At 45.2% G+C, this 128,545-nt stretch overlaps 1 protein-coding gene across 2 annotated transcripts; it reads right to left on the bottom strand.

Annotated features, from left to right (window-relative positions):
• Nucleotides 1–18,435: 18,435 nt before the first annotated feature.
• On the bottom strand, nucleotides 18,436–68,249 carry GPRIN3 (GPRIN family member 3). 2 transcript variants are annotated; one of them, XR_014011367.1, is made up of 3 exons: nucleotides 67,735–68,249; nucleotides 22,813–28,079; nucleotides 18,436–22,732 (listed from the first exon to the last, which is right to left on the bottom strand). XR_014011367.1 is itself a non-coding variant. In XM_081207046.1 (2 exons), exon 2 carries the CDS (start codon nucleotides 27,969–27,971, stop codon nucleotides 25,650–25,652), a length of 2,322 nt encoding a protein of 773 aa, XP_081063172.1. In that variant the 5' UTR covers nucleotides 27,972–28,079; nucleotides 67,735–68,249; the 3' UTR covers nucleotides 18,436–25,649. The 2 variants fall into 2 exon arrangements, 1 of the variants encoding a protein (XP_081063172.1); XM_081207046.1 differs by having other exon boundaries at nucleotides 18,436–28,079.
• Between the last annotated feature and the right edge of the window lie 60,296 nt (nucleotides 68,250–128,545).

The raw sequence follows: 128,545 nt of genomic DNA, 5'->3' as shown, positions 1-128,545 counted from the left end.
GCCCAGCCAGGAGCCAAACGAAGCCTCAAGCGGTGGTTCCCACAGCGCAGCAACCCGGCAAAGGGGATGCAGCAAGGAAAACCACCGTCACCTCTCCGCTGGGAAGCGCTGAGCAAAGGCGAGTCTTCAGGCAATGCGGCCGATTTGATCGGCACAAGGCATGCAAGCTCCACCCCCCCAGTCGTTCTTAGACTCCTTATTGGGTGAGCAACGCAGCCAAGCAACACAGTTGGAGCCTCCCTCCTCCCTGGCCTCCCTTCCTTTGAAACCCGGGAAATTTACGGGATATCATCAATCCGGGACAGCAGCGGGACATGGCGCTGGGATAAGGGAGTTTCCCGCCAAATAAGGGACGGTTGACAGCTATGCATCATCACCAGCTGTGCAGATGTGAGTTGTAGTCCAAAACACTTGGGAGAGCACCAGGTTGGGAAGCCTGCTTTAGTGTTGCTTGTGAGTGTAGCCATTTAGGGGAGGGGAAAAGAGAACAGAATGAGGCCCTGCTCAGGGCACGCAGAGACCAAGAAACATTTGACTTCTGCCAGCGGTCTTTTATTTAATTGCCATTTTGGAATCCTCATGATTAGCTTCCATCAAATCAAAGCTGAATTTCTTTTCTTCTTAGGGCTAAGCAGTTTATGGATTTTATCCTTTGGTCACTCTCACGGGTAAAGGTTAGCCATGTCAGTTGGAAGGCAGGATATAGGTCAAATGAGCATTTTGATGTATTTCTAGCTGTTATCCTGGGAGTCATTTGGCATAAGCCATAACACCAACGCAGGGAGGAGCCTAGTCTATTTCTCCCTCTTTTTTCTCTCCTGTCTTCACTGAACAGTGCAGGCAATATTGATCATTTGGATATTAAACTTGTTTGTGCGATTATTATTATTATTTTAATTGTATCCATCAACATGAACTCCAGTTAAAATTTGGGTTTTTTTTACTGCTTGATGGTAATAAAGCCTCTAAGCGGGTTGCAAAATAAAGAAATCAATGTTAAGATGGTCAGGCCATTAAAAACAGGGTTTAAAAATATTCAAAAGATCATTAGAATCAACAGGAAGCTGAAAATAAATTAAAATGCATGCTTATTTTTACATGTCTACATAAACCAAACAAGAATGTTTTAAGCAGGTGTCCAAAAGAGGGCAATATCATATCCATGGGAAGTCCAAATGGGCAGGGAGTTCCAAATATAGCTGCTGTCACACTAAAAGATTGATTTCTTCAATGTGCATCACCTGTAACAGTAACAGTTCTACAGATCAAAGCCGTTGAGTTGCTCTCAAGACTTTAGGGACATTGGGTGGCATTCAATGCAAGTTCTACTCAAGAGTAAACCCACTGAAGTTTTTTTTTAGTTGATTTGAAGTTAATTGATGCAACTTAATTAATTTCAATGGGACTACTCTGAGTAGGACTTGCTTGAATAATACAACATGCATTGTTCCATGCAGTAGAAAATTTATCTTGACTGTGAGTCCTGGAAGGACTGCTCTTTGCCTTTTTTTTTCAACTGGCCTGGGAGGGCAGGGCCCGGACTGACTCCAGCTACAAAAACAGTCTCTTGCTCTGGGATATTGTTTAGGCAGCTTCGTTCCAGGTGGGGGTTGTAGCTGTTATTGATATTATTATTATTATTATTATTATTATTATTATTATTATTATTATTATTATTATTATTATTGGATCTTTACTTTAGATCTTACTTTGATTTATGTGGAAATTGTTCAGTTTGGCTGTGTACTTTTTAATGTTTTATTCATTGTTAATTTTGCTGTGTTTGCAAAAATAAAAATAAAAAAATCCATGCAAACTGAGCATGGTTTGAACTATGGAAAGGCAACATGCAAATAAAAGGATGCATGCATGTATCTTGACCACTACTGACTGTTTGTTTCTCTAAACTCCTTGGGGTACATTACCCATGCAGAGATGGGCAACCTGTGATATGATGTGTGCATGTGGCTCTCAGCTGTATTTCATGAAGTTGGCCAGGAGGGGGGCAAATGAGGAGAAAGGGGTGGCAGAAGAAGAAAGCAAGAGGATAAGGGTGGCCCATCCACATTCTTATTCTGTTCCCAGCACCCATTGGTCTCCTACCGAGCCAGTGACAACTGGTGCCCATTGGCATTGGTAGGACAGAAGGTTGGGAGATGAACAGCAGGTGGCACCAGAGCCAAGGACAGGCAGAGCCACCCACTTGACTGGTCAAACAGTAAGAAAGCAGGCAGGCAGGGATTGGCTGAAAGCAGACTGAGATGAGTGGAGCAGTTTCTTATTTGCCCTAATGGACCCTCCTCCATTGTCTAAGCCCAGCTTATCACTGGCCCTGTTCCATGCATGCCCTGACAAGGGGGCGGGGGAAGCTTCTCTGTCCTTCAACGCCTATTCAAACAAAATTTTATATTAGTGTTAGATTTTGAACATGAGGTCAGGTCCTGGCACTGAGTCACGGCTCTCAGGGCAATAAAACGGATCAGCGCTGATGTACTTCAGTTACATTTTTGAAGTGGATTCAATTCCCTTGGCCAGGGGAGCCAGTTGGAGCGAGCCAGAATTCCCCCGGGAACAAAACCATACAAGGTGAAAGCTCCTCTGGCTGGCTATCATGCCGAGGAGAGAGCGAGAGAAAACAAACAGAGGATGTTGTGACAAATTCGGCAACAAACCGTCCTGTGGAGCCGTTGAGAGGCTGGTTTTGTCTGCTTGCTCAGACTGTGGCGTAGGCATCAACTCCCCGAGGCCGTGGGTGCCCGAGCACCCACAAAATACCCCATGAAAGGGGCCCAGGCACCCACAAATTTCAGTGCTAGGGCCAGGCACGCTGCATGGCACCCACGGTCACTGGGTCAAGCGGGGACTCCTGGACTAAGAACACCACTGGGTTAGAAAACATTGAAGCTGGCAAGATGTTTTGCAAAGAAAAGGCTCCAGAATACTGGTAGTAAAGGGAATAGAAGGGCCTCTTTTTTTGGTCTGCTAGAAGCCCACATTGTGGGAACGGTTCCATAATATTTGATATGGCAATATATCGCGAATCACTCTGTGTGTGTGTGCTATGTAAAAAATTGTGTTGTGGGAAAAACCGTGAAGCCGGCCATTGCTTCTCTTGCTGCCGCCGCTGTTGCTCTGTAATATAAAATAACAGTTGTAACCAAACATTATAGGTAAGTAAAAATGCATCCGTTTTAGACCACCTAAGTAGTAGCAGTTACCAGGACATTACCCTGTTTGCCTCTACATACTCTTGTTCCATCCTTATTCCAGACGTTGTGATATCTTGGTATATTGTGAAGTTTAACTGGTGGTATATATCACAATGTTGAAAAGCAGACATTGCTCAGCACTAATGTATTCCTTGGAGCCCAGATTTGCTGCCCCCTGTGGATCCTGCTGCCCAAGGCAGTCGTCTCCCCTTGCTTCAAGGTCAGGCCAGCCCTGTGCCACCCCAATCTCTGAGTGGCGAGAGACTCCAGGGGTTCCAATGCATACTCTGTGTTGGGTTTCCTTGGAAGGAGGGTCAGCGGGGATGGCAGTGTCTTTAGGCTATATGGTTTGATTTACAGATATGGCACTACCTGAGCATAGGATGGAGGGGCTCACAGCATTAACCAGCCAACAGAGCTTGCTTCCCCATTCGGTTCCCAGGGGAGCTCCAAAGTCCAGTGCAGAGCTACAAAAACAACTTCACCCCTCTTTCCCTCTCCAGCCCCCCCATATATTACCCCTCTGGCTATTGTTCTTGGAAGACCCACACCTTTGTTCTATGGCACAGGGCAACTTCTTTGGTCATGCTAATTATGGTAGTTAATGAGCCAGCCAAAGTAATTACCTCAGGAAAGGAAGTGGCTTGGCTGGTTTTCTTCTTACCAGTGTGGTGTAGTGGTTAAGAACGGTAGTCTCGTAATCTGGTGAACCGGGTTCGCGCCTCCGCGCCTCCACATGCAGCTGCTGAGTGACCTTGGACTAGTCACACTTCTTTGAAGTCTCTCTCTCTCTTTTTTTAAATGATATTTATTAAGAGTTTTTAACGTTACAAAAAAGAAACAAGGAAAAAGAAAAAGGAAAAACAAAGGAAAAACAAGCCACAATCAAACAATACAAATTGATAAAAATCAGAATAAAAAAATAACACATCACGATCAAAAAAACAAAAATATGCCACAAACATTTAAAAACAAATCCAATATTGTCAAATCCTTAATTGTCATTACCTTCTTTCTTTGACCTCCTCACCCCTCCCTTTTTTTGTATCCTAGTTATTAATTGTCGCAGCAAATCCTTTCCATATTTCATAATATTCTATCATTTCATTACCTTAATCTATTTTAATCTTATCTTACTATAAAAAACCTTAAAATTTAAAACTTAGATCTTATTTATACCAATTTCTCATAACCATAATATTCTTACATAATTCTTTAAACATTTTTGCTAAAGCCAAATAATTTCGTTCCAACATTTTTCCAACGTTCACCAATTTTATAAAACAATCCTAATAAAAAAATTTTTTTCCCCTTCCAATCTTCATCCAGTGTCTCTTCTTCCTGGTCCCGGGTTTTGTCAGTCCTTTCTATCTCATCAATCTAGCGCATTAACCTGGTAATCTTATGTCCGAGGCCCTTAAGTCCCTTCCATGTCCCTTCCGCGGTTCTTCTTCATATTTATACCAGTACTTTACTTTGTCTCCTGCTCCTTTCACTCGTGGGAACTTCAACTTAACAATGTTTTTGACCCTTCTCAACAAATCAGCCCCTTTTCCATAGTCCCCACTAAACTCCATGTGATATTTAAAAACATATTTCAAAGTCCCTCCAAAATTGAGAGCCCCCACAACCCCAAACATCTCACGGCCCATTGCCAGACTTGAAAAGTCCAAACATCTCTGCATAGGGGGTCTATCCAACCCCCATTTCCAAACCAAACCAAACTTTATCTTTCCAAATCTGGCTTTTTCCAAGTTCATTTGTCAAATCCAAGAACTCATGTTCCTGCTGGGCCACAGCTCCCTCCATCTCTGGCGCCCAAGGTTCAGCAACATCCTCTCTCATCTGTTCTGTCAAAGCACACTCCTGATTTAAATCCTGGGTGGGCTCTATATAATTTCCCACTGCCTGTCCAAAATTTCTGATCGCATCAGTCATCAAGTCCGTCTTCTCATGTAGCCGTTCCAGTAGGGCACTTGTTTTACAGAAAGCACACAGCAGGGCTTCTGAATACATTGTTCTGCAAGGTCTGAAGGTTATTCCCACGATCGTAATCTGTAGCAGCTGCAAGCTCCCTGATTCAGAATTTGAAACTGTTTCACAGGCTCCCTCTAGGGGAAGAACTTCTTTTTATTCTTTTCTTTTAAAGGCAGATCTGACAACAAAGTTTCCTTTTTCAGATATGTTGTCAATATTTGTTCCTTTAAAATGCGAAAAGAAACAGTGGAATCACTATGTTTCTCTTCTTTTAACTATCTGTCAAAAACGTTTGTCTCTGGTCAATGAGCTTCCCAAAGAACGTCAGTCCTGACACCCCGCTCCAGGATCAAGACGGTGGAAAGTTACTATACTTTACACTCACTTCTGCAGGTTTAAACAGTCCGAAAAAAATCCCCCCTCTTCTCCTGCTTCCGAAGGGGGTTCAACAATTTTAAATGATGGACGTTAATCCTTTACAGGCGATTTTCTGAACTCTAGTTTGCCATGTCTTTGCTTTGATCTATCTACAAAGAAACGGAAGGCTGACTTCCTGTTTAGACCTTCCTGTTTCAGTGCTAAATTAAAATAAATTTTTAAGTCCAATTTTCCTTTCTAGTCACAAATCATTATTTAGAGTCCAATTGTCCGAGATTTAAGTACTCACGGGTGATTATTTTAAAAGCCAAATTGTCCCAGGAAAAAGGCAGTGCTCTCCGGCAACGGCTGTGCAGCTTCGCTCCACGGAAGAAGCAGTTGACTCTCAGCACCGCGCCACTTCCCCCTCTTCGCTCCGGAGCCTGTTAGTGGGTTCCTTTGCGGGTTGGGCGGGCGCTAAAGGTGCCCGCCGAGTCCCATGGTCACAGGCTTCATCCGCCTGTGATTTTTGAAAGGGTCCCCGCTTCGCCGTAGCGGGAAAAACCCGTTTCCCGTGGAGCTGGTCCCTCCAGATCAGAGGGAGTCCGCCATTACCGATGGCGCCACCCCGGAAGTCCTCTTCTTTCTTTGAAGTCTCTCAGCCCCACTCACCTCACAGAGTGTTTGTTGTGGGGGAGGAAGGGAAAGGAGAATGTTAGCCGCTTTGAGACTCCTTCGAGTAGTGATAAAGTGCTATATCAAACCCAAACGTCTCTTCTTGTAGATTCTAACACACACACACAAAAAAACACAAACACAATCACAGGTTTGGAAGGGGCACACAGTGTATCATCTAGACCAGGATTTCCCAAACTTTGGTCTCCTGACTGTTTTTGCACTACAGTTCCCATCATTCTTGACCACTGGTCTTGCTAGCTAGGCATGATGGGCACTGTAGTCCCAAAACAGCTGGGAGACCCAACTTTGGGAAACCCGGAACTGATCCTGCAACTCACAACATGGAGTTTTTATGAATGAATACAGGTGGGCTTACTTCCGAGCAAACACACACAGTTCTCTACCACCAGTTTTTCTTGGATTCCTTATACTGTTACGTTCCAAACTGCAAAAGTCCATTGCTTATTATAACGTGGGTTTGTTGCTCCAGAGTGACATAGAGTCCCTTAATCTACTGCAAACCCAAAAATATGCACCTGAATTCATCCTGCAATATAGTGACAGTCTGGAAGCAATCTGTGGGGAGGGTGAGAGGGGTCTGGCATCAATAGCCAAACTCCTATTTGGACCCAGGCCTGCTGCCACCCAAGCAACAGGGGGTAAACATGACGAAAACATGCTCAACTTTTGAAACACTTTGCTTGAGAGACTTGTCTGCTGAGGCAGGGACTTACCTAACCTGAGAGTGCTGGACGAGGCAGAAACGCTGTAATTCATTGTGAAAAACAACCTGACCTCCGAGGTCTCTTTGGCAAACATCTTCCCATCTGGCACGTCCGTTGTTAAAACACCGTAAAGAGAAATATTGGCTTCGAGATGTAGCACAGTGTGGCCCCCTTCAGAAACAGCTGGAGTGCATCAGACCAATGGGCCATGGAGCCTAGCTTTCTGGCGCCTTCTGATATTCCACAAGGTAGTGGAGCCAATGAACATCCATCGCTTGCTGCTCAGGAGACAGCCAAGCTCTTGTTCCTTTCCTTTGCAGAGCAATCCTATGCAAGCTCCTCACTCAGAAGCAAGTCCTGCTTCTTCTGGGCTGGCAGTTTACTCTACAAAGGATTGCAGCCCTTTGTTTTTTTCTGGATAGATGCATGCTCTACTCCAGGCATAGCTAAGCTGTGATATTTCAATACACTGCTCAACTACAACTCCCATGACCCCTTGCCATTGGCCATGCTGTCTTCTCTCTCTGTGTGTGGACATACACAATTTGGAACACCGCCGCATACGTGAAATCAAGTCAAACCGAATTCAGATACAAACTGAGATAAATATCTCCATTCAGCAGAGAAATGTCTTTAGCAGGCAAGAGAGAGCACCCATGTGATATGTCCATGGGAAGACTTCCCCTGTGTTCCTTATTCTGTGTCCTTACATGTACTTTCCAGTGTGGTGTAGTGGTTAAGAGTGGTAGTCTCGTAATCTGGTGAACTGGGTTCGTTTCCCCGCTCCTCCACATGCAGCTGCTGGGTGACCTTGGGCTGGTCACACTTTTTTGAAGTCTCTCAGCCTCACTCACCTCACAGAGTGTTTGTTGTGGGGGAGGAAGGGAAAGGAGAATGTTAGCCGCTTTGAGACTCCTTCGGGTAGTGAGAAAGCGGGATATCAAATCCAAACTCTTCTTTTTCTTCTTCCCAGCGATGTGGTGTGAAGGGAGGGAGCAGGATGGAGGACAGAGACCATGCACATTCCGAGCAATCGCCCCTTGTGGTTATAATGCCCAGTATAACTAGTATGTGGGGACGGAAGGAGGTTGAGATCTTTCCAGCGAGGGAGGGCTGCTTTGATTCATGCTTTCTGCTCACAAGTAAATCCCAACAGTGCATGCAAGCAGCCGCATGGTGTGTGGGTCTTCTGTAAGGAGGGATTTAACAGAGGGAATGCCATGTTGAGTGTGTTAGCTCGGCCCAGCAGAGCAGTGGCATTGCTTCGCTTCCCATTGATTTCAAAGGGGTTTGTGCAGGAGACCTTCCTGCTTGGTTGTGTCTCGTGCATGTAGGGCTGCTGAGTGTCCACCACCCTCAAGATATCCCATCTGTTCTGCAGGGTGCTCAAGGTGGAGTGTGTGGTTCTCCTCCCCCCTCCTCTCTTGTGTGCTGTTGACACATGTGCTTCCCACTTACATGCAGGCCAAAAGCTGTGCCAAAAGGGGTGGGGGCAGAACATGGCAGGAGCAGAACAGGGGAGTCCCTACTAAACACGTCCTGCAATGGAATCCCAGCGCAAGTGGTTCCCACAGGGGAGCTGCAGAAAGAATGTGGTTGGTCAAGGGCATCGTGGACTCAAAAAGGTTGAAAACCACTGGCCCTGTGCCAGAAGCTCGGTCCTGCCCTTACTGGTCCTGGAAGGAGCCTTTAAAAAAGTCCCATATGCTCAGAGACTTTGTGCCTGTTTGTTGGGGGAAATAGGAAGCCCAGAACACTTGTTCTTTAGATGTCCCTTTCATAAAGAGGCACGTAGTAAGACCATTGATCCCCTACTGGTGAGGCTCTCTGACCTCCCGGAAAAGCAAATATTCGACCTTTTCCTGTTAGGCAAAGATCAGAAGACGACCCGGATGGTCGCCAGATTCTGTGTACATTTCTGTAGGCGCAGACCATCTCCCAACTCAAACTAGTTCGTTAAGAAAATCCCCAAACTCGGTTCTTTGGGTGACTCTGGGTCAGCTCCCTGCGGTAGTTTATTGTTGTACATTGTTTTAAAAATTATTGTTGTACATTGTTTTAAAATTTATTGTTGTACATTGTTTTAATTGTTTGTTTTCCTTCTGTGACTGTACCCCCCAAGTGTGTTTTACAAGCTGGTCTCTTACCGTAATAAATTATCTATCTATCACTGTTCCCCCGGTGCCTCCTTCCAAAGCTCAGGAAGCTTCTGCCCAACTTTGGGAGGCTCACATCCATCGCCCTCGCAAGCTGGCACCTCTGGCCCCAACTGTTCCCCCTACGAAAAATTTAACCGCATGCCACTGATGGGAAAGAGTCCCAAAGGGTAGGTGCCACCACACTATGGGTCCTATCCTGACATTGTGTGGAACTGGAACCAGTGCTGTTTTTGCAGAAAAAGATGTGCCGGAACTCAGCACGAACGCCTCCCTTGTTCTCTTAGAATGGCAATGGTGCACACTTGAGAGGTGCTGCAACCGAGTTCCAATGAGTTCCAGCCGAACAAAAAGCCCTGTGCTGAACAGACTCAGTGGAGAGCATTCCTTATATGAAGGCTTCCAATTCAATCCCTGACACCTCCAGGCATGGTTTGGGAAATCCTGTCCTGCAAACTTCAGGAACTTCTGCCAATCAGTGTAGACCAATATTGACCTAAATGGACCAATGGCCTGACTCAGTAGAAGGCTGTTTCTTCTGTTCCTTATATACCTACGGTAAAGGTAAAGGGACCCCTGACCATTAGGTCCAGTCACGGACGACTCTGGGGTTGCAGCACTCATCTCACTTTATTGGCTGAGGGAGCCGGTGTACAGCTTCCGGGTCATGTGGCCAGCATGACTAAGCTGCTTCTGGTGGACCAGAGCAGCACACAGAAATGCTGTTTACTTTCCCGCTGCAGCCGGTACCTATTTATCTACTTGCGCTGCGTGCTTTCGATCTGCTAGGTTGGCAGGACAGGGACTGAGCAACGGGAGCCCACCCCGTCACAGGGATTCGAACCACCGACCTTCCGATCAGCAAGCCCTAGGCTCTGTGGTTTAACCCACAGCACCACCCGCGTCCCCCTTATATACCTACCCAATCCTTTTTTTGCGCCATTGTCTCTTCTTTTCACATCTTCCAAAAGTAACCCGAGGAAGCAGCCCCTCGCACCACTGCATCCAATTGCCTCACCAGTCCAGCATAGCAGGCATGCCTCCCTAATGATCCTTCAGCACATTTCATGCTCAAAATATTACTTGGCACCAGAGACAGCAATCGCTCCTCAGATGAAGCGGCACAAATGTCTCCTTGCAGCTGATGTGATTTGTGGGATGGCCAGTGCTGTGTTGTCATTCGGGCCTCATCCACACTGTGCATTTATTTTTTTTTTTTTATAAAGATTTTTTATTGCGTTTCTTTTCATAGGTTAACAAATTTGTTTACATAGCAACATACAAGAAACATTTTTTTATATATGTATATGAAGAAAAATAAACAAAGAAAAAATATTAAGAAACTTTCCTTAACGTCCTTCAACAGTTCACTTTTGGACCTCCTCACATCCTCTCAGCATTGCATTCATTGTTCTAGCCAGTTCAGCAATTTGTTATCTTGTTTCCCATCTTATTATACCTTTAAATATATTATGTTACCAATTTCAAAAGTTTGTAATTTAATTTTATGACTCTTAATAAACATAATATTTTGTTTCAAATATGTCTCGTTTTTTTCCATCAATGCTTACTTTATCATTTGCTTAAAATAAATTGCAGAAGCATAATGTTTCTTAATCGTGCGCTATCTTAACATTCAAACAACTTATAATGTTTTTGCAAATAGTCCTTAAATTTTTTCCAGTCCTCCTCCATTGTTTCTTCGCTCAGATCTCGGATTCTGCCAGTCATTTCTGCCAACTCCATGTAGTCCATCAACTGCGTCTGCCAGTCCTCCAGTGTGGGTAAATCTGGTGTTTTCCAGAACTTAGCGATGAGAATCCTAGCTGCTGTGGTTGCGTACATAAACAAGGTTCTGTCCTTCTTTGGCACCTTCCGGTCCACCATGCCCAGGAGAAAGGCCTCTGGTTTCTTAGAAAAGGTATATCTAAATACCTTTTTCAGCTCATTATGTATCATTTCCCAAAAGGCCTTTACTTTCGGGCAGGTCCACCAGAGGTGAAAGAATGTCCCTTCTGCCTCCTTGCATTTCCAACACTTATTATCAGAAAGATGATATATTTTAGCCAACTTGACTGGGGTCATGTACCACCGGTAAACCATTTTCATAATGTTCTCTTTCAAGGCACTACATGCCGTGAATTTCATACCGGTGTTCCATAACCTTTCCCAGTCCTCAGACATAATGTTGTGTCCTACATCCTGTGCCCATTTAATCATAGCAGATTTAACTGTCTCATCCTGTGTGTTCCATTTAAGCAGCAAGTCATACATCCTCGAAAGTACCTTAGTCCTTGGTTCTAGTAACTCCGTCTCCAGTTTCGATTTCTCCAACTGGAAACCCACTTTTTTATCCATTTTGAATACCTCTTGAATTTGAGCATAATGTAACCAATCTCGCACCTTACCTTTTAGTTTGTCCTGGCTTTGGAGCTTCCAATTATCTCCAACTCTTTCAATCAATTCCCAATATTTTGGCCAATAGGCCTCCATATTGGGCCTTTTTTTAGAAATCTTAGCTTCCACAGGTGATAACCACCTCGGGGTCTTACTTTCTAATAAATCCTTATACTTCATCCAGACGGCAAAAATTGATTTTCTGACAATATGGTTTTTAAACAGTTTGTGAATCTTCGCCTTGTCATACCACAAATATGCATGCCAACCATACACATTGTCAAACCCTTCCAGATCTAGGACATCGGTGTTTTCCAACAGAAACCAATCCTTCAACCAGCAGAAGGCTGCAGCTTCATAGTACAACCTTAAATCCGGCAGGGCAAACCCCCCTCTATCTTTTGAGTCGGTTAGTATTTTAAATTTTATTCGGGGCTTTTTGCCCTGCCAGACAAACTTAGAGATATCCTTCTGCCATTTTCCAAAGCATTCCATTCTGTCCACGACCTGAAGGGTTTGAAATAAGAATAACATTTTTGGCAAAACACACATCTTTATAGCTGCGATTCGGCCTGACAAGGTAAGTTTCAATCTTGACCATATATCCAAGTCTTTTTTGATTTCCAACCAACATTTTTCATAGTTATCTTTGAAAAGATTTAAATTTTTAGTGGACAAGGATACTCCCAGGTATTTCACTTTTTTAACCACACTTAACTCTGTCTCTTTCTGATACCCCTCTATCTCTGTAGGTGTCAGATTTTTAACCAAAACCTTAGTTTTTTGTTTGTTTAACTTAAATCCCGCCACCCGACCAAACTCCAGGATAAGTTCCAAAACTCTTTTTGTGCTAGATTCTGGCTCCTGTAATGTCAAGACTAAGTCATCTGCGAAAGCTTTCAGTCATCCACACTGTGCATTTAAAGCAGCATCATACCAATCTCAAGACTCATGCCCCCCTCGAATCCTGGAAACTGTAGTTTAAGGGTGCTGAGAGTAGTTAGGGGATTTCGCTTTCCCTCACGGAGCTGTAATCCTTGGAGTGGTTTGACAACCAATCCCTCTTCCCGGGAACTCTGGGAACTGTAGCTGTGTGAGGGAAGTACGGATTGCCTAGCACACTCTCAGAACCCTTAACAAACTATAGCTCCCTTTAGCCCAGAGATGGAAAGAAGAGAAAGTCTGTACCAGAGAAGAATGGCAGACTAAAACGATGGATTATGCCAAAATGGCAAAAAGGTCCGGAAAGATCAGAAATCAGGAAGACCAAAACTTCAATAAGGAGTCGGGGGAATTTATAGTTTACCTTGGAGACCATTGTAAACAGTCAAAATCATTAGCAGGACTGCGATAACACTTGAAATGTAAAAAGAACAATAGATACAATGGAGATTTTAAAATTGGACTACCATAAAAGAAGCAGTAAAGGTAAAGGTAAAGGTAAAGGTAAAGGGACCCCTGACCATTAGGTCCAGTCGTGGCTGACTTTGGGGTTCAATTCAATTCAAAATCCTTTATTAGGCATAGCACACCACACATTAACAAACAAACATCATATACAGACTGTATAAAATACGGGCTCAGCGAACACAATTTATCCCAGACCTATTCTTAACTCCAGGAAATAAGTCGATGTACATAGATAATATAATACAACACAGCAACATCACCTACCATTAAAAACCACTAAGTCTCTTTATCACGGCCCATTCTCTCTTCATGGACAGCATTTAAAAATTCAGCCGCTATTAAAGTAATTTGGTCATCGCTGTCCGCCAGCAGGTCCTGAACAGTTGGTTGTGTAAAAATCTGTCTATGACTTTGGGGTTGCGGCGCTCATCTCGCTTTATTGGCTGAGGGAGCCGGCGTACAGCTTCCGGGTCATGTGGCCAGCATGACTAAGCCGCTTCTGGCGAACCAGAGCAGCACACAGAAACACCGTTTACCTTCCCGCCGGAGCGGTACCCATTTATCTACTTGCACTTTGACGTGCTTTTGAACTGCTAGGTTGGCAGGAGCAGGGACCGAGCAACGGGAGCTCACCGTGTCGCAGGGATTCGAACCGCCGACCTTCTGATCAGCAAGTCCTAAGCTCTGTTGTTTAATCCACAGCGCCACCCATGTCCCTAAAAGAAGCAGTAAAGGTTTAATAATAGAACCCATGGAGGGGTGAAGGGAAGCCCAAAGATTCATGGGAATCTTTTTCTTTTTTTGATTATGATGAGTGCAAATTCTAACTTGTAAAACCAAATACAGTAAAAAAAAACCTAAAACAACAATAAAAAACTACAGCTCCCTGGATTATTTGGGGGAAGCCGTGACTCTTTAAAGTGGTATAAATAAATATAGTGCAGATATGGCCTCCCCCTGGGCCCGCTTCCATCCATTTGCTTCCCACCACCTCCTGAGCCCAATCTCCCAAACCGCCCAGAGGAAGAATGTGTGATGAGTGAAGGATGCTGTGGTATCTCGCCCTTGGTCACTGCATCAGTGCTCAGGGAGGCCAAGTGAGCAGGAAGCGATAGCCAGGAGGAAGGGCAGCAAAGCCGAGAGATGCCAGGTGTGAGCAGTGTGTGTCTCCTGCAGTGGCATACCCAACAATTTTTCTCTGATGCAAAAAGGGATGTCCTATTCCACAACAACAACAGTTTTACTATTTACCGTATTTTTCACTCTATAACACGCACCTGACCATAACACGCACATCGTTTTTAGAGGAGGAAAACAAGGGAAAAAACATTCTGAATGAAACAGTGGATGTATCATTTTTGTGCTTCATGCTGTGGCCACAGACATGTGATCTGGTGGTGAATTTGGGGTGACCCAATGCAAAAATCCTGAGAATCCCTGTGGATCCATGCTTTTTAATCACGTTTTTGCCCCATTGCAGCCCCAGGCAACAGTGGGTGCGTGATTTTTGGGGGGCAGGCTGTAGCCATGGACATGCTATGTGATCTGATGGTGAATTTGGGGTGACCCAATGCAAAGATCCTGAGGATCCATGTGGATCCATGCTTTTTAACCACGTTTTTGCACCATTGCAGCCCCAGGCAACAGTGGGTGCGTGATTTTTGGGGGGCAGGCTGTAGCCATGGACATGCTATGTGCTCTGATGGTGAATTTGGGGTGACCCAATGCAAAGATCCTGAGGATCCATGTGGATCCATGCTTTGTAACCACATTTTAAGTGGGGAGGGAAGGAAAAACACAGAAGGGACAAGGAGCACGAGAGGGGTGTGCAGAGAAGCAGCTGGCTAAGAATGCAGTAGAGGGGTATAACGGGAGGGAGGAAGGGAAGGCAAAAGTTTCCCCCCACCCATGCACCCAAGCCAGCCAGCTCGCGCTCTCGCTCTCTCCCACCTGCATGTTTTCCGGCTGGAGCACGGAGAGGAATTAGAAGGAAGGACGCTCTGCTTTCCCCTCTTCTTGCCTGGAGGGGAGGGGCTTTCCCTGCTCTTTGTTCCATTTGAGCAAACACAGCAACGAAACAGTGGTGGGTGGGCAGTAAGACGCTGAGGCAGAATGCAGGAAAGCAGCCGCTTCCTCTTTTCAGGTTTCCCTTCTCCGAGACGCGCAATCTGATTTTTGCCTCCACTCGCGCCAGTCGGCTCCAGGGACCACACATTCGCTCAATAACACGCACAGACATTTCCCCTTCCTTTTTAGGAGAAAAAATCTGCGTGTTATAGAGAGAAAAATATGGTATACCTTGCCCATCTGCCTGGGGTGGCCCAGGCACTCTGGGCAGTTTCCAACGTATATATAAAAATTTTAAACATAAAAAAACCCACTTCCCTATACAGGGCTGCCTTCAGACGGCTCAGGGGTCAGATAACTCCATACCCTCCAACATTTCTCCGCTAAAGAAAGGGACACCTCAAGGAAAAGCGGGACATTCCAGGATCAAATCTGAAACCGGGACAGCTTCTGTAAATCTGGGACTGTCCCTGGAAAATAGGGACAATTGGGAGGTCTGCAATGATAGAAGCCTTGGCAGCCAGATAATGGAGCAGGGAGGAATTTCCTTTGGGAAAATGGTATGGGGAAAGGGTTAAATACCCCCCCCAGTGCTGCTCCCCTGCATCAACTAGAGGGTTGGACTAGATGACCACTGGGGATCCATCTGAACTCTACAGTTCTACAAGCACATGAAATGTTATTAGACCACAACTACCACCATCCGTGAGCACTGGGCATACTGGCGGAGACTGAGGAGAATGAAAGTCCAACAATATCTGGAGGGTAACGGTTTTCCCGATGCCTGTGCTAGGCATTAATTCAGAAGCCAGTCTTTCCTCACTTGTGTGTTCCAAACAATCTTATAAATTTGGGCCTTCTCCCCCTTCACAAACAAGCAAGTTAATAAAGACATTGTTTATTGTGTTATTTTTTTTATTGTGAAAATCCAGAGATGTAAAACAGCAAAACATGGAATTTCCTAAAGGGAGTCGACCGAATCAATAATGTAACTTCAGTGTATTATACAGAACTGTTTTCCACATGCAAGTTTCTAAAGGCAATATACCAAAATAAATGCTATGATATAGCTTGGAAGGCTAAAACTAGCTCTGTTTTGTACAGTGCTTCACATTTCAGTCCCCAGACGTAGAAAAACAATACAGCCGCAAGAATGCAAGACAGCTTTAGGAGCCTATCAGTCTTCCGATTTTCGGTAGACACATTTGTGGCCATTTTAGAGCGATCTTTTGCAACCGTCTGGAATGTTAAGGTCAAGTCCCTGTGTAAGCCCAACACTGAGTTTGAATGCCACCTGTCCTTTAACCAACTCTTAGGTCTGTGTTGGCACTGGCAATGGCGTAGGAAGGGGTGGGTGGTGGGTGCGGTCTGCCCCAGGTGTCATCACTGAGGGGGGGGGGGTGCCAAAATGGCAAAAATATGTGTTTTTGAAAAAATAACTCCCGCACCCACCGCACTCCCCTTCTTACCGCCACTGCAGGAGCACTCTCCCCTCAAGTGATTTCCAGAAACAAGAAGCATTGATTGCTGCCTCCAGTTTTGCAGGCAGAGCACAGCCTGTATAGCTAATAGCCTTCAACAACCCTCACCTCCATGAATCTGCCTAATCCCGAGGCAAACGTAGGTGAGGCAGGGGGGAATGGGCGTCACACCGTGGGGCCTGCGGTGTGCCTGAGCCACTCGTCTCTCCTGAGGGGGAGGTGGCGGGCGGACTGTCTGCAAGCTCTGTGCTGCTTTTTTGAGCAGCTCGGGGTTTGCATCTGCCCACCACCTCAGCCGCCCTACAGGGGCTGTAGAGAGGCTCAACGCTGTTGAATGGTCTCTTTAAATTTGAAGGTTCATTATTGTTCCACAAGATGTGTGTATTTCTTAACGTGACCTAGTTTTACAGCTGTGAAGCAGTATAGCAGGTGCTGTTAAGTTATATTAATTAAGCTGTTGAGTATAGTATATAAAGAGCAGCACCTAGCTCTCTCAGTACCCTGGTGGTTGGGTCATGCTTATTGATACATATAGTGTAAAAGGAGTTTTTGTTTTTGTTATTAAAACCTAGTTGAAGTTATTTTTGAGTTCCTTGTAATGTGTGTGTGGTCTCCCCAGCACGCTTTCTGCAGTGCAACTAATTTGCAAATAGCCAACAAACGCAGCACGCCTTGCCTTGGCTCGCCTTGCTCCCATGGGCAGCTTGCCCCATCTCTATGGCCTGCTCGCTTCGCCCCTGACTGCAGGGTGTGCACCCTGCCCCGGGCACCTGCGCACCTAGCTACGCCACTGGGCACTGGGGAGCTTCTGATAGTGGAGGCACATTTTCACTTATGGATGTTCCTTCCAGACTGGTTGCCCTTCTTGCCGCCACATGAAGCATCACTGGCAGAATCAACCCCACCTTAAGGGTGTGTTCACATTACTGCCTTAAGAGCACAGCGAAGTTGTGTACCCCCGCTGTGTGTTTCACAGCTCTCCCTCCTCCCCACAGCTGTTCACCTCAGCACAGCTTCAATTCATTGCTGAACACGCCAGGTGGGCTAGAGACAAATTAGGAACTGCTAGAGGACTCCAACTGGTGTGAAGCTGGTTTGAGAAACAACGCATCAAACAATAGTACCGTATTTTTCGCCCTATCGGACGCACTTTTCCCCCTCCCAAAATGAAGGGGATATGTGTGTGCATCCTATGGGGCAAATGCAGGCTTTCGCTGAAGCCTGGAGAGCGAGAGGGATCGGTGCGCACCGACCCCTCTCGCTCTCCAGGCTTCAGGAAGCTATCCGCAAGCCCTGGGAGCCCAGCGGGAGTTCCCGCCGGGCTCCCAAGGCTTGCGGATAGCAGCCTGTTCTGGGGGCAGAGGTCAGGGGAAGCTTGGGCTTCCCCCGTCCCAGCCCCGCGCCTGGGGGGAAAAATATTTTTTCCCCCTTTATCCCCCCCCCCAAAAAACTAGGTGCGCCCTATGGGCCGGTGCGCCCTATAAGGCGAACAATACGGTATTTTGTAATGATGTTCAGGATACATACACGTCTGGGCCAACATTGTGTGAACACAGATTTGACAAAGCGGCTCTCCAATCGCAGTGAAAGGGAATGTGAACACAGCCTAAGAAGAGAGAGGATACTGCTAAAACATGTCCCTGCAGCTCTAACATGCTTTGCAATATTATCAGTTCCTACAGATCATTACAAGCATTATATGCATTTCAGGGTCGCCCCCAACCCAACAAATTGTTTGGCACACTTTATACTCGCACTCCAGTATTTTGCTGATTCTAAGCCAGATCGCTTCTCTCTTCTGGGCCAAACATGGGGATGTATTAGCAGAATGCGATTGTTTGCTTGGGATCACTCTATAAAGGCCTTCGTCCATGACAGTTAAAACAAACACACACAAACACACCAGGCACTTAATGCTGCTTGCATTCCGTCCTATTAGAGCCAAGTCTTTAAAATAAATACTTTATACCATGGGATGTGCTGGTGTTGTGGTCTTTTTTTATTATTTTGAGGGGGGAGGGAGAAGAAAGGGAGAACAGAGGGCACACTATTGCTTGACTGCAAATGCATTTTAGCAGGCCTCTGTGCCCATTGTATTGTATTCGCTAACAGTCCTAATTTCCCCTCAGTTTCCACGATTGTTCCATTTATTTTAAAGCAGTGTACCAGAGCTGTATTCTACAACTTACTCTCTCTGCTCATGTGCACTCAAGTTCCTTGGAAGCCAATTATTCTCAGTTTTCAAAATATCTAGCTAGCTATATATATACATACATACATATATATTTGTATTGGAAACACTATAATTAGAGGCGTTTTTTTCAGCTGGAAGGTGAGGTGGGTTGAATTCTTCAGCTGATAAGCTGCTGCAGAGCGTGAAGACAGATCTCACAGTTTTGTCACGGAGCAGAAAACTTCCATTGTTTTTGAACACATTTAGGACTGACTTCCTCCGCTATTGAAAGGCCAGTAAGAACGTTTGCTGTAAATGAAGAAGGGAGGAAGCTTCATCCCGATTTTTCCTCGTGAGATTCAAGTTCGTTTAAATACAGATATTTGTTTATTCCCTCAGTTCTTCCGACACATTATGAATAGTCCAGTCACAGTTTTGTTTTGAAAAAAATAGTACAGTATCAGCTCAAGAAAATCTTGTCAGAAGAGTTTACCATAAAGAGGGAAAAAAACATTGGAGAAAATGACAGAAGGTTCCTTGACGGACATCACTTTCACAATCCGCGAGGACAATTTAGGGGGGAAACAACGGATTTGAAGGCACGAGAATAAACATCAAGAAACTTTAGATCATCTGAATGTGAGACAGCCACAAACAGGGCAGCAGTACGCTAAGAGCGAAAACACACTTTGGTGCCCAGCTGAGAGACAAACGATGGCAAGAGATCCCAAACATCAATGACTCTTACTGAACAATACCAGTCATGGGGTACTACCGTTCAAATAATAAACCCAACATTCACATTTTGGACGATGATAAGGGAGGCAGGAAAATTGATATTACAGACCTCTTTCACAGGCATATACAAAACAACAACAACATCCCCCAACCCTTCTTGATATGGCACTTCAAATATCAGCTGCAAGTGAATCAAAAGGTGGAATATGAGAGAATAACTCTTTGTTATTTAAGAGTTTGTTCTGGTGACTGACAGCTAGACAGATCAGTCCAGGGCCCTTACTTATTTGCTGACAAACAGTGTACTCAAAATTGGCTGAGGCTGAAACCTGGAAGCAAAAACAGTAACAAGGAAACACAAGGTTGAGGCCAGGTCTTAAGGCATTGCCTAGAGCAGGCATGGCCTAACTTTGCCCTCCAGCTGTTTTGGGTCTACAATTCCCATCATCCCTGACCACTGGTTCTGCTAGCTAGGGATGATGGGAGTTGTAGTCCCAAAACAGCTGCAGACGCAAGTTTGGGAAAGGGGGGCATTTTGATCAGGGGTGGCCAATGTGGGGCCCTTCAGCTGTTGTGGACTTGAATGCTCATCAGCCCCAGGCAGCATGGCCAACAGCTGAGGATTCCAAAAATATCGGGAGGGCATCATGTCGGCTCCCCATTACAGATTGGCCCCCAAGGTCATTCAAGGTCCCTTCCAAATATGATTCTATAGGGACGATCAGGACTGTGCTAAGCTCTATGCTGATCCCATTTGGGGGCTGGGTGGGAGGGAGCTCTGCCTCAAATCTCCCTTTCTCAAAACCAGGGTTTCCCAAACTTGGGTCTCCAGCTGCTGTTGAACTACAAAGGAGTTTCTACTCCCTCAAAATTAGATTGGCAGAATAAAATGTTAGAATATGCAGAGCTAGTAAGATTGACAGAAAGATTCTGAGACCATACAGATCAAATATTTAATAGAGTGTGGCTTGATTACAGAGAATACTTAAAAGAACATTGTAATAATCTAAGTTCTTTGGCAGGCCTCGATTTATTTCTGTGTGAAATAAGAGAAATTTACAAAATTAACACAACCGAATAACCTAGGAGAGATAAAGGTAAGTGTGCACTCATAATGTAAATTAGGAATCACAATGGGAGGATTGGAAGTCATGTTGGAATTCATGACATGTGAATTCATTCTTTTCTTTTGTAATGAGTGTTAATCTTGGATTGCCTTTTGTTGATTGTTGAGTATTGTTTTGTTTATTTGTATTGTATTGTTTTTTTAAAAAAACCAATAAAGCATTAAGAAAAATCAATAAAAAATCAATCAATCAATAAACTACAAATCCCATCATCCCTAGCTAGCAGGACCAGCGGTCAGGGATGATGGTAACTATAGTCCAAAAACAGCTGGAGACCCACATTTGGGAAACCCTGCTCCACAATACCCTATTCCCTTAGCTGCTAATTTTGTTCGCAGCCCTTGCTACAGGCGCCTAATTACAGATGGATATGAGCCCTAAGGAAGCACAATGGGTAAAGTAAAAAACTAGACTGCAAATCTTTCTAAAGAATATGGTGATAATATTTGTGCAAAACACAACGGTGAAAGCTGTTGCTGCTTTTTGTTTTAAATGCAACTGAATTAATTCTTTTAAGAGTGTTCAATGTTTTTCATTTATTTGTTTAAGGACGACATTTCAAGGAAGGATTTGCTGAACTGGCGCTCCTTACAGTAAGTTATCTCCTAACATTATTATGTGTGTTGCATGCCCACCAGAACAGCCTGTTTTGCCGCCAGGGAAACAATGAAGCAAGGGTCAGAAAGATGTACATCTAAGTACATTCTAAAAAACACCAGTGCCGACAGCTTCAAGCCAATACGTAAAACAGAGCTTTTGAACATTTCCCCCCCTTACAAAAACAAAACAGAAGGAAAAATGGTTTTGCACAATACATGGCAATAAAGGAACTAACTGATTTCATGCTTTTTAAAAGCAACAACTGTGGAATACATTTCAGACAAAGTTAAGCATTTGGAGGGGTATTTCAAAAAAGTTCGATGCAGGCCTTGTTTGCATGTCACAGTAAACCATGGTTTGTGCTTTACTGTGAATGGGTACATTGCTCGTACTTGGCTCCTCCCTTTAGTGTGAATGAAAACAGACTATGAAGGCTTGTTGTGATTTGTGAATGTGAACCACACCCTGCATTTGCTTATCTCAAGAAGCCAAACTTCAGGTTTCCTGAGGTCCTGCTTAGGGAAGAACAAAGCGAGAGGTATTTACTTTTTTCACGGTAAGCCATAAGCTACAGACTGCTACCCTGTCACCCTCCAGATGTTGTGGACTCCAAATCCCAACGTCCCCATCCCGTGGTCAGGGATGATAGGAGCTGTAGTCCAACATCTGGAGGATTCCACTATAAACCATGGTTTGCTGCGACATGTACCAGACCACTTGCTTAATTTCCTGTTGAAATTAGTGAGATATACAAGTGCTTAATCTTGCCAGGATTGTGGTCTATTGTCTTCGTTGTGATTTCTCTCTTGGCTGCATCCCACGAAGGATTGGCTGGTGTAGTCTTAAAGATAGCTATTAGGCAATGGGAACAACCTACCAGCGAAGTCATGAAATCCTAGCAGGTTTGGATTTATGCCAGCTTAGTCTTTCTGAATTTTTCTGGGACTCAGCTAATTCAAATCCAAGGATTTAGGTTTAATCAGTTTGTGGACTTGGTTCTTAGGAAACTTTTAAAAGTGAGCCTCTGTTTTACTGCATTCCACATGAATTTCCGTTATCCCAGTATGGCATTGTGGTTTTATTTTTTAGTTTCTCTGATGGGGAAAAATGCAAGTATTTTCTTTTTGAAGGCAGACAGCACCACATACTCAAACTGTGCTAGTTATTGGGTCTGTTTTCTGACTATGAACAAAAGACAGAGGGGCAGGCATGGGAGATTGGAATTGGGTGGTCAGTACTGGAATATGTTGATGTCAAAACTGACATCTTAAGTAAACTCTAGTGTGAAGGCAAATCTTCGAATGGGACAGTGGAACTACATGTCATAAGGAACCAAGGGTTGCTGCCAAAACGAGCAATAAAACACCCCTTACAGCTAGATGTCATAATGTCATGCATGTCTGGAATCTCAACAGCCAGTTACGGAAAGACGGAAAATGCACAAAACAGTGGCATCAGAAATAGGCCACATGTTTTACTGCACAATGTGGAGGGGGAAGGGGAATATTTAACATAGGGGTTCCACTTTTGGAAGCAGACTACTTTTATTTTGTGCAACTGGTGGTTCCACACTGAAATTTATCTGTAATAAACATGTATATGACTGCAAAATTTGAATTTCTCTCCTGGAATCCATCCTACTCGGCTTGAGCAGATTCTGTTGGGAGGCTTAAGCCTTTTACCCATCCAACCTCAAGCAAGGGAACATATATACCACAGACCTTTCCACTTTCAGCTGGCTAGGCTTGTGGCTTTTGCTTTTTTGACACGGAAAGCCCGGCGAAGGTTGGGCAATTATCCGGATGCTGTGATTTCCCTTCCCCCAGATTTTCTTTCTTAATCTAGCCCCCAGATCTATAAAGCACCAGTTACACAACTGTAGTGACAAAATCAATTAACAATCTACTAAGCTCTTCTGGCTGAGTGGTCACCGCCAATTTGCGGAGCAGGGAATAATTTGGAATTGATTTTTTTTTCTTCTTTTTTAATAGTTAAGTTCAGTAAGAGTGCAAAGGTTCTCAGAACTGGGAAACCTATATGGGATGAAATCTTGTTTAAGCCTTACTGAGTGAAACTGATGGAACGAATGGTACCTTAACAGCATGGGAAGCCTCTAAAGTGCATATCCTTCCTGTGGTGCCCTGAGGTCATTCAGGAGGGGCTAGCAATGAAGATTCCCCCCACAATGTTATCATTCACGCTGAAGCCACTTCAGAGGCTCTTCCCACCTGCTCTGAAATGAAGGGGCACTCACATTTGCCTCTGAGCTAGAAATTATAACAATTATATACCACCTTTATCCTCAAGGTGGTGTATGTGGTTGTCCTCTTCATTTCATCCTCACAGCAGTCCTGTGAGGTAGGTTAGGCTAAGAGATGGTGAGTGACCCAAGGTCACCCAGTGAGCTTCATGGATGAGTGGGGATTTGAACCCTGCTCTCCCAGATCCTGGTCTAACACCCTAACCATTACACCACACTGGTTCTCCATGTTAACAAGACAGAGTAAAGAACTAGCAGGTATTTCACCCTCCCAAACAAGTTTCTTGGGGATATTCTGTAGGGAAACACAATGTTTGAGAAACCTATGACAACACTGTCCTGTTGGTTGCTCATATTCAAGACCAAGAGGCATGGCTTCTGCCTAACATGGCAGCGAGCAGACGGTCCTGGCACCATGAATTGCACCATAAATCTCTAGCTGAAAGGAAAAGAATCTAGGGGCTGTGATAAGAATGCTGCAGAGATTCTGGGAGTTGGAAAGGAGTATTAAATATTCAGAACAATTGAAAACTGCCCACCTTTTCCTAGGCTGAGGGGGAAATAGTGAAGATCTGTGACATGGTTTACTAGTGAGACGGAATGGTTTCTAGGAAACTGTCGCCTGTTCTGAGACATCGAAGCAAGGGGTGGAGAGATAAGACCTCTGAGAAACTTTGAGGTTCAGTTCTGCACCAAGTCACAATGGAAGAAAACAACAGTTGGGAAGTGAAAGAAACATCATATATGGACAGAAGGAATCTCTATGGACCTAACAGTTTTCACACACAGGGCAGAATAAAGATAATAGTTTGAGTTCCTCACTTGAAGCTTTATAAATTTGTATCTTATAAAATCACGAATGGAGATCATTAATTATGTAGTTGTTGATTATTATAATAACTGAAATGTAACTGACATAAATTAAGATCATGGAACGCAGTGATATAAGATCAGAAATGCACCCAAACCACCATACGGGGAGCCACTTTAACTAAAATGTATTAATTGGAAGTTGATTGGCATTTTGATAATTGTACCATTTGGGAATTAATTGTTATTGTTATAATTTGGCTACTTTGGGGGGTATAGTGGAAAACTAATTTTAAAAAATTATATATAAAAAAATAGTTTTAACAAGGCTGCACAATAATCTTTCATGCCCTCTCTACATTGCTGCTGAAAATCCAAACCATTTCTTTACTTCTGTGTTACATGGAAGTATCACCTCTAAGATAAAACATTGCAAAATACAAAATTGCAACCAGGGGGGTGGGGGGGGGGAAGGACAGAAAGAGGAGACCCATTAAGGAGCAAATAACAGTCAAGATCTCACACTTAACTGAAATTCTGGCACCCACTGAAATTTCTTGGGTATTTCTGAAGTCCTTTATACTCCAGTTTGAAGGACCTTTATTGCGTCTGGGATGCCAGAGGTTTCCAGAGCCTTCAAGAAGAACGCCACCAGCAGGCCTTTTGGCACGCTGTAACCATATATGTACAGATTAACCTTGTCCAACTGGCTTACCCTCCAGATGTTTTGGACCACAACTCCAATCAGCACAGCTGGGGCTGATGGAAGATGTAGTACAAAACATCTGGATGGCCCCAGGTTGGCAAAGGCTAGCATGTGATTGGTACAGGACCCCTAAGGGCTCTTTAGCATGTGAGGCAAAGGGGGAGGATCGTCTTTGGGGTGCCTCCTTTTGGCAGGCGTACTTGGAATACCACCCTAATTGCAAGGGGATATCCTCTTACCACCGCCTCAAAGAGAGTCTATCATTTTAAGAAAGCCAGCTCCTTTGACTCTCTCAGCACCAACGCAACCTGATCCAGGTACTTGGGAATATTTGCTACATTAACACACAGTTGAAGTTTTCGTTATCGACATTGTTAAGACCTAGTTGTACGTGAAAGGCGTTTGCAAAGGGTTTGATGCCTCCCTTCTCTTCCGTCCGCAAAAAGCTGCCACACCGTTGGTGCAGTAAATTGGCAATCTCACATTGTGCTTCGTTTTTAAGTGCTTATGTTGTCGTTTGGCAACAGACCGGAGTGGCTTCTAAGTAAACATAAAAGCTGCACGTGTCGTTTGCAGAGAACAAGACAGCTCAGATGTGATGACTTACTGGGCATACAATACACAGCCATTACTCTGCCCCCCCCTCCCACCCACCCCCAATCATTATATCAGAATCTCAAGCATCAAAGCTGAGCTCCTGGGCTTATTTTCTACAGATTTCTGTGCACACACAGAAACAAATGGCTACAAACGGACGCTCGTTGCCTTCCCGACTCTTTCAATCCAACACAGAGGAAGCAGCAGGGCGAACGCAGCAATTGGGGCGCCTGATATTCTGCATCATGGACTGGAAAACACTGTGCTGCCTCCCTTTAAGTTTTCTATTTGAAGACGTATCCGAAGAAACAGATTTCCGGGTCTGGCTGTTTTGGGCCTTAATCAGTTTTTCGTGTTCTCTAATCTGCCTCTGCAAGTGATTCTGGATGGCGACCCCCAACGACTCGGGGTCAAGGGAGGCCCCGTAAACCTCCCAAGTCATGCCCTGCTCGTCCCACACGACATCCCGGACGCGCTTAGACTGCTTCAGGTGCCCTTTGCCCTCCGCAGCAGGTTTTCCTTCCTTCTTCTTCTCGCCCAGCTTTGGCAAGGGCAAAGCGGGAGAGGCTGAAAGATTGCCCTTCTCTCCCTTCTTAGTTCTGTTGCTTTTGGTTCCTAGGCCAGGGCCAGAATTTCTACTCAACCCAGCTTCCAGATTCTGAATGCCAAATCCTCCTGCCTCTTTTTCTGGAAGCTTATCCTGCTCAATTTTTGCTGTGGCTGGGGCACACACAGTCGGGGGTGCAGTAGCCACTGCTGGAGTGTTAATCGTCCCCTGTTCCTTCGGACTGAGAGGGACGGATTTCCCTCCCCCCTTTGGTTTGACGTCCACGAGGAGGCTGGCCGGAACCGTCTCAAGACTCCTAACCGTCTCAGTGCGTAGCTGCTCTCTGCAACCGATATTGGGAGTGCCACCAGTGGTGCGGAGAGCCTTGTCTTGTTCAGATATGCTGCAGGAGGCTGGAGGCGTCTGTTGGCTTTCTGCAACAGAGGAGGGTCCAAGGTGCTGAGGTTTGCTATTGGTTCCTGGCAGAGCAGAAGGTGGAGGTAGCTTGGTTTCGCTGCGCGCGGGGTGCGGGGAAGCGCTGCCATTGACAGTAATCTGGTCAATCGGTGCTGTCTTCAGCATAACTGAAGCGTCCGGCAACTGCTGGGAAGCATCGCTGCGATGGCTGGCTGCATTTGCTGTTTGTGCTTCTGGCACCTTGGACGACGTTTCTTGCAAACCGCCAGGGCAGGGATACGTCGCGTCGCCTGACAAAGTCGAGTGGGCTGTATCATGAGTGCCTGCTGTGCCCTCTTGAAGTTTGACAGCCTGAACTGCCAACCCCTCGTCTACTGCAGCTGCTGCCTGGATATGGGCTTCAGTCACGGTGGCAGCAGACACAGCTGTCTGGACAAGCGCCGCAAAGTCGTCGACGATTTCCGATTGCTCCTTCCCGCCGGCTCCTGTGTAAATAATGTGCAACTGCTCTTGCTTCTGTGTTGCCTGGGGAGGCATGTTTTCCCGTAAGAATGCAGCAAAGATGCTTGGGCTGGTGGACGCTGATCTGCTTTCCATGCTGGCTACGGCCTGCACCCCAGCATCGTGATGGGTCTTGCTTGCCACCTCCCCACCTGCAACCTCCCCACTCTCAGGTTGCACCATCATGGTCCCTGTGTCCTTGAACTCGGAGGGCTCAGGCCCTACCTTCTCTGCAGCCTTGTCACCGCATGAAGGCTGTGGTGTGCTCCCAAGGCTGGGTTTGGGGACCATCTCTGGTGCAGTTCTTGAGCCAGACTCGGAGCCTGCCTCCTTTGAGCCCTTTGGCTCTGCATCCAAGCAACCGTGGGCCTTCAGCGCAAGATCAGAAACAGGCTCCAGTTCCTTTGCTGAGTCTGGCACATGCGTCACTTCGGGACCAATCCTTTCACCCACAATTTCCTTTGTGGTTGGAGCAGCTTGCTGGGCATCTGAAGGAGGAGAAGACCCGCCATGAGCTCTGCTCTCTGTGACTCTGCCACTGCCACCTCCAGGCAGAGAGCTTGGCTTATCTGCTGCACTGCAGAGTTGCCCTCCAGCACCACTTGGCACAATTTCATTGGCCTCCTGGGTAGCAGGTGCCTTGACTGCAGCATGTTCTTTTGCTGGGTCCTGGCCTTGAGTTCCAGCATCACTACTGCTTTCCCGCTCAGAGTTATTCCCCGGCTCCAGAACTGCTAGGCAGCCTTCTTTGGATGGGCTGGAGGACCCAGGAGAAAACATTCTTGGTTTCCCAGTGTCATACCCACAGTGCCGTTCGCCGGTTGCAGCATCAGCTTCCACCCCGCAGTTCCCTTCAAGCAGGCGATCTCCAGTGGGTTGCACCTTGGCAGTGAAAGGAAATCCATTACTGTTGCTCTCTATGCTCGCTTGCTTGTACTGGTGTTTAGAGGACTGCAACCTTTTCAGGTCGTTTTCCTCCTCGGAAGCGGTGACCAGTGGACGCTTGGCAGACCTCAGAGGATCTGGTACAGTCCCCATGGGAACGCAATGCGTTGCAAGGCTCCCGTCAGCTTCGCCCAGCTTCTGGCTGAGAAGGGCCTAGGCGGAGAGAGGTGCGGCCACAAGCGACTCTTCCTCGCAGCTGGTCTGTTAAAGAGAGACAGAAATATTTACAAATTCAGATATAAAGCAATGAAAATATCCAGTGTAGGCTCTGTACCCAAGCAGGTTCAAGATGGGGGCAGTGGAGGCTGGACCATTAAGCCAAGCAGGGCACTGTGCCACCCACTCACCCTGCCTGCCTTCCCACAGGGGGTCCCACTGTCTGCTAGGTTCCTTTTCTTCAAGGGAGGAGGATGGCGGCAAAGATAGAAATAGTTGGCTCTGCTGGCTGCCACTGAACGAGGGGTATTCCTCCAGATGATAATAACAACAACAACAACAACAACAACAACAACAACAACAACAACAACAATAATAACAATAATAATAATATTGTATTTATATCCCGCCCTCCCCAGCCGAAGCCGGGCTCAGAGCAGCTAACAGCAATAAAAGTAACACAGCATTCTAAAGTCAATATTCTAAAATCAGTTCAAAATCAAATGGCAACCACTGGGCCAGAGTTTTACGAGGATTGCCGAAGGAGGGGGTCAGACTGTGCCTTGGATGTTTTGGAGTACAACTCCCATAAGTCTAGTCAGCACAGAGAGTGCCAAGGTTGCAAAGTCTGGCTTGAATTTTTACACAGAGATTCACGTGAGCAAACTCAGGTGCCCTTTTCTATTTACTACCTGGAAGAGCCATTCCTGGGGGCCGGGCGCAGGGCTTTACATAAATAAGCAGTGGGTGCTTAACTTTCCCCCTACTTCAAATTAATTACCCCCCCGGTTGCTTTTCCCTCCATGAAGTTCTTCATACATGTTTGCAAGGGTAAACACGTGTGGAAACCCTGCAAGGAGACAAAGCAGCTTGGAGGGTGGGAAGACTGGAAGCACAAATGCAGAAATGGATGGAGAGAAAAGGATAAAGCACACCCTCCCCCTTGCTGCTTCTCCACACAAAACTGTCCCCTTGCGAAGTTGATTTTGGAGGGGGCGAGGGGAGGGGACAGGGAATGTGTCCATTGGGCTTTCGTTTCACACAATGACACATAACATGCAGATGGGCTATCATCAGGTGCTTCCTCCTTTCCATGCTGAGAAAAGATTGAAAGCAACTTTAAGCAGGACATCCGCTTTATGTGGAAATTATCTCAGTCCGGAGGGAAATACAGGATAGGCTCCAAAGAGCTACCACCTGGCTTTGGCGTACTCAAAAGCCTGGCATGCCCAGTGGACTGCTTGTATTTTGATCAGGAGACCCCATGGCCAATCACCACCTGCTTTCGAAAGGCCCCTCAGTCTTGAAAGCAGTTTGCCACACAGCTTGGGAGTTCCAGAAAAAGAAGCCCAAATCTCCACTGGGCTGAACAAGCCTTTAGAGCCTATCCATAATGTACAATCTGGTTCTCAGGCAGTGACATTGACCACATTTGCAGGAGAGCTTGCCCAACATTTTCCCTGTAGGGTTTTTACTAGGTAATAACGCCTCTGGGAAGAGATTCTTGGCATTGTGATATTAACACACCTCACATTCAGGTTTGGAGGGTTTAGCCTATTGTGTAATCTGCTGTCAGCAATCCAGCAGCTCTGCTAAGATTGATTTTGATAAAACGCACAGAGAACAAGAGCCATATTATGCCAGTACAGAAAGGAGCCAGGAGGAGGTTGGACATCCAAGCCAATAAAGCATATCCCACTAACATGCAGGGCTATGTTTTAAGATCCTTTAAAACACACCTAGTTAGAATGCCTACATCAAATACAACTGCAAGAGCTTGAATTAAACCAATTTGCTTCTTGGTTATCGCTGAATATTGCTTCCTTTTGCTGAAGTTCCCAACAATTACAAGATCTTTCTAAGTACGTAAAATTGCTTCACATCTCTTCCCCCTGTAACTTTCCAACTGTGGGAAGGCTTCTAAGGCTGCCCTGGTTGCCCTGATGGACTCAAGGGCATCCTGATCAAATTTGCAGATGACACCAAACTGGGAGGGGTGGCAAACACCCCAGAGGACAGGATCACACTTCAAAACGACCTTGACAGATTAGAGAACTGGGCAAAAACAAACAAGATGAATTTTAACAGGGAGAAATGTAAAGTATTGCACTTGGGCAAAAAAAATGAGAGGCACAAATACAAGATGGGTGACATCTGGCTTGAGAGCAGTACATGTGAAAAGGATCTAGGAGTCTTGGTTGACCACAAACTTGACATGAGCCAACAGTGTGACGCGGCAGCTAAAAAAGCCAATGCAATTCTAGGCTGCATCAATAGGAGTATAGCATCTAGATCAAGGGAAGTAATAGTGCCACTGTATTCTGCTCTGGTCAGACCTCACCTGGAGTACTGTGTCCAGTTCTGGGCACCACAATTCAAGAAGGACACTGACAAACTGGAACGTGTCCAGAGAAGGGCAACCAAAATGGTCAAAGGCCTGGAAACGATGCCTTATGAGGAACAGTTAAGGGAGCTGGGCATGTTTAGCCTGGAGAAGAGGAGGTTAAGGGGTGATATGATAGCCATGTTCAAATATATAAAAGGATGTCACATAGAGGAAGGAGAAAGGTTGTTTTCTGCTGCTCCAGAGAAGCGGACACGGAGCAATGGATCCAAACTACAAGAAAGAAGATTCCACCTAAACATTAGGAAGAACTTCCTGACAGTAAGAGCTGTTCGACAGTGGAATTTGCTGCCAAGGAGTGTGGTGGAGTCTCCTACTTTGGAGGTCTTTAAGCAGAGGCTTGACAACCATATGTCAGGAGTGCTCTGATGGTGTTTCCTGCTTGGCAGGGGGTTGGACTCGATGGCCCTTGTGGTCTCTTCCAACTCTATGATTCTATGATTCTATGATTCTATGGTTAAGGGTGGAGTTCATTGCACCCCAGAAAAACAAATGCCTGAACATTCACTCCCTCCTCCCAGAAGTAATGAATCGCCCCAGGCTCTGGAACAGGCTTTCCCAAACTTAGGTCTCTAGCTGCTTTGGGGGTACAAGTCCCATCTTTCCTGACCACTGGTCCTGATGATGGGAGTTGTAGTCCAACAATAGCTGGACACCCAAGTTTGGGAAAGTCTGCTCCAGAACAAGGCTGAGGGATGCCACATGAATGCTCTTTCATGCTAAATTGTTTGCCTTCAGCAGTGTGTCCAAACTTTTTTCAAAGACGGCCAGATTTGATAAAGTGAAGGGCTGTGAAGGCCAACCAAAGGGCCACCCAATTGTTGACCTTTTTTCAGGATTGACGTTGTTGAGCTTTTTTATGATTTTACCATTTTACCCCAAAGTTGTTGAGCTTTTTATAAGGGTTTTGTTGCCACATGGGCCAGATTTAACCAACCGGTGGGCCACATTAGGCAAACTGTTGGACTCCAACTCCCATCAGCCTCAGCCAATGCCCAGGAATGATGGGAGTTGTGGGTCTACAGCATCTGCAGAGCTGTAGGAAACCTGCTACAGTTAATTCCAGTGTCTCAGTGCTAGATGGGCTTGGTCAATGTTAATTTTCCTCTGTTGGCTAAGCATAATGATTTATTTCCTTTAAAAAACAAAACAAAACCATAGTGCTGAATGCAGCCATGTGTTCGGATCTTCAAAGAGGATACTGCAAAAAGCAGAACAGGGAAGGAGCAGCCTGATGGGCAAAATTACACCATGTCACAAAGGGGCATAAAGAAGGAGAGAGAAAAATACAATGAAGTACAAGCACCTACTCTCAGAAGAATTGCAAGCTGAAAATTTGCAGTGTTTATAGCCCAAGTCAATAACCAGAGGTTTGGGTTTTTTAGAAAGACGGTCAAAGACTGCTTTTCCAAATAGCTGAATTAAAGTGCAAGTGTTACAGCCAAGGCTTCATACAAATCCAAGCCCATTCTCATAACTCTTCATGTACTGACCTCTTCATTCAAAAGAACGGCTAGACAAGGCCATCTGTCAGCAAACAAATGGACAGTTTCTCATACATGGGCTCCAAAAAGAGGAAACCCTTTGTTGAAGCAACTTCCCTTGCAGTCTCCGACAATTTCACTTTTCTTCTGGTGGCTAGGCATAAACACTTCAGGGTTGTGGAAAAGAAGTGCTGTGATGATTTAGTTCCCAAATCTCAGCTGGACTAAAACATATAAAAGCCTGGGGTTTAAAATCTGAACTGCAAGTGCCATAGAAGCAGTTATATAAAGCTATTTCACATTGAAGCAATGTATTAAAAACCTCCCCACGTTACCACCAACATCCACACGGACTTGTTTCATGGAGAAAGTAAGAAGAATTTTATACATGGTGAAATATACTCAGAGTCCTGTAGTGATTTCATGCTCTTTATTGCAGCTTGTAAAACAGTGATTTTTTGCCCCCCAAACCTCAGGCTTTTATATACATTATTTACACAATGAGTCCCATCTGATTGGCTGATTCTGCTTCCCTCCTGGAGCCTGATTGGTCTTTTCCTGCAGGCCAATCAGTTCTTGCATTCTACGATCCTACTTGCCTACTGTTCTAGGATCCAAGCTTAGTACATAACACATGGTAAGCTGCTTGTGAGTTCCAAAAGCAGACCAGGCCAGGTAGAAGAAGAAAAAGAGTTTGGATTTGATATCCCGTCTTTCACTCCCCTTCAGGAGTCTCAAAGCGGCTAACATTCTCCTTTCCCTTCCTCCCCCACAACAAACACTGTGAGGTGAGTGGGGCTGAGATACTTCAAAGAAGTGTGACTGGCCCAAGGTCACCCAGCAGCTGCATGTGGAGGAGCGGAGACGCAAACCCGGTTCCCCAGATTACGAGACCACCACTCTTAACCACTACACCACACTGGCTCTATAGCCCTGACTCCTTCAATACTCACACACTAATATATGCATACTAAGAGTAAATAATGCTACAGGAATCGTATGGACTGTGAAAAGGCTGACTGGGGGGGGGGGACACCCTTTAGCAACTAAATCACAGAATCATAGAATTGTGGAGTTGGAAGGGACCCCAAGAGTCATTTTGTCCAAGCCCCTGCAATGCAGCAATCTCAATGCAAGCATCCATGACAGATGGCCATCCAAACTCTGCTTCAAAACCTCCAAGGAAGGAGAGTCTTCAACCTCCTGAGGGAGACCCTTCCACTGTCTAACAGCTCTTACTGTCAGAAAGTTCTTCCTGATGTTTAGTCGGAATCTCCTTTCTTGTAACTTGAGTCCTACTCTCCAGAGCAGGAGAAAACAAGTTTGCTCCATCTTCCATGTGACAGCCCTTTAGATATTTGAAGATGGCTATCATATCTCCTCTCGGTCTCACCTTATCCAAGCTATTCTGTGAAGACAATACAGCGGTGCCTTGGAAGTTGAATGGAACCCATTCCAGATTCCATGTCCGTTTGAAGCTGTGTCGGACGTTTGGGTTCCAAAGAACGTTCGCAAACCAGAGCACTCACTTCTGGGTTTGCGGCGTTCGGGAGCCAAAACGTTTGACTCGAAAGGCGTTCGGGATCCATGGTACGACTGTACTGACTTAGATAGACCAAAGACAGCTTTTTGTGTTCCTGGACTTCAAAACCTTCTGAGGTAGCCTGTTCAACTGTTGAACCGCTTGTGCCCTAAAGTTTAGTGAAAAATCCTCTTCCTTGTAATTTGAGCAGTCTTGGTTCAGGCCATACCCTTTGGTGAAACAGAAAACAAGGCCCTATCTGTGCCACACATTCAGAGAACTACTCTACCACCTTCAACGAAAGAATCCAAGGAACTGTGGTTTGTTAAGGGTGCTAACTGCTCAGAGTTGTATGAGATCCCAGTTCCTCTGAGAGTTACAATTCACAAAGTGGTTTAAAAATAATCCCCTCTTCTCAGAGAACTCTGGAAATTGTAGCTCTGTGAGGGGGGGGGGTGTCTCCTAATGACTCTCAGCAACCTTAACCAACTGCAGCTCCCAGAATGCTTTTGAGGATGCCACAGTTGTTTAAACTGGTATGATATTGCTTAAAATGTATAGTGCAAGTGGGGCTAAAGAGATAGCTAACAGAGGGAGTCTGGGGTTATAAATTTCAGTGGCAAGTCAGAGGAAGCAGAAATAAGTTATAAGGAATATCTATCTATCTATCTATCTATCTATCTATCTATCTATCTATCATCTATCTATCATCTATCTATCTATCTATCTATCTATCTATCATCTATCTATCTATATCTATCTCTATCTATCTATCTATATCTATCTATCTCTATCTATCTATCTATCATCTATCTATCATCTATCTATCTTTCTTTCTATCTATCTATCTATCTATCTATCTATCTATCTATCTATCATCTATCTATCTATCTATCTATCTATCTATCTATCATCTATCATCTATCATATCTCTCTCTCTCTCTCTCTCTCTCTCTCTCTCTCTCTCTCTCTCTATCATCTATCTATCTATCAGAATGAGAGAGATCCTGTGATGAGGAACTCCTGGTAAGAACTATTTTGGAGTAAGGAACTATTCTGGGTCCTTGAGTGTTTTATATGAAACAGGAATCCTTGTATCTTTCTAAGCTCCTCTTCCTCTTTTCTCCTTTTTTAAAAATGTCATTTGTCTACTATTGATTATCATGGTTTCTGCTGAGCTATGGAACTCATTGCTGCCAGATCCGGTCAACGAAGGATCGTTGTCTTTCATTCTTTACTAAAGCTTGCTGTGAATTAAACAAAGGTGTTTCCTGTTTAAAAGCAAAAAGCTAAAGCCGTGTGCTGTGAGCATGGAGCATGAATAAGCTTTGCTGCCCTTCCACACTTGAGAGTCCGAGAGCTATTAGGCATTAGCGCTGGTGTGCCACCATTCCTCCTCTGGGGGACAGGGCTGCATTCGCAGTGCCGGCTGGTTGCAAAACGAGTATCATTTATTTATGATACGGCTGTCAGCTTGATTTCTTAAGAGAAAATATGGATGTATTGAGACCTCTGTGCACTGAGACATGCGCCATCTGGGCTGGAGGTTTGCTTTTCTGAATCAAAGAGGTGGTAGGTGCTGGGTTTACTTACTGCAAACACTTATTGCAAACACCTCCCGCCTCAACAGGAAATGCAGGAGATCCATGGCGGAATTTCTATTTCCATTTCTACTTATGAGTAAATTGGATCACAGCAGCAATGTACAGCAAGGCCCCCCCCCCACTTTTAAGTGAAGACAGAAAGGCACCTCTAGACCAGTGTTTTTTTGTGGTATTCTGTGACATGTCATTGACACAACAGTAACGCATTAGTAATGGATTTATACTGGACCGTCTGCACATCGTTCCCCTGTTAGGTGATGCTTCTGCAATGTCATGGCATTAATGCCATCTGGAGGGGCGCTCTTGCAGTACACCCAACTTCCCCAGAATATTTACAGTATGAAAGGTTACAGGATTTCACTAGGAACTTGCGGGACGTGCACAAATTTGGACCAAGCAGTTTCTTCGCCCTGAAACTCTTGCAGGCACAAACAGCACTGAAAGTATAACTGCTCTGATAACACCGTGGACACAAATGATCATGAACAGGGGTCAGCAAACGTTTTCAGTAGGGGGCCTATTTTTCAGGCTACAGAAAGTGTTTAAAAGAATGCACCATTTCTAAGGCAGGTACTCTCCCTTGCCAAAACCCAAGCCTATTTATTGCCCAACGCTGCAAAGAGATTTATTTCTCTTCCCAAGGTGAAAGGCGAGGAGACGTGGCTTGTAAAGGACATACAGTAGTTAAATCAAACAATACCCCAACAAAGTGACGGCTACAAGAGTTATTTAGGAAAAAGTTGTTCTGTAGCTCTGGGTACCCTGGCAGGAACGTTATTTATTGGCCAAACCACGGACCAATGTTTGCATAATGGCCTTTTGTATGCTTATCTGCACGGTCTTGTTTAATATCTGGACTTAGAGGTTGATCAAAGGCAAAGGCCTGTTAAAATAAGACTGCACTAATTAATAGCTGAAAAATAAAGGGGAATAATTATACCAAAAAATGTAAGAAGAGCCCTGGCGGATCGGGCCAAAGGCTCATTTTCACAGTGGCCCACCACATGCCTATGGGAACCCTGCAAGCAGGACACGACGGCAATAATTTTCCGTTCATGATCCTCAGCTGTTGGTAGTCAGAGGCACATTGTCTCTGACAGCGGAGGCAGGCATAGCTGTTGCAGCTAGTAGCCATTAATAGCCTTTGTGACATGCTCCCTCAGTGAAGATAGGAGAAGGGCAACATGACCGTGTCTGAGGAGATTTAACCTTGCTCACAGAGAATTCTGGAATTCACCTTATGTGGTAGCGTATATAATCTTGATATTTGGGTTCCCATGACAACTTATTCCCCGAGAGAGGTATAAATCAAAGTTGAGACACAATGGAAGTGGAAACTGTATTTTATTACCACTTACTCAAAGAGGGATACAGTTTGGCAGCTTCACTCTCAAAGGCACAGCCCATGTTTTCTGCCCGAAACACTGTTCCAGGTTTAAACAAGAACTTTACCTGGAATTATCCACCACAGAAATGTTTCTGTTACAGCTATCTCCCCCAGGGACGGCTATCTGCTTTACTCTTCCCGTAAAAGCACCTTTAGACCCTTTCTGAGGAAATTAAACAGGTTTATCCTGCTTGACAAACCCCTAAGAATGCCTAGCTATTTCCGTAGCCAGACCCTGTATCTCCATTAAACTGTCAAAATTCTCTCCTTATTGGTCATTTCTCCTCCCTGCCATGACTGGGACTGATACCCGACCTTCAGAACTGTAGTGGTTACTGAATTTGTGGTTGTATTTTAATCTGTATTTACTATTACTTTTTTTTTGGTAAACAACAACTGGTTCAAAATTTAGATTATCGGATTGTTTTCTAAGGTTGTAAACCACCTTGGGTTGGCATGGAAAGTGGCATATAAAGGCTGGCTCAAAAATAAAAAAAATAAAATGCATTAGTTTTAATATATTTTTAATGACTTGATATGGAGTATCTCCTACAAGGTCTCTCAAGCCCTGTGCTCCAGTAGCACTTTGGGGACTGACTGGATTTCTGCTACCTGCACTCACTGTGCCTAACTATGGGGGCCACGCTCAACCTCCACATTCTCAATGGGTCACAAAGGGAAAAAACCAGGACCTGCATGCCAGAGATACCATATGAGTCAGAGCAGACAAGAAATATCCATACAAAAGTGGTCCTCGACCCCCAATGGGATTACACTACAGCTGTCTGTCTGAAAATTTCTGACAAAAACAAACAATTTCCATTGGCATGCTGTGTGCATTTCATGCTAGAAAACACAGGAGAAAGAAATCCCATAATTTTTTTAAAAACCCGTAATTCAGCAACCTATCTAAATTATGTGAATGACTATGGTTTGCTCCACTCACCAACTTCCCTTCCATTACCCTAGAGCAGGGGTCAGTAAGAAAGAGCTAAATCAGGGGTCAGCAAACTTTTTCAGCCGTGGGCTAGTCCACTGTCCCTCAGACCATGTGGTGTGCCGGACTATATTTTTTTTTTGGGGGGGGAATTAATGAATTCCTATGCCCCACAAATAACCCAGAGATGCATTGTAAATAAAAACACACATTCTACTCATGTAAAAACACCAGGCAGACCCCACAAATAACCCAGAGATACATTTTAAATAAAAGCACACATTCTACTCATGTAAAAACATGCTGATTCCCGGACCGTCCATGGGCCGGACTGAGAAGGCGATTGGGCCGCATCCTGCCCATGGGCCTTAGGTTGCCTACCAATGCCCTAGAGCTTCCCCTTATTACCCCATGCAACTGTTAAGCTCATTTTTCACCTTCCCAACCTCATTTCGAAAGCCCCACCTTGCACCTGTTTTTCATGCTCACCTCATGCCCGTGCTTTCCTCCTTCCAACTGCCCTTGTGCAAAAACAAACCCCGTGGGCAGCCTCCTGCAGCTCCCTTCTCCCACACATTGAAACTACTATGCACCCTTCCCACCTTCCGCCCAGTTATGAAACCACCGTTCCCTTCCGCTCGTAATAAGCCACGATTAATTTTTAAACTTCAGCAAAGAACGTTGAAGGCCTTCTATACAGCAAACCCTGAGGCTCGCTGATAACGGAAGCTTGGATAACAACATTGGTCTTCCGTTAATTGTAGGCTAATAGATGCCGTTTTCTCTGTCAGGGCAAGTGCTTCCTTGAGGCAAGAGATCTTGATTGTATAAAACTTAAGTTAAGAACCAGTTAATTGGGTGGGAGAGGGTGGGGGAAGGACAGAGGAAACTGTCTGGAAAAACCTTTCGTCACAGTTCTATATAAAAGTAGGGCAAAAGGAGGGCGATGGAACCCAGAGAGAAGGGAACACGAACTCCTTTGGATAGGCACTGAAATAAACGTAACTGCACTGCCATGATCAGAGATAGGCACAATGTTCTGATATTTGTCTTGTTTGCTGCTGAAGAGAGGAGGGATTTCCTGGAGAGTGGCTTATCTTTGTTTCGAACTTCAGGTGCTATTATAACCAATCCTGGTCTGATCAGGCCTACTGAAGGCAGAGTCTCTCTCTCTCTCTCTCTCTCTCTCTCTCTCTCTCTCTCTCTCTCGAATCCCTCAAGCATTTCTTCCGTGTGCATAATGAATGGCCGAGCACAATTCAAAGTGTTGGTGCTGACCTTTAAAGCCCTAAACGGCCTCGGTCCTGTATACCTGAAGGAGCGTCTCCACTCCCATCGTTCAGCCCGGACACTGAGGTCATGCGCCGAGGGCATTCTGGCGGTTCCCTCATTGCAAGAAGTGAGGTTACAGGGAACCAGGCAGAGGGCCTTCTCGGTAGTGGCGCCCACCCTGTGGAACACCCTCCCTTCAGATGCGAAGGAAATAAGCAGCTATCTTCTCTTTAAAATATATTTGAAGGCAGCCCTGTTTAGGGAATTTTTTAATATTTAATGCTGTATTGTTTTTAACACTTGATTGGAAGCCGCCCAGAGTGGCTGGGGAAACTCAGCCAGATGGGCAGGGTATAAATAATAATAATAATAATAATTATTATTATTATTATTATTATTATTATTATTATTATTATTATTGCACCTGCTGGTCTTGGCTCTCCTCGACCTCCAGGTGTTCAATGGAAGCATGTGAAAGAGGTGTGTGGAATCTGTACAAGCGCAGCAGTGTGAAAAGCATGTGCACCTGTGGATGTGAAATCTGGACATGTGCAGTGTGTGAAACCTACCTGCACAGATCCTGTCATGCAATCGCCAACCCTGCAGATTAGAGGATTCTGCTCAATGCATGGAGGGTGGGAGCGAATATATCAGGATAAGTTGTGTTCCTGTCTTTGTTTTCAAGGAGTGGGCTAACCTCACCTTTCAAATTCATATTTGTCTACAGTTTCCATTTTGATTCTTGTTTTTCCCCCTTGGCGATTCTAATAAAATCATAACTCGTTTGCTCTGATTAGTGTGAAGCAACACAAATGAACAAATGAGAAGCAACACAAATGAGAAGCAACGCAAATGAAGAAGAAGAAGAGTTTGGATTTGTTATCCCGCTTTATCACTACCCGAAGGAGTCTCAAAGCGGCTAACATTCTCCTTTCCCTTCCTCCCCCACAACAAACACTCTGTGAGGTGAGTGGGGCTGAGAGACTTCAGAGAAGTGTGACTAGCCCAAGGTCACCCAGCAGCTGCATGTGGAGGAGTGGGGAATCGAACCCGGTTCACCAGATTACGAGTCTACCGCTCTTAACCACTACACCACACTGGCTCTCATGAATAAAAATGAATAAAGAAACACAGTAACGGACCAGTAAAAAGTCACTTACTGCTCTATTTTTGCTAAATAATGTTGCAATCAAAAGGCACTGGGTCAAAATTAAAAATCATTAGGAAAGAGATGCCATTCTCAAAGGTTAATGCTCCATGCAGACTATGGGTCCATTTATCTCAGTAGCATCTGCACTGACTTGCAGGGGCTCTATGGGGTTTTCAAACAGAGGTATTCCCCTAGTTCTGCCTGGGACTATGGCTAGGTCTGCATGCAAATCATGGGCTCTATGTGTTGATTTAGTAAGGAGTTTCCATTTAAGCCTTCTTTTAAGACAGCAGGGAGTAATGGAAGTCAGCCCACAAAAAGAGATAGGCCTAGGCATACGTGTTCAGTTTTGCTATGGTTGTTGCATCTTGCTTTCCAGGAAAGCATTGGTGAGCTACTTCTGCCTTGATTATCGGACCCAACACTCTCCCCTCAGCCACAGTCAGATGGTATTCTGCGCATCTTCTAAGAGCTAAGAGTGGGTGGTTTGCTGCAAACTGGTAAGAGTCCCCAACTCTCTTTAGTTCAAGATTAGGAAGCAAAACTGAAAGGTCTATCTATCTGTTGGCTGTCTTTGTGTTAAGGCTGATCTCTTAGCTTGAGTATTCCTAACTTGTACAATATCCACATTAACTGGGTGCCTTTGACTAGGTCTTTGTGAAACTGTAGTGTTCTCTTGGAGACCATTTTTCAAAAAGTTAACTATAGGCACAGATTTGTAGATAAAGTGTGATATGAGTCTATTATTCATGGGGTATAATAGGCAATTGACTCCACTCCCCCCCCCCCCACAGACCTTGATGTACTTGGAAAAAGCAAAGTAGATCTCATAAGCCTGAAGTCTGCCCATCCATGGTCTAAGAAGCCAAGATCAAAGTCCTTCGCATAATCCGCAGGCTGAATCCTACCAATACCCCCACTATCTTTTCCATGCCACAAGACTTTCTGACATATCATTGCTTATTTTTATAACTTGGTCTGCTCTATCCAGTCCACATGCAAAGCCATCACTGAACCCATGTGAGAATTTCATGAATCATTAATCACAACTCCCTATTCATCATCCTTTGGGCAAGCATTCATCAACTGGGAAAACTACAGCCTTCCTTAAAATTAAAGATAATGAATGCTGTCTCCTCACAAGGTTAGCACTTTCCCAGCACTTTGATAAATACCATTTTAAACTGGGTCTGGGGAATCGGAACTGCAATATATCAAAGTCAGGCATAACCACAGGCATCTCAAATCTAGTTCACTCTTCGGTGTTTTCCAAGCCCTGCAACTGGAGATCCCGTAGAAAGAACCTTCTGTATTCAGTCAGCCTCGAATACTTTCCAGCGCTTTGCTGCAAATGGCATCTAGCAATTTGATGATGAGCCCTGAATTAAACTGGAACACCCTTTGCTACTTATTGATTTATTTAACAATAATTACACACTGCTTGATTGTACGTGAAATGTCTAAACGGATTACAAGAAAAAGTAAAACCACCATTAAAGTTGTCAATAAAAGACGAAGTTCCAAAATTCGAAAACTCAAAACAGAACTAAAACTAACAATAACTAAAGCACACGTTGAAATCAACATGTCAGGACAGACCTACCTGAACAAAAACGTTTAGCAGGGAAGTTCCAAAGTATAGAGGGTGATTTCTTATAATTACACAACAAATATTGTCTGGCAGCTGTTATAGTTGCCAGTGTTTATTTTCTTTTTAACTTCCTCCACTGAACAATTTTTAATCCCTGGAGGATGACAACTCGGCTTAATGGCTTTGTATTTTGCTTTGTATTTATAGTAATTTTGTTTTTATTTGTTATTCTTAGCCACTCTGAGCTTTTAAAGGAAAGTTGAGATATAAATGCTTTAAATGAATGAAACAAATCAGCACACAGGACGCAGGCCAACACACATCAACAGGGCCACAGCTGGACTCCCAACAGCTTCTGATACCAACCAGCTGACCAGATTCAGGAGCCGTGCTGAATTGGAAAGTTTTCCAATGTGCTTCAAATGCAAACTCAATTCACGGATATCAATTCACCAATCACTGATTGGTGCACTGGAGAAGGCTTAAAGAAGCCCCTGCAACTGAAAGGGGTGAGAAGGTGCTGTGTGTGTTTCTGTGTTGTTCTCGGTGTGTTACTAATCAAAACGATTAAAATGGGCTGGCCAAGATGGAGGAGAAGCGTGTATTTATTCTCAACCTTCCAATACACTCCTTGACTTTGAGATATATTTAAGGCTGCAGAATCATCCGCCAACGGAAGAAGGAAGAAATAAAAGAGACTACAGAGTCAGTGCTAGCTATGCATTCCAAGAGCGGCACAGCATGTAGAGAGGACCAATAACTGTTTGGGGTTAGGTGGTAATTTAATGTGTCTTGCCTGCACCCCTCCCAATGCAGCTAGACTTAAAACAGGAGTAGCAAACATGATGCTCTTGGGAAATTGTCAGAATCCATCATAGATTCATAGAATTACAGAGTTGGAAGGGATCCCAAGAATCATCTAGTCCAGCGGTTCTCAACCTGTGGGTCCCCAGATGTTGTTGGAATACAACTCCCATCACCCCTGAGCTCTGGCCTTGCTAGCTAGGGGTGATGGGAGTTGTAGTCCAACAACATCTGGGGACCCACAGGTTGAGAAAGGCTGAATTCTAGTCCAAACCGCTGCAATGCAGGAATGAATCCCTCACCTTTGGCCATGCTGGCTGAGGCTGATGGAAGCTGGAGTCCATTTTGGAGGTGGGGTGGGGTGGGGAGAGAATCATGTTGGCTACCCCTGGTTCAAAACAGCAACTGGCTGATGCAACATTCCCAATATCCTAACCATGGAGATCCCTCTATAGCTCTTGGATTAATACCCACCCACATGACCTTTTCTCTTTTTTCCAGGGCAACACTACTTGCAGCAATGCTAGTCATGTTTCTATCCCTGTTGCAAAACCATGGCTAGCATTAACACTGATGTCCACTTACACCATGGTTAACTGTGACAGGGGAGAAATTCATGCAAAAGGAGGACAAACGAAAGGGATGGAGGCTGCAACCTGGTGGTGCATCACCCAGTGGCTCATATAACAATTGTGTACTTTTTCATGAAAGCACCAAATATGCACCACTTCTTTTAATACATGGTGACCATGTTCAGATATTGAGGTATATGGTAATGCACGTATATGCACAAGCATAGCCAACTGAAACATATTAATAGTCCACAAATGTTGCAAATTTGGGTGCTTTTATGAATAAGTGTGGGACGCGGGTGGCGCTGTGGGTAAAACCTCAGTGCCTAGGACTTGCTGATCGCATGGTCGGCAGTTCGAATCCCCGCGGCGGGGTGAGCTCCCACCGTTCGGTCCCAGCTCCTGCCCACCTAGCAGTTTGAAAGCACCCTTAAGTGCAAGTAGATAAATAGGTACCGCTTTATAGCGGGAAGGTAAACAGCGTTTCCGTGTGCTGCGCTGGTGCTGGCTCGCCAACTGCAGCTTCGTCATGCTGGCCACGTGACCCGGAAGTGTCTTCAGACGGCGCCGGCTCACGGCCTCTTGAGCGGGATGAGCACGCAACCCTAGGGTTGGACACGACTGGCCCGTACGGGCAGGGGTACCTTTACCTATGAATAAGTGCATGACTACTGAACAGGGCAGCTATGCCAGCATATTAGGAAGAATCACTTCTCCTTGCAGAAGGCAAGCATCATTTACCATGTAATTATACAATATTTGCAAAAGCAAGTTTTTCAAAGGCGTAATGACCAAGATAGCAAGTGTAGAAAGGGAATCTTAAAAGACTGGATTCTGTCCTGCCTTTACCACCCACTTACACTGTGATCTTTAGCAACTGATTTAAATGAGGCTTCCTATTCTGAGAGCAGGCGAGGGTGCTAAATAATACATCCCAAGACTGAATTCCAAAAGCATACAACGTGCTGCTTACTGCAGACAACAGGAATGTAAGCTGTCAAGTGATTTGAAGCCTGCTGCAACCCCCCAGCCCCCCCAAGTAAAGGCACGTTTCGCCATCTTGTCTCCCACACCCTGGCCAAAAATGGTATCTTGGCTTTCATCTGAAAACTGAAAATAAATGACAGCACAGCACTTCACCTCCCAGAGTTGCTTTGAAGATAAAAATCAATAGCGTTTGCAAAACACTCAGCTGCTCATTTCTTTTATGTCAATGAATGGCACTGGGGAAGTTAATAAAATTACTGTTGAGTGAAGAGATTGGCTCCCTTTTGTATAGGAGGCTAAATACAAGATTTAGAATCATAACATTGGACAATGTTGACCTTTACCCATGAATTACATAATGTGAGTGTGTGTGTATCTGTGTGTGAGTATCTGTGTAGTCTAGCGGAGAGAATATAGTTAGGGAGAAGATCAAGTTCAATTCCATGCTTAAGACATAAATCTACTTGCATACTGTGGAATGTGGGTGTCTACATACTATTTGCAACCTGATATTTCTTTGCTTTGAACATATTAAGGAAAGTCCCATTGTGAGTTGCCGCTTAGCCATAATTTTACAAACTAGAATTGTACCTTCTCGGCCAGGTGTCGGAGCTAGAAATTTTAAAAGTTGGTCCGGTAGGGGGGCGAGGATGCCATGCTCTCATGGCACAAGAATGAGCAACAAGGCATCACATGGAAGCAGCGCCCATAGTTGTGTCCACGGATGCAGTGTTCAAAAGCATGCGCTATAAAAGTGTGTGCCATGCTGCTGTCCCATGTACTTGGAGAGAACTGCATTCTGTGTCTGCCTGCCTGATGCTGTACAGACAAAGCAGCCAGCACAGAATAGATGCCAAGCATCTCCCACCCGGTAGAATTCATCATTAGAAACATTCACAGGAATGCAGGAAGCTACCTTAGACCATCTAATTCAGTGGGTCTCTGGAGTCTGGGGCAGGAGCCTCTCCCAAACATACCTGGAGATGCTGCGGACTGATTTTGAGGCCATCTGCCTGGGAAGCAGATGCTCTAGTCCTGAGCAACAGCCATCTTACTTGCCATTTATTCCATGCTTCTTTCAGACACGCAGTACTCATTTAAGGAAGGGACCATCACTCAGAGGCATCCCTCATTAAAGAAAGAATGACCAGGCAGCAGGTGATGGGAAAGGCTTTCTGCTTATAGCTAGGCTCGAATAGGTGAAGAAACAATCTGGGTCGGTAGAAGGTGGCTTCCTATGTCCCTATATATTCCCTTGCTCAAGAGGATGCTACCAGCCTTGGCAGACAATCTGAAATGTAGAATTAAAGGTTCTGCAGTACACTCCATAAGTCTGTACAGGCAAAGAAGCATCCCCTCCACAATGACTTGATGTAAGGCACCAGAATTTAATAATAATAATAATAATAATAATAATAATAATAATAATAATAATAATAATAATAATAATAATAATAATTTATTATTTATACCCCGCCCATCTGGCTGGGCTTCCCCAGCCACTCTGGGCGGCTTCCAAAAGAATATTAAAATACTATAACACATCAAACATTAAAAGCTTCCCAAAACAGGGCTGCCTTCAGATGTCTTCTAAAAGCCTGGTAGTTGTTGTTCTCTTTGACATCTGGTGGGAGGGCGTTCCACAGGGCGGGCGCCACTACCGAGAAGGCCCTCTGCCTGGTTCCCTGTAACTTGGCTTCTCGCAGTGAGGGAGCCGCCAGAAGGCCCTCGGTGCTGGATCTCAGCGCCGGGTAGAACGATGGGGGTGGAGACGCTCCTTCAGATATACTGGACCAAGGCCGTTTAGGGCTTTAAAGGTCAGCACCAACACTTTGAATTGTGCTCGGAAACGTACTGGGAGCCAATGTAGGTCTTTCAAGACGGGTGTTATGTGGTCTCTGCGGCCGCTCCCAGTCACCAGTCTAGCTGCCGCGTTCTGGATTAGTTGTAGTTTCCGGGTCACCTTCAAAGGTAGCCCCACGTAGAGCGCATTGCAGTAATCCAAGCGGGAGATAACCAGAGCATGCACCACTCTGGCGAGGCAGTCCGCAGGCAGATAGGGTCTCAGCCTGTGTACCAGATGGAGCTGGTAAACAGCTGCCCTGGATACAGATTTGACCTGTGCCTCCATGGACAGCTGTGAGTCCAAAATGACTCCCAGGCTGCGCACCTGGTCCTTCAGGGGCACAGTTACCCCATTCAGGACCAGGGAATCCTCCACACCTGCCCGCCTCCTGTCCCCCAAAAACAGTACTTCTGTCTTGTCAGGATTCAACCTCAATCTGTTAGCCGCCATCCAACCTCCAACCGCCTCCAGGCACTCACACAGGACCTTCACTGCCTTCACTGGTTCTGATTTGAAAGAGAGGTAGAGCTGGGTATCATCCGCATACTGATGAACACCCAGCCCAAATCCCCTGATGATCTCTCCCAGCGGCTTCATGTAGATGTTGAAAAGCATGGCGGAGAGGAAAATTTAGGAAAATGAATGGTGGCAACCATTGGCCACATGCAAGGATATAGCACATTATCTTGCAAAAACCTTTATGGCAGGCCTCCACAAGTTGTGATGTAGCAAACAGACTGTGGTCCAGACACAGCCAGACATATATTGTCACCTGCTAGGTGCTTGGGCTTCTGTCCCCACAACAGATTTTGCAGTCTCCAAAACTGAAGTCCCTAACAGGCCACCAAAAGAAGGCTGGGGTGGGGGGTGGGCGTCCAGGGCTATTGTTGGGCAAAGTGAGGCAGCCATCTCAAGCAGCAAAATTTTGGGAGGATGGAGCTGTGTGCGCCCCCACATACCCTCCCCATGACAGCCCACTGCCCTCTGGTGGAGTGGAAGACACTGTCCCATCAGCAGTGTCGAAGTAAGATTCAGTTGCCAGTCTTTTCAGTTTCTGTATATGGAACGGGAAAGGCACCATTTTGACTTTTGTTTCAGGCAGCAAAATTATCTTGAGCTAGTTCTGCTGGTTGGTTGTGTTCATTATGATGGGCAACAGGTTTTTGAGGCCTGTTCTCAAATTTCTCTGCTGTTGATTTCATACTTGAATGTTTCGAAATAGGAGGATTGGGTGTGTATTTAGCACTTTTCTGGCTCTCATACAAAAAGCACAAGGAAGCAGAACAATGGAGAAAAATTATGATCGCCCCATCCAAAGGTGATGGGCAGAAGAAGCGTTTTAAGGATGTCGTCCACCAAACATCCTACAGAAATGATTCGGAACAGCAGGAGAAATGTCTGTTGGGTAACTTTTGTGAACAGAGAAACCTTTGACAAGTAACAAAATGCCTCTGCATGTATTTGAAATCGACTCCCCTGTAAGGAAGTCAGTATTCATCACCATACATATAGGCAGGGGAAAGAGAAAATATCTATATATAAAGGAGGAGAAAGGCAAGACTGCTTAATGAGACTTCCTTTGCCTAAGATAAGCTGGCAAGTTAATAAAGGTGAGCTTTTGGACTAGGGAATCAAATACTTCATCACACTACACAAACTCTCTTTTTCAGGGAGGGATAGTTTAAATCTGGTTTCCCAACCTGGTGCCCAGATGTTTCCCATTACAACTCCCATCTGTCTCCGCCAGCACAGCTTCCTGTGGCGGATGGGGGTTGTATTCAAAACATCTGGAAGACACCAGGTCAGGAACGGCTGGCTTAACAGCTTTTCTTTTCCCTTTCCCTTTCCTTCTCTTTCTCACTCACCCACTCACTCAAGTACATCTTTGTACTTATCAACCAAGTTGTCTGATCAGTTAAAATTCATTTTTAATTGTCCTCATCCTCCACCTTCTCTGTCTGCCCTTGACAACCTACGTACTATAAAGCAATGTGTGTTTGACTGACAGGAGGTCACTGGCTGAAAAATGGAACACAGCACCTTAGAGTGCCTAGATTCACTGTTTAATTTATTATCCCTCTCCCCCCTCCCTGCCCTAGACTCTGGTCCACTTTTTAATCTGGGGTCAGTAAAAACCTAGCCTGGAAAAAGAGTCCTGTATCCACGCATAGGAAAATATTACAGAATGTTCTTCTGCCAAAAGGTATAGAATGACGCAGAGTCAGATTTAAGTTTCAGCTAATGCTGTTTGGAATCAAAAGAAGGAGACAAGCATGTGTGGGTGGGTTTGTTTGTTTTTGATAGCTATTCCGTAACAAACCTAAATAAATCTTTTCCAGGTTATGCAAGCATCACATTTTAAACTTTTTTTGGGGGCCACGTGTCCTTTGCTGGCCTTTCCCCCCACATTTGATGGATTGTGCCAGGCAGGCGTCAGTTTCTGTGGAGCAGCCTCAATTTGAATCCATCCATTTCTGCCTTCAGACTTTTGGTGAAAATGCAGTGGGCACATCCAATAAGACACGCCTTCAGGACATCAATGTCTTTTAATGCCATGGAGCCCCTGTTCATGTGAAAAGTGTATTCTCCCTTTTAAAACAGCCATATAGTGCTGAAGTCATACACCAGCAACTGGAAACCTTCGGGCAGTGGGCCTAAATAGGTGTCAAGTGACTGACAGGTGATTTTCAGTGTTCACTCATAGAGGAGTGTCCTGGCTCCGACTCTTGGACACAGAATTTCAAAGAAACCCAAAAGATTTATTCAACTATTCAGCACACAGTCTAAACATTAGCCCATAGTATAGGATGCCCAATTCATAAGTTTTTGACAAAACTGTAAGATAAATGACTAGGAAGAAGGCAAGACGTTGAACCAATTAATAATAATAATAATAATAATAATAATAATAATAATAATAATAATAATAATAATTTATTATTTATACCCCGCCCATCTGGCTGGGCTTCCACGACATGCCTCTCCAGCCCCACATATATATATATATAAGTGGGGTGGAACTGGTTATTCAAATGATTCTCATCCCAAGCGAGAAGACTGTGTTTGCAAATGTGCACTCCTATGAGGGTGTGTGTGATGGGCTGTCCTTGGCAAATGGACCCGAGTCCAGCAGCGGAGCAAGCTGATCGGGTGCCTGGGGGTGTATGCGTGCCCTGCGCCCAGGGGTGGGGCCAGCCAGGGCAGGATGCTCCGTGGGGCCTCCAAGGAGTCTGCCTGCCTCCTCCCACTCAGCTGCCCTACAGCTCAGGGGGAGGCGACAGGCACTCTCCCAGGAGACACATGGCTTGGGCGTGCTGCAGGTAAGTATACACCTGAACAGTAAAGGAGATTCTAGAGCAGGTCACCACCTCAAGTACAGCCTATACAATGGCCAAGCAGGGCATCAATGAGCTACCCGCTTCTGCAGTTTCCTTTGGACTGAAAAACACCTGGCCATAACTTTTCAGCTTTAGTGGCTCGCAATTTGTGCATGCCTGATGTCCTATGGGGAAAATACCATTATGAAAAACCACCTGTCTCTTCCCTGCCCCAGCTAGGAAGGGCTGGTGCTTTAAAAACATTCAATTTCCCTACCAGTGACCAAACTATATGCACACATCGTTCTTCGTTGCCTCCATGGAAAACACAAATTCACTTTCTCCCATGAATATTCTGTTAAAAGTACAACGAGGGAAGACATCAGCAGCAAGGACTTCAGGGTCTATGGATTGGAAAATGTGTTTTCTGCCAGCACTGAGTCCATCCGGCTTCTAGAATATGATAGATGGAGAACTGCTGGTGCGTGATCTCAAAAGTTTCTACCTCACTGGCTGACCTTACCAGAAAGAAGTCAAATGCAGATGCTGGAGAAGAATCAACTTGAATTTGTATACCCTTTTCAGGATTTGTACCAGCCGGCAACAAGATGACACAAAAAATAACAAAATCTAAGAATTAGTTCCACACCATGAATCCATTACGGTGCAATCCACATAAAATTAAATGTGGTCAAGAAATACTTCACACTTCAATTCTCCATTCAGCTGCAAATAATTATCAATTCAATTATCCATTGCAATGTCCCTGTCAGATTCTCATATAGACTCTGGGAGACAGAGGGGAGATATACACCAGGAACTTCCACTTTACGGTTCTCACAACTGAAAATAAACCCTGAGTATCTTAAAGCATTTTCTTTATGAAAGAAGGAAAACCAATAGTCCTTTTTACGGGGGAAGGCACAGAAGGCCACATTCCCTTGTGGGAAATCTTCAAGGATGCCAAGGGCGAGCTTGGCTAGAGGCAAAAATGAGCTGAGTAATGGGTGCAAATTTGTACAGTAGGCTTTCGGCCATGCAAAACTTAGAGGTTTAGACATACAGTCCTACCTTGGTTCTCAATCGTAATCCATTCCGGAAGTCCGTTCGACTTCCGAAATGTTCAAAAACCAAGGCACGGCTTCTGATTGGTTGCAGGAGCTTCCTGTAAACAAGCAGAAGCCACATCGGACTTTTGATTTCCAAAAAATGTTCGAAAACCTCAAAAACCTCTACCTCTCTTTTAAATCAGAACCAGTGAAGGCGGTGAAGGTCCTGCGTGAGTGTCTGGAGGTGGTTGGAGGATGGATGGCGGCTAACAGATTGAGGTTGAATCCTGACAAGACAGAAGTACTGTTTTTGGGGGACAGGAGGCGGGCAGGTGTGGAGGATTCCCTGGTCCTGAATGGGGTAACTGTGCCCCTGAAGGACCAGGTGCGCAGCCTGGGAGTCATTTTGGACTCACAGCTGTCCATGGAGGCACAGGTCAAATCTGTGTCCAGGGCAGCTGTTTACCAGCTCCATCTGGTACGTAGGCTGAGACCCTATCTGCCTGCGGACTGTCTCGCCAGAGTGGTGCATGCTCTGGTTATCTCCCACTTGGACTACTGCAATGCACTCTACGTGGGGCTACCTTTGAAGGTGACTCGGAAACTACAACTAATCCAGAATGCGGCAGCTAGACTGGTGACTGGGAGCGGCCGCCGAGACCATATAACACCGGTCTTGAAAGACCTGCATTGGCTCCCAGTACGTTTCCGAGCACAATTCAAAGTGTTGGTGCTGACCTTTGAAGCCCTAAACGGCCTCAGTCCAGTATACCTGAAGGAGCGTCTCCACCCCCATCATTCTGCCCGGACGCTGAGATCCAGCGCCGAGGGCCTTCTGGCGGTTCCCTCATTGCGAGAAGCAAAGCTACAGGGAACCAGGCAGAGGGCCTTCTCGGTAGTGGCGCCCGCCCTGTGGAACGCCCTTCCAGCAGATGTCAAAGCGATAAACAACTACCTGACATTCAGGAGACATCTTAAGGCAGCCCTGTTCAGGGAAGTTTTTAACGTGTGATATTTTATTGTATTTTTGGTTTTTATGGAAGCCACCCAGAGTGGCTGGGGAGGCCCAGCCAGATGGGCGGGGTATAAATAATAAATTATTATTATTATTATAAACTGGAACACTTACTTCCGGGTTTTCGGCATTCAGGAGCCAAAACATACAAGTACCGAGGCATTTGAGAACCAAGGTACGACTGTACAAACACACACCTCTCTATTCTCCATGTAGGGAAGCAATGGCCATTATCACAGTTGAAAGGCATATTCCAGCCAGGCAAAAGCACCTGAGGAGGGTATGGAGCAAAGTCTGTGAGGGGTGTGGTTTGGGTAAGGGGCATGGCCTAGGATGAGTCCTGGGCAGTGTTCGAAACTTGTGACCGAGGATTGTGCCTGATGTCTCCACCATCTGGGGATGGTTGGATCTGGACTATTTTCACACGCAAATACCCCACCCTGTAGAATTCTATCTGCTATGTTTTATCTGCACCATCGGAATGAATTTCTGGAACCAAAATGCTTTTCCTGTGCAGCCGGAGCAGGAGCAGCGCACAACATTATAGCTAATTGTTGTCGCTTATCTTTACTCACCCCACCCTACTCACAAGTTGTGAGCAATAGCATTACATTAGGAATGGTCTATGTCACCATTAAGAAAAAGAGGTAGGAAGAGGCCAAAATACATGTGGACTGTCCCTGGATCAAGTGACTTTTCTTCTCTGAGCTCTCAAAGTTCTTAACCTATCTCAAGGTAGTCATCTGAACTAGCCAGATGTTTAACTGAGAATCAATCACAGTCAGTCCATCATTTGAAAAACAAGACTTTAAAGCCACCTGACTCCAAAATGGCAACTAGACATTCCATTGTGGCGACTGTAACCTTGGTTTAAGGAGCCATTTGGAGCCTAGCTTATGGATCTGAATTTCTAACACTGGTCCTGAGGGCCGGCTAGAGAGCCCTGGAGGGCCGCATTCTGTGCCAAAAATCCACACCCCGGGGGGAAAAGAAAAACAAGGCTGTAAGCAGCTGACAGGACAGGAGGAGCGGTAGCAAGAGGCAGGGCCTCAGGGAGAGCTGTGTGTGAAACTTGAGGGCACAGCCAGCCTGAGGAGAATCAAAGAGCAGAGAATCAAGCGGGAAGGCTGGCCTCTCCACAGGTTTCCCAACCCAGCCTGCTTCAAGAAGGGAAAACAATCAAAAGCCTCCCAGGAGTTACATTGCTTCCTCTTATCACATGCCGGTTCAAAGGTTGACAGCAGAGGGGTTCTCATACTAGATGGAGCTAACTGACTCCCTCATTATTATATACAGTCGCAATCTGGCAAATAAACCACCATAAGATTCGAGTGAAACACATCTGCAACCCAACTATTCCTCTATCAAGGAAGGGGAACTTGTGGCTCTGCGGATGTTTTCGGACTACAAATCCCATCAGCCTCAGCCAATGGTCAGGGATGAAAGAGTTGCAGTCTAGTAACATCTGAGGCCCGGAGGTTCCCCTGGCTGGGATTACCAAGCCTAAACACATGGTGCTCTAGCAGTAGTCTATTCCCTCCCATGTACCCCAACTTCATCACCCTCCTCTTCCTCTTGAGGAAAGGACCCTCATTCTTTGTAAACTTCCATGTTAATATAAACAACAACACATGCATAATTGGGTACCACTGCTTTTCAAAAAGCTTCAAATAGAACCCCAGAATTGTAGAGTTGAAAGGGACCCTAGTCCAGTGTTTCCCAACCGGTGTTCCCCGGCACACGAGTGTGCCGTGAGACACCGGCTGGTGTGCCGCGAGATGCCTGGAGGGAGGCGGGCGAGTCGGGCGGCGAGAGGCGGGGCGGGGGCGGCGAGGAGAGGCCGCGCCTCCTGCTGCTGCCTGGCGCTCCTCCTCGCAGCCGGCAGCGCTGCCTGGGCGCCTCCGCGCGACTCTGTCTCGCTGGGTTTGGTCTCCCAGCAGAGACGGGTCACACGCGCCCCTCCCTCCCTCCCTCAGCCTGCGCGGAGGCGGATTGAGCGCAGCTGAGAGGAGCTGCCGAGGGAAAAAACGTTCACTTTTGTGCGTCCCTCCCGGCGTGACGCTGCGCGCTGACGTCACGGGGCGGGGCTTTAATGGTGGTGTGCCGCGAGATTTTTTTTTAGTACACAGGTGTGCCGTTGCCCAAAAACGTTTGGGAAACACTGCCCTAGTCTTGCAACGCAGGAATTTTTGCCCAACGTGGGGCTCGAACCCATAACTCTGAGATTGAGAGTCTCGTGCTCGACTGACTGAGCTACCCAGTGAGAAGTGTAAGCTGAATGACTACTAGGTGAAATGGCCAAGGGCCTAACTCAGTACAGAACGGCTTCACATGGTCATAAAGTATCAGACTTCCAGTGCAATCTTAGGCATCTTTACTCCGAAGTAAGTCCCATTATGTTCAGTGGGGCTTCAACCCCTTTGTTTTCTTCTAGGTCCAGTGGTAAGGACTGCCTGAACCCTGTTCACTGAGACCATTCAGAGCAGCACTGTTAGTTGTCCCTTGCGCCATGGCGCCTGACTAGCGTCTACTAGATTTTGGGCATTTAGTGTCACTGGTCCCAGGCTGTGGAGCACTCTTCCAGCAGAGATTCGGAAGGCATCTTTGACTCTCAGGAATCTCTTGGAAGACTTGCTGACTTTTTAATGCAGCTGCTCTAAACACTTCAGACCAACCAGTTATTTTAATGATTGCTTTGGACTTTCTTAAACGACGTTTTCATAGAATCATAGAGTTGGAAGAGACCACAAGGGCCATCGTCCAACCCCCTGCCAAGCAGGAAACACCATCAGAGCACTCCTGACATATGGTTGTCAAGCCTCTGCTTAAAGACCTCCAAAGAAGGAGACTCCACCACACTCCTTGGCAGCAAATTCCACTGTCGAACAGCTCTTACTGTCAGGAAGTTCTTCCTAATGTTTAGGTGGAATCTTCTTTCTTGTAGTTTGGATCCATTGCTCCGTGTCCGCTTCTCTGGAGCAGCAGAAAACAACCTTTCTCCCTCCTCTATGTGACATCCTTTTATATATACCACCCCTGCTATTGCATTATATAAATGGTGGTATATAACTACTTTTACAAATATATAAAATGTTCCTCTATTAGTCTTTTAAAATTGAATATAAATTTCAAGAATGTATAACTTGCTGTTAAAATGGAATACTCAGGATGAAACAGTTAAATCAGCAATGATAAAATGGGCGCAGGACATTGGTTATAATATTATGTTCGCTGACTGGGAACGGTTATGGACCACTGGTGTGAAATTTACGGCATGTAATGCCCTGAAAGAAAATATTATGAAAATGATATACAGGTGGTACATGACCCCAGTCAAGCTTGCAAAAATATACCATTTGTCAGACAATAAGTGTTGGAAATGTAAAGAAACTGAGGGAACATTCTTTCACCTTTGGTGGACGTGCCCCAAAATTAAGGCTTTCTGGGAAATGATATATAATGAACTGAAAAAGGTATTTAAATATACCTTCCTTAAGAAACCAGAGGCCTTTCTTTTGGGCATTGTTGGCCAAATGGTGCTAAAGAAGGACAGAACTTTCTTTATGTATGCAGTAACAGCAGCAAGGATACTCATCGCAAAATATTGGAAGACACAAGATTTGCCCACCCCTGGAAGAATGGCAGATGCAACTGATAGATTACATGGAACTGGCAGAAATGACGGGCAGAATCCGAGACCTGGGAGAAGAGACAGTGGAAGAGGACTGGAAAAAATTTAAGGACTATTTGCAAAAGTATTGTATGAATGCTAGAATGCTAGAATGATGCAGGATATTAAGATAATATGGCATTAGTGACTTAGCGGAAAGGAGCATGAAAATAACTGAATTATAAGAATATAGGTGAATTTTGAATAACATTATGTCAAGCTTAAATATTTAAATAATTGATAACAAAGGGCAAACTGGAGACATAATAGTTGAAACGTATAATTTAAAACAAGTTTTGAGAGAAGGTGAAGTATTGCTGAACATGATTTTATAAAGGGGAACACAGAAAAGGGAGATGTGAGGGAGTCAGAAAAGAGGGTTATGGAAATTTGGTTTAACTATGTTTTATGTCTTTCATATGATTTTTTGTCGGTTGTTTTTTCTTTTTTTTGTATGTTTTTTCTCATTTTGGTGATGGTGTTTTTTATTGCTTTTGGGTTGTGTATGTGTATGGTGTTATACTGTTTAAAACCTTTAATATTTTATAAAAAATAAAATAAAATTGAATATAAAGACACACACACACACGGTGTAACCACCTAGTACATCCCTAAAGGTGAGGCTCTGTATTGTGCCTTAGAAGATGTACATACCAGGACGATCAGTTGACAATGATGATATATAATTATGTGGGTTCTTTTCTTACTTGTGTCAAAAAGCAGCTGATACGCTAATGAATATTCTGAATGCCAATTAAAGACACTTCTTTTTTTTAACCTTAGACAAAGATGGCAGGGCATGCTTTTCAGTTATTTTAATTTTTAATATCACTTAACAGAAACCAATCTGTTGTGCATCTGATGCTGAGGAACCTAAGTGAAGAGGGGAAATGGGAAAGATCAGCTGGGGGAAAAAATGTCAATTGCTTAAAAACACACACAACTAAACAAAGAGGAAAGAAGACTGCAATCTCATGCGCACAGAATAGTACAACACAGAGAATATGTACATGTCTTCAGATAGGTGGGAAGTCTTTTAGATAGGTTAGGAAAAGAAAGCTATTGAATCTGACAAATATAGCTTTTGTATCATAGCTTTTTGTATCAGGTCTGTAACATTTAGTTGTGCCCTGGCATTAGGAGTGTTTGTCACAAAGGAACCACCTGCCTCCTTGGAGGGTTGATGAACATGAGGAAATAGCAGAACAAACCTTACAACTGTAATGCCGTATGATTTCTCCATGTATGAGCAGATTCTGCACAGAGTTTGAGAACTGGTGCCCTATTCATCATTTTTAGCCATTGCATTTATCAGCAAGTCACAAAAAATGATGCACATTATTTTGGAATCCATATACTTGGAAAGGGGAAAAGAAGATGGCTGCCCTTCTGTTCAGTCCAAATCATCTATATAAATACAGTACTGTGCAGCACCATAGCAACTGTTTCTATAGACAAAGAGCTTTCGGATTTGAAGACCATGGCAAGGTATTAGGGCATCTTACCAACTTAATGTATCTGAGATGGTAGGGATGATATTCCCTCTGCAGTGTCAGCTGCAACAGCTTTTGCCTTTAAAACCCTAAATGTTTTTAGGACTGAAGTGCCTAAATAATGGACTCCCTATCTCAGGAACTAAGCAATGTGGTTTCCTGCTGATATTGTTGGATTACAGCTCCCAGCAACCCTGAATAGCGGCCAAACGTGGTGGACAGGGCCTTTTCTGCTTTGGCACTCAGGAATGTGGAACTCTCTGCTCCATGAGATTACACTATCTTTTCCTACTTAGCAAGTGTTCCATTGCTGTCTGGGAAAAAAAAAGTCACTTTCTGCAATGTAGATAGGTTTCAGCCCTACTATTTTTAGGTTTCATCAGTTTAAATGTTTTATTGCTGCTTCCTGTATTCTGTTGTAGCGATCCACTTTTGTTTTTGATGGTTCTGACTATTGGTATAAATATTTTTATTTACTGTGGACTCCTCCATTTTAATATAAATAAATTAACTTTAAATGAACTTTGAAAACTGCTCACCTCACACTCACACCCTGCAATAAACCAAGTTACTCACGTTGATGCAAGAGTTTTGCAGATTTAATAAGTAACTAAATATCTGTGATTAGAATACCAGTTATCACAGGTCTTTGTTTCAGCAAAATAGCTGCAGAGTTCAAAGTCCACAAACCAGTTTACACACACACACACACACACACACACACACGATTTCACCCAATGGATAATAGTTTCACCAGGAAATGATCTACATAAAGCATTTTCCACAAGGCAATTTTGTTAAAACAGACATAAATTCACTTGCCACAAAGTATTATTTATTTTGGTTAAATATGTTTCTCTTTCTTTGCAACATTCAGACATCAACATAGACAATAATTTGTTGCATCTGAGCTTGTGGTGGGGAAAAAATAAGCCACAATCCTTGGATCAGTGTTACATCCAAACCAGGAGTCATGGTTTGTTCCACTCTAAACAAACAGCAACCAATAAGCCAAGAAAACCTTGGCTTATCATTGTGGATTGTTTGGAACAAAACAAATCACAGTCCCTGCTTCAGAAGTAATGTTAATCTGAGGGCCATGGTTTGTTTCTCCCCCGTGTGAGCGGAAAGAAGAACAGCAAGCAAGTTGGCTGAAGCACATCAAACCATTAGCTATGGTTTACTGCAGGGCCAGCCTTATCATCAGGCAGAATGAGGCAGCTGCTTCAAGCAGCAGATGATGAGGGACTTGGAGCAGAAAGAGTTGTGTGAGTTGTACGGAGTGCCCCGTGTTCCCTAAGCTAGCACTCAAGTTTGGTGAAGGATGCTCTCCATCACCTGATGATGTCAACTAGAATCTTGCTGGCTTTGGAAGGGGCCATGCATTACCTTGTGAGAGGAGCAAGACGGCAGTAAATCACACCGAGCAAGTTCACGTTTATTAGCAAGAAGAGGATCTAACACAGGAGTGCCAATGAGCACAGAAGGTCCTCACTTCCCCACAGCTGCCTAAGTCCCTTCTCTCCAGGGGTTTTCCCAAGCAATCTGAGACTGTGCCTGTGTGAAGCTAACTTCTCCATCCTCTTCATTCCTCTCCTAGTTCTGGAGACCAGCAAGGGATGGAAGCTTGTCACTGCAGGAGAATATACCCATGCCTCTTCACCAGCCTGACTCATCTCTGCCTCTTGGCCTCCGTCATTCCACTCTCCTGCTTCAGTTTCTGATTCTGGACTTCTCTCTGCAACAGACTCCCCCCGCTCACTAAACCCTGTTTTCAGCTTCCAACACCTCCTCCCAGGCTTCTCCCTCTTCTCCCTCTGACACACATCACTGTCCCACCACCAGTCCCCTGGCTCTGAGCCTTCTTCCCCAGCTGATTCCTCTCACCATTCCTCTGCATCCAACCAGTCTGTGATGTCTTGTGTTTTGGCTCAGGCAGATAAATGTCTTGGTCCAGCCCTGACAAAACCTGATGTCTGAAAGTGGCCAAGGCTATAGTAGAATCTGTGCTAGAGCTATCGGGTGGATAAAGGCATTTCTGCCAATCTACATTACTAATACAGGAGGGATCCAGCTATCTTGTAAATATGTGTGTATATTTATTGTCTAAAGCAGCCTACCTCAACTTCCTGCCAGCTTGATGCTTTGAACTCTAATTCCCCTCAGCCCCAGCCAACATGATCAATGGTCAGCGATAAAGGGAGCCGTGGTCCAACAACATACGGAGGGCATCAAGTGTTTTAGGGTTCCAGCTACATTGAAAGAGCTTCCAGTTTCATAGCAGCCTTATCTGGTTGGGTAGATAAACATCAATAATAATGTATTGCCTAATTTAACACTCAAACTGTGCAGGTAAGCTCTTGTTCTGAAAAGGAAGTATGAGCTTATCGAAGGCCAACTCGAGTATTGGCACCAGAGGCCGAAGCTTTCATCTGCTCTGGAACAGAGGAAGAAGCAGGTGGACACGATCACAAAACATTAGGAGAAACGTCCTCACAGTATGAGCTTTGAACAGCGGCTTGGAAGATGGTGAGCTCTCCTTCACTGGAGATGTTTAAGCAGAGACTGTACAGGCATTTTATTTAGTAAAAAATGTTAGCTGCCTTTCAAAATAACTGTTTTCCCAAGGCGGCTTGCGCCCAGTAGCATAGCATGGGGAGGGCTATAGGGGCGGTTGCCCCAGGCACAAAATTGTTAAGGGTGCAAATTTTCAGTACCCGATGCTGCCTCAATACAGCCACACACTTCCATCACTAGGGTCCATTTAAACGGATTCCCCATGTGAACCAGGAAGTGACCTCCCCAGGCAATGGATGATGCGTACACCGTTAGGCAGCTGAATGCACATGTGTACTCCAGTTATTTAACCCCTCCTTCACACAGCCCTGGGCTCTGGCAACCCACGCTACACCACTGCTTGGGATGTCTGATAAAGCCAGCAAAAAAACCATAGTCAATGTCACAATAACATAACACACAAGAATAATAAGCAGAAACAGTACAGTCGCAACATTCTTTCAGCAAGTCGCCACAGAACAGAAACTAAATCAGTCAGGGGCAAGGGGGTGGACTAGATGAATCAGAGGATCCTTTCCAACTCCACGACTCAGTTTTTATGAATTGTTATGTTCTTACAAGGAACTGAAATGTACCATTCTGAAGGTGCCACAATAGCTTAAAAATACCTAATTGGGAATATATAGAGTAGACATAGCCTGCTCATGCGTTTAATAGGCTGCCTAACAAAAAGCTCAACAGGAGCAGTGTCTGTCACAGCAGCAGAAACAGCTGGATCTGTTTGAATTTGTTCCTGCAACACAGTCGTTAAAAATACAGTATTATTCTGTGGGGTCTCTCTTTCTCTGACTTCATGGATAGGAAAAGGTTTTCACAGGGAAGCTGTCATATGCCAGGTGAGAAGATTCATCCCCGTCTAGCCCAATGCTGTCTGCCCTGATTGGCAGTGGCTCTCCAGGGAGTCAGGCAGATAGTCTTACCCATCACCTGCCACCGTAGCCTTTTTAATTGCAGGTGCCAGGGATTGAAACCAAGTCCATCTGCACATGGAGCTCTGGTCTCCTGCTCAGCAGGCGACAGTGGAGAGAAGCAGAGGAGGACTCCATCCCAGCTTTCTATGGAAGCACTGGGTTCTTCTTCACAAAATACCTATAATACCCTGGCTCTTAGATGTGCCACACTTAAGGCTGGCTCACACATGTACACACACCCCTTGGTTTTTGGCAGCTGGTTGCACACACCAACTTTGCAAAAAATAAAAATAAAAAAATCACTGTGTTTAAAATGCTATAAGAGTCCTCCATGGAAGAGAATTATCTCATCGACAGACCATTCATGTCTGGAGATCATTAAAGTTACAGTCATCGAGTGATAAACCTGCACACAATCCTACGCGTGCCTAGTAAGAAAAGAGAAATGTCTGCATTTTTCAGAGAACAGACCTTATTTGCATGTTCTGGATCAATAAGCACTTATCTTTCAGAGTTCACGCTTCTCCACACATTGCAATGCAGTTTGTGGCTCAACCAAAAATGCATATTGAAATGCAGTTTTAGGGCAAAAGGCATGCAAAAATGTGGTTTGTGTGTGCAAATGCATTTAGACAAGATTGCAGATTGATGCGGTAAGGACTGATTGAATGAGCACAACCAAAATAGACACAGGCTGAAAAAAAGACTTGGGTCATCCATTGTAACTCAAAAGTATGTCCTGTTGAGTTCAATGGAACTTACTCTCCTGTAAATACACACAGGATGAGTGATGCCATGTGTTTGTGGTAGGTTTCTTGCATATATTTTTGAGAGAGACCAACTGGCTGGTTGGGACTTCCATTGTGAAGAAGAAAAGGGAAAGGTCCCAGCCTTTGCTTTGCCCTTTGTCTTGGGGACAGAACTTCCAAAATGACAACTGGTGGGGTGGGGAGCAATCATAATTATAGCATGTCCCCAGATTTCCCACTGGCTGCCTCCTTGATGGATTCAAAGAGAAGGTTCAGAAGCAATTTAATCATGGTCTTATAAGTACGTGTGCAGGGAGAAAATGCCCTATAGGAGAGGCCTGTTCCTATCTAGCAGACAAAGGCATAACAAGATCAAATAGGAGGAAATTGCGGCAGCGATGTTCCAAGTGGGTATATTTTTAAACAGGGCTAATTAGACAACGGCTCAAAAACGTAGGGGAATGGGGTAGTGCCTCCCTTTGCTAGGAATCTTTTAAAACTCAGGAGCTGCAGACCTATGGCAGCTCAACCTTATGTGTTCTTGTGTTTTTGTATCGTAAGCTGCCCTGTGGCCCTTGGATGAAGGCCGGTTAAGAAATTTAATAATAATGGTAATGATAATAACCTCACCTCTGCAGGTTGGGAGGTCTCTTGCCAGCTCAGTGTTTCAAAAAAAAAATCAAAAAAAATCAAGGGACACTGCAGAGAAAGCACAAACCGTTCCAGGAAGCTGCAGTGTTCCAAAATGTGTTGACGTTTGGCTGTTATTGAGAAAGCAGGGAGGAAAATAATAATAATAACAAAGAAACAAAATTAAAATGAAACTATTCAGATCCTTCTGGGGGAAGACAGATCTGTGTTTGTTTCATTAGTACTCCAAATATTTAAGAGTACGCCTGAAACATCTACTGTGTCAACTGGCCTTCAAGTCAAAGCTGGACGTCTGCCTAGGAAGCTCATGATTCGTCCAAGTTCTAGTTGCCAATTAATTACAATTACTAAGCTATTATTATAATTTCTAGAGTATCATCGACGGGCACGATGCTTTACAAAGTACAAGAGGACAGGTCCCTACCTCAAGGAACTTACAATCTATATAATTCACTGCATGGGGGTGGGGAAGAAGAGGAGGGAGGTGAATTCAGTGGGCTCAACGGGACTTTATTTCTGAGTAAACAACCCCTGGATGGTTAAGTCCAGTCAAAGGCGACTATGGGGTTGCAACGCTCATCTTGCTTTCAGGCTGAGGGAGCCGGTGTTTGTCCACAGACAGCTTTCGGGGTCATGTGGCCAGCAGGACTAACCCACTTCTGATGCAATGGGACACCGTGACAGAAACCAGAGCGCACAGAAACGCCGTTTAGCTTCCTGCCGGAGCGGTACCTATTTATCTACTTGCACTGGTGTGCTTTCGAACTGCTAGATTGGCAGGAGCTGGGACAGAGCAACAGGATCTCACTCCATCACGGGATTCGAACTGCCAACCTTCTGATCAGCAAGCCCAAGAGGCTCAGCGGTTTAGACCACAGTGCCACCCGCGTCCCCTAAAAAAACAACCAAATACTGCAATCGTACTATCAAACACAATGGCACATAAATAAAGCAAATGACAACAAATTCATCAAAACGATTCATGCAATTCAATAAAATCATAGTAATTCAAAAGATCAGAAAATACCACAAATCATTCATCAAAATGAGTAATACAATGCAACAGTGTCGTGGCAACTTCCCTTTCATCTGCCTTGTGTTACCATTGATACTTGTCTACATTTCTGTCCAAACATAGCTAAGGCTCACCATTTCTTTCCCAATTGTCTTGTGCTTATTTGCGCTTTAGCCATCAGCCAACAGTCGCTGCTCTGGTAGCAGATTCCTACCTGGTTTCCAGCCAATTAATGCAACCACAAAACCAGCCTTCCTTCACAACGTAGACTCAGCAAATCTGGGCAAGACTCAGCACCCAGTAAAGTGGCTGCACTTCCTCTGGGCAGCCATCTGGCAAGTCAGTCTCACTTAGAGAGAGCCGCTGAGAGCAAGTTGCATTGCAAGCAGGCGAAGCGCGTGACCTGGGGCTCCAGATGGACCGACTGCATGCCAAAATCTGCAAGGATCCGCTCAGCTCAGGTGCCAATTCAGTCCTGGAGAATTAGTCCTTGTCTGAGGACCTTCGGGGGCAGCATGTCTCTGCTCCAACATGCAACAATGTTCCAGGACAGCACTGGGGAATCTGTGGCCTTCCAAATGTTGCTGTATGACAGTTCCCATCTTCCCTGTTCCTATTCTAGAACAATAGGAACGTGTCTGTACCCTGCACAACCCCCTCAATTTGGCATGGACCCATCATCACCATATGGGACAATTGAGAACATCTGTATAAATCATTAACAATCCATCTCTATACCAAACTTGGGTCTTCAGCTGTTTTTGGACTACAACTCCCACAATCCCTGACCACTGCTAGCTAGGGATGATGGGAGTTGTATTCTAACAACAGCTGGAGGCCCAAATTTGGGAAAGCCTATGCAAACTGGATTGTATCAGTTCAGGTCTGGCGTGTTTATGTAAGGATGGGGAGGGAAATTGTTCCAGTTCAAGTTTAAAGGCAAACATACCAAGTTTGCACCTTCTGAAACATCACACCAACCGAAACACAGTCATACATCAATATTCTTACTTCCTGGAATGTTGCAGTGCAGTTCTCCAGCTGACTGACGTGTATAGAAATGCACATACTAGGGTAAAATGTGCATTAGAATGCACATATTTGAGAAAATTATGTGCAAAAAACGCATTGCATGAGGGGAAAAGTTTTTGAAGACATTCACTGGTGAATTTTCATGAGGCCTTTAATGTGCAAATTGACTGGAAATGCGGGGAATGACCTAGGATTGGGGGGGGAAAGGCAAAACACAGAGCGAAACCAAAACTTCCAAATCCACCCATCCCTGGTATTATTTCACATGCTCAAATGCTCCCTGAAATGGATGAAGAAGGATCTGTACACATGCAAAAGAAGAGATCAAAAGAAAGGCTGGGCTTTTCACTGAACGCAAATCACTTTGTTGAAATTGGAGAAGTGACTCAAATTCCATTGACTAGAACCCTTCTCCCTAACACCCAGTTTCCCTGTGAAATTGAGGGTTAAGGTGAAATTGAGTTATCGGCCCGAAGTCACCTAGCAGGTTTTAGGCCCAGTAGGGGTTTGAACCCCGCTCTTTCCTTCCAATACCCTTCAGCATTCTTACAGAATTAGGTGACTACCAGGCCATTTCCTTTGCCTTCTACAAAATCTGGAAAAGTGAAGGGAACAGGGGAAGGAGGGAGTTTGCTCTTTTCTTTCTAATTCTAGTTATCTTGCTTCTCTGCAGAGAGAGGGTCCGAGATAGTCTTGCCTGCCTTGCTTTCCTACATTGTGAGTATTGCTGTAATTTCAGGTTGCCTAAAGCTATAAAAGTAAGTTAAGGGGGAAGGGCCGCCATCTTCCCTTCAACTTTCCCAGGCCCACCAGCCTCTTTCTGGGACATACCTGGAAGGACATGCATTATAGCTTATAGTTTGCAGTCTGGGGATAGGTACTGCCTGTCCAATTGTGAACCACTCTGAGATCTATGGGTATAGGGCGGTATACAAATTTAATAAATAATAATAATTATTGTCAAATGAATCACAGCTGAACAGCAAACTCAAAAAACACAATTTTTTTAATCTTTCAGAGGACTTGTTATCAGCCGGAAGAGAGAAGAAACCACAATATTATATGCTTGCCTAAAGAGTCCTGGTATGCACAAGGAACCAACGGGAACAGTTCTTTGGGGAAGGACCCAGCCCAAGACATTTTGCTGCCCAAGGCACAGGACAAGATGTCACCTTTACCTACTCCATGTACAGAAGCAAACCAGACTGGCAGCTGATGTTTGGTTCAACGCTGGAAATGCAGTTGTGTTCTCTATGGCACCCAAGGTCAGCAGGATACCTCTGGGGAGCACAGAGCACATACAGCGGTGTCCCTTACCTGCCCCTCTGCATCTGCCGCCTGAGACAGCAGGGCTTCCTTGGGACAGAAAAATCGCTCAATGGCAGAGCACCTGCTTCGCATAAAGAAGACCCCGGCAGGGGCAGACCTTGGTAATATGGTGCCGGGCTTTGGGAAGAAGCCACGATGCTCTGGCAGGGTTCTGGAGCCCTCCCATCTCCTTCCCAAAGCTGGGCAAGAGCAAACCAGGCTTTGGGAAGGACCCTGTCAGAGCCCTCATGCAAGCACTTACTAAGCTTTGGGAAGGTGGCAGGAAGGAACCCTCTCAGCTTGGCAGCCTGTAAAAGGGTCCCAGACTGTAGGAGAACCATTGCTTCTGAGAATTGACAACACTGAGCGAGGTAGACAATGTGGCCTATACAGTGGTACCTCGGTTGAAGAACAGTCCTGTTTATGAACTATTCAGTTTACGAACTCCGCAAAACCAGAAGTAGTGTTCCGGTTTGCGAACTTTACCTCGGTCTACAAACAGAAGCCAAACGGTGGAAGGGCACCGGCAGTGGGAGGCCTCATGAGGGAAAGCGCGACTCGGTTTAAGAACGGATTTGGTTTAAGAACGGACCTCAAGAACGGATTAAGTTCGTAAACAGAGGTACCACTGTACAGTGGTACCTCTGGTTGCGAACAGGATCCGTTCCGGAGGCCCGTTCGCAACATAAAAAGAGCGCAACCTGCAGCAGCACGTCTGCGTACACACGGGTTGCAATTTGCCACTTCTGCACATGTGCGTGATGTTATTTTGCGCTTCTGAGCATGCGCGAGCGGCGAAACCCGGAAGTAACCCTTTCTGGTACTTCCGGGTTGCCGCGGGACGCAACCTGAAAGAACGTAACATGAAGCGGACGTAACATGAGGTATGATTGTATTGTATATCTTCCTGTGCTCCCCTTTCTTTCAGCAAAAGCACCAGAAGAATATCTGTCTGTTCTCCTGGCAACCCTGTTGGGACAGTGAGCACAACAAGGCAGCCACCTCACACAGGCTAGTCATATACCCTTGCACCCTGCTTAGGCCTTCTTCCTATGACCCAGCCACATTCCTGTGGACTTTCAGGGGAAGCCAACATGGTGTCCATCCAGCTGTCTCTGGACTACAGCTCCCATCAGCCCCAGCCAGCCTGGCCAATGCTGAGGGGGCTGACAATCATGGCTAAGCATTGCAGAGCCATCTGGAAATCAATGAATGAAAAATGGAGGGGGCAGGAGAAGAGTACCAGGATACATGCAGGCTGGCAGGGGAAACAGAAAATGCGGGGGATGCAATTTTTTGGCACAAATATAAATACCCCCCTCTCCATCCGCAATGCCCCCCAACAACAATCAGTGGCAGCAGGAGCCACCCAAACCGTACGTGTGAATTAACGGAAGATGCCACAAGGCTTGTGTTCTGTTGTTGTCTTGTTTTCCCCATCACCTGTACTGAGGAAGTATTTCGGTGCTGTGACAGTGGTGTTGCTATGGCAATGACTCTTCTATCTACTGGATTGAGTAGGGAGGGGGCACCCTGCACAATCCGAACACACTGCAGCAGTGTGATAGAGGGCAGGATCTGGAGGGAAGTTCTGCTTCACACATTCCTCTGCAGCTCCCATTCATCTCAACAAACCCCATGCCAAAGAGAACCTTCTGGACTCTATCCAGATATTGTTAACCATTTGTCGACAAAAAGCCTCTGAAGTGGACATATTGTGAACCCATTTTTTTATTATTATAAAAAATTAATACATCTGTTTGTTGGCAGTTCTCCTCCCTACCTTATCTTTTAAAAGCCCTCTGAAGGCAGTATTGAAAAACACCTCCATCAAATGAAATATAATTAAGTCAATAAACCAAGAATTAAAATGCCCTACTTGGGACATGTGTATATTACCTAGTCTGTTGTTCAGCTTTTGTTACAGACAAGCCACCACTTGGAAACAGGAAGAAGAAACTCAATGTGTTTGTTCGAAGGTAAAGAAGCAAAACTTTGCATCTTCCCTTAATCCTCTCCTCCATTCATTCTGAGCAACGACAAATGAGGGTGTCCCTTTTCGTCCGGTCTCCAAAATGGCTATGGTGGTGCAATTGCTAAGGTCTGCTCTAGAAAGTGGTGGTTTTTACTGCCAATTTTACAAAGGGTGTATATGGAAGATGATTGCTGTTCTCGAGACTAAATGCATTCCCAAGGTAAAGCTGCGTTCACAGTAAAGCTGCGTACGAGTTAGACTCTCTCCCCTGTTTTGGGCTTACAGACTCTTGCACATACACTTCTAAACAGGCAAAGCAGAACGGTGGTGTATGTGCTCTGGAGAACACCTGGGTTGGTGCAGGCCTCAATTTACCTAGACTTCCGGCAAGATCAGAATCGTAGTTAAAAAGGATTGAGATCTTTACGTCGCCTGGAAGGATCGTTTGTGCAAAAGTAGCCTAGGAAGCAGCTGGCCTCTTGAAAGCACCAGGGCCTCTCGCCCTGACCTTGCGTCTGGGAAAAGTTCCCTCAAGTGCTTTATTTTCATAATAAATTATCCAGCCATCAAAGCAGCTCGTAAACAGTTAGTACACATGTCACGCATCTGGGCTTCAATCCAGTCCCCTTCGTTTGTTCCCTCTTCCCCAAGGCAATTCTCATTGGATGTCTCTTCCAATTCTTTTCTAGGGGAGAATAGCAATCCTAAAGGCGTCAAAGCTTTTATGGGATGTAACTAATAATATCATAATTTGAGTTGGCCATTGACCTGATTTAATTTTTGGTGCATGCAAACTGAAGATCACTTGAAGGAGAGGACTGACCTCCTTTTAAAATAAACATATTTGCCCATCACCCCCATACCAAAAACACACGTGCAACTTTTTTTTCTTGGTTTCTCCCTACAAGGGCCAGTAAAAACTACATATCTGCAAAGAAGATATTAGGGTTGAATGTGCCTGAAATGAATGCAACCACGACCAGGGCAACTGAACTTATCTGCAAAGTTCACCTATTAGTAGTATGTGGTTTCTTCCTATCAAAGCGGGACTTCTATAATAATACTATTTACATATTTAGAAGGGGAGAGAGACGATGAAAACAAGGCTGTGAGGAAGGGGTTTGGATGCCATTTCTTCTATTAGGCGCAGCGCGATCCTAAGCCGATGCCAATTCCGCCGTGCTTATGGCGGTGGTCATGCGCTTTTCGGCACGTTTCCTTGGAAGAATGAATTACTCCCCAGTTACGCGCGCGCCTAGGAGTAATCTAGTCAACGTACATTTGAGACGCGGCAGGATTTTTATCAGGATCCTCACCGGCCGCCGCCTGCAACCTGCATTGCCCCATCGCAAGCGCAACTCCCCGAGCCTCCGCTTACCTTCCGCAGCCAGGGGGAAGCAGCAGCGGCCGCCGCAGCAGCACCGGCAACCAGGAGAGATGACCTTGCAGAGAAATTCCTCATCGGAGCAGCAACCGAGCAGCTTTCCCCGCTCGCAGCCTGGCGCGTAAAAACGCAGACGGAAAGAACCCTCCAGGTCGGGATCCAGGCGCCCAAGCTGCCAGGATGGATCTCAACGCGGGAGAAACCCGGAAAGCCTCGTCTACGAAGGCTCGGGTTTTGAGGGAAAACCCACCGTGGGGAGAAGGAGCCACAAGTCGAAAGGGGAGGCAAAGCCGGGAACGCCGCGGCTGCTTGGGTGGCTCCGGCTCCTCCCGGCGCGCATTTGGCGCTGTTGCAGAGGGCGGCGCAGGTGCCTCCTGGGGGGGCGTTTCTAGTCTTGGCCGGGCGGACAGGGAGGCGGCTGCTTCCGCTGCCGGCGGCTCCCGGAGCGGCTGTGCCCGCGACCGCCTTCGGAGCAGCCGCTACTCCAAGGTGGCCCGCGAGGTGGGAAGGCAAGAGGGAGCCGCGCGCCCGCGCCCGCGCCCGCGCGTCACAGGCGCGCGTTGCTGGCTGCGCCGGCAAGGAATCGGGGCATTCAGAGCAGCCCCGGGAGGCGGAGCAGGAAGGCCTCTCGCCCCGGTTGCCTCTCTGCCCGACGCATTTCTCAAAGAGCTTCCTGCTGCAGGAGAGAGGAAGACACAGCAGCTGAAGTTTCCGCCCGTCTGGGGCCAGATTTTCGTTCCTCCCCGCCAAGTGCCATTCAGCATCGCCCTTCTCTTCGTTCCCATTTTGGGGACGCAGCTCAGTTGTAAACTCTCTTGGACGCCAAAGATCGGCAGCGATGGAAACGTGGAGAGTGCTCCTGCCCATGTGCAGAGTGTTATCCACCCCACCCCACCACACTCACACCTTGCTACATACCCAGAGCCAGCGCCCCCAGTTCAGAGTACAGTGGTACCTCGGGTTACATACGCTTCAGGTTACAGACGCTTCAGGTTACAGACTCTGCTAACCCAGAAATATTACCTTGGGTTAATAATTTTGCTTCAGGATGAGAACAGAAATCGTGCAGCAGCGGCAGCAGGAGGCCCCATTAGCTAAAGCGGTGCTTCAGGTTAAGAACAGTTTCAGGTTAAGAACAGACCTCCAGAACAAATTAAGTTCTTAACCCGAGGTACCAGTGTAGATGGCTCAGTGCAGACAGCTTCCAGCAGACTGGAAACCTGGTGTTAATGGCCTGTTCGTTTTTGGTGTTAAATATTGCAGAAGGCTGAAGCCTCTCTGTTCTATCAATCAGGGGTGCCAGATTGAATAAAATGGGGGGGGGGAGAACCCCGCCCTGCACAATCAAATCACCTGATGCAGTGCACCCACAGCATTTGAATGGCAATGCCCATCAACTTGGGGTGGGGGGCAGTTCCCTCAAATATTTTATTGAAGGGGTGTGTGTGAAGAGACCATGGCAAGCATTCTACTGATGAAATGCTGGGGTGTCTTGTGGTGGGTAAGTAGACCAGCTTTCTGTGAAGACAAATGTAAAATCATAAAAGATAGACGCTTAACACGAATTATATGACACTATCAATATACATGGTACTTCACTTGCACCGATAAAGGCTTGTAATAACTCACTATTGATAATAATGAATAAGAAGCAAAAGGGTATGTGGAAGAAAGACCTAGAAACACTAGCGATGACCGTTTGGATTTGCTTGTGCAATTTCTGTTCCTGACCTTGGGTGAATATGTGAATTGTGGCAATTTCCACTCCTGTTTCCATTTCTGACAGAAATCTGCAGCATCCCTACACCTCTTGCACCTCTGGTGTTGTGCCATTGCAAGAAGGTCGCCCTTCAGCCACCTGTGAGGTCAAGGGAATATTCCTCTCCGTAAAAATGACATAATGCCTCTTTGCAAGTACAGTGGTACCTCGGGTTTAAAACTTAATTCGTTCTGGAGGTCCGTTCTTAACCTGAAACTGATCTTAACCTGAGACACCACTTTAGCTAATGGGGCTTCCAACTGCCGCCACACCGCCGTCGTGTGATTTCTGTTCTTATCCTGAAGCAAAGTTCTTAACCCGAGGTACTATTTTTGTAGCGGAGTCTGTAACCTGAAGCGTCTGTAACCTGAAGCATCTGTAACCCGAGGTACCACTGTAGAGAACTGTCAGACCATGGGCCAAGTGCAGGGTACAGCCTTCTATGGCCTCCACCTGTTTGCTTCTGGAACTAAGCTTCATCTGTGGGAAAGCTTTTAAAAAGTGGTAGCCACCCATCACAACCTACAATCTCAAGTGGTACAGTCTGCTCTGCCACCTCATTCCATTGTACGTGCAGAACACGCCCAAGCACTGCATCTATTCACCAAGCTTGAGATTCCTGTGGTGAGAGAACACTAAGCAAGGCCTTCCAAGGAGAAGGAGAAGAAGAAGAAGACGACGACATTCAGGAGGACAGGGAACACATTTTAGCAGGCTTTCCCTTCAGCCTTCACCCGGATGTTACAGGGATCAAAAGGGCAACAGCAGAACTTTGAATTGAGCCCACAAAGTCACCAGTAACTTAGTGTAGCTCCTTCACAATTGGTCTCATTTTCTCAGCTGGTACCAGTCACCAAATTCTGAACCAGTGGCAATTTCTGAGCAGGCCTGCGCATGTGGTGTCATCGGTGTGCGATGGCATCTTGCAGAGCGCAGGTCAACAAGACGGGTCTTTGCGCTTTGACACAGAGGAAACAGCAGAGGGAGGGGAGGGGAGACAGGGATAAGCAGGGAAGGAATATGCAATTGCTCAGGATTAATTTAAGGGCATTAGGCTTAATTATAGGTTGAGTTGCAGGAGGGTGTGGGAAATCAAGGGTTGAGCCAAAGTCTTCACAGACGAGGTGGATTTTGAGGAGGTATTTGATGGAAGAATGAGAGGTGGCGTTACACAGGGGTTCTGGGAGGCAGTACGGAACAAAGGGAAAGTCGCTTGAGGGTGTGGGAGACCTTTGGCTGGTGGAGGCTGGTAGTGAACAGCAAAGGTCTCTTCAAAGGCAGCTTCCGTGCACTGCCGTAATCTAATCTAGAGGTTACCAAGGGGTGTGTTAGTTCAGCTGCAGCTGGTGAGTTTATGTTCGCAATCTTAACAAATCACATCCAATCTGAGTCGCTTCCCTAATTTGGTTCAGAGTGTGGTGAACTTGCAGGATTTATAATAAACTTTGGGTGGCTGGATAGGAAAAGCTGCAGTGTGTGAAATACTTGTTGTATTGCAGCTTCTTGGACATGACCTTGAGTTGCATCTATGTATGCTTCAGAGTTTCTTCATCTCACCCCACCCCACTAACAAGCTCTTTGGCTGTCTCCAAATTATGAAAATGGAAAACCTATTACACAGCCTGCCATCAGAAGTCTATTTATATCTCAGCAGCATCTATAAACACCAGCTTCAGTTTATGTAGTAGAATCTATTCTAGGATTTGGCTAACAGAGATGAATTTGACAAAGAGATATCCAAGGCAATAATTACCCTAGGTTTATTCAGAAACTTGCTAACAACCAAAAATGGTTTTCTCTGCAAGGCCTTTCTGCGCACAAAAAAAGTTTCTCTTATTCGTGCATACTTGCACTCTAAACCAAAACTCAAAAGTGCCACTAATGTGCAAACTAGATGAGGTATGAGGATCTGCTTAATAATAATAATAAATTTTATTTATATCCCGCCCTCCCCAGCCGAAGCCGGGCTCAGGGCGGATAACAACAATCAAATAATCCAACATTCTAAAAATATTTCATTATAAAAATTAATTAAAATCAAATTGATGGCAACCGTTAAGCAAAATTCTGTGCAGATTGCCAGAGGAGGGATCCTTTCCCCAATCACCATTTCCCCTCTAAAAATCACTCAGCAGCTGCCTTTATAGCAGAGATACAGACATGCATATGTTTCCTCCTGTAGGCGGAAAACCAACAAGGAGTGGCAATTTTGAGCAAAAGCAAGTCAACAACAACGGGTGGAGGGGAAAGGGTTAAGCCTTCCAGAGAGCCTTCTAGTTTTGTAAACAAATATGTTAGACGAAAGATGCAAATGACTTCATGCTACATCTAGTTTGGCCCTGGATTCAGCAAGGCTTAGGGTGTAGATATATATTCCATCTGTTAACACAAGTTCCCAGCCACTGGGTTTGATGAGGGCCATAAATGCAGGGTGATGGGCGTGAGATATATTTTCAGAGGAGAAGCATCAGATGGGATGTAGTCTACAGCTCTCCCCATGGCTCTCCCTGTTCCCCTGCAACCCCTCCTGCCTAGCTATTTTGCCCACATCCCCTTGACTCCCAGTTCCAGAAATAAGTCAGGCTGCAGTGAAACAGCTGGGAAGATGGGTTGGTTGGGGGGATGACAGGTGAAGAGAAGGGTTAAGCAGCCCCACATTACTTGGCCATTTCTATCCTGGAAATTGTCACACTCCTCTGCACACATGGGCTTGGGAACCTCTCTGGCAATACAGTGGTACCTCAGGTTACAGACGTTTCAGGTTACAGACTCCGCTAACCCAGAAATAGTACCTCGGGTTAAGAACTTTGCTTCAGGATGAGAACAGAAATCATTCACCGGCAGTGCGGCGGCAGTGGGAGGTCCCATTAGCTAAAGTGGTACCTCAGGTTAAGAACAGTTTCAGGTTAAGAACAGACCTCCAGAACAAATTAAGTTCTTAACCCAAGGTACCGCTGTATAATGTATAGCTTTGCCTAGAGCCATAGCTACCGGGGGGGGGGGGGCTAACTGGGTTTTTTTTGCCTCAGGTATAATCTCCAGAGGGGTGCCACTGAGGCTCCCAGCCTGTGTGTGTGTGTGTGTGTGTGTGTGTACACAAATGCGTGAGTGGGTGGGTGCCAAACTGGGTTAAATAAAGTGTGCATGGAATTTCAGACAATCCTGAGCAGGTTTAGTGGGCCTTGTCTTAGAGCTGCAACTGTGCAGCCTGACATGTTAATTTCACTGAATTCAATGGCAATTTGTCCCTAATAAGTGTGTTTAAAATTGCAGGCTGGTGGAGCCTGGTCTGGTAAAACCTAGTTTTTCTCCACCTGGAGCCAGACATAAAGTTTATTCATTGTGGCACATTTATGACTTGCTTTGCAGTTAAGAAAAGGCTCAGGTCTTGCTAAGGTCTGAACTTGCATTCAACTACCTTAGGCGTAGGGTTGTATGGCTCCGTTTCAGGAGTTATTATCCACTGGTGCAAAGTGAGGAAGGGTTTGTAGCTCCACGGTCGAACATATTTGCATGCAGGAGGGCCCAGTGTCAGTCCCAGGCATCTGCAGGCAGGGCTGAAAAACATTCCCACCCCGAAACCATGCAAAGGTGCTGGTGCCAAACATATTGCTTTCCTTTGGACCACATCAGCGAGGTCAAGGGGGGATGTCTTTGTCGACATACAGAGGGCCGGGAGGCCAGCTGGCTAGCCCCAGCTGGGCCGTCTCCTTCCAGCCATCCCGCTGCGAAGACCATCGGCCTCTGCTCTGACGTAAATCAGCGACCCGGGCTTCAAAGGCAGGGCACACTATCAGCACACAGAACTGTGCACACAGAATAGGCGTGAGGCATGTGAAAGCATACTACAACTACAGATTTATTAAGCATAAATCAGGACAAAGAAACATGTCGTCTCTCTCTCTTCGTCTTCTCGGAGAGAACTGGAAAAAGCAAAAGCTATACACATAATGGAACTTCCCAGCAAGCTGTGCTGGAATGTGAACAGACATGTTACACACAAGTTCCAAACGTTTGCTCCTTAAGATGGAAGAGAAATCTCAACTGTCTTCTCATCTGGGCAGCCCAGGACCTCGATACACGCTGCCCAGGCTTGCACCCCGTGGTGGTCACCTCAGTGTTGCTAGCACAGCTGTTTGACTTCACCCCCGGAGGCGCACTCCATTGTCTCTGAAGACAGACGGATGCCAACAACATTTATAGGGTGATTGTAAACAGCTACCTGTTTACAATAGGGTATTTTACTTACTTACTTACTTACATTTATATCACACCTTTCTTCCCAGTGAGCTTTCCAAAACAACATGAGAAGGGAAACACAGCTATCCTTTAAAGTTTGCAATGCTCTGAGCTTTGCAATGCACTACTCCAGCCAAGTAATGCCTATAAAAAATGCATATACTGAGGTCAAGTGTGACTAAGTGGAGAGGTTCTGTGATGGCAGGCTGAAAGACGGAGCTTTGGGGGGTATGGTGCTCCCTTTTAATGTTTGTAGTGCCATTTATGTAAAATCCACACACATACGATTAAAACAGAATGTTGTTATTGCTTGATGTTTACAAATTATATGCTAGTTGCCTCTGCACAAGTCCTTTGTTAGGAGTCCTCTGCCGTGGCCGCAGGAACGTCCTAAATAAAGAACTTTAAATACATATAAAAGAATAGTGAATTTTTTTTGAAGAGTTACAGGAACAGGGAGACCGGCCTTGCACTCTTAAGATAAATATAGCTAACTTGTGAAAGCATGTTGATAAATCTTGCCGTATTTGGTATTTGCAGGGCATGAACAGATTAACTTTGCAATTCCAACAATCACACTAAGCTGCAAGAAGCCAGGGCAAGAGGTGGCTTTGCCAGAAATGAGATCTGGGACTTGGCCGCTGACGGGGTGGTGGAAGAAATAACTGGATTCTACCAACCGTATCAGGTCAATTGGGCTATTGCTTGATAGGCCTCAAGAGAGCAATTGGCGATCGACGACTGAGAAGCACAGCTGTACGGGAAGACACGCAAGGCAGAATACCACAGGACCATTTGGGCTTGCTGGGTCGGATCACAAATGAATTTGCTCTGGAAGGATTTCTATTCTGGCATGGTCTCCATTTCTCCAAGTGTTGAGAAGCTCCACTGTCACTGCTCCTCTGATTTGATTTCCTGTGGATGAGAGAGTATTGGAAATTGCAAGCCTGTCTTAACGTAAGCGGAAAATTCACCTCGCACGAAAACAGAAATGTTAGCAGAAATGACTGGGGTCTCTGCAAAAGCACATTGATTTCTCAAAGCCTCATAACAGGATCACTTTTGACATCTTCACATCCCCTTGGTCCAGGCATAGGCAAACTCGGCCCTCCAGATGTTTTGGGACTACAACTCCCATCATCCCTAGCTAACAGGACCAGTGGTCAGGGGTGATGAGAGTTGTAGTCCCAAAACATCTGGAGGGACGAGTTTGCCTATGCCTGCCTTGGTCTCTCATTTTGAATATTTTCATTTCCCTTTCTCTCCTGAGCTTCTGCTTGTAGAAATTCAGTCATCTTCCCTGTTGCCCCTTCTTCCTGGTATTCTCTCCCAGAATGGGATTTCACTTCTCCCTTTCTTCAGCTCAAAATCTACCTTTCCCATGAACCCATTGCCAGCTGAGGCCTCCCAGTTTGATACTTGGCTGACTGCAGCTGAAGGCTCAGGCTCCCCTCAACCTCCTGCCAAAGAAAATATTTTCACACATTGACCTGGTTGGCATGTAATGCTAAGCCACGGTTACAAAGAATGAAATGAAGCACTAAGAGCTTAATACAATTCAGGGTGCATATTTATTCCACTCCCAATGTTTCCTTACCCAATAATTTCAACATTTTATGTGATCTTTCATATGGCCTAGAAGCCACTTCTGGAACATCTAGTTGAATTTAGTGCTTATTTCCAGGTTCATTGCTTCTTGGGGGGGGGGGGAATGGCACACCACTAACTTGGAAAGTTGAGGGATGAAATTTGGGGTGCGAACCCTGCACACAGTTCTTTCCCACTGCTTTCATACATGAACCATGGGGAAACAGAAGCACAACTGTCCCAGGAAAACCGGGACATCCCATTTCCCCCCACGAGAGTACGGCAATCATTTCAGGCTGAAATATCCACCTCCCCCCAAAAAGTGGGTTTTTGGAGTCTGTGATCTTGCATGGTGCCCCCAAAAGTGAGTTTTTGGGTACCATACCTGACAATGTGCTTTTTCTGGGTCCATGATGTTATGTGGCTGGCACGGGATTTTGGACCTGGAAGATGGTGTCCTAGATTTGGGCTGTGTCCTGTTGGAGGGTGTTATGTACTGAGTTGAATAGGATCCAAAATGCAGCAGTCTGATTGGTCCTAGAACAATAGGATTCAGAATGCAGCAGTCTGATTGGTCCGCAGGAGCCACCCAATCCAGCTCCAGGTGGAAGTGAATCCACAACCTGATTGGCCTACAGGAGAATCCTGGAATTAGCCAATCACGCGCAGCCCATTGTGTAAATAATGTATATAAAGCAGATATTGTGGGGGAACTTCCATTCCTCCTCACCACTATGAGCTGAATAAAGAGCATGAAATCCACTCTCGACTCCGAGTATATTTCAGAGGGTATAAAGGGGGAGAAGGTTGCCAATATGTCCAATGTTGCCTGTTTTGGCACGCCACACCCACTGGTGTGAATGTGATTTAGTGTGACATGGTGGTAGATTGATAAAAAAGTCACCGTTCCATAATGCCTCAGGTGATGTGGTGTAAAAGGAACATTAAAAACTGGTGTGTGTGTGTGTGTGTGTGTGTGTGTGTGTGTGTGCATGAGCATTATAACCAGGAGAACCTAACACAATGATCCCAATGTCTGAATGAGCCATCAGCTGCTGTTTAAAGCACAGAGGAAAATATTTCAGCCTGGTATCTTAAGTCATAACAATGATGACCCAAGGAGAACTTGTCTCAGGAAGAGATTTCACAGCCAGGATGCCGGCATAAAACAAACATTATTTCCTGGTTGCCACCTGCCTCACCCGCAAAGGATGGCCATAGGCAGCTGTCGTTACACAAAACCCCACTGTAAAAAACGGATGCGGACATTCCCAAAGAACAGGCAATTAGAATGATAGGTTATCATTTTATTAATAGCCTGCAACACGCCACCCCTGAGCGAAGTGAAAAAACAGGCAAACAAATGAGCCACCTTCCCCCCGGCCTTTGGGTTCAGCGGATGACAGAGTCCACTCAGATTACACAGCTCCCTCGCAAGATGTGGTTAATTGTACAATTAGAGACCCAGCTGCATTGGGGATAAAATAAGCAAGAAAAGCGATGCAGAGCCTGTGCGCATTTCCTACTGATCACGCACTCTCTCCATGCGACCTGAATACAGCAAATATTCCACATGCTGTTCCAGTGCCTCTTGCTTTCCACCTTGCCTAATTGAGTGTTTCAGGTATCTCACAAATGGATCTGGATTCTGGCTAAACAACGGCACCTTTTGTCACCGGGCTTGAATCGGAGAGGAAACGAAAAGCATTTGTTCCAGGGAGTTGGAAACACTCCCTCGTTTTGGATTGAAAAACATTAAGGTACATAATGGATGCTATGCTAATGCAAAGTATGCAAATATTTTGGGTGTCATCTCAGTCTTCTGCAATGAAACAGCACTGCTGATGTTCTGAAGGCCTAAAGTGAAGAAAATACTTACTCTTATTTCAATATTTATTTGAAATGTTTCTGGCCTGCCCTTCAGTGTCACCAACCCAAGGGTGAGTTACAAAACATAAAAATGTAAACATGAAATATTACAAACAGACCAAAGTAGACAAAAGTACCACAAGTGAACCAATGATTTTAAATATACTATGAGGCAGAAGACGGATGTTCAGGAGAGCCTTTTATGCCCAATGGCCTTGTGGAGTAGGCCAGTTGTGCCTTTTACCTGGTAAAAAAAAGGATAAAGGGACCCCTGACCATTAGGTCCAGTCGTGACCGACTCTGGGGTTGCGGTGCTCATCTCGCTTTATTGGCCGAGGGAGCCGGTGTACAGCTTCCGGGTCATGTGGCCAGCATGACTAAGCCACTTCTGGCAAACTAGAGCAGTGCACAGAAATGGCGTTTACCTTCCCACCAGAGCGGTACCTATTTATCTACTTGCACTTTGATGTGCTTTCGAACTGCTAGGTTGGCAGGAGCAGGGACCGAGCAACGGGAGCTCACCCCATCGCGAGGATTCGAACCGCCGACCTTCTGATCGGCAAGTCCTAGGCTCTGTGGTTTAACCCATAGCGCCACCTGCATACCTGGTAGTCACTACCAACACTTCCCTCTGAACTTACAGTCTTCTCCAGCTGGGAAGAAATCTGAATCTGGGGATCCTGAACCAACGGAGCCTGTATTTTTCAGTCGATCCCTCTCAGCTCACTTTGAGTTTAAAGCCAGCACCCAACTCTCTCTCTGTCTCTCCCACAGATCAGAAGAGTGTGATTCTCTATAACAGCCAAATCCTATATTCACAGAGTGTCCCAGCAGTTTAAGGGAGTGGGAGATTGCAAAGATCCCTGAAGTTGGTAAGCACCAAATTCTGAATCCTTATTAAGGACAGAAGGAAGGGAAGAATGAAGCAAATGGACAAAAGCAGAATACTGAAAGAAAATGAGCTCTGTGGCTCAAACCTGACAGATCCTAAGCTGGTCTTGAGGAGTAGGGCTGCCTGGACATAACTGTGATTTCAAAGGCAGGATTGTCGTCCTGGGAGGATTTCTGAAATGTGATGCTTTGTTCTGGATATTAGGCAAGTCAGGTTTTTTTGGTGTTTTTGTTTTTTTAAAAAAAGAGGCTCCACAACTTTTGGGTCTTCCTTTAAGAAGCTAAACTACTTTCAGGGTGTCCTGGTTTTTACTTGTTGAAATATGGCAACCCTACTCAAGAGTAACACAACCAGGATGGTCACTTGCAAGTTTCCTGATGGTCAGCTATCAATTCTGGAGTTAGAGTGGGGATGGAGCCTAGTGTGCATACGACAGCTTAGTTTTTGAGGACTCCTTCTCTCTCCCATTGGTTTGTGTGACAGTTGTCATTCACTGATCAATCAGACCCCATGCCATGTTTCATAGGTAAGGGTGGCTCTTGATACCAGAGATCAGAGGAAACCAGTGATCTTGGTGTTCATAAGCACTTGGATTCCCCCCCGCTTTCCTCTTTGTGGATCAAAGAACTTGGCGGGACTTTTCGTGTCTGGCTCATTCAACCAAAATGGAGGGGCACCTGGGCAAGGATTCTCTCCACCCCACATAATATACTGTGGGGGGGGGGACTGCCTTCAATATTGCAGGTGGCACTGTTTTTCCAAGACTGGGCCAAATTAGTCTTCTGCAAATGACTGGGAAAATAGCTGCATTATAAGTTGGCACCAAAGAGTCCTCCAGGCATCTCCCTGCTGCTGAGGAGTCACCTGAAGCCACCATCCCTCCCTGGCCCTGGCCCATGTCCTCATTGAGTGTTTTTGCCCAGCTTGAATGTGTTCTTGAACTTGTGTTCTTGCTGCTTCCTTCCCTGGGCGGAGATTTGTATGTAAACCTCTGACTTTGGCACAGCTGGAATGTAGCTAGCAGAAGAAAGGTAAGAGTCACATCCATTACTCCGCCCACTTTTGCTTCTGGCTCCACCCACCATATGGCCCCTGGAAGGTGGTTTAGAGAAGAATGTGGCCCTCAGGTGAAAAAGGTTCCTTGCCCTTGCTTAAAGGTACAGGCATATTTGCCCTCTTTGTCCTGGTTGGAGGATGGATGGCGGCAAACAGATTGAGATTGAATCCTGACAAGACAAAAGTACTGTTTCTGGGGGACAGGAGGCGGGCAGGTGTGGAGGATTCCCTGGTCCTGAATGGGGTAACTGTGCCACTGAAGGACCAGGTGCGCAGCCTGGGAGTCATTTTGGACTCACAGCTGTCCATGGAGGCACAGGTTAAATCCGTGTCCAGGGCAGCTGTGTACCAGCTCCATCTGGTACGCAGGCTGAGACCCTATCTGCCCGCGGACTGCCTCGCCAGAGTGGTGCATGCTCTGGTTATCTCCTGCTTGGACTACTGCAATGCACTCTACATGGGGCTACCTTTGAAGGTGACCCAGAAACTACAACTAATCCAGAATGCAGCAGCCAGACTGGTGACTGGGAGCGGCCGCCGAGACCATATAACACCGGTCTTGAAAGACCTACATTGGCTCCCAGTACGTTTCTGAGCACAATTCAAAGTGTTGGTGCTGACCTTTAAAGCCCTAAACGGCCTCGGTCCAGTATACCTGAAGGAGCGTCTCCACCTCCATCGTTCTACCCGGACACTGAGGTCCAGCACCGAGGGCCTTCTGGCGGTTCCCTCACTGCGAGAAGCCAAGTTACAGGGAACCAGGCAGAGGGCCTTCTCGGTAGTGGCGCCCTCCCTGTGGAATGCCCTCCCACCAGATGTCAAAGAGAACAACAACTACCAGACTTTTAGAAGACATCTGAAGGCAGCCCTGTTTAGGGAAGCTTTTAATGTTTGATGTATCACAGTATTTTAATATTCTTTTGGAAGCCGCCCAGAGTGGCTGGGAAAACCCAGCCAGATGGGCGGGGTATAAATAATAAATTATTATTATTATTATTGTCGATCCAGTCACACTAATAGGTTTTATTCATCATGAGGGTGAACGTTGCCTCATATTTCTTATCCTGGAGTACCTTTTTTGAAAAATTTAAAAGCTTGATGGCTTTGCAAACTAATAGCTTCTCACAGGCAATTCAAAGAACCAGGCTAACAGTTTCAGAGCAATTATCAGTGCACTTCCATCCTTAAAAATGTAAATCTCATTAAATTTGCACAAAAAACAGGTTGTTTCCAGTCAGAGATGCTCTGGCGACTCTGTGCATATGGGCGAATGTTTAAAAGTTACATTTCTGCCTGCTTCACTAGGCCACATGACAGCTTAAGCCGTTTGCATCCAGAATAACCATACTTCCTCAAAACTATCAAGGAACTATTTACTTTCTTTCCTTCTTTGTTCCCCAGGACTCACTTTGAATCTTTCACTGTAAGCAAGGCAGATAAGAGAAGAAGGGACATCTTCACACAGTGCAGAATTAATGTACAGGACACTCTGTGAAAGCAAGATGTCCTCACCATCCATCGTCAGCTTAGATTAGCTAGGAGGCTAAGGGACAGGTCTTTCAGAAACAGAGGACGGGTCTATCAGTGGCTATTGATGGCTGTATCAGAGGCAGCATCCCTTGAATACCCATGGCTGGGGTGGAAGCAGCAGTGCGAAAGAGTTATTTCATGCATGCCCAGCTTGTTGGCTTCTTGGGAACATCCAACTGGACTCTATGAATCTCGAGTTTCCTTTGGTGGGGCCTCTCCTTTATCAGTTGACCCTGGCAAGCTGGCAAGCTGATCTTGCAGGTTTGGCAGCAGTCCAGGTAGTGCCACCCCTTTAATTTCCCATAATGCTCCATAACAATGGTAGGCACAGCTGTACACACATAGCCAAGTACAAAGCAAAAGTACAATATTGGATTCTGATATATGAGGTGATTGTGAGGGAAGGAGGGGGCGGGCTGGGTTCAGCCCTGCCAATTGGTGGATTCCAGCTTCTTGGATTCCAGCTTCTTGTTTATGTATGTGTGACCCTGTCTGCCACATAAGTCGGATCAGATCCAAGAAAGAGGAATATTTTGTTTAACGGAATATTACTGTCTACTCCAAACAAAGGCTCACCTTCACTACATATCTTCAGGTGCCAGGCAAAAACATTCCTCTTCTCCCAGGGCCTTTGGCTAATTAAGCAATCTATGGCCTTTAAAACCATTTACGACGTGTATACTGGGGGTTATTGTTTTTCTTTGTTACTATGGTATGTATTTTTCTGCTTTTATATCGTAAACCGCCCTGTGATCCAACAGTGAGGGGCAGTATAGAAAATTAATAAATAAATACAACAAACAAACAAACAAACAAACAAACAAACAAACAATAAATAAATAAATAAATAAATAAATGCAACCTATCAAGAAGTAGGTGGAGAAATGTAGAAACTCCCCAGCTATATGAGAGGTATATGAGAGCTGCCAGCATGAGTTTGACCAAACTGCGGGAGGCAGTGGAAGACAGGAGTGCCTGGCGTGCGCTGGTCCATGGGGTCACAAAGAGTCGGACATGACTAAACGACTGAACAACAATATGAGAGGAAGATTTCTTTGTGATGTGAACGGTAACTATGAAGTAGCCCTAAGGTACCAAAAGGATTTTCCACAAACAGTAACATTTCATTCTGGGTGCGCTCTCTGACAGGGTTCTGGGACAGAATATTTGCTTGGAATGTGAAACTACTTATTTAACTGTGACTTGTGGAATGGATACATTTTGGTTGAATGGATACATTTTCAGATCCTAAGTGACATGTTTGGAAATGAATGGATGTCAGTTCATTGTTTTCTCAAATCACAGGATGTCACATTGATGTTCTGAAGCCTATCAACCCTATAACATTGATCCGACCTTGTCTTTTGGGTGTTGTTTTTTTTAAAAAACTGATTCTCTTAATGAGTAGGCTTCAGACAAAGAGCAGCAAAAACTGCCAGGATAAATGACAGCTACTGGGTTAAGAGCAGCATTCTGGCTCCCTTGAGGAGCCAGAGACTGTTTTTATGTGGCACTCCTGGGTAGCTTTTTAGACTAGACCAGACCTGGAGCCTCTTAAAAATCAGTGCTTTGATAAGCACCAGGTAGCTGCCATTTTTATTTCCCACAGTGCCCACAATGTAGCATCTTTCTGGTGCATTGTGGGAAATTAAAATGGCAGCCTTCCAGCACCAATAAGAGCACAGCTACTGCTCATCTAAGGGATACATGGAAATAGAAGTGGTCTCACCAAAGGACACTTATCTTCAGCTAGCCTAGTTCACCCCTGAGAGTTCATGCAGATAATTTGTCCTGGCAAATGCATACAAATTGAGGACTACACAACACAAGAGGAATGGGGAGCAGGACTCTTCTCACTGAAACCCCTTTAATTAGAATGAAAAGCGGCAAACTGCTTTTCTGCACATTGCAAAGGAGAACCTTAGGGGCCCGTCCAGAAGGGAAATTGCTTACATTTACATCCCATTCCCAAACACATTAATGCTGTTGCCAGGATACTTGCTCAATGTCTCCTGGTCATTATTCTCTCCTTGCTGGCCAAAAAATAAACAAAAATTAATGCAGTGCTTTGGTTATGGAAAAATTATTTTACTGCCAGATGGCTGGCCAATAGTATAAAAACTTTTCTAAATCTAGAGTTATTATAGGTAGGTGTTTATTGTAGAGTCAGTGCTGCTTGCGGATGATACTTCTTGTTCAAACATGCATCAAAGTCCATATTCCCCACCCCACGCCTAGTTTAATCTGGCTTTAACTTTTTGGGGGAATATCTGGAAAGGTAACTTCTAGACAACCTGTTCATTGAGCACCCACCCTGTATTGTTTGCACAAAGTTTGCAGAGAGGTTAGACGATGTCAGCTATACATCAATAATTTATTCTGATTCGTGTGCAGTGAGGTTATACAATATTGCACCAAACAATTGAAATCCCACAATTCCCAGCGCACTTTCTTTATTGCAAAAAGTAAAAAATAAAAATAAAAAAATGGAAGGGGGAGTAGGTTTATTGTACAAGAGCACCATATCAACTGCAATTGTGCAATCTGAATTTGCAGGTCTGTTACTGAATCACAACAAAAAACAGTGACAGTCTGGAAGCCCCCTTAGTTGCCAATGACCTGCTGCCATTTTCTCCATGGCATGTTTGTAAGTTAGCTTCTCTAGAAGCTTCTCTAGATTCATAATTGAAGCAAAGACAAGTTGTTGTTTCATGTTTTGTTTTTTGAAACTTGCATCAAAGGTTTTACAAGCAGAGCATTTGACTTTGGCAGTTTGACTGAGCATAAGGCTGCCTTAGGGACGCGGGTGGCACTGTGGGTTAAACCACAGAGCCTAGGACTTGCTGATCAGAAGGTCGGCGGTTCGAATCCCCGCAACGGGGTGAGCTCCCGTTGCTCAGTCCCTGCTCCTGCCAACCTAGCAGTTCGAAAGCACGTCAAAGTGCAAGTAGATAAATAGGTACCGCTCCGGCAGGAAGGTAAACGGCGTTTCCATGTGCTGCTCTGGTTCGCCAGAAGCAGCTTAGTCATGCTGGCCACATGACCCGGAAGCTGTCTGCGGACAAACGCTGGCTCCCTCGGCCCATAGAGCGAGATGAGCGCCGCAACCCCAGAGTCTGTCACGACTGGACCTAATGGTCAGGGGTACCTTTACCTTTTTACCTTTAAGGCTGCCTTATACTGAACCAAACCATTGGTCCATCTAGATCAATATTTTAACACCGACCAGAGAGGCACTCCAGGATCTTCAGAGTCTCTCCCAGCCCTACCTAGAGATTCCAGGGATAGAATCTGGAACTTTCTGCATCGAAAACAGATGGCGTGCCACTGAGCCTCAGCTCTCATTCAGTTTAAGAGTCTGAATAGATCTTCACCACAAGCCTAATTTTGGTCGGCACGTTTGCCTTCACTCTCATGGACTCAGGATCTCATTTGTAGTCTGCAACGACTGTGCATTCATCCACTGATTATAGCTTAACGGCATTCAGACAATGCGTCTGATTGCTCTTAGCGGAACTGAAACTGGTACTGCCCTCAGAAAGTGCTAATATTGTGTGTTTTGCTTTTCGTTGCTGGTGTCGCCGCATCCCGCAGGAGGAAGGGTGCAGGACTGGGATCCAGCCCCAGGCAAAGACATGTCTAGCTAAGGCATTGCCTGAGGATACAGCATGATTGAAGAACTCATGCTACATTCTCTTTGTGGAGTTTGTAGCAGCAGCAGCAGCAGCACCTGTTCCTGGAGGGGCCTGCGCTGAGAAGCATCGACACGAGGCCCAAAACATGTGAATGGATTCATGAGGGATACGTCTTGCCTCCTCAATTGCATCACGGCTCTATCACTGCAGGGAAATTTGATTTATGAAGCTCAGCTCCCACGTCTGTCCTGGCCCCGGTTTTGTTGCTTAATTTAGAAACAATGAGCATGGGCTTCCTGATTGGCTGCCTTCCCCCTTCAAGGCAGTCCAGCAATTGGCTGGTCTCTCTCACTCTTTCTCTCTCTAGTGTAGGTCACACGCTGAAGAGCGTGAACATGTGAGCTTCGCTGCATACAAATGGAGTGGGAGAAAGCAAGGAGGCGTCTGAGGCAACTGTCTGGCTTCACGGCAAGCTGGGAGAAGCTTCCGGTGCACGTCTCTCCACCCCTCCCGTATTTTTCAATTCATTAACAAAAAAGAAAGAAATAGATCCCAATACCCCCTTCACTTGCAACTACAGGTGGTTTGGGATTGGCAAATCGTTAAGAGATGGTGGAGGAACTATAAAAATGCAATCAAAGGGATTCAGTGCGGAAGAGGGTTCATATTGGAGGCTGCAGCCAACCCCCCCAAAAAACACACACACACAAGTGTTGCCTTTTGCAGGACTAGCAACTAAGGAGTGGAACTACGCATGCAGCAGAATGAGGTGTTACAGCCCGAACGTGCCTAGCATAGATTGCATATGGGGGAGATCATATTGGGGGGAAATCTGTATCTTCATGGGTCACTAGCACGCTGCCCGTGGGCTTCTGTTTGCTTGTCAGTACAGTGGTACCTCGGGTTACATACGCTTCAGGTTACATACGCTTCAGGTTACACACTCCGCTAACCCAGAAATAGTGCTTCAGGTTAAGAACTTTGCTTCAGCAGCGCAGAAGTAGCAGGAGGCCCCATTAGCTAAAGTGGTGCTTCAGGTTAGGAACAGTTTCAGGTTAAGAACGGACCTCCGGAATGAATTACCGTATTTTTCGCCCTATAGGACGCACTTTTTCCCCTCCAAAAATGAAGGGGAAATCTGGGTGCGTCCTATGGGGTGAATGCAGGCTTTCGCTGAAGCCTGGAGAGCGAGAGGGGTCGGTGCGCACCGACCCCTCTCGCTCTCCAGGCTTCAGGAAGCTCTGCGCAACCCTCGGGAGACCGGCTCCGAGGGTTGCGCAGAGCTGCCTGCAGTCCCCGGCTCAGCACAGCTCTGCGCGGCCATCGGGAGTGGGGCGCTAAGTCCCGCCCCGCTCGGGATGGCGGCGCAGAGCTGTCTGCTGTGCCGGGACAGCAGGCAGATCTGCGCCGCCATCCTGAGCGGGGCGCTAAGTCCCGCCCCGCTCTGGATGGCGGCGCAGAGCTGTCTGCCGTCCCGGGATCAGCGCAGCTCTGCGCGGCCACCGGGAGCTGGGGGCGAAGCCCGCCCCGCTCCAGATGGCCGCGCAAAGCTGCCTGCCGTCCCGGGACTGAAGGAAGATCTGCGCCGCCATCCCGAGTGGGGCGCTAAGTCCCGCCCCGCTCTGGATGGAGGCACAGAGCTGCCTGCCGTCCCGGGACTGAAGGAAGATCTGCGCCACCATCCCGAGCGGGGCGCTAAGTCCCGCCCCACTCGGGATGGCGGCACAGAGCTGCCTGCCGTCCCGGGACTGAAGGAAGATCTGCGCCGCCATCCCGAGCGGGGCGCTAAGTCCCGCCCCGCTCCGGATGGTGGTGCAGAGCTGCCTGCAGTTGCGGGATCAGCGCACTTCTCCCCATCGCCAGCCCCATAAGCTCGGGGGACAGCGGGGAGGCAGAGCGTGCCTTCCCACTGTTCCCCGAGCTGGTTCTTCCAGCCCCGCACCTGGGGGGGGAATAATTTTTTTTCTTTATTTCCCCCCCCCAAAAAACTAGGTGCGTCCTATGGGCCGAAGCGTCTTATGGGGCGCAAAATACGGTAAGTACTTAACCTGAGGTACCACTGTATCTCCTATAGGGCCCACGAAAGATCTCGGAAAAATATCCCTTCCCAACCTCACAATGCATGGCAGAGCTTCCTTCCTTCCTTCCTTCCTTCCTTCCTTCCTTCCTTCCTTCCTTCCTTCCTTTCATCATTTTTATTAATTTTTGCAAATGTTTTCCAGACAAAACTTCATATCACATTACATCATCCTCATTTTGGTTTTTTAGCCTGAGACTTCTATCAATCCTGTCTAGTGATTTTCAAATTCGCTATCTGATCTTGCATTTTATTATTCTAATTAATGCTTTTAAACTTCATTTTGTAATTATTTCCTGCCTAAATCATTTTACAATAATTTATATAGTCCCCCTTACAAAACGTCCTGTAAAGCATGATGGCGTTTTCTGTTCCTGGCCAGTTCTTCTTTGCACTGCTTTGGCCTCAGCTACATTGAACACTAATTTTTGCATATGTTTTCCAGACAAAACTTCATATCACATTACATCATCCTCATTTTGGCTATTTTAGCCTGAGACTTCCATCAATCCTGTCTAGTGATTTTCAAATTCACTAGCCATAAAGAAGGCTGATCACTGAAGAATTGATGCTTTTGAATTATGGTGCTGGAGGAGACTCTTGAGAGTCCCATGGACTGCAAGAAGATCAAACCTATCCATTCTGAAGGAAATCAGCCCTGAGTGCTCACTGGAAGGACAGAGACTGAAGCTGAGGCTCCAATACTTTGGCCACCTCATGAGAAGAGAAGACTCCCTGGAAAAGACCCTGATGTTGGGAAAGATGGAGGGCACAAGGAGAAGGGGACAACAGAGGACGAGATGGTTGGATAGTGTCTTCGAAGCTACCAGCATGAGTTTGACCAAACTGTGGGAGGCAGTGGAAGACAGGAGTGCCTGGCGTTCTCTGGTCCATGGGAGTCGGACACGACTAAATGACTAAACAACAACAACATTGAACACAGGCCCTTAAACACACCAATATTTCACAGAATACAGTGGTACCTCGGGTTACAGACGCTTCAGGTTACAGACACTTCAGGTTACAGACGCTTCAGGTTACAGATGCTTCAGGTTACAGACTCCGCTAACCCATGAATAGTACCTCAGGTTAAGAACTTTGATTCAGGATGAGAACAGAAATTGTGTGGCAGCGGCGCGGCGGCAGCGGGAGGCCCCATTAGCTAAAGCGGTACCTCAGGTTAAGAACAGTTTCAGGTTAAGAACGCACCTCCGGAACGAATTAAGTTCTTAACCCGAGGTACCACTGTACCAGGATTGGACACCCACCCCATAGCTGTCAACCTTCCCTTTTTTGGCAGGAAATTCCCTTATTCCAGTGCTTTTCCCACTGCTTCCTGCTGCTATTCCAGATTGTTAGATATCCCGTAGACCGTCCTCAGGACAAGTGAGGCTGCTGATCCCTTATTTTCGAGTTTGCTGATCCCTTATTTTCAAATCTGAAAGTTGACAGCTATGACCCACCCACCCTAAACAGAGGAGATGCGCAAAGGGTTTGTTGTCTGTCCTAGCTTGTCCTGCAGTGATTTAAAAGCCAGCTGGGGGCAAAGGCTCTTTTGGTTAGATAGGTAGATAGATAGATAGATAGATAGATAGATAGATAGACAGATAGATAGATAGACAGACTAGAATGGGGAACCTCAGGTTTGGGGGTGGCACCAGGCAAATGCAGTCTCTCAAGCAACAAAATGCATTCCACCCGCCCTATAGAGTCAGTGTGGTGTAGTGGTTAAGAGCAGGGGACTCTTAATCTGGTGAACTGAGTTCGATTCCCCGCTCCTCCACATGCAGCTGCTGGGTGACCTTGGGCTAGTCACACTTCTCTGAAGTCTCTCAGCCCCACTCACCTCACAGAGTGTTTGTTGTGGGGGAGGAAGGGAAAGGAGAATGTTAGCCGCTTTGAGACTCCTTTGGGTAGTGATAAAGCGGGATATCAAATCCAAACTCTTCTTCTATACAAATCTAGCAGCTCACTCTCAACAACTGAAAAAGTGAAAGAAAAGAAAAGAAGGCATCTTCAAAACACACACACACACAAATAGGAGCAAGTATTGTCCAGGGGAGAGGGACTGCCTCTAGTAAATTGGGAGTTGGAACGTATACTGTTCTAATAGCAGCAGTAGGATGAGGCAAAATAAAAAAAAAATATTGTTTTCTTGTTCATGACAGTCCCCCTGTTCCCAAGCGGTAGGGAGTTTCACAGGGTCAGTTCCCCTGCGAGGCGAGTGCTGGCGATTGATGGCATTTTAGTGAAATCTGTTTATCTACAAATATAGTTATGGAGGCCTGCGGGAGCAGGCAAAATCCCTGAGACAGACAGTGTCAGACTGCAAAGCAGCCTTATTTCCCCTCAAAGTAAACAGCTTCCACTCTCCCTGCCTCAGTCAGCTACAAAGAAGTCAGGTTAGTCTGGTGCCTTCCCTTGTTCCAAGGCAAACCTCACATAGGCAAAATTTCGGTTTCCTTTCAGTTTCTCATTTTTCGATCGGTTCTCCGGTGCATTTTTGAGCTGACAACTGCACCACAAAATCCTGCTTTTCACTATACAGTGGTACCTCACGTTAAGTACTTAATTCGTTCCAGAGGTCCGTTCTTAACCTGAAACTGTTCTTAACCTGAAGCACCACTTTAGCTAATGGGGCCTCCTGCTGCTGCCACGCCGCCGGAGCCCGATTTCTGTTCTCACCCTGAAGCAAAGTTCTTAACCTGAAGCACTATTTCTGGGTTAGCAGAGTGTGTAACCTGAAGCGTATGTAACCTGAAGCGTATGTAACCCGAGGTACCACTGTAGATCCCACAGCAGGTGAAATATACTTGGGAGTCGAGAGTGGATTTCGTGCTCTTTATTTCAGCTCAGAGTGGTGGGGAGGAGGAATGGAAGTTCCCCCAGAATGTCTGCTTTATATACATTATTTACACAATGGGCCCCACGTGATTGGCTAATTCCAGGATTCACCTGTAGGCCAATCAGGTTGCAGATTCACTTCCACCTGGAGTTGGATTGGGTGGCTTCTGTGGACCAATCAGACTGCTGCATTCTGGACCCTATTGTTCTAGGACCAATCAGACTGCTGCCTTTTGGATCCTATTCAACTCAGTACATAACAGCAGGTTTACACAACAATCAAAACAGTTCACCAATCAAATAATACAGTCTTTAAAACAAACAAAACCGTAGGTAAGAACATAAGAAAAGCCTTCTGGGTCAGGCCAATGGATCAACTAGTTCAAGCATCTTGGTCTCATATTGGCCAACCAGATGCTGTTTCCATACATAGGCACAAAACAACTTGAAATACCTGCTGAAACTGTTGAATCTGAGTTCTGTACAGACTTTCTCTTGCTTTCTGTAAGACGAAGTGGGGGAGGTGAACTCCTAGCTCTCAGTTAGGAGTTTTACAGACAAGTTTTCTTCTTTTTTAATGTTTGCAATACAGCACTGTAATTGCTTGCTTATTTTTGTTGGATCTGGTGGCCAGAATCTCCTGCAGTGAGCTTGTCTTTCTCCCAGGGGTGTGTTTGGAAGAAACAACATCCTTATTGTTGGCAGTTGCAGACCCTTTCACGGCTGGGCATTGATCCAGTACTTCATGCAGCGCAACCTTATGTATGTTTGCTAGGACACAGATCCTAGTAGTTTTCCCAGGCAACTCTGCGAATAGGATGCTTCACTTTGGACTCCTGTTTTCTTTTGATATGGACAGTATCACGGGCAATATTTGATGTTAACTTTCAGAGAGGCTGAATAGATCCAGACCCTTACTAGATTGAGACCTGCTCTTAGCTCCTGCAAGGCTGCCACTTCTACTTTAAAAATAAAAATAAAAATTATTAAGCAATTTCAGCATAACAAATTATCAAACCATATAACCATTATTTCCCCCCTTCTATCCCTCCCCCTCCACAAAAGAATTCCTTCAGCTCCTCTCTCTGATTTCTCAGCACATATTATTCTCTGCATGCTATAAAATTATACATATCCTTACGTTATCTATCTATCATGTTGTCAACCAATAAATTTGTGTATGTTTATTCAAAACCTGCCAAAGAGTCCAATTCATTTTGTTGTCTTTTTAGATAATTTGTGAAACGTTCCCATTCTTCCTTAAAGTCCTTGTCTCGCAGTTTGTAAGTCAATTTAGCAAGCTCTGCATAGCTCATCAATTTTTCTTGCCACTGTTCTTTCGTTGGGATTTCCGCATTCTTCCATCCTTGTGCTATCAAGACTCTTGCTGCTGTTGTAGCAAGATTGCCACTTCAAGTGGCCTCAGACGTTTCCTGGAAGCTCTGTCTCCTGCCAAAGACATTTCATTTTTCATTAAAAACAAAACAAAACAAAACACAAAACTTGTCCTTTGCAACCAAAGTATTGGTGAAACTATAACAGGAAATTTGTTTTAGTTCCTCCTACTCATGCAAGGCTATTTTAGCGCTGGAGAAACGCACATCACTCTCTCTTCCCACCTCTGAGAACTGTAACAGGAGAACCAGAAGTGGGTGGGTGGGTACGCATACTTACATTGTACTACAGCAAACCCAATGGCTGTGGAGTTGATACAATGACAGATTATTACTTTTGTGCCTCTTTTAAACTATCAATAGCTTCGAACACTTTCATCCACCTGTAACGTTCTTCGGCCATGCACAGGAAGGGGCTTTCTCCTTAAAGCAGGCCTGCAGGACTAAATAGCCTACCTGCTAATAATAATAATAATAATAATAATAATTATTATTATTTCTATTTATACCCCGCCCTTCCTGGTTCAGAAAACTTGTCTCAGGGTGGCTAACAACAAATTTAAAGCACTTAATTGTGATACAACAACAAAAAAGCATAAAATACAGTATAAAAGCGTGAATAACAATAAATTCAAAGTTCAAAAATCAATTTTGGGGGAAATCCATCCAATAAACGTTAGATGGTCACCAGGGCTAGCTGGCTAAATTAGTCCTATTTGGGCCAGCGAGGAGGCCAGGGGAGAATTAGCTGTCTTCAAAGTGCTTGACAGCCACTCACTCGCCCCCATTTCTGCAATGTACTGCAGACAGCAAAACCAGGAGGTTTGTGAGCCACACATGGCTGCTGGTGACTGGCATTCAGCTTAGTGGGTCACGGAAGATACACAGACCAAATGGAAAACCACTAGCTTCTGTCAAAATAAAAAAATTCCTTCCTGCAGCACCTTAAAGACCAACTAAGTTAGTTCTTGGTATAAGCTTTCGTGTGCATGCACACTTCTTCAGATACCAGCTTCTGAATGAGATAAATAGGAATTAAAGGTGCATTCCAACGCATGTTTGCACAGCAGCAAAACCCACTTCTCATAGCATATGTAGGATTGCAATATAACTGTAGCAGCTAGGAGTTCCTTGGGAGCTATTCAAAGCTGATGTGGGCAACCTTTAGGCCTCCAGATGTTGCTGAACCATGACTCCCATCAGCCCCAGCAAGCATGGCCAACAGCTGGGGATGATGGGAGTTGTAGTTTAGCAGCATCTGGAGGACCAAAGATCCCCTCCAGACCTGATTTAAAGGGTGGCAGGTTAGTGAGTGATCTTTTCTCCTAGAGCTAAGGAAATCCCACACCTACTGACTCTTGAGAGTCCCATGGAGTGCAAGAAAATCAAACCTATCCATTCTCCAGGAAATCAGCCCTGAGTGCTCACTGGAAGGACAGAGACTGAAGCTGAGGCTCCAATACTTTGGCCGCCTCATGAGAAGAGAAGACTCCCTGATGCTGGGAAAGATTGAGGGCACAAGGAGAAGGGGACGACAGAGGACAAGATGGTTGGACAGTGTTCTCGAAGCTACCAGTTTGACCAAACTGCGAGAGGCAGTGGAAAACAGGAGTGCCTGGTGTGCTCTGGTCCATGGGGTCACGAAGAGTCGGACACAACTAAACGACTAAACAACAACAACTGTCACACATACTTGGAAGGATCCTAGCATTTTAAAATAAACATTTCTGTGTTTTCTCAAATGCATCCCTTATTTTCTTCCAGCATAAGATGATTACGTCAGCTCCACTGGGGAGGGAACAGGTCGTTTTTGCTTATGCTGGGAAACATAATGGGCATAATGCTACAAGGACCTTGGCATCTGAAAGTACAGCTCAGGTCTTGTATTCAATTAGCTATATTTTCTCACATGTTCTCTATGCAGTGTCAAAATCCAGGCTGCTATCCCACTGGGACAGGGACCTGTCAATTTTGATTATGTTCGAAAACACATGGCTGGCACTGCACTATTATCGTCATGAAGCATTTATTGTTTCAACACAATTGCACAAGAGATGACTCTAAAAGTAAATTGCAGATATATTTAAAAATCCAGAGTTACACCATCACAAATGCCATTCAGCCTGACATATAGAAGGAAACTTGCAAACAAACCACCACACTATAAGATTTGCAAGTTTCCTTCTATATGTCAGACTGAATGGCATTTGTGATGGTGTAACTGTGGATTTTTAAATATATCTGCAATTTACTTTTAGAGTCATCTCTTGTGCAATTGTATTGAAACAATAAATGCTTCAAAATGATAATACTGCAGTACCATTTGATTGTATGTTTGTTTACTTGTATGTACATCTGTTTTTCATAAATGTATTTATTTCAAATTAAAAAAATATATCAAATTAAAAAAAGAAAAGGAAAAAAGAGAGAGAAAAAAGAAGGAAACTTGCAAGTCAAGCAGCAGGGGGAAAAAAGTTTGTTCTTAGACGTCTCCAATGGCAGATACTTAAGATTAGGTGTCATTTACATATACAGTCAAAATATGAATGGGTTAATTGCCTCAAACAATTAAACACTATAGTACTTAACTTTCTGAGAGTCAAAAACTAATTGTGTCGTCACTCAGTCCATTGCAGAGGGTAGAATGAGATGAAATATGCTCCGAAGGACAAGCTTTTCTGCAGATCATGTGTCTGTTTCATTCAGTCTATTTCTGTCAGCTTCCCACAGGTACATTACTGTGCAGGGCTGAATAATTGTAGGCTTGTGAATACTGCCAACCATATGATCTGAGATTTAGATGGGTGTGTGAAATGACGCTGCAATTTGCTGAGTCACTGCACCTGAACCCAGCCCTGCCGATCTGGAATGTGGAACAGCTGGAACAAATTTTTGCTGCCCTGGCTTCAGTAACCTCAGAGCCTTCAACAGCACAAATATGAATATTACACACACACACAATCCTAAACAGGTGTACTCAGAAGTAAGTTCTGTTGAATTTAGCCGGTCTTCATCCCAGGTAAATAGGTTAAGGATAGAAGGTTTACAAAAATAAAATGCCACCCTACAAACATTTTTTCTCATGATAATCCTTACAGTGGCCTTGTAAGGTATGTCAGGGGTATCACAATTTTGTTTTTTTTTTTGGGGGGGGAGTGTGGGGAGGGGATGTTTGCTTTTAATTGCAATGTGTGGTCTTCCCATATTGGTTTCCTCTGGATCCATCGTTTTAATTGCACCTTAGTTTCCATGCTGTTGTTGTTTTGAATATTGATGGTGAGTTGCCCTGGAAAAGTTGTCAGATGGAAGGGTAGGATATTAAGCATTTTAAACAAATAAAGTCTCTAAGGTCACAGTCCTATGTGTGCTTTGCTAGGAGATAACCCCATCACACACAGTGGGATTTACTTTTGAATTAAAATCACTGCTGAATCCAAGAGTTGTTCAAAGGGCAAGACCAGGGGTCAGCAAACTTTTTCAGCAGGGGGCCGGTCCACTGTCCCTCAGACTTTGTGGGGGGCCGGACTATATTTTGAAAAAGAAAAGAAAAAAAGAACAAATTCCTATGCCCCACAAATAACCCAGAGATGCATTTTAAATAAAAGGACACATTCTACTCATGTAAAAACACGCTGATTCCCTGACCGTCAATGGACTGGATATAGAAGGCGATTGGGCAGGATCCGGCCTCCGGGCCTTAGTTTGCCTACCCATGGGCAAGACAGTGTCCTCCCTGCCTTCCATTCATCAAATACTGACCAGACTGAGAAATGAATCTTACCCCTGACACTGGTGATGACTAGGGGTGGAAGGATCTACCCATTTTAGTTCTCCGAGTTTCCAGTTTTTCAAATCTTAAATTCAGTTCTCCACACCTTGCAGCAATTTGCAATATTTTTTTAAAAAAAACCATTGCCAGAAATTCATCATTTGTCCTAATAAACACATTTTTAGATGCAGTTCTGAGTTTGCATGCAATTTCCCCATATGTAATGCATTTTTAAATGTTACTTTCACCAACATATTCAGTTTCAGACACACCTAATTTCTGCATTTTTGTAAGCACTGGTTGGAGAACTGCACTGCAAAGTTCGCATTGGTGCGAATTTTGAAGGAAGGTTGTGTTTCATCTGCATATTGTTTCATCAAGTGCACATCTGATTGTTTTGTCTTAAAATGCATACTGAATATAATTTCTCCTCCATCCCTGCTGCTGACATAACAGTGGTCCCCTCTGTACCTGAGGTTTATAGACTAGCTTAGGAGGTAAAGGACAACCTTTGTAGCACACACACAGCTTTGTCTTCAGACACTTTACCCTCGGTCCCTAGTACTACAGATGCTACCGCCTGAGGCCTGTGACTCACACTGCCTCATGGCAGGTCTGGCTCTGATGTTCAGAACTGAAGTCTTTGTTTAATTCCCAGCTGGTTATAAATTCTACCTAAAAAATGCTTTTCTTTTAAGAAACCAGAGGGGTCCAACTATTTGGATGGGGAAGACAGAGGGAAAGCAGAGGGAAGTTTTTCTTTCTTTCTCATAACACTAGAACTCATGTACATCCATGAAACTAAATGTCGGAAGATTTAGGACAGGCAAAAGAAAGTATTTCTTCGCACAGTGTATAGTTAAACTCTAGAATCTGCTTCCACAGGAGGCTGTGGCAGGAACCAAGGTGGATGGCTTTAATAGAGGATTAGACATGGGAGCTATGTTCTTTCTCCAAGGTCTGAGGCAGTAATGCCATCTGATGGAAAACACAGGAAGGTCTTCTGCTCAGGTCCCGCCCACTGGTTTCCCACAGACATCTGGTTGGCCGCTGTGAGAACAGGATGTTGGACTGGAAGGGCCATTGGGTTGACTCAGCAGGCGCTTCTTATGTTCTTAAAATGCTGAAGAATTTTCATAAGGTTGTTGTTGTTGTTGTTTTAAAGAAAATTGCTGCAGAAATCTGGAGTTCTGAATTTAAGACTGCAAAAATGAGAACTGGGCAGAACCGAAAAATGACAGAGCCATCGATCCCTACCCTTTCATCAGATTCAGCTGGGATGTTATGTTCTGTCTTAAGTTCTGCCTTAAGAGCAGTTCTGCCTTACTATACCAATATTTAGGTGTGGTCTTACACACACACACACACACACACACACACACAGCAGGTTGAAGTCAGAAGGGACAGCTAGAATGGCTTCGAAGTCACTTAACTGCTTAGGAGACATTTTGCCATCTTTGTTGTTGTTTAGTCGTTTAGTCATGTCCGACTCTTCGTGACCCCATGGACCAGAACATACCAGGCACTCCTGTCTTTCACTGCCTCCCGCAGTTTGGTCAAACTCATGCTGGTAGCTTCGAGAACACTATCCAACCATCTCGTCCTCTGTCGTCCCCTTCTCCTTGTGCTCTCCATCTTTCCCAACATCAGGGTCTTTTCCTGGGAGTCTTCTTTTCTCATGAGGTGGCCAAAGTATTGGAGGCTCAGCTTCACGATCTGTCCTTCCAGTGAGCACTCAGGACTGATTTCCTTAAGAATGGATAGGTTTGATCTTCTTGCAGTCCATGAGATTCTCAAGAGTCTCCTCCAGCACCATAATTCAAAAGCATCAATTCTTTGGCGATCGGCCTTCTTTATGGTCCAGCTTTCACTTCCATACATCACTACTGGGAAAACCATAGCTTTTACTATACGGACCTTTGTTGGCAAGGTGATGTCTCTACTTTTTAAGATGCTGTCTAGGTTTGTCACTGCTTTTCTCCCAAGAAGCAGGCGTCTTTTAATTTCATCTATGTAGTAAATAAATAATAAGAGTTCCAAGTGGACAGACTGAAATTACTGAGAACTGACAAGTGTCCCCACTTTTCACACTACCCTGAAACATCCTGGAAAGGGCAAAGGTTTGGAGTGGAAAAGGGAACAGCATCACCCCACTTCCTCTCACTGAGATTTATTTAGCATCTTCCATGACAGCTAATATTTAAACTGCAGCACCGTAAATTATTCTGCTTTTCATTCGAAAGATTAGGTTATTTCCATCGGACCATTTCCCTTATACCTTCATTTTGAAACTGATATCCAGGCCCACCCTTCCAATGAGGCCACTGTTATTGTCTACAAAGTCCAAGTCTCTAGCCACAACACCACATGTTTCGTATGAAACCATGATCATTATCAGTAGTGCATATTCTTTTAGAATCTGGGAGTTTTCAACCACAGCTGTTGAGAAAAAATGAACAACTTTTTACTTATGCCTGGTAACTGGCATACCACTCAATGCTGAGTTGGTTAAACGTACTAGAACTGCAGCTCGGACAAGCTGAGTAGGATATTGCTTTGTAAGTGAAAATTACGCCTTTTTCTTTCTTTGGTTCTTAGTGCCTGGCTTTTAAGTAGCAGCTGCGTGTTGGGAAAATGTAGCTTTGTACAGTTCATACTGGAGTCTTTTCAGTGGGTAGTTTGCTAGACTATGTCCAGGTGTGTGCAGGCCATATATACAGTGGTACCTTGGCTTAAGAACAGCCCTGCTTACGAACAATTTGGTTTACGAACTCTGCAAAACCAGAAGTAGTGTCCCAGTTTGTGAACTTTACTTCGGTCTAAGAACAGAGTCCGAACGGTGGAAGGGCACCGTTAGCGGGAGGCCTCATTAGGGAAAGCGTGCCTCGGTTTAAGAACGGTTTTGGTTTAAGAACGGACTTCCAGGACGGATTAAGTTCGTAAACCGAGGTATACCACTGTATATACATTGCCTTGACTAGGTACTTCAGAGCACAGATTGGGGTACCTATGTCCCTTCAGCATTGCTTGAAGTACAACTTTCATCAGCCTCCTCCATCATGGGCATCATAGTCCAGGGACACCTGAAGGGCCACAGATTCTCCATTCTAGGTCTACAGCATGCATGCACAAACTTGCCCTTAGCAAGCTTCACGCTAATAGTATCCAAAAGATATAGCATGCACACATTTTTAATGAATGCATCAGAGGGGGCAGGATATGAGGACTGTGTATCCTAGACATGTCCCTAGGCGGTCATTCATTTGGCATTAGTGTGAAGCAGTTCCACATGTAGATTTTCATACAGTGGTACCTCGGGTTACATACGCTTCAGGTTACAGACTCCGCTAACCTAGAAATAGTGCTTCAGGTTAAGAACTTTGCTTCAGGATAAGAACAGAAATCGGGCTCCGGCAGCACAGGAGCAGCAGGAGGCCCCATTAGCTAAAGTGGTGCTTCAGGTTAAGAACAGTTTCAGGTTAAGTACGGACCTCCGGAACGAATTAAGTACTTAACCCCAGGTACCACTGTAGTTCAATTTAGCCTATCAGAGTTCTGGTAGCAATGGAGAGGGAGTCCTTGTGTGCTTACAATTTAGAGGAAGAGCCACAGCTCAGTGGTAGAGCATCTGCTTTGCATGTAGAAGGTCCCAGGTTCAATCTTCAGCATCTCCAAATAAGGTTGGAAGAAATCCTGGAGAGCTGCTGCCATTCAGTGTAGACCAGTGGGTTCTTAGAGGTAGTTGGTCTACAGCTCCCAACGTGGTTTGACTGCAACTCTTATTAGATCATTGGCTAAGGTGATGATGGGAATTGTGGTCCATGGGAAGGAGATGATTGGAACTGCAGTCCAACAATGTCTGGGGATCCAAGGTTGAGGAACACAACAGTAGTTGGACCTATGGTCTGTCTTGATTTAAGGCAGCTTCCTCCTATTCTCACTGTAAGCATATAGTTGGTCTTCACACAGACACTGAATGTGTGGTCCTCCATGGATGCGGTCAATGCATCTGCTGTCAGGGCCAAAGTTGGTGGGGCATAAGGCAGGCACTGAGCAGAGCCCTTTATCACCCCGGTCCTACTTGTGAGGAGGTGAACAGGGCTGTTTGCTTCTGCAAGTAGCCCTTTTGGGTTCTTCATGGCATCTCTAGTTATAATCCAGAGACAGAGAGCAGAATCTCTTTCCTCCTCTGCAAATATCCTTGGGGATTCATTTTGGAAAAACTAGGATTCTACAAACAGAGTAAAAGGCACAAAAACAGATTCCCTTTAAATCAGACTTTATCTGCCATCTGAGAAGATTCTGCTTTTGCATGCAGTTTGGGGTTGAAACGTTTCCACTTAGGCAGTTGAAAGCGTCTTGCTGGATTGACAGGCCTGTACTGATAAGTTGCTATTTGTTATTTATGGTGATTATATGAGGTGTTCTTTATTTCGCTGTATTACGTCTGCAGTGATGTAGGTCTTCTATTTAAAGATAATATTTATTTATCATGCCAGGAGTATCCGGTGTCTAGGAAGGTTTCTATCGGGAAAGTAAACACAAGGCGCAGGCGAACAAAGTGTAAGTGAAATGCTGTGTTTACGTTCAGTATTGAATTTTTAATTTCATTTCCCAATTTTGTAAGAAGGGAAAAGCCAAAACAAGAGTCATGGTGAAGGGATGGAAATGCAGAACATTATGTGCTATCTATGGCAGCTGTTGATAGTCTTTGCGTACTCCTTTATTCATTCATTCATTCCTGATAGTCTAGTGTTAGGTCATAGAGAACACAGGAAGTTGCCTTATACCAAGTCAGACCATTGGTCCATCAGGGTTTCAGGCAGAGTTCTCTCCCAGCTCTACCTAGAACCTTCTGCATGAAAAACAGATGCTCTACTGTTGAGCTATGGCCCTTCCCGATTTTGCTAGGCATGTAGTAAAATCAAATTTACTGCACAGCGTTGTATGAAACTAGTGATTTTAAAAGTACCTGGTCATTTGGTAGAGCCTCAGAAATATTTCTTGAAAAAGATTTAAAGGGAAGAATTACTAGCGAGGAGCAGCAAGAAATAAAAATAGCTTTTTGCTAGAGAAATTCTTTTATTCCTAACACCCTGACTGAATAAAATGCTAGCACTGTACCCTAATTCTGGTGGGTGCAGCTAGAAACAAAAGACACCACATCTTTTTGGCTTACCTTATCACCCCTTAGGGCACCACATCAAGCTGAGAGGAAGAGGCTCTCTGAGGGACCTCAGGGTATGCCCCAGAAGTCTTAAGTTGACTTATTTCCCCCAGCAAGCTCCCTTTGGTTGAACAAAAGCCACAGACATTTCCCTAAGATTTAAATGTGCACCAGAGCAAAGAAGAGTTAGGCAAATCAGGGCCGACTGCTGTTGATCATCTGATGGTGAACATGCCATCAAGGCTAGCTTTTAATTACATTTTTCCTGGAGAAGCTCCTTGTTTTGTTCAGGAGTCAGGTCTTCAGAATGGCTGGCAACGCTCCAATGGGAAATTAAGCTGTCTTGAAATCAACGGGTCTGCACTTACTTAATTCTGAGTGGATGCCCTTTAAAAGTTGTGTTTTTAAAAAGCAGCCAAGGCAAGTCGGAAGCAGCCTCTCTCCATTCAGTACAACTGTATCCTATTCCAGGGTTGACTAACTTGTGGCTCTCTAAATACAGCTGAACTACAATTCGCATTGGCTGTTCTGGTTAGGGGTGTGGGGAGTTGTAGTTCGGCAACATCTAGAGGTCCACCTGTTAAGTTGTGGGTGAATATATCAGTCGACACAGCGATTCTTCAAACAGCTCTTGTTTATTCACAGGCCAGGACAGAACTGAACTGAAGGGTTCAGTCAGCCTGCATATATAGAGCTCCAGTACAACGTAACTGTAACAACTTTCTAAAACTATCCAATCACTTTTGATCCCTTATTTGCATAACTATCTACAGTATCCCCCTGCTGGCCCAGGGTGAGAACTTCAGTACATAACACCACCAGTTTGCCATCTCTACCCTGCTCTGATCCAGGGCAACAACTGAAAAATCAGTTCTGCATCTGCTCTAACTTCCTTTCAGCTGTTTTTTTTTTTTTTTTGGAGGTGGTTGTGAGGATACTTGTGCCTGATAAACCATTGATCCCATTTTGTCCCACTATCTTTTTGAGGGAGATTTGGATGAAAACATGCTTTCAAGTGAACATGCTTAGGATTTCTGCCACTATTTTTAATTCTGGTTTATGATTCAGAGCCGAACAATATGCTATGTTGAACGTGCGTCGGCATTTAAAGTAGGTTCAGTTTTAAGCAGTTGCTGCCATGGCAGGGGCACTGTATTCCCTCTCTTACTTTGGCCCCAGACAAACATGCCACCCAACCCTCACAGCTGCAATTTCCTTCAGAAACTAAGCCCCCCCCCCCCATTGGTGCCAATGAAAGCTTCCCTGCCAAGTCAAATTGCAGCCATGTGGGTGTCAGGAACTGGCCAGATGAGGAGGAAGAAGAAGAGTTTGGATTTGATATCCCACTTTATCACTACCCGAAGGAGTCTCAAAGAGGCTAACAATCTCCTTTCCCTTCCTCCCCCATAACAAACACTCTGTGAGGTGAGGGGGGCTGAGAGACTTCAGAGAAGTGTGACTGGCCCAAGGTCACCCAGCAGCTGCATGTGGAGGAGCAGAGACGCGAACCCGGTTCACCAGATTACGAGTCTGCCGCTCTTAACCACAACAGCCAGGGAACCCCACAGGGAAGCATTAGTGTGGGAAGGCTCCAAGCCGGGAGAATGGTTGTGGGATGCAGGAGACAGGTCAGAGGAAGGAGGGAGTGCAGGTGGGTTGGAGGCTGAGCAAGCAACAGATTTAAGTGAGATTGAGGTAGCTGAAGAGGAGGCTGAGATCCCCAGCCACCTGCCATTTCCACTGTTTCCTTCTCCCTTCCTCCTCTCTCCCCAAGAACAAGGAGGGAGTTACATGTAGCAGAACAAAAGGCACAGAGAGACCCTCCCCAAAGGAGTTTGCAAATGTTGGGAAGGCAGTTGGCTGGGGAGGAGCCTTCGGAGGAAGTAGGAGGCTCAGGTTCTCAGTTCTGGCAACTGCCTCACCAAGCTTGTCCTGTCCGTGGAGTTCTCTGTTGGGTTTTTCCCTCTCTGAATAAAGAATCAACCTTGCTGCTCACTTCTGAGCTTCTGCGCTGAACTGCAGCTGAGCCAGCCCTGAGAGTGGGAAAGGGCTGGACCCACAATAGGGGAAGAAAGAGCTAAATCAGGGGCCAGCAAACCTTTTCAGCAGGGGGCCGGTCCACTGTCCCTCAGACCTTGTGGGGGGCTGGACTATATTTTTTGGGGGGGTAATTAATGAATTCCTATGCCCCACAAATAACCCAGAGATGCATTTTAAATAAAAGCACACCTTCTACTCACGTAAAAACACACTGATTCCCGGACCATCCGTGGGCTGGATTCAGAAGGCGATTGGGCTGGATCTGGCCCCCGGGCCTTAGTTTGCCTACTGATGAGCTAAACCCATGTATTATGGTCCTGACCTGCATTGCACTCTCCCACGTAGTGACAATAGTTTAAAAATGCACTTACATTTAATATGTTGTAGCTTATTTAATGTGACATGGAGGTGTGTTTTTTTTGCTCAGTTATAATTCGTATGCCTTTCCTTTAAGTAACCACAAAGGTCGACTAATGCCAGTGAGCTGGAGGTGTGAACTATTGGGTTTGCCAATCCCCTGCCCACCCATTCCTGGTACCAGCCAAGCCTGTTAGAGCACTCCTTTAAATGCCAGGGGAAATGCATGTTCTACCAACAATAAAGTCAGCAAGAAGTCTACCTGGCATTTCTGTCATCATTTAAGTCGAGGGCTTCCTTTTAGATAGTTTCTTAGAGCTGAACAATGTCAGAGAACAACAGCAACAAACAAGCTGTCATGGCATCTTCCCTGAGCAGGAATTTTATTCCATCCTTGGTGCAAAAAATAGCCTGGGAAAGGAGGTGACATGCATGGCAAAACATCAATTAGCTTGTAAAGAGGCTCAGATGGGTTGTAAAGTGCTGATTAGCTTGCCAAGGAGGGGAGCAAAGTGGGGCTTATTTGCAAAATGTGTTATTGCAAAGAGTGTGCCAACTGCATTTGGGAAACATCACTGCAAATGAAATTGAGTAGAATAATGAAAAAAGGAAGGAGATGGTATTTTGAAGAGGGAGAGTGACATAGCTTCTTTTAACGGATCTGCCGTTCAAAGTGAGAGAGAGGTGGCAGGACTAATCAATGCACGATGTGACTGGAATATGCTGGTAATAGGAAATGGCTGTACTCTTTCAGGCTCTTGTGGGTCTAGCTTCAGGACTGATGACCAACTTTCCACCACACACGGACAAAAGCCTTCCTAACTTCAAAACATCACAACTGTTAATATGAACGCCTTTTTGTTTCTGTCCTTCACACAGTGCCCCCCATACTGCCTATCACCAATAAAATGGTGTTTACCTAGCGGCTCCTTCTTACTAAATTCTCAGTCTTGTTACCTGAAGTTGAAGAGAATGCATAACACAGACTCTCCCAGTGCCCCTGTTTTCCAGGGACAGTCCGGCATTTACAGAAGCCATCCCAATTTCTGATTTGATTCCAGAATGTCCCACTTTTCCTTAGGATCAGGGCTTTTCCCCCAGCCAGAACTCACCGGAAGTCAGTTCCGGCATCTCTCAGGTGGGTGCCATTGCCATTATGAGAAAACGAGGAATGCATTCATGGTGAGTTCCAGCACCTCTTTTTCTAGAAAAATAGCACTAGGCAACCCTGTTTCCATCAGAGAAATGTTGGAGGATATGTAACAGGATGTCCCTATAATTCATGGGGACTAAATTCAGGAGAATTCTTTCAGCATTCGCAAACTAACCAACATTGGAATGCAGTGCCACTTAGTGGTTTTGCGATAGCATGCTCCCAGTTTGGTCTGAAGACAAAGACTGTATTTAATTTAATTAGAGTTGACTATGGTGTGGTAGAGCTGATATGTATTACTGTGATGTGTTTATACATAGCTACATACACCCATGGACTGCAAAAAGATCAAACCTATCCATTTTGAAGGAAATCAGCCCTGGGTGCTCACTGGAAGGACAGGTCCTGAAGCTGAAGCTCCAATACTTTGGCCACCTCTTGAGAAGAGCAGACTCCCTGGAAAAGACCCTGATGTTGGGAAAGATAGAGGGCACAAGGAGAAGGGGATGACAGAGGACGAGATGGTTGGACAGTGTCTTCGAAGCTACTAACATGAGTTTGACCAAACTGCGGGAGGAAGTGGAAGACAGGAGTGTCTGGCGTGCTCTGGTCCATGGGGTCACGAAGAGTTGGCCATGACTAAACGACAACATACACACATATATCTACACACACACACACACACACACACACACACACACACACTGAACCTCTACCATTACCACATTGGCTCATGCTAAATAATTTATTTCAGCACTTCAGAAACCTGTGAAACCTACCTTGCCTCTCCAGCTTTGGACATCGGATGGTGTATATGGTAACTATGACCAACTGCACACCTCAACAACAGGAGGGGACAAACACACGCAAACCCCTCAGGCATTGGAGGCACATGTGAGGGAGCCACAGGGTCATGGATGTGAGCAGCAGGTGTGCTGGCTGCACACATGGTGGCCGTGTGAAACAGCCCTCTGCACATTCTGATGTATGTGGACAGAGCACTTTCACAGATACTGATGTATACAGATGGGGCTCCTCCTAGGGGTAGGGAGGCATGATTTCTGATTGGCCCAGGTTCCCTCTCCCATGGAGGAGCCCCTCCCCCATGTGTATGACATATGCCGGTAGGCTTGCTTCACACAGCCACCAATGCATGGCCACTGTCTGTGAGGAGGCAGGCATAGCTGCAATGCCCTCGTTGCAAGCTTTCAGCATTTGAGTGGGTTCATATGCACCACTCTAATGGGCCAGTAGTTTTCACAGTACGACACTGCATTTCTGCAATGAACCAAGAGCAGAATTTAAAAGGTGGTTTGAGGCAACACTTGGTATAGTCCTATATTACCCACCTGTGCCCCTTCCTTCTGAAATGCTGACTGAGACATAAGTCTTGTTAGACAAACATCTCCTACAATTATTAGCTTCCTCCTTGCTTCACATCTGCTGTGCCTTTCATTGCTTCCTGTTTCGGGTGGCTGTAGCATTCCTGATTACTAGCTGTGCGGTTGTACACTAAATTCTTAGTTCCTGTTCTATGCAGTAGAGGGGGGGATACGCTTTAATTACAGTTTTCTTGTCCTTTTAAATTCTTTTGCTAATTTAATTCTTGATCTATGAAGAAAAAAGAATAATGAAAGGAAAGCAGTTGAAGAAGTCCCTTTCCCCCAAGGAACAGGAAATGATTAATTAAGCTGTCATTAAGGGACTGTTCATCAATAATAATGCTGCTACTTTAAATAGGAAGAAAGAGGCACAATCTTTGGTAATTAAACACATTGTGGACATGTTTTTTCAGTCAACAGTGAATTGTCTGGTCCTGCAACTGCATTTCGAATTTCAAAAAATTGCAACTAACTGAGTCTAAAAACAGAGAGGGAAAGGAAGTCAATTTCAGACTACAAAGTAGCAGGTTTATGTTTTCAAGGAAGGCCTGTAGCTTGGAGGTAGAGCAATGGCTTTGCAAGCAGAAGGTGCCAGGTTTAATCCCCAGTATCTCTACATGGGAATGTCCCTTGCCAGAATCCCTGGAAAGCCACTGCAGTCCATGTAGATATAAGAGCCAGATGGGCTGCCTCCGGCCTCAGGTACATTAGTCAAAAAACAATGCTTTGAATGTGTTATAAGCATACCAGATGGCACCAGAGAGCAAGCAAATTTCCTCTGCAATTTTTACATAGGCTGTTTTCCCTTTTGTTATAACAATTTAATTTCTGGCTTGTTTATAGCGGGTTTTTTCTGTGTGTAGATCCACACTTAGTATAAGGCATCTTCCTATGGTCCATGGTCAGCTTTTGAACTTCACAGAACTCTTCCTTGGGCTTGATGTTAAACAAAAAAAGAGGGCGGGGGGGGGGGGAGCTACTGATAGAGAACACAGTGGAAGACCAGTCTGCAGAATGCTGTAGTGGTAATTCAGGAAGCTCTTTGTGGGCGAATTAGGTTAAAATGGGCAAAAAAGATCACAGGATGGTGTGATGCATACTAAGACAAAGAAGCAAAGTCAGCAGCTAATGCAACTCGGTCTCTGTCACTGATTGGAACTCATGGGCTCCTTTGCAATGCAAAACAAACACAAAGCTTTTACAGTCAAAGGACAAAGAAGAAAGCCACAGAATAATTATTTACGGTACTTCTTGTCTACAGGGATCTGTGGCATCAACGATCAATTGCCCGCTCCTTGCTTGCTGTCTACAATGAGCACAGAATGTGATGTTTAGGTAGATCAGTTAAATCAGGGTTAGGGAATCTGTGTCTCTTCAGATATTTCTGGATTATTTATTTACTTATTTGATTTATGAACTGCTTCCCACAAGCACCCCAAATCAATTTTTTCCCAGCAGAGAATAATTTTATTCTGCAATTTGCAGCACACTAGAGGACAAAGATAGCAAAACAAACAATTACAGATTTCTCGTGTGTCACTGTTACGATATATGGTTGGGAAGAAGTGATAAGCACTGAAAATCAGATAAACAACAAGTAAAACAACAATCTGATGCAGACCCCTCCGAAACCCAGCGTGCGTCACTGGAGGTTGTGAACTCTCAAGAGAAGTATTTATGAAAGCTAGGAGCGGAAACTGTACCATTCCAGATTGGTTAGATGCAGTTTGGCTCCTTGCTTTCTACTAGGGTTTCCAGGTCAGGAGCATCCCAGACCCTGAGAATTCAGGGCTCAAACCTGAAACCTAGGCGTGACCCTTGGAGAAGTCACATGGGCAAGCCCTGGAGATGGAGGTTAATTGGGATAGGGGAGTAGCCTCGATTGCCTAAAATGCTATTATTTGCAGCCAGCTCCTGCTGGGCCGAGCTTGCAAACTATATGCAAAGTCTTCTTTGTTTGGTTTGGTTTTATTATTTTATTAATTTTATTAATTTTTAATCGCACTCTCGCCCACCTGGGGATTTGAGCCCCCCCCCCCCGGAGTGGGTCAGGCAAATCTGGAGGCTTCAAGTCACACTTGGAGGTCTACTCTAAACATACCACACATTAATCTTTCCATGAGAGCAGGATGCGAAACACGCTCATACAGTGGTGGATTGTGTTTTAATGGCCCCAGACGCACAGGCAAAAAGGAGCTCACCACACGCCAGCCCAGGCCTCGCCACTGGAGTAACACCAGCCCTAAGCTGCTTTGTGAGGCTGGAATGATCCCAGCCTCAACGCCACTTTGCAAAGGCTTGGATCTGATCAGATCCCTGCCTTGCAAAGCGGTGTTGTGATGGCTTGGGGAGAAAAATGTGCCTGAGGCATTCCCCCCTGCACCCCCCCCCCACACAATGCCCCTGTGCTTATACCAATTTTCATTAAAAAATAAAAAATAAACCAGAGAATGTTTTTCAGTCTCCGGCTACCAATGATCTGACTGCAACCAATAGGAAATCAATAAGATCTTTATGGAGGAATTTTGAGGCAGTGAAAACAGAGAGAAGAGCTGAAGGGCTTTTATCAGGTTTGTTAATTTAAAAATATGCTCAAATATTTGAATTCCTAAATCTGGATATAATGGATCTTGTCAGGTGTTCCTGCCTTTCATAGAACTACCGTTACAGAAGAACGTTCTAAGTCTGTAACATATTTTATATTTGCGGTGTTTCTGCTGTCTCAATGGTTTTTAATGACAATAGTAGCCAGTTATTGTGGTTGTCTGCTTTGAATCTGCTAAGTAAAAGGAAGACAGGCATTTAAAAATGTGTGCATTATTACGCCCTTGTTTCCAGCTTGTTTCCAGCACTGATAGGGATGCGGGTGGCACTGTGGGTTAAACCGCAGAGCCTAGGACTTGCTGATCAGAAGGTTGGTGGTTTGAATCCCCGTGTCGGGCGTTGCTCAGTCCCTGCTCCTGCCAACCTAGCAGTTCAAAAGCACGTAAAAGTGCAAGTAGATAAAAAGATACCGCTCCAGCGGGAAGGTAAACGGTGTTTCCGTGCGCTGCTCTGGTTCACCAGAAGCAGCTTAGTCATGCTGGCCACATGACCTGGAAGCTGTACGCCGGCTCCCTCGGCCAGTAAAGCGAGATGAGCGCTGCAACCCCAGAGTCGGTCACGACTGGACCTAATGGTCAGCAGTCCCTTTACCCTTTACCTTCCAGCACTGATAAGAGATCCTGGGGTGAAGTTGACATCAGCCTTGGCTCCACTGAGCCTTGGAAGTGATGAAGGAATACCCCCCAAAGGTGTTGTTGCAGGGAACAAAGGGGTCCACTCCAGGGCCCACCTTGCACCTACCTTCTGGAACATGTGCTCTTCAAACATGTGGCAAGCAGAGGTGTCCAGAGCATGATGACCCTCAGATGCTACCAGAATCATTTTGTTTGTTTGTCTGCCAGACAGTTGGGCCATATCATAGGATCAGGGAAGGAATGCTAAACGAGCTCATTCTCATGCTTCCCCCCCAGCATTATTTAGGTTCACAGTCAATGCCTTCCGGGAAAAGATGTCAATGGGAAATGGGAAACCGACCGGCCAGTGCCTTGCCAGCTGCAGCTAACTTGCAAAAAATAATAATGCCAAATGCAAGTGAGCTAATGACTCATTCTTTAACTCATGACTCATCTCTTAACTGTAAGATAAACTCGAAAACCACAAGAAAAGATTTGGGACCATATGTTGTGATAAAAAGAGGATCTGCTAAATGCTTGCACACCCATCTTGGTACTGATCTCTCATTCATTGCCAACGGCCATCACTGCCTTGACTTCCGTGGGACTTAGGCTATTTTAATCTTGGTCTAGCATCTGCACTGTGAATTCCCCCCAGTCTGAACCGCAAACAGAGAATGAAGAAGAGGGAACTTCCTGTAACAGGGTGTGAATCTGCATTCTCCTCTTTATATTTATTCATTTATGCCATTTCTACTCCACCTTTCCTCCAAGCTGCTTAAAGGGCTATAGGTGGTTCTCCGCACCCCCACTTTATGCTCACGATAGCTCTGCCAGGTAGGTTAGGCTGAGAGACTGATCCACTGAGCTTCAGGGCCGGGTGGTCAGTTTTGAACTTGGGTCTCCCACGCCTGGGTCCAACGCTCTATCTGCTACACCACTTACTGATTCCATCTGCACTGTACATTTAAAGCAGCACCACACCACTTTAAACAGTGGTTTAACAATCAATGCATCTTCACAGTGCACTCTGGGAATTGTGGCTCTGTGAGTGGAACAAGAGTCTCTGAACCAATATCAGCACCCTTATCAAACTACATCTCCCAGAATACTTAGCAGGAAGCTGGGACTGTTTAAAGTGGTGTCATAGTGCTTTAAATGTACGGAGCGCATGTCATCATAAGCAGCCTGTGATGGCTTCTCAGTTGCTCATATGTAATTGGGGAAGGGTCTAGTTTAACACTGTATTTCTATCACTGTTTGTGACTTAATGTGCTTTATAAACCATATTCCCATTTAAAAAAAGAAACACCTCACTGCTTTCAGGGTTAAAAGGGCTGGTGTCTAATGGCTTAAGTTGGCCTTGCTGTTCTTTTCAATACTTGTCCACTCTTGCAAGCTGTGCAAAGTGGCGAGTTTCACTCTAAGTCTCCTTGATTTACTTCATTTCCCCCCCTCCCTCTCTCCTTCCCCCTCCCCTTTCTCTGTGTAAGCAAGGGAGGGAGGGAAAAACATATTACATGGGTAAATGTGGACCAAATAGTTCTTAAATGGCTCCATGCCCAGCGACGGCAACTGGGACAATTTTCAAAATGGCACTCTGCAAAATGCAGTGTTTATTTTATTTTCGCACCTTGGAAGGAAATGTGCTCTTCGGGGAAATTGCCACTTGCACATTTTGTTTGCTATAATGGTAAGCAAAAGTTTCAATTTTTATATAAACGCCTGGGCAGCCATCTTGGCTAATTCAAAGCCCTTAAGTGCAGTAAGGCTTAGCAATTGTCAGGCTAAGAGCTGGAAATTGGGAGGGCAGCCTGCCTTGGATGGAGTTGCACTTCCTTTGCAAACTCATGTTTGTGGGGAATAATTCTAGACCTGGCTTTGACTATCGGGATGATTGACACATACTTCAATGGCGTCAAGATAGGATTCTGTGATGTGCTCTATGTGGGGCTATCTTTGAAAAGTGCTGAGAAACTTCAGCTGGTTCAGACCACAGATTTATTATTTATCCTCCAGAATATTGGCTACTGCTGTATCATAAAAATATACCACTGTGCTTTACAACAATATAAAAACATAAAACCAGACAGAAAAATCATAAAAAAATTAAAACATGTTCAAAGCAAAAACAACAACCCTTCTCTAAATTTTGCAATGCAGCCTTCCAGCCATGTTATGCGTACAAAATTGCATATTCCCTGAGCTGTTACAGGTAAATGTAGTTAAAATCCTGCAGCAACGGCGCCACCAGACACATTTGAAAGCATTACAGAGAAAATCTGATTTGTTTATGGCACTTTCCAGAGTGTACTGTAGGTGGCACTGCACCGTTGAAGATCTGCATGAGCTACAGCTGGTTTGGTAAGGCTAGCGTGCTCCTTTATGTGGCAAGTAGGATAAAAGCATAGTTTAAGGCTGCCTCTTCTGGTTATATAATGCAGGAGTTTCTATTACAATTCTGAAAATATTGGTCTGTTGTTGTTTGTCCGGCTGCAGCTGAAGTGTAGCAGTCAAAGAGAATAATTCTTTTGATGGGACTGTCCACAACTCAGGATAATAGAATTTTAGAGTTGGAAGGACTGCTGGAGTGCTGGTGGTCATATATTCCAGTCCTCTTGCCCAATGCAGGAATCTTGCAACTGAGAACATAAGAAAAGCCCTCATGGAGAAAGCCAGAGGCCCATCTAGCCCTAGGCTCTGTTCTCACAGTGGCCAACCAGATGGCCATGGAATACTATGTTTAAAATACCGTATTTCAAAAAGTGTGTGAGCGCTGCCCTTTCACAATGCTTTATCTCCCCAACAGCTCTGTGAAGTAGGCTAGTTTGAAAGGCCAAGACTCTCCAGAGAGCCCCATAGATGAGTGAAGGATGTTAGACGGGATTGGAGATACGCTGTGCTCTGATTCTATGGAAGGGCAGAGTTGGGTGCCCTCAGAATATGAACAATGGTCAAGTCTGCTAGTAGGGCCGGTCCTACCATTAGACAGTGAGGTGGCTACTTCAGGCAGCAGATTTAGAGTGTCTTGAAAAGTCAGGAAATTGCAACTTATTTGTTTTATTGTTGTATTTTTACTTCCAGGGAGACAGAGAGGCGCTTGTGGATTTTGTGTTTATCAAGCGCCAAAACAAACGGACTGTTATTGCTATCATTATTTATTGAATTTGTTAATTGCTTTATCTTGCCCAGGGCAACCCAAAGTGACTTACCACCAACAAAATAGACAACAAACCCCACATAGATACATTAAGACCTAGAGGAAAGAGAAATGTATTAGAAACATCCCACCCACTTCTAAAAGGCCACAGATAGCTAAAGGCCTGGTTATAGAGGAAAGTTTTCGCCTGGCACCTAAAGATATATAACAATGGCGCCAGGCGAGCCTCCTTCAGGAGAGCATTCCACAAATGGGGAGCCACCACAGAAAAGGCCCATTCTCTGTTGCCATCTTCCGGATCTGTCCTGGAGGAGGCACATGAAGAAAGGCCTCAGATGACGAGTGCACAGTCCGAGGCAGTTTGTATGGGGAGAGGTGGTCCTTGAGGTATTCTGGTCATGAGCCATTTAAGGTTTTATAGGTCAAAACCAGCATTTTGAATTGAGCCTAGAAATTAACTGGTGGCCAGTGCAGTCAGACCAGGAGCAGTGTGATATGCTCAAACTGTGTTGCACCAGTGTAACAGCTGGAGTTTCTGAACCATCTTCAGAGACAGCCCCACGTATTACCTGGAGGTTATCTGAGCATCAATGACAGAAGTTAGGCTATCCTAAGGACTGGCCTTGGCTATTATTGGGGATGGAGGAAGATTTTCTAGTCAGTTTGCCTTTAAAGGCTAACTTACCTAATTTACACTTATCAAAACAATATGTGAACTGAAACACAGTAATCCCTAAAAAATTGGCACCTCTCTGAATTTTGCAGTGCAGTTTTCCAGTCATGTAATTTGTACAAAAATGCATATATTAGCCTAAAGTTATCATAAATGTGTATATTAGTGAAAATAACATACCAAAAATGCATTATATTGGGAGTAATAATTCCTTTGGAAAAACATACCCACAGTCTGAAGGGAATCCTATTGATTTTATCTTTCTTTAATTATGATTTTACGTATGCTTGTTTTTAATTGGATTCTGCATTTTAGTCACGTCTTGCATACTAATTGGATTCGTACACTGCTTGGAACTTTTTCTGAGCAAGCAGTCATTTTATACATTTTCGAATTAAATAAATTAGTTGAACCACCATGCAACCTGAAATATTTATCTAGACCATCTTCCAGTTCAAGTTCTAGATAGGTTAAGAAATAATGAACCAGGAATTGGGGGGGAAACCACAAATAAACGTTTGAGCCAGCTCTGATTTTTTTTTTGGGGGGGGAGTTTGCTCTATTTTGGGGGTACAGGATGCCTCCATTGTAATGTGGGGAGCAGGCCTCTTTTGGTCTCACAGAAGAAAATTACTGGCTCACACAATTTCTCTTTACTTCTTCTTTTGACAACAAGGCGTGTGCCGATCATCTTAATGAAATATATTTCCCTCTAGGCAAAATTGCAGTGGCAACTCTAGATGACACCTCCTTGCCCCAGTAGGAAGGTTCCGTCGAGCCATTTCCTGACAAGCTCTATTTATTAAGCTTTTAAAAGCATTAATAATCTTTGACCAGGATGAGCAGTTAACTACATAAATAGTGTAATCCCCTAAAATTATCTCTGCACAACGTTGCCAGAGCTCTGCTTCCTTAGCCTCCTAATAATTTGCCCTTGCAGCAGGCATGCAGAAAGGGGGGAGGGGAGGAAAGGAAAGGAGAAAGTGAGATTAAGGGCATAGCCTGAAATCAGGAAAGGCGTTTAAACTGACCGTTTATCTATTTGTAGATTTCCTTTCAAGCAGTTTTAAATGGTATTGTGGCAGACTTATGGGCAGCGATAAAGGAAGGAATTAAGACTCCATCTTTCAAAACCTGTCCCCAGGTTAAGTGCAGATGGCTCCAATCAAACACAACATGAAGTATTTTTTTGTACCGCTGGAGAAATAATGGGAAAGGGCAACTAAAATTCCTTTTGCCACCTCTTAGGGCAGCGGTTCTCAACATGTGGGTCCCCAGATGTTGTTGGACTACAACCCCCATCATCCCTGAGCTCTGGCCTTGCTAACTAGGGGTGATGGGAGTTGTAGTTCAACAACATCTGGGGACCACAGGTAGAGAAAGGCTGTCTTAGGGCATGTCCACACTTGGCAGGATCCTAGCGGTTTCCCCCCGGGAAGTGTGGATAAGCCCTTTTGTCTGATACATATTGTCTCTGCAAACCTTGGGATTTCCCTGCAGTTGTTGATACATGTCAAGGCTTCAGGAAAGCTATTCCTCCCCTGGTTGCAGCAAGAGCAGAGAAAATAAGGTCGAGTCCTTTTTAATGAGTTTATTCGTTCATAATAGCGAGAGACAAAAGAACGCAACAAGCTCTGACAATGGGGTTGCTCCAACTGAGCTCCTCCTTCCTAGCAACAGCATCTTCCCTTACGGTGGCTGCTCATGGCCAATTGTCTCTGAGTCCATTGTTCCTGCGCTCTTAACGAACGTCGCGCTCTGGGAGAAGGGGGATCAGAAATACTCTCCAGTGACGTGTCAGCTGGCTCCTCTGCCGCTGGCTCCACACACCTTCTTCTAACACTTCCCAACTCTTCTGTTTGTCTATCTCTGAGCTGTGACATTCCTCAAACCCCTCAACCCCCTGCTGTAAATCAATGCTGCGTTCCACTTCTCCTACAGCGTTAGGAGAAGGGTGTGGATCTCCACCATTCCTCCTCCAGCTTGCCCTCTTGGGACCACTCCCTGACAATATATCTATTTCTCCTGTGTACGAATGGTGCCATCTTGGCAACCCTTGTTCTAACGTACACAATCCATCTCTACACCGGATTACTACTCTGGCTCAGTAGAGCAGAGGTGTTGGGAGTGTGTGCAGGGGAAGGCCCTGTGACCAGTAGGGCTTCGCAGGACTGGGGCCTTCCTAAGTTTGTTCTGAAGAAGCAAGGCATGGCCGCACAGGTGAGGCTGACTCACTGCACCTGGTGGCAAGAGCCGGGAAAGGATATAAGGCCAGCATTTCCCTTCGGCTCTTTGCCACAGCAACATGCTTCCTGCCTTGCTGGGTTTGGCTTCTTGCTTCCTGATCCTCGGACCTTGGCTTCTTGACTCCTTGATTCTTGACCCTTGGACCCTTGACTTCATGACTCCCTGTTTCCTGACCCTCGGACCCCTGGCTTCTGGACTCTTGTTCCCGCTCCCACCCCACCATCTTGTCCCCGGTCCCGACGTCCTCAGCTGGTTCTTCAACCGCCCGTGAACTGGACCGTGCCAAGAGGTGGCGAATCTGATTTAGCCAGACCCTACCTCCCCTGTCCATCACTGGAAAAATTTGACAGGTGGGTGGAGCCACTAACCTCTCAAACACCTGATGTCACCATGACATCAGGTGACAATTGTTTTCAGAGCATGATCAGCTGATGGGTGGTGACTTCAAGTCTGCTTTCTACAGGGAATTGGCTGTACAGTTGACTTCCTCACTCGGCTGTGGTTCACATGGCTAATCAAGACCTTCCTTTTTCAACAAGTCATATCAGTGGAGATGTTTGTCCCAGTCTGTATCTGTGTTGGATTCAAAGCTTTTTTTCATTTTACTTATGGAAGTATTTCCATTTGTGAAAGTGTTTATATATTTTTAATTGTCACAGTTACTTTTCTATACAAAATTGTGTAATTGCTTTTAATGCTGATGTTCCATGCTGTGAAATCACTTCACAGCATTTTGTGGGAACTGATTCATAGATGGAGATAAATAAATGCAATCTCTTTCCCTTCCCTTAATTTTTTATTGAGATCAACCAGGTGGCAGGACCTTAAAAATCAGAATTGTCTAATGTTTCTTTGGGTTCTGTGCTTCGTGTTTCTTGATGCTTGGCTAAGTTTTGATGACTGCTGTTTTCAAAAAGCATTAATTCACTGGAGCTTCTCCAGTGATTTCTCAAAGATGCCTTCAGGCAATGCTACAGTTGCAACCTTTGATGTCACTCCTTTTGACCCTTGATGCTTGTCGTTTTGGATGTCAAGCTTTGCCTCTTGTTCTGGAAATCCCATCCCACTCCATTGTGGATACAAGGTTGCCCAGGGCTGCTGCCCTTGCCATCCTGTGTTAACCTGTTACTTCTGAAAATTCAATTTATCTTCTTGCTAGCTTTGGAAGCACAGCAGATGCAGTAAGTAAGTCTTTCCAAAGCTTGGGGGAACTCTGCTGATTTGCTGGGAGATTCATATTGTTATGTGTTTGGGTTCCAGAGTTTGCGGATGCACATTTTGAATTAATCAAGGTTGCATTAAACTGTGCCAAACGTGCTCCATCAAGCAAAAGAGACAAGGGTGAATGAACTAGCCACTCTCGCTTGAGAAAAAAGTAGTACAGTGGTACCTTGGTTCTCAAAAAAACACCTTGGTACTCAATGCCTTGGTTCTCAAAAGCCAAAAACTCAGAAGTAAGTGCTCCAGTTTTCAAACATTTTTTGGAAGCCAAACATCTGATTCGGCTGTCGGCTGTTGTTTGCAGGGCACTTGTACCAATCAGAAGCTGCGCCTTGGTTTTTGAACATTTCGGAAGTCAAGTGGACTTCTGGAATGAATTAAGTTTTGCTATTTATTTTGTATTTTTGAGGCTTTTTTGGTTAATTGTTTTTGTGACTGTGTGGAACTCAGTTCAGCTACTGATTGATTGATTGATTGATTGATTGATTGTGTGACTGCGGAAATGGATAAAAGCCCTCCCTCCAATCCAAACTTTTATCTTTATCATCTACAATACTGTCTTATTTATTGTATAGTACATTACATTGATTATTGCTTTCATTTTATGGATCAATGGTCTCATTAGAATCATAGAATCATAGAATCCTAGAGTTGGAAGAGACCACAAGGGCCATCGAGTCCAACCCCCTGCCAAGCAGGAAACATCATCAGAGCACTCCTGACATATGGTTGTCAAGCCTCTGCTTAAAGACCTCCAAAGAAGGAGACTCCACCACACTCCTTGGCAGCAAATTCCACTGTCAAACAGCTCTTACTGTCAGGAAGTTCTTCCTAATGTTTAGGTGGAATCTTCTTTCTTGTAGTTTGGATCCATTGCTCCGTGTCCGCTTCTCTGGAGCAGCAGAAAACAACCTTTCTCCCTCCTCTATGTGACATCCTTTTATATATTTGAACATGGCTATCATATCACCCCTTAACCTCCTCTTCTCCAGGCTGAACTTGCCCAGCTCCCTTAGCCGTTCCTCATAAGGCATCGTTTCCAGGCCTTTGACCATTTTGGTTGCCCTCCTCTGGACACGTTCCAGTTTGTCAGTGTCCTTCTTGAACTGTGGTGCCCAGAACTGGACACAGTACTCCAGGTGAGGTCTGACCAGAGCAGAATACAGTGGCACTATTACTTGCCTTGATCTAGATGCTATACTCCTATTGATGCAGCCCAGAATTGCATTGGCTTTTTTAGCTGCCGCGTCACACTGTTGGCTCATGTCAAGTTTGTGGTCAACCAAGACTCCTAGATCCTTTTCACATGTACTGCTCTCAAGCCAGGTGTCCCCCATCTTGTATTTGTGCCTCTCATTTTTTTTGCCCAAGTGCAATACTTTACATTTCTCCCTGTTAAAATTCATCTTGTTTGTTTTTGCCCAGTTCTCTAATCTGTCAAGGTCGTTTTGAAGTGTGATCCTGTCCTCTGGGGTGTTAGCCACCCCTCCCAGTTTGGTGTCATCTGCAAATTTGATCAGGATGCCCTTGAGTCCATCATCCAAGTCGTTGATAAAGATGTTGAATAAGACCGGGCCCAAGACAGAACCCTGTGGCACCCCACTAGTCACTCTTCTCCAGGATGAAGAGGAACCATTGATGAGCACTCTTTGGGATCGGTCAGTCAGCCAGTTACAAACCCACTGAGTGGTAGCATAGTCAAGACCACATTTTACCAGTTTCTTTACAAGAATATCATGGGGCACCTTGTCAAATGCCTTGCTGAAATCAATTTTAGATAGTAAAATCCATGTTAAATTGCTGTTTTAGGGGTTGTTTTTAAAAGTCTGGAACGGATTAATCCATTTTGCATTACTTTCTAAGGGAAAGCGCACCTTGGTTTTGGAACGGACTTCCGAAACGGATTAAGTTTGAGAACCAAGGTACCACTGTATTTAGTACTAGAGAAGTTTATATTTTGGGTGGATAAAAATCTGTGGGCGGGCCTGCTAAGCTGATATGTGCATGTCTGTGATGTATGCAGGCAGCTAGAAGGAGGATTCAGGAAACAGAACAACGCTGGATGCCTCTTGCCAAAGGCTGCTCTAGAGACAAAGAGAAAATCTGTTCATATTGGCTCCCTTTCCAATCCTGAGCAAGGTTCCATTATTCTTTCTACGGTAATGGAAATGTGTTGTTTTTAATGCAGCTCAATGGAAATCTACCACCCTGCGACCTCCACCTCCCACAGCAAGAAAGAACAGATAAATCGTGAAAAATCCATTTCAGCCCAAAGTCTTAGCTTCATTTTACAATTATCCCAGCTAATAAGGGATGTGATGGGATGCCTCCAGGGCCTTCACATTCACTGAAAGCAACGGCATAATTCTTGTAAAGCCACAACAAAATTCTCACTGAGCTCTTGTTATTCCTATTTTGAAGGAAGAAGCTGAAAGATTAGGACGACAACTTTACATAAAAGAGGGGTGGCGAACTTTTTTTTTAGCCTGAGGGCCAGATCCCCTCATGGAAAACCTTCCTGGAGCCACATACATGCAGGAGATGCAGCCAGAGGCAAAGAGTGGGTCAGGTCAAAGGCAAAAAGTGGGGCAGAGTGCCCAGAATTATAAGAGGGAAAGAATGTGCTTTGAAAGTATTGTATGTATGCAGCCTTTTGGGTACATAATGGCCCGTTCAGAACGTCTGGAAGAAGAGGAGAATCTTTAGCAGCTGCTGAAAAACAGCCAAGTTTGGAGCCAGCCAAAGCTCAGAAAGGAGTGTGTTTCTTAGCTCTCTGGTGATCTGCAGATCTCCGATATCTCATGTAACAATAGCACTGCCAGAAGAACATTTCCAGCTGACCTCAGAGCCTGGGCAGGATTATGTGTAGAGAGATGATCTTTCAAGTGCCCAGGTCATAAGCTGTTTGCATGTCAGTACTAACACCCAGAGCTTTTTCCCCAGATAGAACTCACCAGAACTCAGTTCCGGCACCTCTCAGGTGGGTGCCATTGCCATTATAAGAGAACAAGGGTGAGTTCTAGCTCCTCTTTTTCTAGAAAAATAGCACTGCTAACACCCTGAGTTGGGCCTAATGACAAAAGACCCAAAGCCAGTGCAGATCTTTGAGAATTGGGGGGAAATACCACTTAGCAACCTGGCTGCTACCTTCTGCCCTAGCTGCAGTCTCCAGGCTGCTGTGAAGGGCAGCCCCATGTAGAGTCCATTACTGAAGCAGAAATGTAAAGGAACCACGGAGCAATGGATCCAAACTACAAGAAAGAAGATTCCACCTAAACATTAGGAAGAACTTCCTGACAGTAAGAGCTGTGCGACAGTGGAATTTGCTGCCAAGGAGTGTGGTGGAGTCTCCTTCTTTGGAGGTCTTTAAGCAGAGGCTTGACAACCATATGTCAGGAGTGCTCTGATGGTGTTTCCTGCTTGGCAGGGGGTTGGACTCGATGGCCCTTGTGGTCTCTTCCAACTCTATGATTCTATGATTCTATGATTCTAAGGGTAATAATATCAAAAAGTGTGGTTGGAAAAAACGGGGGGGGGGTGTCTTTGTGGAAATTGTCATTATGCAGTTTAGTCACTAGGTGGCACTGGACATGTTTGTAGTTAGGAGTTTCCTTTTACAGTGGACGCTTGGGTTGCAAACGTGATCCATGCGGGATGCACATTCGCAACCCGCAGCGTTCGCAACCTGCAGCGGCGCATCTGTGCACGCACGAGTTGCAATTCGGCGCTTCTGTGCATGCGCAATTTAGCATCACAAATGGTAGACAGCCCCTTCTTCTGTCCTGTGGTCACTGGGATCATACAAGTTTGTGGAATTGCGTCCTTAATTCATACAGCTTGCTACTGATGGCTATTCCTCATGAACGAAATCCCGACAAACAATAGGGAAATTTCACATGGATGATGGATGAATCACAGATAATATAGCCACCGCTTTGATAGATGGAGTGAATCAATATGTCCTCTATTGATATAGACTGACATTGTCATCAAGAACACACCACTTCTTGGCAGCACTGCCTGATGAGGAATTTTCCACAGACTGTAATTAATCACCGTTTTGGCATTAGTATCCCATATCCCCCCGTGATGCATTTAACTGAAAACAATCAAAATTTGATCCTCAAAACGAACTCCTAATGCTCGCCTCTGTAAAAAAAAAAACCCCAATCCCACAAATCATTTGGAACAAGGTTATAACTTCCAGCAGCTTTGGCACATCTCTGCTCATTACATATCTGCTCTATTTAGCCCCATCTCATCCCAGGGTTACTTTACAGAGCTAGGATGGCTCAGTTGTTAGAGCATGAGACTCTTAATCTCAAGGTTGTGGACTCAAGCCCCACGTGCGGCAAATGATTCCTGCATTGCAAAGAAGTTGGACTAGATGACCCTCGTGGTCCCTCCCGACTTTGTGATTCATGTGTAGAAACCATGAAACTCACTGCCACAAGGTGATGTGAGGGCCACTAGTTTGGATGGCTCTCAAAGAGGATTATACTAATTAACAGCAGGTCAGGCTATCAGTGGCTGCTAACCCTGATGCATACCGTACTTTTCCATGTATAAGACTATGGTTTCCCCCCTGCAAAATAATGTTCAAAATTGGGTTCGTCTTATACATGGATAGTGCAGAGGGGGGAAGGGCAATTGGTTGCAGCCGCGACCAGGAGGTTGTCAGTGGCGATTGGGTGGGTGATTTGTGGCTGCGCCAAGGACTGCTTTGGGTTGGCTGCTGCTGCGGCAATTGTGTCGTTGATTTTTGGATGCGCCAAGGGCTGCTGTGTATACAGTCATACCTCAGGATGAATACGCTTCAGGTTAAGCATTTTCGGGTTGTGCTCTGCAGCAACCTGGAAGTAACAGAACACGTTACTTCCGGGTTCCGCCGCTCGCGCATGCGCAGCTGCTCAAAATGATGCCACGTGCATGCGCGGAAGCGGCAAAATGCGACCCTTGCACGCACAGATGCGTGTTCCGTTTGCTTCAGGATGCGAACGGGGCTCTGGAACGGATCCCGTTCGCATCCAGAGGTACCACTGTATTGGCTTCTGCTGTGGCAATTGCCAGCTTCTGTTGGCAATCAGGCAGACGCTTTGTTGCTTTTATGACACGTGTGTTTCTCAGTCTGGTGAGTGATTTTCGCCCCCCACCCCAATAAAGCTCAGTAACTCTGGGCCCTCTCCCCCATTTTCTTAAATCGGAGTCCCCCAAAATACGGGGTGTCTCATACATGGTGGTGTCTTATACACGGAAAAGTACGGTATGCCCTAACTCCACTGATGGAAGCAGTATGCTTCTGAATACCAGCTGCTGAAAACTACAGTAGGGGAGAGGGCTGTTGCATTCAGGTCCTGCTCATGGGCTTTCCATGGGCACCTGATTGGCCACTGTGAGAGCAGGATACTGTACCAGATTGGGCCACCGGCCTGATCCAGCAGAGGTCTGAGGGTTATATGATTCTCTGCACATTTTGTGACTGAGATAATTTGGGGGAGGCGAGGGAGAGCAGGGAGAGGACGCGAATGGCGTTTGGTTTGGCTGCAAGACTGTGTACGCACAGCAGTGTTGCAGGCAGCCTGATCCGGAAAAGCCAATGAATTTCATTAGACTGACCTTGAGGGTAGGAAATAAATTCCGTGGCTTTCTGGCGGAAGGTCCTCGGGATTTAATTATACTTGTTCAGCTTCGCTGGCCGAAAGAGGCGTTTTATTTCCAGCTATGACCATTTGTTCACGTGAGACATTGTTGATAGTCTCGGGATGTAAAGGAAAGAGGCAGCAAGTGTTTTTGCCACCTTTAAATAATGATTGCTAATGAAGAACAATTGAGAGGCAGAGATATCTCTCACTGTGTTTCTAACATGAGTCGCTATTGGGGGGAAAACCGGTAAATAAATAAATATAATAATATTAGCAATTAATATAGGATGTGATCCAGCCAAAATATAATAGCTCTGAATTCCCATGGGTTCCAGTAGAAGAGTTATATTATATCCAACAAGTCTTTCCCATTAAAACCAATAGGTTGTGGAGCCAAGTCTAATTCAGAAGTAGAAAGTCCCATTGAGTTTCATGGGCTGCATCCCTATGTAAGTGTGCCCTGGGATTGTAACCTTTATGTGCTTCACTTTGGATGGATTGTGTCCATATTGCTGGCATCCGTCTGTCTCAGGAGAGACAATGTGCATTTGGGGGGTGAAGTCAAGCGGTTGGAAGATTGCAGCACCTACTGCGGCTGTCACCTACTGGAATTTGCTGCCAAGGAGTGTGGTGGAGTCTCCTTCTTTGGAGGTCTTTAAGCAGAGGCTTGACAACCATATGTCAGGAGTGCTCTGATGGTGTTTCCTGCTTGGCAGGGGGTTGGACTCGATGGCCCTTGTGGTCTCTTCCAACTCTATGATTCTATGTAGAGACCGATACAGGAGAGACATGTTTTGTTGCAGCTGGAGCAGATGAAGGCGTCCGGTTGTGCTGCGGCAGATGCACCACGGCGTATCTTCTCTCTGCGCTCCTCCCAGTGGTCATTCCTCTTCTGATCACTGTCTGTTCCCAGGTACTGCGGTCGTTGGCAAGCGATTCCTACATGGCGGGGTGGGGTGGAGCTAAGTGTGAGTTCCCAGGATGCATTTGGCCTTGGAATGAGCTCGTCAAAAGGCTAACCATTAAAGGACCATTAAAGAAACAAAGCACTTTTTTTAAAAAACACTTGCTTTTCTCATTGTTCCTTTGCCGAATGATAAGGAACATGAAGCCCGGCATTACAGCAACAGAAAACAAAGCAAAAAAGAGGTCATCTTAGGGTAGAGATGGAATTTCCCATTGTTTTCAATTGAAGGAAGGAAAGGGAAGGTGGAAATGGAGAATGGCAAAACATGTGCATGACCTTCAATATAAGCCACAGGTGTAAGTGGGGATGGAGTTGTTTCTTTTTCACGACTATGTAATTAAAGCAGCTAAACTTTAAGGGGTATCCTTTGCACCGATGTCCCTCCCAATGTTGAGCTAAAAGTCCCAGCATTCCCAACCACCGACTGAACTGACGGGAGTTGGATTCAAGCAACAACTGCAGGGCCACAGAGTCACAACCCTTGTCTTAAGGTGAATGACACTAAACAAGGACTTGTGCTGAAATTCTTGCTTTAGGTGCATGTTCCTTCCATTTCAAGAAAGGTGCAGAGATCTAGATATGCTGGGAGGGTGTTCCACAGGGCGGGTGCCACTACTGAGAAGGCCCTCTGCCTGGTTCCCTGTAACCTCACTTCTCTCAGTGAGGGAACTGCCAGAAGGCCCTCGGAGCTGGACCTCAGTGTCTGGGCTGAATGATGGGGGTGGAGATATTCCTTCAGGTATACAGGGCTGAAGCCATTTAGGAATTTAGAGGTCAGCACTGACACCTTGAATTGTGCTCAGAAACATACTGGGAGCCAAATTATTTTAGGACTGGTGTTATAGGTCCCAGCAGCAGTTGTTTCTGAGACACCTTCTGAGTCAGAGTGAATGAACCTAAGTTATCATCTATCCACACTTCCCCTTGTCCTGCTGCTATCCACTAGGAAAGCCACCCTTTAGTGCTCAGTTGGAGGAAGTGGCAATTCAGGTTTTTTCTGGATTGATCTTTGCTCTGATTTAGCATTAAAGAGTGAGTTTTCCATGGGTTTTCCATTGGATACCACACAGACCTGAGTTGGTCCAGCCAAATTAAGTGCGGACCCCTTGCTAAAGGACAGGGCTACTGGGCTTTGACTCTGATGCACAGCCTGTTGTGCGGTTGTGTATAGTAGAAATACATCATTGCTTCCAGGCTCATTGGTAGGAAGAGCATGTTCCCAGCTGCTTGCTTTCTGGCATGTACTCATAAAATAAGTCAGCCTGTCAAAACAATCCTAGCCTTCCATTTTTTTAGGGGAGAGAAGAAGGGAGAGAAAGTACATGCATAGTGGACAGCAAGGCTGGCCCAAGACATTTTACTGACTGAGGTACCCTTCCTCCTGTTCCATCAGAGGCAATATAGAAATGAGAGGGAATGTTTTTTTAAAAAAGGAGGGGTACCCTCCCCAGGAAACATTGTGAATGTTCAGAAATATTTCTCCAGCAGTAAAGGGAATTGGGTCACCTGCTTTGCAATCTTGAGACAGGACACCTTAGATCACATACAGTGGTACCTTGGGTTACAGACGCTTCAGGTTACATATGCTTCAGGTTACAGACTCTGCTAACCCAGAAATATTACCTCAGGTTAAGAACTTTGCTTCAGGATGAGAACAGAAATCGGGTGGTGGCGCGGCAGCAGTGGGAGGCTCCATTAGCTAAAGTTGTGCTTCAGGTTAAGTACAGTTTCAGGTTAAGAATGGACCTCCAGAATGAATTAAGTTCTTAACCCGAGGCACCACTGTGTTGTGGAATTGAAGCCATAGTGAATAACCATTTGACCTTCCACCAATAGCTGAGATAAATTGATTAGGTGCTACAGGTGGTAAGGAAGGTGAAGAAATGTGCTGGAATCTGTATCTGCATGCAATTTGAATTGATTCCCCCCAGACAGCTGCCATCTGAGCAGATAGGAAAAATAGCTGAATGGCTGTCATAGTGTATTTGCTGGTGATCACACAGACCTGCCCAGGAAGGATGTCTGGAGCTCAGACTGGGTTCAACGAATGCTTTTATGATGTAACACTGCAAACTAGTAGATGCTTTTGAATATGGACATGTCCCTCATCAGTCTTCTCTTTTCCAGCAGCTCCAACAAACGGCAGTTCCCAGAATTATTTGGGAGAAGCCATTATATATTAACTAACATGAAATGAACATAATGGGTGGGATTCAACTATGTTTTAGACCTACTGAAGTTAAAAAAACCTATCTCTATTCATCACCCATTTTGAGTGAGTAACCTCTGATTAAGACATCAACAATTTGGCAGGTCACTGTGGGAACAGGTGGTTCTTCAGTGCCCTAGTCTATGGGCAATTTTTTTAAAATTTTTATTAAAGCAGATGGCCAGCGAAGTAATTTTAATAACAGTGTGAGACGTGGTCTACTCTTGGGATCAGCCAAGTTGCTGGTGTATTCACTAAAAGGCGTTTCAAGGGCAGCTCCAGGTAGAGTACAATGTAGTAGTCTAACCTGGATGTAAGAAAATCCAGGATAAATGGATGGACATGGATAAATGTGTCTGGATTACTTTTTCCAGAAAAGGTTCTAAGTCTTGTGTATACTAGGAGTTGCCACCTGTCGCCTATTTTACCTGCCTCTGGTTTGGTATTTTGTTGAATAAATTATATATTTTGAGCTGCAGGATAAATCTAAGGTTCCATTGACCCCCATATTATTGCAGGCTTCTCCCTCAGCACACCAAAGTTGACCAGGCTTTACCCCTTGACCCAGCAAAAAATGGTGGTCTCTGGGAACCCATTCTATTGCTTCAAGACCCGAGTTTCTTTTCCATGGTACATCTATTGTGAATGATTATAATAAGCCAGGTCAATGGGACACAAGTTGCACTGAGCTCATATGGAATCATCTTTGTTTGGTGCAGCTTAATATTGAGACCTGAGAAATCCAAAGAAATGCGCCCTTGAACTATGATATATCTGTCAGACTTGCTTCCTTGCAGCCAGAAAACCAATAATAACACACACACAGACACACAAAAGGTGTTTATGAAGCATTCTTGGTTTGTTGTTCCCACCCACCCTTGATTGTCTGGTGATTCTATCATTGCAAAGGGCAATGAGTGTGTATTCCAGAGAGAAAGAGCTTTAAAATGCCACACTTGACAGCAGCCACCTGGGCCGTGTAGCTGACACACAAATCATCATTAGGGTCAAGAAGATCAAGGGAGTGACATTTTAATTGCTCGTTATTTCTACCTTTTGACTCATACTTCGCGTTCCCATATGACTGTATACCAAATGTGATTCTGGGCTATTTTGTCCAGCATTTGAAAAATATCTCTGAACTTGATTGGTCTTCATGTGGATATGAGCCAGACGGAGAAAGACATGGGCGCAAGGTTGGTCAAGTCCTAACAACTCAGACCCCAAAACCTTAAATACAGCTCTTCTTACATCTCTACAGAGCCTCTCAGGTGTTAAGAACAACAGAGGAGGTCCTCTTGGTAGTTCTAGCACCCTCAGAAGTTCTAGATCATGGTGGTCCAGGAAATGCTGTTCTCTTCTGCAGTTCCTAAGTTGCGGAATTACCTATTGTAATGTTCAGAATTGTTTTATTGTACATTATAATTATGTGTTTGGTTTTTTAAAATTTACTTTATATTTGTAAATCACTTGGAAGCCACTTTGGGAATTATACCCCACTCCCATATGCATCAACATTTATCTGATGAAAATGGGGACACCCTATTCAATAATAATAATAATGATGATGATGATGATGATGATGATGATGATAATAATACCCCACCCATCTGACTGGGTTGCCCCAGCAACTCTGGGTGGCTTCCAACATATATAGAAACACAAAACAACATTAAACACAAAAGTCCCTATGCAGAGCTGCCTTCAGATGTCTTCTAAAGGTTGTATAGTTATCTCCTTAGCTCAGGGATCGCACAACTCCATACCCCCCAACATTTCTCCAATGAAAATAGGGACGTCTTAGGGAAAAGTGGGACAGGCTGGGATGGTTTCTGTAAATCTGGAACTACCCCTGGAAAACAGGGACACTTGGAGGGTCTGTAGTAGTAGCTGACAGAACTGGCAGCTGCTACAGGCACCTCAAGGCTTCTTATCAGGGGGAGGCTTCTGTGTGCCTTCTTTAGGAAAAGAGGGTGACGTTTTCCCCACATAATAATGTAAGAAGAGCTAGCTGGATCAGGCCAATGGTCCATCTAGTCAACCGTCATGGTCTCACAGCGGCCAACCAGATGTCTGCAGGAAATTCACAAGCAGAAGAGCACTGTCCCCTCTTGCCGGTTCCAACAAGTGGTTTTCAGAAGCACACCACTTCCAGTTGTGGAGGCAGAGCACAGCTATCAAGGTTAGCAGCTACTGAGAGCCTTACCCTCCATGGTTTTGTTTAATCTTCTTTTAAAGACATCAGAGTTGGCGGCCATCACTTCCTCTTGTGGGAGCCATAGCTGTCAACTTTTCCCTTTTTTAAGGGAAATTCCCTTATTCCGAATAGGATTCCTCGCAAGAAAAGGGAAAAGTTGACGGCTATGGGTGGGAGCAAGTTCCACGGTCTATGAACTGTGTGTAGCTTATTAAGATTCCCAACTGGAAACAGGCAAAGTTCCAATATGGACACAGCATTGGGAACAGGGAAATCTCTTTGGTGCTAAATGAGCAATTAGGAAAAGGTAAAAAACAAGCAAACCCTGACCTTTGGAAAACCAAGCTTCTGAAGTTTGGTAAAGGACTTTTTGAATGTCACCTATCAATCACAATTATATTTTAAATTTTCTATTATCCACCATGCGTAGCATCCAATAGGGAAAGCCCACCCTCCCTTCCCTGGCTTGGTGACCTTCACAGAATAAATATGTATAATCAAAACCTTTCTTTGTAATGACTGCAATACTTTCCAATTTGAAATTCTATCTATCCAATTACTGAAGCTTGCAGTGACTGAATCTTTTTATATAAGAAAACAACAACCCAAATCTCTCTCAGTGGTTCCCATTTTAATTATAATCTGCATTTTGAACAGCTTAGCCATCATTCTGCCATGAATATTGTGCTCTGCAAAAAAACCCACACAACTACACACGGTACCTGGAACTCATCGTTTGGCCAAATGATAGCTTTGTTGAACAAGAATGTGGCCTGTTCTTTAATGGAAGCCATTTTTTCAATTTGCATTGCTGAAAACACACAGCAGCAACAAATGAACTGTCAGGAGGGGCGGGGGAATGAACACGGTGTTGAACACACTTTGGCTGGGCAAGTGTGACACATAAGGAATGAAAACAGGTATGCTTAGGTCTTAGAAAGCCACTTTGGCCTTAAGGAGGAGGTGGGATTGCGGGCTTCACAGCCCTTCCACGTGTGCGGTGGGTGGAGGCCAGCCCCACTCGATTGGAGGGATTCCCGGCCGCATCACTCCCTAACCAGCCAATCGGCTGGTTTGAGGGCGAGGCCTGCCCTATATGGGCAGGACACGGCCAGGGATCTCCCTCTTTGCCACTGGCCAGCTGTTCCTATTTTTCCCACCCTCCCCCCCTATAAGGTTTTTGTGCTTTGACCTTGCAATGGACCTTGGTTGGTCGCTGTTGAGGGGCCTGGTTGGAATTTTTCAACTTGGCAAATTGGCACGAGTCACTTGGTTTTAGCCTAACTCGTAGCAAATCGTCACAACTTTCTGGGTATTGGCAGTTAGGCACTGGTATTGTTCTGTAGATGGAAGAGGGGAGGTAGCGCCATCACCTGCCCCGCATATTAAAGGGTAGTCAGTTAACGGATTCTGGGGGGCGTGGCCCTGTCCAAAGCCTAGGGAGGTTAGGGCCTAAGGCACACCCCCTATCAGTGACCCCAGGGGAGTTCCTAGTTGATGTGCATCAGCAGGACTCCTCCTCCTGGTGGTTAACCCTTCCTGGACTTCAAGCAGATGGGCTGGAGTCGGATATAGTCGGTTAGGACCAATGCCTAAGCCATCACCTGTAACCAATAAAGCTGTGGCCTTTTTTAGCCCATTAACCTTAATAATTGTGTCATGTGTCATTATTTCCACCTGGGTAACTCACCACGCAATTAAGTTCAAACTGTTGTTGCTGGGGAACAAATAAAGGAGACCAACCCAAATCGTGTAGCCAGGTGTCTTCTTTTTAAATTTTATATTTTGCTGGAAGCCGCCCAGAGTGGCTTGGGAAAGCCAGCCAGATGGGCGGGGTATAAATAATAAAATTATTTATTTATTTTTTTTTTTAAAGTGCTGACTTTATGTGGGTCTTGAGGCAGGGGGAGTTAGGAGAACTGGAGTCGAAGGCTAAAGACAGCCCCTATTCATGCATTATAGACGACAACCAACTTATGCGTGACCAACTAATATGCGACTGTGCATGTGTGTATTGCATCCACAACACATTGCTGAAAACCATTCCCCTGATATTTGGGATGATGGCAGTTCAAAAAGTACACAGTTTATGGTGCTTGGAATTGTGCCGCAATATGTTTGAGGTTAGAGGAGTTCAGGGCCTTGAAACCAGGGCTGAATATGGATCCTTTCCATTAAAAACTATTGGATTACACTACCATTAGCAACACATTTTTGCCGCAAAGCCATTTCCCCCCTAAAGGGATTGTTTGCATAATTGGATCTTAAGCACGCATGCAGCTGCGCCCATTGTTGGTAAGTAAAATGTTTGCACAGGTGAATACAGTCGTACACAAAGGAGGTACGTGCTAGTCCATATCCCAAGGACTGTTTATTTGCAGGTGGCGGCTGCTCTGGAGCAAGCGAGTTGCAGATTTCAGGTTCTCTTAATGGAGTCCCCAGCTGACAATGCATGGCCTGCTGGACTCCAACTTCCACCATCCCTCACCATTGGCCTCTCTGGCTGGGGCTGATCATAGAA

The sequence above is a fragment of the Podarcis bocagei genome (assembly GCF_964188305.1).
Source record: "Podarcis bocagei genome assembly, chromosome: 9".
NCBI lineage: Eukaryota > Metazoa > Chordata > Lepidosauria > Squamata > Lacertidae > Podarcis > Podarcis bocagei.
This window is presented reverse-complemented; position numbering and strand designations above follow the sequence as displayed.

What these genes read in the sequence shown, in the direction of transcription:
- GPRIN3 (XM_081207046.1), bottom strand. Translation starts at nt 27,971, where the DNA reads ATGGGGACTGTACCAGATCCTCTGAGGTCTGCCAAGCGTCCACTGGTC.